The sequence below is a fragment of the Ceratotherium simum genome, chromosome 2, assembly GCF_057802395.1.
Source record: "Ceratotherium simum simum isolate JZ-2026a chromosome 2, ASM5780239v1, whole genome shotgun sequence".
Taxonomy (NCBI): domain Eukaryota; kingdom Metazoa; phylum Chordata; class Mammalia; order Perissodactyla; family Rhinocerotidae; genus Ceratotherium; species Ceratotherium simum.
Window position 1 is genome coordinate 65,437,555 of NC_141901.1, and position 104,629 is coordinate 65,542,183.

A 104,629-nucleotide genomic window follows, 5' to 3' on the forward strand; every position below is an offset into this window, starting at 1 on the left:
TCTAGATCTTAGAGTTGGTGCTTCGAAATTGCTTAAGGAAAAAAAGGCTTATCTTTTCTAAAGACATTCAGAAACCAGAGAAGTCTAAGTCTATTAAACAATTGCTCTCTAGGTACTTATTCCCAACTATTTATTTGTCTGCTGAAATACATTTTTTCCCTTTGTTCAATGATGAGAAAGACCAAAGTAGAATTAAAACCAACCAAACGAAAAACAACAAAAATTCCATCTTGCTTTATTAGTAAAAACTTCAATAGCTATTTTGCTTTTTAACAATTTAATGTATTAAATTATACATTTTTAAAATATAAGTATAAAATTATGAATTATAAAATTTGTTCTTATTTTAACCAAGTCATAAACTTTGCACTTAATTCAGACGATGTAAGCTTTGAGTTCTTATTTCCCTAAGATCAAGTTTTGAGAAGTGAAGAAAAAAAATAATTTGGAGAAACCACTGATTAAAATAAGTGAATAGATTGTTGTACATCTCTGCACACAACATCGCAACATAAGAGGACGAGCTCACAGAAAAAAAAATTATATCTGGGAAATGATAGAATATTCTTTGTCATTAGATGCTAGCCTTGGTTCCTGATGACCAAGGAACCAGTGTTTCAGCTCTGGATTGCACCCCTCTGGACCTCTATCTCATTTAGACCACTGTTATTTGGGTTCTGTTATATGCAGTCAAACTTAATCCTGATATACTATGGGTCGCCTTCATGAATCTTTACTGCTTTGCAGGGTAGGTATTACCATTATCCATGCTTTTGCAGTTGAAGAAACAAAGGCCCAGAGAGGAAAGAAATCAGCTTTGGAAAGAGCAAAGAGTCATTGTACCAAGACTGGAAAGAGACTGGGGCCAAATTATAGAGGATCCCAAATGTCCTCTGAGTAGTGATGGGATATAATCAGTGTTCAAGAAAGGTTTTCCTCATAGTTCCATGAGGGATGGAGTAAGTTGTGATCAATTAAGAAATTATTATGTTAGTCTAAGGACAAGACAAAAGTGCAAATAGAAAGAGGGAAATAGGTGAGAACCTAATCAGGTAGATGTAGAAAGATGTTGTGATCCATTGAATGTGATGCAGGAGTCAAGGTGAATCATTTTTGGAGCACTTCTCCTTTATGTCATGACTGTAAGAAAATGTGTCTAATAAGACTTAGTGCTCAGTTTTGCACTTTCAAAATATATCAGTTACAATAAATATATTAACATTAAACATTTGCAGAATTAAGTGTTATATTTGTTAGTAAATTTCCATAGATATAACTTGCTTCCTTTGGTATTCTGCCTGCCTGAGAATGAACCCTAACTTTTGACCAAAATTCTCGTGTATCCACTTTTGGTTTGACAGTTGGCCATCTCTTAACTATTATGCTCCTTGTTGTCTCTGACTTTTCTGTGTCTCACCTTGATAAGACATTTACATTTGCAAATTTATCCAGGTTGTGTAACCTAACCCATGCTTGGCACTTTGAGTGTGAATATGTAGCCAGGAATATATCAGTTATCTTCTTAAGGCAGACGGCTGTAGATATAGCATTGTGACCAGGTGATAATAAAGGAGTATACTTAGACCCAAGCAGAACAGGATCTAATGCTTTCTCTAATCAGATGGGCAACTGATAATAGCCACAGCTTGAACTATGGATGGATGGCAGCAAGAAATGTGAAGGCGAGCACAGAAGACTGCCATCTTGAGGATCTTGGAAAGAGGATTTGCGGTAGGAAGATAAGCAGTTGAGTCTTGGTCCAATAATTTATCAGTTGTGTGACTTAGGGTGAGATACTTAGCAACGTTCTCATTTATAAAATAGGTATAATACTTCCAATATAAAATTGCCTGTTACATAGTAGAGGTTCATACAAGTTTGTTGAATTTGAATTTTCTAATTGTGCCTAATTGGCTATTAAGTCAAACCAAAATGGATCACATACATAATAGCAACCAAAAACATAAAAATTAGGAAGAATTCAAGCAAGCTAAAAAAAACTCGAAAAAATGCAGACACCTATGTTCTTAGATGAGAAGATTAAATACTGTAAACGTCATTTCTTATCAAAATACCCTATAGCATGAGTACAAGTTTAGTAAAAATGGTAAGAGAATACTTTTTTGATATGGAAAAATACTTTTAAGAAGAACAAATAGGTGGGATTATAAAACAAGATTCTAAAAAAGGAGAGTAGGGGATTGGTGAGAGAGAAAAAGCTCTAACAAATATTTAAATAAAAAATTGTAATAGTTAAATAAGTGAATAGACACAGATAACTTTAATAGTATATTTCAGTATACCCCTCTATGAAATAAGAAGTCAATAACTGAAAAAAGGAATCACTATAAATCATATTCAATTAATGAGTTCGGAATATAACAATTTGGAAACAACCTAAATAATGTCTCACCTTATACTGGATGCTGCTATAAAACATATAAATATAAAACCAGAAGAACACAGAAGCAATGTTTACTAAATTATTGAATGATGTTCATTAAATTCTGAAGAAAGAGTTCACAAAGAAAAGTAGTAAAAGAGTTGATTAAAGAAAAATTAAAAGCGTTTGTAAGTTAAACAAAAAACCTCTAACCAAAATAACAAAGCAAACATATTAGAAAAAACAATTGCAGCCCAAATGACAAAGTATCAGTATTAGTTAATAATTCAAGGCTCACACAAATAAAAAATAAAATAAAATAAAACTAAGCAACTTACTTCAGTCTATTATTTTGGCACAGCGAGGATCTACATAAGTAAGTTTGGCAAGTCTGACAAATTCATCCATAAAAATTGTTTGATGGTTAGAGGTTTGGATTTTCAGGTTAATACTTTTTATCTGAAGATAAAGATATGTATCTGCAGTAAAAATGAACCAACAGTAATTAAGGCAAAGACCAAACAGATCAACTTTGGTCATTAGATGTTATTCTATATATATGTATATATTATTCAGTAGCATAATTAAAAGTGAAAAAATATTTTCGGCCCTTTCCGGAGGCACCCATCTACATTATGTCTATTCTGGCCTGTAGTATTTGCCTTTAGTAAGTTGATGAAAAGTAAAATTCACGGTAGCGTAAAAGGTTTCAAGAAATACCAGGGGAGTGTATAGTTGCTAACAGATCTATTTATACATCAAAAGCTTATTTTGCTCCTAATTTCAACATGGCTAATTAAACCAATTACCAAACAGCTTAAAATTCTTCCTCTTCTTTCTGCCTACATACATCCTGCAAAAAGATAAGCACCTGAATAACTGGTAGTAGTCAGCAGCAGCAAATTAGTTAATGGGTAAATAATCAAATGAAAGAAAAATACAGTCCTTTAGAAAACATTTTTATTTTCTTGGCACACAGACATAAAAATGACACTTGCCCACTAGACAGAGCAGTTGAAGACATATTAGAAATGGATCACAATTCACATAGGTTATAATGTTCACAGGTATGATGACAGGTCTCATGTTTCCTCAGTTATCTTAGAAACTTAAAAAATTATCACAGCATACTGCTTAAACTGCCAAACTCACTTCCCATGTTAAAGAGTAAGACTGATTTGGATTAGTGAAGAACCAAGGCATAGAACCATTGTTGACATGTAATGTAATGGTACCTCATCCAACATCACTCAGGAATGAAGCATTCTATTTAAATGTTCTTTAGTCAAATGACATTTATCCTTTTAAAGTCTAAAACTGTTATTTTAACTACCTTTGATGACATGATGTGCAACATGCCTTCTTAAACTTTAAAATAGACCATGCAGATTATAATAATGTTCTTTCATTAATATTACTTATTAGGAATATGAACCACTTAATATTCTAGCGCAACATGATATCCTAAAAAACTACCGAGGTGGGTATTTGCCCTACTATAAATAACCCAATATGGCTGTTTTTAAAATTCTCAACTCATTATTTATTATTTATTTATCACATTTAACTATCAGCTATTACTTCTTGCTTTCATTACATATGCTGGTTTTCAGTTACTTTTCTTACTACCTTTAACATAGAAGTTAAAGTAGAGCAACATAACTACATAAACCTTTGATGACTAATGGTTCTTTCTCTCAAGGAAGGTCACTTCTTTTAACTGCACAGGGTAGACAAGGTTATAGACACTGAGCAATGAAGAAGGAAGGGAAACTTGAAAACCAATGTGCTTATTATAGATAGCAGTCAGATTACTACCACAACTGACCTTAAATCTGTAGGATTTAATCTGCTTTGGGTTGGGAAACTAGAAAAGTAAGCTAGTTCAAACTATTTCTAAAGCAGGGTCAGCTATGAGAAAGGGTGTGCAGATAATCTTACAGTAAATTGCACGAGCTTTCGAGCCTGGGAATTTGACATCAGAAGCATTTATATATTTTTCCTACCCAGAAGTTTTAGTTTACTTGTTTTTCTTCTTTATTTTTATTTCTTAGTCACCGTTAAGGTGGTGGGTTTGTGATTTTTAACTGAGAAAAGTGTTACTGTACCATTATTTTATTAACTATAAATATATCACTGAATAATATTAAATAGTAATTAAAGGATTTTTGCCAACTATTTTCTTTCAGCTAAAAGTATAATAATCTCATTTAAATGTTTTCTTGAGACAAAAACAGTAAAAAAACTCCATCTAGAAAACAAGTACTGTTCAAAAATGTTAACTCATATAAATGTTAAAACCTTTTTTCCTTTTATGACTTTTTCAGATTTAAGGTATCTTAAAATAACATAAAAAACTTTTCAAATGATTTTATTGAATTCAAGATAACTACTGAATTCATATCTATATGTTTATTATGTTAAAATTGTTTTCAGTGCTAAACTTGTCAATGTAGGTTTTAGTTAATAGGAAACCAGTATCTACTATGATCTATCAATAGACTTTTACACACAAACTAAAAATAATTGTTAAGTTTTCGAAAACTAATATAGCTTTTGTTTTTCTTTAAAGTTCTCTTAAATGTGCCCAGAAATTTGCATTTTGAAAATGTAAACCATTTCATAGTAGGAAACTGGAACTCAAAGCTAATATTACAAAACCGTTTTTAGGAAATAAATTCCTAATGCTTATGTTTTTTTTCATATATCCTATGTATCATTAACACAAGTGAATTATGTTAAATATACTGCTGGCATTCATTATATTAAAAAGATATTAATATGTTAGTGAAAAAAATAAAAGCACATTATGAACATCTGTGCCCCATTTATGAACATATATTGTAGGTGGACACTTCCATGATCCAACATTTAGTTACTATTTATTGAATGCAGTGTGGAAGGTGCTGGGAATAATAGAGTAAAAAGTGAGAACATTAATTAACCACAGGCTATTCAGTATGTATTGTTACTGAATAAAATATATACCACAATTTAAAGATACTTTTCCATTTCTTCAATTATTACACTGTCATATTTCATTTTCGCTTATGTACAAATAGAAGATTACATAATTTTCCTTTTTCAAACTCTGGATTTCAAACTCTGTTTCTAAGCATTTGAAGAATACTTCCTGAATTCAAAAGAAAAACATTCCATTTGTAATAATTTTTATTTCTGATTCAAATCAAAAGCTACCTCTGTACATTAAAACAAAGAAAATACTCTAAAGTCTTACCTAATTGAGCATCAATATTATATGAAAGAGATTTTTAAAATGACTTGAGCCTGTGCATAGAAAGCATTTACATTACATTATGACCTTGCATTCCACAATACAAGTGATTGCACACTTGATAAATATCCATGAATCAACTATAAGTCATAGAGTGTTTCAAGAACAGTACCAATTGTCCAAGCTTGTGTTTCACAGCTGAAAGGACAGTATTTGCCATTCTCATTGGTCAGTTCTGGAAGTCCTTTCCAAGGGGATCTTAAAGAAAGAAAAGACATTTTATAAGATATAATCTAACACGTATCTTATTTGGATTAACAAAATAGGCAAATGCCTGGTACTTTTACTTTCTAGTATAAAAAACAATCATATATAGTCATTTGCTACAAAATAAAACAGGATACCCTAAAGATGTATGTATGAAGAATTTAGATTGAAATTATTCTTTGATATTCAATCTTTAGGGTTTAAGACTTTCAAACACAAAGAAATCCCTTTATGTATTAAAAAGACAGAAGAAACTACCATTTCAAGCAATATATAAATATAGAGAAAAATATCCTCTCAGGCCTAATTTTATTCCTTTTGGAGTAAGTTTATGAGACTCAAATTGTAATTATGTAGATGTATTATGTTTGATTTGACAAAATTGTAAAATTAATATGAAACAATAAAGAAACACTGAGAACTATGTTTAGGAAAAAAATGCCAATTAAAACCAGTCTGCATTTCTATACTAATTTCTCATTCTACTGAATAATAATACAGTTAGTATGTATTGTGCATTTATTATGTTCTAATACTAAGTGTTTTATATACATTATCTCATTTAATGCTCACAGCAACCCTATAAGGTAGGCATCATAATCATTCCTATTTATAGAGCAGGTAAGAGTTTATAGAGGTTACCAACTTGTTCCAGGTCTCATTATCACAACACAGTATTATTATCATATCAAATTTATTCTTAATTTCATTGTAATACCTTAAATATGAAATATAAATAAAAAAATAGAGAATTTTGTAATGTATCATTTTTTAAGTTGGGTTGTTTATTTCATTATTATGCTTGGTAACTCATGGCTATGTTACATATACTCTTCTGTAGGTAGTCACATGTAAAGTAAGTAGCAAGGACAGAATTTGAAATCCAATCTGAACTCAAAGCTCACACTCAAAGCTATTATGTTATCAAAAGTAGCTACAAGAAACAGTAAGAAATAAAAGTGGAAAGGTAGTTTGAGAAAAAATTATGGAAACTAAGGAATTTGGATTTCATTCTGTAGCAATGGAGAATTATTGAAGATTTTTTTAAATGTAAGATTAAAATTGTGAGTTACATTTCAACAAAATTAATCTTGTTTGGGGTACTATGACAAGATGGTGGGAGGAGAGACTAGAGGTATGGGGGCTACTGCCTATTTCAGAGAAAAGGTTATGAGTTACAAATTAGGCAGTGGCAATAGAAAGGAAGAAGATGGGCTGTTAGAAGAAGGTATAGAGCTAGAATCAAATCTTGACAATGATCTGGATGTTCTGAGAGGCAATGAAGTAAAATTAAAAAGTACCTGGTATGTTTGAGCTTGCAGAGCACAAATAATGGTAATACAGTAACAGAAACGGGAACTACAGGAAGAAAAAATATGTGTGTGGGAGAAGATGAATGATGGCAGAAGGACATTCAGGGTAAGTTTATTAGGTAGTTGAAAAGTAGAAGTGGAGCTTATGAAAGAGTTAAAAATTGTCTGAAGAGTGAAGACATGAGATTAGATGAAATATAACAGGAGAAAATGTAGGTAGAAAAGAAAGGAAGATCAAGGATAGATTTTTGGAGAATGAATATATTGAGGTGCCAGGAAGAAAAGCCAGTACATAAAGCCAACAGTGGAGTGGTTAACAGTACAGGCTGTGAAGCCAGACTGCCTGGAGTTTAGTAAGGGCTCTGCCACACTACTGGCCATTTGACTTTGTATAAATTACTTGACTTTCTGAGCTTCATTTATAAAATGGAGACAACTAATAATAGCTCATATCTGAGTTAGTATCCTGTCCATGTTACATGTACTAATATATTAATCCTCAAAACAATCCCAGTACATCCCTTATACAGATGAGGAAACTGAGGTTTAGAGAAGTTAAGCAACTTGCCTACAGTCACATAGTTAGTGAGTGGAGAAGTGAATAATAACAATAATATAATAATAATAATAGTAGTAGCTATTTTATATAGTTTTTTGGATTAAATGAGTAATGTTATATAAATGCATTTAGAACAATGCCTGGAACATAGTTAAGTACTCAATAATATTTGCTGTTATTCTAGTTGTTACTATTATGAGGTCAACAAGGGAAACCTAAGGCTACAGATAGCATAAGGTTTTTCACGAAAAGAGGAAAGCAACAATGTCAAATACTGTAGTCAGGTCAAAGAAGAGAAGTGAAAGGAGGTCACGGGATCTGGGAACCGGAAAGGATCTTGTTGAGTGGCTTCACCAGAGTGGTGAGGGCAAAACAAAAGCCGGATTGTCTAAGTGGGTGGTCAGAAAGCAAAGGAATGAGGTTACTCCTATAGGCAGTATGCTGAAAAGAAAACAGAATAGGACAAGGCTTGAGGTAGTAACAGCATGAAGGGCCTTTATTTTAGGATGGGTTGACAAATATCTTTGTAGCTTACAGGGGAAGGATCAAGTGGAACACCAAGAGAGGATAATTACTGGAGCCAGGTCACGGAACAGGTGGGAGGGATGAGATCATAGTAGAAGAATGATCCCTGCAATGCAGTGTCCTTCTCATGGACAAAAGGGAAGAAAGAGAAAATAAACGCAAATAATGAGAAATACTGTGGGGCAATAAAGGATGGAGTATAAGAATGTTCACCCCAGAGAGACTCAGACTCAATCTCTAGATGAGGCAGAAGAAGCATGGCAGGGTTGGGGTTTTCTTTGACTATATTTAAGCTAATGAAAACAAACTTTGACACAACATTCATGGTCACAGATGGAAGTCTCTCATGTTCTTGTAATAAAGGAGATAAAATTTATGCTGTTTATGCTGTTATGCTTATTGCATTCTGAGCAATAAGATGACATATATTTAGGTTTAATCTAGAATTTGAGAAATGAAGATAGCTTTTGACTGAATTTGTATCATAAAGACACATAACTCTGACACTATTTATCTGCTAATAATTAAGACAAAGGAGGCAACAAATGGGTTTGAAATAATCGTCAAAAGACCAACTCTGATATTTTAATGCTAATGAAAGCATTTCTGAAAGTTATTTATTTATATATCTTTAAATCAGTTAATTCAAAAGGCTCAGCCTGAGTACTTTTAGTTTTTATAATTATTCTGTGCTAACCATATCCAAAAATATCAGCTAAATTTTAAAAATCAAAGCATAAATCACACAATATCAAGTCTTCAAATTAAAATAAATAATAACCTAAAATAATTAAAGGAAGGGGAAAATTACATCATAGAACTTGTATTAAAGAATAAAGCTTTCATGGGCCGGCCCCGTGGCTTAGCAGTTAAGCGCGCCCGCTCCGCTACCGGCGGCCTGGGTTCGGATCCCGGGCGCGCACCGATGCACCGCTTGTCCGGCCATGCTGAGGCCGCGTCCCACATACAGCAACTAGAAGGATGTGCAGCTATGACATACAACTATCTACTGGGGCTTTGGGGGAAAAATAAATAAATAAAAATTAAAAAAAAAAAAAAGAATAAAGCTTTCAAATTTCACTGGGATACCTAGGGTATACAGATATGACTTCTAAGGAAATGTCATTTACCTAATGTCTAATAAATTCACTAAACGCTGGTTATGGAAATTACATGCCCCTAACAACTTACCTCTCAAGATGAACATAATGTCGGGAAAGAACATTTTTAACCAAAAATATAGTCTTTGCATTAGTCTCTGGACCCATCAATTTGGAAAAATACAATTTCGCACGAAGAAAATACCCAATGAGCCACAGCCACTCCTATAAATGATGATTTAAAAGTTAAAAAAAAAAAAGAGCTATGAATATCTAAAAGTATTTGAAAAATAACTTTAACTGAAAACTCAGAGAAGAGAAATGAAATTCTTACAGGTCCTTGGTGATAATTGAAACCTTTAGCAAGATTGTAGTTGTCATTGTCTAAGGCATTGTCATAAACTCCACAGTAAACCATATCACTGCAAAATGATTGAAATTTAGGTTAAAAAAAAGATCAGATGGTATATAGAAAGCATTAGAAAAATTTTTCAAAAGCAAAGGTAAGAGAAATAAGCAAATTTATTTTGTCTTCCAATCTATAGAATAAGCTCATCATCCATTTAACCTTAAATGAGTATACTCTAAGTTCAGAGGCCTTTAATCAGGTGTCAAGGAATGATCAACAAATACTTACTGGCTCATAGAAAAGAATATAAAATAGGTATCTATCCTTCAAGGAGTTAGCCTGACACTAAATATTAAAGTCAATTATTTCACTAGGCCTCTAATATATTTCTAACAATCAAAATATACACAGAATAATTTGAATCAGTAAACATTAAAGATAAAGTTTTTACTAATTATTATATATTGAAGTTGTTTTTTAAACTTCTCCCTAAAGTTATTTTAAAATTAATTAAAATTAGTATATTATCAGATTACAAATAGCGATTGAATACACATAGAGAATTTATACACACTTATAAACTAAAGTATTATAAATTTATTGCAACAGGTAATAAGACAGTTATCTATACTGAGTTTAATTATTACTTTTTTTTTTTTTTTCTTTTAGTGAGATAGACAGAACTAGCCACATGAGTAAGCTTTAACTGTGACTTTTAGTTTTGACCAGTGGTTCTTAAGGCCTCTGCAAATGTGGAGAACACCTCAGAATGCAGATAAGTACACATATAAAATTTTGCATCTCAAGACTGAAATGAATACATAGTAAATTAGGAAAAATCTAGAAAAGCGAGGGTACTATATAAAAATGGGGCTCTCTCATATATTGATATAGAAAGCAAATTGATGACAGGTGTTAAGGTTTACGGGAAAACAATGAAAGAAAAACAGAAAGGTCATTAGAAATTCAAGAAAAAACAAAAGTTGGAAAAGAAGGGGAATATAAATGGCATAAATACATAATCATAAAACAAAAACAAAATTATTATTGGTTTAAATAAAAATGGTGGTGTAATTACATAGGCAGGAGAGAAAGGGTTGGTGGTGAGGTGAGGATAGAGTTAAATCCTCATCTGTCATCACAAGCAGTAAACAAATAATGTCTAATATTTTAAAAAATCAAGAAACAGCTGCATACACATATTATGCAGAAATATGGAAGGAACTACCAGGAGTAACCACTTAGAAAATAAAGATCAACTCTGAGGAGACAATATGTCTATACTTCCAATGTCCATAATAATTATTACTTTTACAATCAGAAAAAACAGGCATTAGAAAATGTTCATGACATATTAGTTTTATAAACTTAAACCTCTTTTATTGATTATTGACTGTAGGACAAATCAAAGGCATTTTGAACTGATGTTTAATGAAGATATAGAAGGTATTTTTAAAAACTCAGCTTGAATGCAATTTTAGAGATTTTATTGATAAGCAAAAAAATTATGGTTGATGCAATATAATATCAACAACATTCTTAATACTTGTACTCCAACTTACTCTGGACCCAAAGTTTCAATGCCAAGATTAAACGTAATTATATATTAAATATAATATGAACAACACTCTTAATACGTATATTTTAACTTACTCTGGATCCAAAGTTTTCATGCCAAGGGGACCAAGCAATTTTTTTTCTGCAATCTCCAAAGCTTTCCATGCTTTTTCTGGAGTAAAGAGCTCCGGAGCCTAATGAATGTCAAAAACAAATATACAAACTTTTTAAGATCACAGAAGAATTAGTTTCCACCCAAAGTGCAACATAAACTATTCACACACTTGGCAAAGACTGAAAACTATTTAAAAATACAGTGTGGGTCAGAATTCGAGTGCTGAGCCTAACCAGATCTAATCCTGTGAGGCTGCCTTGGAAGCACTGTTCTTGGCTTTAGAAGTTAATAAAGTTGTTAGAGGTGATTACTTCCTCGCGTCATTTCAAGAAAGTGTGCCAGCTCCAAAAGGAAGGAAGGCAAAAAGAAGTTGCCATGGCTACGATGAAGGCAGAACACACTTAAACGCATCTAATTCATTCTTCAGAAGATTTACAATAGCTTCCTTTAAGTATATCTGGTAATTAACTATTTTTTGCTTCTGGGGTCATAATAAAATACAGAAGGACTTGCAATCCAATAGCATGAGTAAATTTACTGGTGATATGCAGGAGAGAAACCACTGGTGACTCAGAATCTGCATTCATTTAATGGTTAAATGAAATCAAATGCACACTGAACTGAAGCTACCTTTATGTATCTTTGCATTTTTTATTCTACTATAATTAATAGTACTATGTTTGGAACTCTTTGACAAAGTGGAAACAGCTAGGCAGGCATGGAAGGACACATACCTTCTCTATTTTACTTATTATTGCAGTTTATTTTTGGACTAAGTAGAGATAAAATAAGGAGAGTCTAGAATTTTTGGCTAGTTAGAACTAATTACAGCAATACAACAAAGAACACAGAATGTGAGTTGAAGCTACCCACGGTAGTTCACCAGTCCAGATCTTTCCAACTAGTGTGCTGAGGCACTGGTCACGGCACAGGTGTGCTGAAAAACAGATGCCCTCAGCTTGCAAGGCAGTTGGGTGGGGCCTGGAGCTAACCCAAGCAGTTGGATTCGGCACAAGCAACCTAGTCCATTTAGCCCAGTGTGCCGTACAAATATCATTATTTTCTGTGTGTATTATGATGTGAAAGACCTTGGGGAGAAGCATTTCATTAGTCATCATCCATTATTTTCTATTTTCTGATACCAGATTTTATAGGTTAAGGGAGATATGCATAATGCTTTATTGATTAGAAAAGACTATATAAAACTAGCTAGTAAACCATACACTTTTTAGCAATTAAACAAATTTAAAAACAAATGGGAATGAAGACTAAATAAATCTTATCACGACATTTTTGAAATTTGAAAATAGTAAACAAGTCACTTACTACAACCATTGCTATAGTAAAATTAGGCCTGAGCTGGTAGTCACACCAAGGGCTTGAAGCTCCATAACTATCTTTGTATATGCCACGTTTGTGAACCAGATTAGGATGCTTTTCATTAATATCTGAAGGGTCTTCTGACACATGAAATAGCTTTTCGAAGTTGTCTTGTATTTTTCTGTTCCACTCATCATATGAGACTGTCACAAACTTTCCTGAAACATGGTAAAAGATTTGGCAGTTTTTAAGCATTCAAAGAAATCCATATATTTAGTTATATAGCCAAAGAGTAATATTTAGGCAATAAATTATCCAGGGTCTTTTGAAAGGCACTAGCCTGAAATTAAAAATTATCTTTCATTATAATACCAAAAAAGGATTAGACTATAGCAAATGATCCCTGATTTGTCTTTGTTTGTCTTTGTTTGTATCACTTGTATATGTTTGATAAAGTTACCTTTATTGAGCTATGAAACGAGGCTAGTCTGAATTTAGATGTGCCAGAGGGGTAAAATATACACTGGATTTCTAAGACTTAGTACTCCCCAAAAAGAATGTAAAATAGCTCATGAATAATTTCATGATTAATTTTACTAGTTTCTTTTTACTTTTTTTAGTGTGAGTGCTAGAATACTTTAAATTATGTATGTGGCTTAAATTATATTTCTATTGGACAGCACAGTTCTAGAAAAAGAGTTGTAAAGATTTCATAATTGTTCACAAAAATGCAATTGGCTCACAGTCACACTGAGGAAAAAGAAAAGCACAAAAAGGCAATAACTATGATGCTTTTCATATCTCAGTTCAAAGTTGCTATAAAAATATGGTTACTAACCAGGTTTGTTACAATTTTCATACTAGTAAATTAATAGTTTTTCTTTCCTCTTAATCTTAAGAGTTTTCTAATCTTAGTTACAATTTTCATACTAGTAAATTAATGGTTTTTTTCCCCCTCTTAATCTTAAGGGTTTTCTAATCCTAGTTCCTTGAGTCAATAATGATAGTGTAGGTTAAGAATATAGATGGTACATTCTTAAGTTTCTTTGTAAATAAAATGAACAGCTTACCATGTCTTTTTACTCTGACTTCATGATAAGGGAAAATATTTTTTTGGGATAATTCCAGCAACCAACGAACAGCAGATTTACTCAGGCCCACAATTTCCACAGCAGATCCATCTCTAAAATTAAATTTTATTCTGTTACTTGGAGTCATTTAAGCACTATTTAAAGGGTATTCAATAAACAATTTTGGTGAATTATATAACTAATGTATTATAAAAACAACTATCTATAAAAAAAGCCCTCACTTTATAGGAATGTGTATTGTATATATAAGAAATCTCTCCTTTTATTATTTTGCCATTGCTTACCTTCCTAATATATTTTTAAAAAATTCTATAAAGTAGAACTGGGATTATGGAGTAAAAGGGGATGACAGCTAGAAAAAGGTAGGAATATGGAATCAGAGAATACTGAAACATAGTACCAAAGAAAAGATAGCAAACACGGGATATAAGAATGGAGAAAACCAGGAAAGATGAACATAATAATTTGAAGGCTAATTTTTAAGGAAAATGAAAGGGAAGTACAAGATCTAATAACATACCAAATAGGTTTTTAAAAGAATTTGCAAAGCATGTAACGACAGCTACTACTGAATAATTTTTTTGACAATTCTGACTGAAGATAAAATTTAGAATAAGAAAATAGTTTCTCAGAACTGATACTGTATTAAGCATCTGAAATCATAAAAAATGACGGGATAAAAGATTAAAAAATTAGGGGGGACAGCAACTAGAAGGATGTGCAGCTATGACTTATAACTATCTACTGGGGCTTTGGGGGGAAAAATAAATAAATAAAATAAAAATTAAAAAAAAAAAAAAAAAAAAATTAGGGGGGAAAAAAGGTTCAGAAAGTGAAAGGATTTCATGAAGGACAGGATAGTTGATTGTTTTCTATGTTTACAAAAGATGGGCATAATGAAATGTTTACAATGAAAGCGCTTCAGGTTAAGAAAATATCTTAACCACAGGGATAATGAATCATCAAAATTTCCTTTGAGGTGCTTATAGAGAATCAACCCAGGAGAACTTCCAGAAGAGAACAGATAGCTTTACTTGATGACTTATGCCAAGAGGATTGTGTACGTATATATTAGGGGAGAGGGTGGGGTGAGTGGAAGAGGAAGCGGAGGGAGGAAGTGAGATTTTGACTGATTTAATATGAAGACTTCCTGGCTAATAGAATAAAAGATTCCATAAGTATGTGGCTTTAAAAGGGTATAATTATATAAACACCATAAAATAAACATGACCTTGGAGTGGCTGGGATTCCTCTGTTTCTAGCTCGGTCACTTTCTCCCATTTTATCCATCCATGTGCCGCAATTGAAGCGATTTCCTCCATAAACAAATCCCGTTTCTTCATCAACCCCTGCGGTTACATTAAAACCTGAAAAAGCAAAATAAAACATTTATAAATTTAAAAGGAATATAATAAACTATGACAACTACTCTGGAGAGCAATTTGGTAATACCTTAAAAGCTGAAGATGTAGATAATCTACCCCATAGGAATTTTATTTCTAGATAGATACTCTAGAGAAACCCTGACCTATGTGTACATGGAGACGTGTACAAAGATACTCATGTCAACACTGCTTGTATTAGCAAGAAAATAAATAACTGCAAAGTAGAGGAATGGATAACACTGTGGTTTATTCACACAATGGAAAACTCTCTATGCCATTAAGAATTCATAAACTGGATTTACGTGAATCAAAATGGATAAATTCCCAAAACAAAATGATTGAGTAAACAAGCTGCAAAAAAGCATATGCATAATAAAGATACCTTTTCTGTAAAAGTTTAAAATATAGATAATACTAATATATACAACCATGTATATCTATAAGGCTACGTCTAAGATGATAATATTTGTATAAAACTCAAAAGCATATAAAATAGTTATATATAGTGTATACATATATACACATTATACTATAGTATATAACATAATATACAGAATGTATACTATATAATATACTGAATATATACTACATTATATATATCATATGTAATTTATACATATTCAAACACATAAACACAAAGTACAAAAACATACATGGAAATTATAAACTCTTATTATAGGATAGTCATTAATTCTAAAGAGGGAGGAAAGAGACAGAGATGAAGCTTTACATAAGTCTGTAATGGTTTCCTTCTTTCCAAAACAAAAGAGAAAAATCTGAAGAAAATATGGCCAAATGCTAATAACTAATTTTAGTTCTAGGTTCAAAGGTGTAATTTATATTATTTTCTGTATATTGAAATGTTTCATAATTAAAATTAAAAACTAAAATGATTCAGAGATGTCACAAAAATGTTCTTTAAATATAAAATCTATTTCTACTTAGTTTCCTTGTGAAGTATCAATAATTCTTACCAGCTCAATTAAGTATAAAATTTGTATGTTACCACTACAGACAATAAATTAACTAAATGAGGTTTAATTATTGTTTAAAATATAATTTAGAATATTATAATGTAGTATATAATACAAAGGACTGTAGAAGGAATTTAGATTCTTGAGTCTACATCAAAATTTGCCAATGAGTTAGTGAGTTATCTGAAATATCTGGAATAGATCACTTAAAAACCTTATTATTTTATGTTAAAAACAATAGCGTTTAAAAAAAAGAGCAGGAAAAAAAAAGTCCATAACCCTATTACCCTAACAAAACTATTACATTTATATATTCTTTTCTAGTCTCTTTACATAATAGAAATATTGTCATAAATATTTCATATCCAACTATTTTTCACTTATTAGATTCGATATCCATATATTTTATAGTCCTTAATAGTTACAATTTGTAGAAGTTACAAAATTTTTCATTCCAGTCAATGCAAACATTTCCTGTTAGACATAATGGTTGTTTCATTCTTTTAGGTAATTATAAGCAATGTTATGATCAACATCGTTATGAAATATTACTTTCTTGTGTATTTTAGATTATTTCATGGGCTAGAGTCCCAGAAGTGAAATACATTCATGAACAAAAGCATATGAATATTTTATATCTCATAAAACATATCTGGATATCCAAATTGCTTTCCAAAAAGAATGAATCAATTTACAATGCCATCAGCAGTATATGAATACCTCTCAAAATTAAAAACTGTTGTTGTTACCATTTGTTATGGGTTGAATAGTCTAAACCTCCAAATTCATATGTTGAAGTCCTAACCCCTATTACCTCGAAATGTGACCTTATTTGGAGATAGGAATTTACAAAGTTAATCACATTAACATAAAGTCATTAGAGTGGACCCTAATCCAATCTGACTGGTGTCCTTATAAGAAGAGGAAATTTGGATACAGACAACGCACAGAGGGAAGATGATGTGAAGATACAAGGAGAATGCCAAGTACACACGACCATGGCCATCTACAAGCCGAGCAGAGAGGCCTAGAACAAATCTTTCCCTCACAGCTCTAAGGTGGAGTCAACTCTGCTAACACCTTGATTTTGGACTTCTAGCCTCCAGAACTGTGAGACAATACATTTCTGTCATTTAAGCCACCCAGTTTGTGATACTTTGTTATGGCAGTCCCAGCAAACTAATACATTGGTTTTTTTGCTATTAATAAATAGCAGACTTCTAGTACTCACTATGTGCCATGCATTGTTCTAAGTGCTTTAACATACATATTTCATTGAATCCTCATATCAACCTTAGGGGGTAGGTGCTATTATTATCTCCTTTTTACAAACATAGAAGAGAGTGAGGCAAAGAGAAGTTAAAACTTATCCAAGGGAATACAGCTAGACAATGAGCAGAGATGGGATTTCAAGATAGCAGTTCTGGTTCCAGCATCAGTGCTGTCATTCACTACTGTGCTGTCTCTTATGATAATTTAGTAGAGGAAACAACAGTGACCCACTTTAATATGAATTTGAGTACTGGTAAGATTGAGTGCTTCCCTCATGTTTATTAAGGGATCGTCCATGTATGTCCTTGGGCAAGCTACTTTTACCTGCTGTTCCTATTTCCTGTATTGTGAGCTAGGGATAGAAGTACTAGCCTCTGGAAAATGTCTGTCAAGTAATACACAAAGGCAAAGAGCTTTTTAATTCATTTGATATTAAATATATGACAATAATTGGATAATTAATGTTTAGTGGTTTTACTCTCAGAGATTTAGCTATGTCAGAGATTTAGCTAAAGTCAGAGGAATACATACAAAAACGGACATAGGTGAAAATGACTATGAATGAATAGGCTGCTTCAAATGCACAAAGAAGGTGTGAAGAAAACCTATTTTTGCAGTTCCTGATGAGATGGCAAAGTATCCTAGGCTACTGCCTCCCTTCCCAAAGTCAACCCTGGAGAAACTACAGAAGTACATGTAAGGTATTGATTTGAAGAACTCACATGATATTTGGGGAGAAACTGATGAAAACACATGAGATATGACCAGCCACTCCCGGACTTCTACTCTACCTCGGCTCTTCAGGCTGCTGTGTTAGAACCTCAGGAGACTGTCTCTTTTTAGCGCTGAACAGAGTAGCTAATAATCGAGGGAACATGAGCTTATTGGGAAAAAATAAACAGTAGATACAAGAGGAGTCTAACTACTATAAAAGAGAGAGAAGCCGAGCAACATATTCCACATCAAGCAGAATTACTGGAACACATGAAGCAATAATATAAAATAAGCAAAAAGATATCCTCAAAGACATAGGCAAGATATTATTAATATGAAACAGGAACAAAAAGTCATTAAAAATGACTAAGCGGAGATGTTAGGTCTAAAATTTCTAATAGTTGAAATAAAAAACAATAGGGACTAAATGGTAGATGAATTCAGCTGAAGAATGAATTAATGAGATGGAAGATCAGATTGAAAATCCTCCAGAGGCCGCAGGAATGGGTAAAAAGAGAAAATAGAAGAAAAGAGCTAAAATCTATGGGGTTAGAAATAAACAAGAAGATATCTAGATAACAGTACTCCCAGAAAGCAGAAAGAGAAGGAGAGGAAATATATGAAGAAATAAAATGATAAATATCCCAGAATTATGAAAGACCTCAGATTGAAAGGGCTCATAGAGTGCCAAATGAAACAAAGAAGAGTTAGAGTAAAACCCCAAATTAAGACAAAGAGATGGTTCTAAAAGCTTCAAGAAACAAAGAGTAGATCACCGCTAATGGAGTAAGATGTAGGTCAATAAACTTTTCAATAGCAATAGTGGAAACAAGAAGTCAACAGAACAATAAAAAAAAAGTGATAACATCAAATGCTGCAGAGGATGGGGAGAAACTGGATCTCTCCAGTTTGCTGGTGGGAATGTAAAATGGTACAACCACTTTGGAAAACCGTTTGGCAGTTTCTTATAAAACAAAACATGTACTTACCATACGACCCAATCACATTCTTGGGCATTTATCCCAGAGAAATGAAAACTTATGTTCACACAAAAACCTGTATATGAATGTTCATAGTAGCTTTATTTGTATTAGTCAAAAAATGGAGACAGGTCAAATATCCTTCAACATATGAGTGGTACAACCATGAAAGTGAATATACTTAGCAATAAAAAAGAATAAACTATTGATACATGCAACAACCTGGATGGATCTCAAGGGGAGTTATGCTTGGTGAAAGAACCAATCTCAAAAGTTACATTCTATATGATTCCATTTATATACATTCTTAAAATGACAAAAATATAGAGATGCAGAACATATTAGTATAGTCAACCCTCTATATCTGCAGGTTCCACATCCGCATATTCAACCAACCATGGATCGAAAGGCCCATGATGATTGCATCTGTACCAAACATGTACAGACTTTTTTTTCTTGTCATTATTCCCTACAATACAGTATAACAACTATTTATATAGCATTTACAATCTATTAGGTATTATAAGTAATCTAGAGATCATTTAAAGTATGTGGGAGGATGTGCATAGGTTATATGCAAATACTACACCATCTTATATAAGGTACTTGAGCATTCTTGGATTTTGGTATCCGTGGGGGTCCTGGAACCAATCCCCATTGATACCAAAGGGCAACTGTAGTTGCCAGAGACCAGGGTTGGTTGGTGTGACTATAAAAGGGTAGCACAAGGAAGACCTTTGTGGTGATGGAACAGTTCTGTATCTTGATTGTGGTAGTGGTTACATGAAGCTATACATGGTGTAAAAATGTACCGAACACACACACACAAATGAGTTAATGTAAAACTGGAGAAAAATAAATATAGTCTATAGTCTAGTTAACAGTACTATATTGTCAATTTCTTTATTTTGATATTGTAGTACAGTTCTATGAGATCCTCAATGGTGGAAGCTGGATGAAGGGTTCAGGGTACTCATGTATCATTTTTGCAGCGATTAGTCTCTAGTTGTTTCAAAATTAAAAAGTTAAAAAAATTTACAAGCACATAAAGCAATATATGTTTTGGAAGACAATAAATAAATATACAACAAATCCACTGGAATATCTCTAAGGGGAATGGGTAATAAAATGAAATAAATTATCATTAGCCTTGCATTGGCTGGTGATGATAGCGTGCCATAGAATAGGAATATGATGAGCTTCAAAGAGGTTAAAAAAGTATATCATTTTAACTCTGTATACAAACAAACCTTTTTACAAAAAGTATTTTCTAAGAGCCTAGGTTATAGAGACAGACAGACTATGGATGAAATCCTAGCTCTGCCACTTAGTAGCTATGTGACTGCGCTAGCTACTCTGCTTCAGTCATCTTATCAATAAAAATGGGAACAATATAACTCATGAATGCCCAATGTCCTTGGGAGTGTTAAATGGGAATAACACAGGTAAAGTAGTTAGCACAATGCCTAGCACATAGTAAGCACTCAATTACTAGCAATTATTATTATAAATGCACCCACCAAAATTACCTTTCAAATTGGCTGACAAAGATATAAAATTTCATCTTTCCTTGAGAAACTAAAACCAAATTGGTAAGCTGAGAAACTGTTAATCTTTTTCATTATTATATTCTGAAGTTCTACACATAAATAAAATATTTGTCAAATAAATGAACAATTACAAGGTTTAATTTCATCTCATCAGTAAATCTTTCCTATGTGAAGTTATGTACCTTCATCCTTCATGTTTCGATCTATCTGTGGCCCAGCATTCCTTTCTCGGAACTGTATGCCCTGCATGTGTCTTTGCATAGCTTCCTGTATTACTTCAAACAATGGTTGATCCTGTTTGAGACATAATGAACGTAGTGACCTCTGTTAGAAATTACATTTCTCTTATCTTCCCCCAAATCCCACAACTTATGTTTTGTAAAAACATGTATTTTCCTTTGGAAGGAGAAATGGGGATCAGGAGTGGGGCTGGGGAAAGCAGCAAATAATACAGCCCACCTTTGGCATATGAATATTTAACATATTGTAGTTTTGACTATTTACGTTTGTGACATGAAATAATGCGTAATTTTGCTGAGACATGAAACTGAATCTTGTGAGCTAATATAGTTTCTTACAGTGAATTGTTCAGCTAATAAATGAATCTAGCTTATAAAGAAATCTGAATTTTAATTTGGCTTTACTGTTCTTACTCATCTACATACATAGTAATAGTGATAAATTATATACTAAAGTGGTACTTCAGGTCAAAACTTTTTTTGACAAATGTTCTTTGTATACTTTACGTTATAAACATCATGGGGACACAAATCTATATTAGCCCTGAGGTAGTTTAGAAGTCCCCCACAGTAATACACCAAACAAACTATAACATAAAGGCAGCTCAGAAGTGGCAAAAGTACAGTATCATTGTACATCATTGACTGGGAAAAAACCACTCAAAAATGTTTATTTATTCTTCACTGTTCATAAGATAAACTCTGAACTCCCTGGATTGGTAGTCAAGGCTCTCCACAACCTCGTTCACTCTCCCCACAACCTCTTACTACCCTGCAGGTGCCCTACAACAAAAGCCCAACGAGACTGAGCAGTGTGTCCTAAACTATGCTTCCATTCACCCTGTTTTTTGTTATTCCTTTCATCTTTGATGTCCTCCCATAACTTTTCTCATCTCTGCTGAAATCCCACTCACCTTTTAAGGTTCAGTTTAGGTGAAATTAGCTACTTTCTGAAGTCTTCCCTGAGACACACCTACTAGATCATCTCTCTCCCTTTTATGAAACTACATAACATTTCCCACACACCTCTTTCTGCAATGACCATATTATATGGACATCATCTCTTCTACCATGTTGCAAGCTCTTTAAGCAAGGAGTAAGTCTTATCTCTGCAATCTCTCATGGTTCTAGCAGGTGCTAAATAGGTACCAATATTTGAAGAATGCTTAAGATTCAGATTCTTAATTATATATGTATTTTTGTATTAGAAGCTAAAAGTCATTTTTCAGGAAAAAAATTATTTTAAAAAATGATTTTTACCACTGTGCCAGCAGACAAAGGAACAGAATCATCTGTAGGATACATTCTGGAAACCGGGCACCTGAGAATGTCTAGGCCATTTGGAGCAATTTTACAGTAATCCTGAATACACTGTAGCCACCACCACACAGCATCCCGGCAATTGTATCTGGCGTAAGTTCCTTCACCCAGGAGATTAGGAATGAGACCGTGTCTTAGGGTACCAGCAAATGCTAAAATAATATTCCTAAAACAACAGAATTAGGTGGATCATTTGACATGAAAACAATCACTTAAAAAAACTGAAGTCACTTTTGGTGACTATTATTTCAGATGCATTTTCTCTCCTGCCCTTATTGCTTTGTATTTTCATGCAGAAAGTGGTCACAATATGATAGAACAAGCACTGAATTAAAAGACAGAAACCTTGATCCTAGCCCTGGCTTTTTCTTTTAAGAATCTGTGTAACTTATCCTCTCTGGGATAGTTTTTTCATCTGTGGAGTTAGGAATTGGACTGGTTAATTTTTAAGGTCCCTCACAGCTTTAGATCCTACTTTTGAAATCCTTGGTATTTCAAAATCTAAGTAACTAAGAATGTGAACTTTATTATTTTAAATAGTAGATACTAAGAGCAAAGCAAATTTATAAGAAAATAAACGGGTAAAAGCTGACCTTGAAAAAATGATCCATCAAAAACTGGTAGGGGATAGTTTATCTTTTAAAGTATTATTCTACTTTCATATACCAAATGACAACTTTGTAAGATGGCATGACATTCTAAAAAGAGGATGAAACTAAGAAATAAGATGGCTGAGGTTTAAATCCTAGTGTTGCCATCTATATGACTTTGGAAAAGTCATTTAAAATGTCTAGGCCTCAGTGCTTTTTGGCTAAACCTTTTAGAAATTTAATTAATTCTATATCTCAGTTTAATGCCGATCTCTTACATAATAGTGCAATAGGAAACTTATTTTCTGCAGTATAAAAGTGTTAGTATGGACAGTGACACTTCCAGTCGTAACCATCCAGAACAATGTCATATACTTGAAAGTTGAATAAGAAGACCTCTGTGCATGACCTCTACAGAGTGAGGAGGTAGGACTACCTGTGGTAGAGAGAGCCATGTGTCCACCAAAAGGGCTTTCCTACATGGCCCAACCTACCTTACAGCTGGTCGTGGCCAAATGACTGCATTCTAAGGCAAAAGAATGTGATGGAACTGATGTATGTTAAGTGCATGGAACAGGTGTATTTTCCCCAGACTCTTTCCCTCTCTGCCAGCTGACTGGAGAGGCCTTGGAGGCCCTGGAAGATGACAGATCCTCAAGATGAAGGAGCCGGCGTCCCTGAATCACTATGTGGAAAGCTGTCTCCTGAACACCCATATTGGATGAGGAGCAAGAAATAAATTTCATTTGTGAAAAGAAAGTGAAAAGAAAGATTGAAATTTAAGAGTTTCTAATTTACAGCAGCTAGCACGGCCCTAACAAAAACATTATGCTCTGAAAATCATCTAGATCAGGGGTGGCAAACATTTCTGTAAAGGGCCAGATAGTAAATATTTTAGGCTTTGTTGGCCATATACGGTCTCAGTCATGTATTCTTCTTCTTCTGTTTTTAATGACTCGTTAAAAAGTTAAGAACCATTCCTTGCTCACAGGTCATACAAAACAGGGGACAGCCCATAGTTTGCTGACTCTTGAACTAGATAGTCATGTAAAATTAAGAAGCAGAAATTTTTGATACTACATAGAAGTGATAATTGGGAGCCCAGATAACAATGAAAATAATAATGATTAAAAAAACTAACATTTATGTAATGCTTAGCATGAGGCAGATACTGTTCTAGATGCTTTAACTATATTAGCTGATTTAATCCTCATGAAAACCCTGTCAGGTAAGTACCACAACCATTTTACAGAGAGCATAAAGAGGATAAATAATTTGTCAGCTGGTAGTTTGGAACCAGGATGCCAAATCCTGGCAGTCTGGCTCAAACCCAAGTTCTTAACCACTATACTATGCTGAATCCTGATGTTCCATTTCCTGCTTCTTAGTCACAGTCATTTTGGGGCATTTCGGGAAGAAGCAAACAGCCTCTCAAATTTCTACAACTCCACACTGGTATCTTAAGTCAATAAGAAAAGGTCTTATTATATTAGGTTAGCAAGGAAGAATATAATACATTTCAGATGCCCACTCAGAAATTTTCAATTTTGAAAGGACAAAAATAAAAGTTTTGTCATTTGAAGAGGCAAACTTCAGTCATTTTTCTGATGACATCGAAACAAGGTATATCATGCAAAGGCTTTTTTTGCTAAAAGTCTTAACGTGTAGAGCAGTGCTGTCAAACTTTATCCTTCAGCTGCTGAAAATCACCTGGAGCCCCTGCAAAAACCCAGATTTCCACCTGCCAACTCTGCCCCTTCTGCCCCCAGGTTTGGATTCAGGGGGTCCGGCATAGGGACCAGGAATTCACATTCCTAACAAGCTCTCAGGTGACGGTGCCACTGACGGTTTGTGGAACACACTCTGAGTGGCACGGCTGTGGAGCTTTTCTTTTCCACCTCTGATAAATTCATTTATATTATTGTGACATAAGAAAATATCATTTTAAATCTATAAAACATACAACTGGAGGTTACATGGCCTGACAACAAATAGAGGAAAATCTGATATTATAATTCTTTCTATAGGACTCAAAGAGCCAGCAGTGTCTTCATTACAAATGGACAAAAATGGTAGACTTTCAAATTTTACCTAAAAGTTCATCTGAGTTCTTATACGTTACTTAATTCAGGCATAGGAATTTTACTCTCTAGTGAGTGATGTTAGTAACATAGTTATACATTTTTTAGTTTTGCTGAAATAAATTAGCAAATGCTGAAGATAACCTGACCCGTAACATGAGAGACTAGAATTTAGTAACTTCAAAGATTTTCACTCCTTTGAAATTCTATGATCTTATCAAATGAACATACAAAAAACAAACACTAAAGGAAAACATACCCCACCTCCCCGCCCCCCGCAATGTTGAGAATAGATGGATAAGAAGGAAAGTTTGAAGAGCATGTGTTTATTCAGACACAAACTTGCCTTGCAACTTTTTAGAGATCTCCTACCTGGCCTCTAAATAGCGTCCAGTAACCAGCAGTAGACCTCTAAGTGCAATGAAAGTATCCCTTCCCCAGCAGCGGAAAAGACCAGCAGAAAAATGAGGTAAGCCTAACAGAAAACACAACAAAGTAATATGTTAATAATACACGCAAGCCTATGGACTCTATTACCATGGACCAGTTGGTCTAAACCTGGGGGACTATAGGACTGAGCTACAGGGAGTCTGCAAACCCTCTAAATTATCTGCAAAATGTGTGTCTATACTTATGTCAACTTTTGTGCAATGAGATTTCATATTCTTATCAGATTCTTCAAGGAATCTGTGACCAAAAGAGATTAAAAACCAGAGCTAGAGAGTGGTGCTTATCTGAATTGATTCGAATGTGTAAATCTTTAAACACAGACGAACTTTCTTTTAATAAATTAAAGATTAAAATTAGAGATCGAATAGTTAACATAAACAAACACTTAATATATTAATAATATATTTGAAAAGATTCTACCTGCAATTTAAAGGCAATAAATTAATCTAAATGTGAAATGATTACCTTAATGATACACAATTAAATATGTTTATTAATCTATCACTCTAGAGTCAAACTTTATTACTAAATTTCCCCTTAATTCAAAACAACTTAAAAGTGTTACACTTTGTTATCCAGAAACAGTTTTTACAGATGAAAACAAGGATTTCAGGTGCCAAATAACTTGAATATTCTAGGTAACTGCAGCCTTTAGGCATGAGATAAAATAGGATGACTGACGGATAAAATCTAAAATTTTACTTTTAGACTGAGTTTGGTTTCTTATAAAACATGTAAAGAAATACAATTGTTATCTATATTTGTACTAAAAACAATAAACAGTAGGAAAGTAAAGCGAAGGAAAATGGCATTTCACTCAAAAAAAGAACTGTGCTAAAGTACAAATATAGCAAATATTTCAGGAAGCGAAAACTGAGGACATAAAATGTACACAGCATTCATTCATAACTATCTTCTAAGCACTTAACACTATCTGACATTACTTTGTTTGTTTTCTGGTTTGTTGAATAAATGATTGTCTCTCCTCAATAAAAAATCAGATCCCTGATAACAGAAACCTCATCTGCCTTGTTTACCAAAGTATATCTATCATTGAAAATTGTAACTGGTACATAATATGTCATTATAAAAATTTACTGAATGAAGAAAAGACTAATTATAAAAGGTAAATTGAGAGGTGAAAGAATTTGACTTAAGAATAATTTTGGCAATTTCTAAGTGTACTTTGCAATTGAAGTTTCTGCTTATTGGGTCTTCACCTTCTTGGAGACTAGATATTATTTTCTTCTGTTAAGAAGGATCAGAACTAAAGGTAACATTAAACATTTCTTTCTACATCGTCTCCAAAATAATGGTGCAAAATTTCCCTCAATGCTTTATGTATTATTTATACATGGTTGATATATATGGTTTATATATGATTGGTGATAATTTTGATGATGACAGTAGCTAACATATATACAGCACTCTGTGCCACACAGACTTCCTGGTACTTTAATCCATTTAACACCTTGTATGAAATATGAGTATAGACAGATTCAGGAGTGAGTTTAAGTTGGTTTGTCCTGAAACACAGGCAGTATGTCTTTGTTAAAGAGTCAAAACTATAAAATCTCTAGCATTCATATGAGGAAATGTTTGTGTAACTTTTTGACCTCTAAGGGTATATGACTTATAGATCACGTATCTTCTGAGTGATTTCTACCTTGTCAATTATTATAAAAGCTTACCATTATAATTTTTTTTTGCACTATTATCACCAAAGGAAGGTGTTCCTGGCCTTGGTATTCATTTTAAAATGAACCCAAAAAACCTATCTGCAAATCAGAGTCTATTTTGTTAGTATGGAGTATACAAAACACTCCTTTGGGATGCTAGAAGCAAGTATCAGAACTTCTATTTATATTTATTAACTTACATTTTTAGTTTCTATTTTTGTTTTATACTCTACCTGATATGTAGGTATAGCATATATTATAACTTATATTAGTATATCATTTATGATATCAGTATATTTATTTTGGGAGTGCTTAACAGCAGTGCATGATCAAAACTGCTAAGATCATTATTCTATGTATAAAGCTTTTAAACAGTAGGCTTTAAAACCAAATACTGCATATCAATTTTTTTTTTCCACAATGGCCCAGTTCAGTTTTATGAGCATCCATATGGATTCACGGGGTAAAGATAAGTACCAGAAGGAGAGCAAATAGTTGAGTGAAAATCTAAAGCACAATTATGTAATTAAGACATTCAGAGGGTTCATAGGATCATTCTAAATAAAAAGTTAACTTCTTTTTTGGTTGTTGGGTCCCACTAAGTCTTTTTTCTTGGTTTAAACAGATGCAAATTTAATGGTAAACAGAAGAAATCACATAGACAATACTATTACTTTCATCCTGCAATTTGGTATTTTTCAGTTTAGTTTGGAAAGTTCTAAACTTCAGTGGTCTCAAATATTAAGTACTTTCTAGAAATGGTTGAAATACATTAAAGAGAAAACAAAAGCCAGCCCTTGGCCTATTTTGCTTACTTAGATTCAGGTTTTAATACTACTTGCAAGCAAGGATGCCAACAAATATAGCTGAAAACATCTGATTGCAATTAGACACATAATAAAAAATTATTTAACGTTTGTTTTGTGTTTGTAACTTGTAGAGGACCTTTACATGATCTCTTGGTAATTACAAGGTTGGGTTAATATTTAAAAATTGGGAAAGAAGTATAACATTGGAAAAAAGGGTTGTAAAACAAATCTGATAAGAAAATACAAAATGTCGAGTTGGAAAAAATAAAAACATGCAGAAGAAAAGGATTAACTAACCACAATAAAAAATGCACATAAATGCCTGTTGCACAGTAATAATTAAATAGTAAGCATGGTTATAATTTTTACAAGTGAATATCTATGAACTTGTACTACGCAGTAACATAAAATCTTGAATAACATCATGAGTTTTTTTTTAAGTAATCATTTCCCCATAACTTCTCTACTTTGAATAATACTGACTTACACATTTTCTTCTTACAGTATTGACTTACACTTGTACGTAATTTCTTACCTGCAGCTAAAGACCCACAACATTGCTCCTTTTCTTTTGTGATCTCATTTACTCTATACGGTACATCCGTAAGGGAAGGTGAAAGAAGTGGCAGAGAAGGGAATTTTCCTACTCCACACAATTGGACTGACCCCAGTGACAGGTGTTTCACAAAGGTAGAACCATTTTGAACAAAGCTGTAACAAAGGGACAGAGTTGAAAATATTATTTGTAGAAATGCAAAAAATTTTATTATTTATTTTAAAAAATGTTATTGTGGTAAGAATATTTGAGATCTACCCTCTTAAACAGATTTTTAAGTGTACAATACTATATTGTATTTATAGGCACAATGTTGTACAGCATATCTCTCGAACTTATTCATCTTGCATAACTGAAATTTTATACCCATTGATTCAAAAATTTTTAGCAGTATTATTTTACTTAGTTTCTTTCCTTCAAATAATTTCTCTACACAAATGTGTAACAATGGTAATATGAATTGAAAAAAATATTCAATCTGGTTAGATTTCAGAACTGCTTTCATTTCACCCAATATTCTAGCTAGCTTTAAGTCCAAGTCCTGTTGTGAAACAAATGGTAGGATTGAAGTTTAGTTCTTTCTGAAATTATCCCCAAATCAATTTGGTGGCTCTTCGCTAGTACATTATGATCTGTGGTTTCATTTTAGGGAAATTCATCATTAAAGGCAAATTTCATTCATAATAACAGCAGAATATTTTTCTTTTAATTAATGAACAACTAGGAAAAGAACTGTGTATGTATATTCTCAAAACTGTATCCATTAACTTAACAAGTCAATGAATAAATAGAAACAACATAAAACAATTAATTTTCCCATCAACATTTTTCTTTTTTTTTTTTTTGGTGAGGAAGATTAGCCCTGAGCTAACATCTGTTGCCAATCTTTCTCTTCTTGCTGAGGAAGACTGGCCCTGAGCTAACATCTGTGCCCATTCTCTTCTATTTTATATGTGGGACGCCTGTCAAGGCATGGCTTGGCAAGCGGTGAATAGGCCCGTGCCCAGGATCCAAACCTACGAACCCTGGGCTACTGAAGCAGAGTGTGCAAACTCAACCACTACGCTACTGGGCCTGCCCCTCAACATTGTTTTTTTTTTAGCTTTATAGAACAGATTTTAATATCTGTGTTTATTTTTGTATGCTCCAGATTAAAGGATGCTAATAAATTTACTACCCACTTACACCCTTTTTCAGCTCTATGAGTCTATGAGAACTCCTCATGTTTTGATCTTTTAAGAGCGTTTATCAACTGACTCTGATATGGTTTCTACACAGACATGCCATGCCTATTTACTCAAGATTTGTTGGGTATACCTTGACATCTGCTTCCATGCTACGTCCAGAAGAGTGGTGTATGCACCAATTAATATAGCATCGAAGTAACATGGAATAAGATAACGTGGGATCTGCTTCAGGTAACAGAACATAGCCTGCAACCATTTACCAACCTGTTATAAAAATAATTTAAAAAGTTAATTTGGTGTGTTTACAGGCTAGGCATATTTTAAAAGGTAAATCCAAACATGTAATGCTACTATCTAGTAGTCTATCAACCGTATTTCCATTTATTAGAACTGAAAGATGATAAAGAATGGAGGACAATGTTTCAGGTTAGAAATAATGTAAGTATTATATATAAGATGGTAATATAGTTCTTATTGTGCCCTTGTTTCTTTGGACTAGAATATAGCTTTACTTACTTCAGCGATAGTTCCTGATCGTGAAATAAGCCGGCCACTGACATAGTCAATCATCCAATCTCCAGATCTCAAATTGTCACAAAAGGGATGCCCCAAGTCATTCCTTGGTCTTATTTCTGCCAGTACGGACATTAATCCTGAAAATTCAGAGAAACATCATGCTGTGTTACTGGCAGAGGTGACATGTTCCCACAGCTGGGCTGCTGCTCGTCTCTCACGCTTTAGGGTGAACACATATAGAGGCAGACACAATGGCTGCACAGTCCACAGTACACTTCCCAGGGTTGGAGGTAAGAGTGGCAACACTGGCTTGAACCAAGCTACATAGGCACGCTGAAGGGGACTACTGTCACAGGGGCTTAATTCCAAGGTTCCTATCTTTTGAGACTGGTCTTGTTATTTTAGATTTTAATGTTGTAATATCCAAACGCAACTCGCATGGTTTCTCTGCCTAAGGCATCTGGGGGAAGAAAATTGATAAGTTTGTGTCTTTTCATGTTGAAAAGTGGTGGATTCATTAATGTTCAGGCAAGATTTAAGGAAATCATAGAAACGTTTTCAGAGAGAGCAAGAGCATCTATGGTGATAAGCATAAAGGCACCTTTGGAGAAATCTTTGAAATATAACACGGGGTACTTGGAATTAAGCAAAGTATCAAAGTGAGATATATAGGCAAAGTCTCAAGAAATACTCAAATAGAAGCATTAGAATTCCTATGCATACATAGCAGATTCTCTTATTTCAACGACAGAACAACAGTACTTCTTTCATTACTCAATAAAGTAATAATTTCCACCTTAAAAAAAATTATATTGGCTTCACTGACTTTGCTTAATGACGGGGATACGTTCTGAGAAATGTGGCATTAGGTGATTTTGTCATTTTGTGAACATCATAGGGTGCACTTACACAAACCTAATGGTATAGCCTACTACACACCTAGGCTATATGGTATTAATCTTATGGGACCACTGTCATATATGCAATCTATCGTTGACCAAAACATCATTATGCGGCGCATGACTGTATTTAGTTAGAATTTAATTTTATTATGTATATAACATATTTTGAGAAATTAAAATATAAATACATAAATTTAAGATACAGTTCTTTTCCTCAAGGGGCTTACAAATCTTTGGGAAACAAAGCTTAAAACAAAAAAACTAGAAAACAGGACAGTATGAGACAGTATAAAATAATGTTCTACATATGCTCTAGCATTTTCAGGAAAGGTAAATATTGCACAGTAAATAATTAGTTCCATTTGTTGAATAGTGGAATGACACAATGGAGCAGTGTTTTAGAAAACAGATCTGATGATGACCCAGTGGGATGGAATGATTTGTTGAAGAGGTAACAAGAGGTTGGAAAACTAGTTAGTTGGTTTTGTAGATAAGACTTAGTCCTGGAATACAGTGATAACCGTGGAAATAGAAAGGATATGGTATGCCAAAGAGAACAGAGAAAAAAATCCACATCATAATTACTGATTGAATATTGAGGATGAAAGGAGCAGATCCAAAATGGATTCCTGGATTCCAACATGACTGAATATGTAGTATTATAAGATGTAGGGAAGTAGAGAAGGAGAATTTTGTTTAGGGGAAAGAAAGGTCAATGAAGTGGTTAAGTCTGATTTAATTTTAGGTTGCTATTAATAGCCTGCTGGAAATATTAAACTGTCAGAGGGAAAAGAGATTGGTATAAAGTAAAAAATAAATCAGGTAAGGGCAATTATATTTAGAAAGGATGCGTAAAATCATTTCATGAGAAGTAAAGAGAATTAGTAAAGAATCAGACTTAACTTGAAGAAAGAAAAAGGCCAAAAGGAAGTTCACAAGTGTGGTCTTAGCCAAGTAGGAGTTCAATGGCTCAGAGTGGAAATGGAGTCGAGATCTGCTTAAGACTGGTAACACAAACATTTCTTTATTATTCACAGCACAAAACATTTTGTGTTGAAAATGAGAAGATTTTAGGAAAAAAATAAAATGTCATTAGTGCAAAATGTCTCAAAAAAAGTTATTGAGAGCTTCTTATGTGCTTGGTTTCTTATGTGCTTGGAAGGTATAAAAGCTAAAAAATATGAACTCCCAAAAAGGCAAACATTCTTCTTTCCTGAGGTATAATCTACTTTGTAGAGTTTTAAAGCTAATAATTACTTGTAATTACTATACATTAAGTGTTGTCTAAGTGCTCTACGTGTATTAACTCATTTAATTCTAACAGTAACTCCTTGTAGGTACTGTTATTATCTCCATTTACAGAAGAGAAAACTGAGTGATGGAGAGTTTAACTACTCCAAGGTTATACAGCTAGTCAGTATAATGCGGGGAGTCTGATTCTAAGCCTAACTCTTAACCACAATAATAAAGATTCATAACATACATTACGCAAACTACTAAAATAAGGCAATATATTTCAAGGGCCAAATAAGAAGTATAGTAGATAAATGCAATGCGTGTCCGGAGGGCAAAGAAATTACTGTGAAAAGCAATAGTTAAGGAAGGCTTTACAGAAGACGTAAGAATTGAATTGGCCCTTAAACATGGGTTAGATGGACAAAGAATTAATAAGGAGGAGTTGAAAAGGAGGCATGATAAGTGGGAAACTATATGAACCAAGAATACATGTGATAAACCAAATTTCCTCGGAAAAAATCTAAGAAAATATTACAAACCAGATGGATTAAATTGATAGTTAAGTATTTAGTTCCTGTATCCCATCTTACAACTACTCTAACTACATAATATTTTACTATAAGTTCTCTTTGTAGGATAAAACAAATACGCAATGAAAAAATATTTCCATTTAGATGAAAGTATTATATTTACAACCTAGTCTCATTTGGGACCCAAATAAATTATCTCATTTAATGCTTTAAAAAGCCTATGAATTAGGCAACATTATTCACCTTTTATAGAGGCAGAAATTGAGGCACAGAGAGGTTAAGTTACTTCCCAGAGGTCAATCAATGAGTAGGTGGCAGAGCCATAATTTGAACCCAAGCAGTCAAATTCTGAGTGATACTCTTAATTCTGTAAGGAAGACATCATATAACTCCACCCTACCCATCCCCAAAAGCTTAACTATCCTTATACTTGCTTACCTTGGAGACCTGCATATTTAAGAGATGACCAGTTTGGTATGTTATAACATCCTCCACCATCTTCTTGTTCTTCTGATTCACATCGGTAAAGTACCTGATTTAGCTCCGCCAAAGTTAATTTAGACGCAATACTAAGAATTGCAAAATAAAGAGAACTGGTTAAATATGCTGAATACTTGCTCTCAACAAAAATAAAAAAGAAAATCTGAAGCATAACCAGAAGTTGTCTTGGCAATGTATGTTTTAGGAACTCAGCATTATAATAGACATCATAAATAAAATATATTATAAATAATAATTAAAGAATAAAACATGCTAAAAATTGAATTAGAAGCAACATTTCTTCCAAGCCAAGGAAATAATCAAGTGCCAAATTTTATTAATTAGAAGGATGCTGGAAAAATCTTTTGGTTGCTATATCCTTTATTTATAAATTTGTGTTTTCAATCTTTCTAGTTCAGACTTAGTTTTTTCCCTCCTTTATATTCTCCTTTGTGGGACATCAAGAACTTTTTATGCTAATTATCTTAAACTCAAAATACTTATCAAAGGACCAGTAAAGGGATAACCAAAAGTCACAGTTAACCCCCTAGAAATCATGTAGTACTCAGCTTTTGTATTTCTCTCCTTGTCTCTTCTCTCCTCTCCTAAAGTTGCATTGCCCTTCAGCTTGGTTATTCAAGAAGCCAGAATTTTCTTTGGTAAAGATGCTTCTCGCTAATGGTCAGAAGGAAGTATCTAACTATCATGGCATTGATTTCCATTTGTAAAGCTAGCAGTGAGATTGTATAACCGACCACACCTGAATACGGCTGAAACCCTGCTTCCTTGCACGTCTAGCTGCTCAGGTAATTTCATTTTATATAACTGAATACATATCCCGTTGAATGTTATGTGAACACATATCCTCTTGAAAGTACTTCTTTTTCTTTTAGTTCTGTCTCAACTTAGAAAATCGCTGTCAGCTGTTCTGTTCCCTCAGTCTCTGCTAGCCTCTCGGCTCACAGCTGGGACTGACCCTCCCTCTGCAGTATGTGAGTCGAGTCTGAGTCAAATCTATTAGCAGCCTCAGTACCAACTCCATTCTAGGGCAGTATTGTTCAGCATGTAGCCGGGGAATTCCTTGCCTAAGAATTACCTGGAGACTTATTAAAATGCAGGTTTCTTGGCCTTGCCCCAAGATAATGTGAGTAGGTCTGAGGAGGAATGTGCATTTTATAAGCATTCCACAGAAACACAAAACTGCTTCATCACAGATTTTTTTAGAATGCAACTACTTTACTAAGTATAGCTTAAATTAAGAGTTAATATCCTTAATGATAAAAGCTCCAATAAAATAACAAAAACAATTGAAGACAACAGAAAAATGGGCTAATATGTAAAATGACATTTCACTGAATAAATACAAATGGCTGATAAAAAAATGTAGGTTAATATTTAAAATAAATTAAAATGGGATGTCATTTTAAAGTATTTTATATTTACCAATTTGATTAGTAATAGCTAACACTTACTGATCACTTACTGTGTGTCAAACACTGTTGTACATGTTTTACATAAATAAACCTCATAACGTTGTAGAAGAGACACTATAATTATATTAGGTAACTTGCCCAAGATCTTATTTCTTAGAGCTAATAAGAGTCTGAAATCGGATTCAAACCCAGCTAGTCAGGCAGCACAGTCTGAGCATATTCTATGCTCTTAAACATCACATTATAATAATACATACTCAGTGTTGGTAAGGATGTGAGATAATGGACTCTCTTACATAGAACTGAAAATATTAACTAATACAATCTTTCTGGAGGGGATTTGGTAATATTAAAAGCCTCATATATATGGATATAGTCTAACCCAGAAATTCCATTTCTGGAAATTATCCTAGTCCTTATGACAGCAAACATAGATTGAGCACTTATTATGTGCTGTGCATCGTATTAAGTGCTTCATATGAAATATCTTAGTTAACCCTTACAAAATCTAAGAGGTAGGCATTATTACAAGGCCCATTTTCCAGATGAGGAAACGAGAATGAAGAGAGTCTAAATAACTTTTCCTAGATCATACTAACAGTGGCGAAGCTGGAGTTAAATCAGCCCTAAATTTCAAAACTCATACTCTTCGGTACTATGTGGGACCATCTAGTAAGGGAATAACTAAGGATTTATGCAAAGATGAATGTACAAAGACATACATAATAGGGAATAACTGGAAGCAACCCTGATGTCCAAAAAATGGAGACTGATTAAATAAATTATAGTAAAGCCATACATTAGAATAATACTTGGGCATTAAAAAAATGATGTAGTAAGGAGTATGATGTATGCAACTTAGTCTCAAATAGTTGAGAAAAATTTGTGTGTGTATGTATACAGAGACATATATATGTGTGTGTATGTATGCATGTATGTATCTATATCTATATATAAAGAGTACATGAGTGTGAGAGAGCGTGCATGCAAGCACACATACAAATGATAAAGCAACAGGGCAAAATGTTAACAACAGGTGATGCTGACACTGCTGGTCCTGGGACTACCCTTTGAGCAGCAAGAATATAGAAGACCCTTAAAACTGCTTAAATCAGGCTTGTGGTAATTTATCAGTTATTAAAGTGGCAAATTTCCATAAAATAAGGCATACTTACGAAGCAAAAGGAATTTTTAATATAGGATCTGAATTGTCAACAGCAAGGCTCCCAGATTTAAAGTGAGGACTGAACTGCGTCAGATGATTTCGAAGAATTCCAACAGCTACTTGTGCATGTGGATCAAGACTAACTCTGAAAACATTAATTAAAAAATGGTTAATTTTTAGGAGTAATTTACTCAAAATCAACAGTATATATAAACTATTTTATTTATAAGCAGGTCAACAGTTTGAACTCTAATTAACATACCTGAATATAATAACACTTCCTGGGGACAAGTTTTCAAACTCTATTTCTTGAACATATTCATTGGGTCCTTTTGTGACAACTCCAGCTTGTTTAACAATTTTACTTTCATTAAGCTTCAAAAAAATTATATAAAACCATTCAATAAATAATTCTGTCTTTAAAATCTTAAACACAGTAGAAAGATGAGAGTCCCAAATACCTGAATATGTTCTCTAATTTCTACTGTGATATTTGGCATTCCATTGATTGAATTCTCATCCTTCTTATAAGGTATTGTATTTCTCTCAATAGTTCTAGCTTCAAGAACTACTTCTTCAATTTTGCCTAGAAATATATAAAAATTTTAACAAAATTTCATATTAAACCCTCTGAAATTGGGAATTGCTAAAAGCATTTGAAATCATTTAACTTAAAGTTGAATACGAACTATCAGTTAATTAAAAAAATACAAAACAGTCTGAAAGTAGATGATTCTACCCAAGATGTACTTTTCACACAAGGCTTTTTAAAAAACAAAAATCACAACTTAATTAACAAAGCTTTATTTGAAAAGAGATCTTATCAAGTAATAATGGCTTAGCTCTGGAGAACAATATACAACCTTCTTAATTTTGAGCAGAGAGAAAGTAAATCACTTAAAAGGCTTACATCTTTTAAAAATGGAATATTTCAGAAATACAAAAAGCAGGAAAAAATTTAAAACACTCGGATCCTATTACCTAGCTTAAGAAAACATTACAAATCCAACTGAAGCCCATGTGTACACTTCCTTCCCCTGCAGAGGTAGCCAGCAGTTTGGCGTTCACTGATCCTGTGCATTTTTACTATATACGTATGTTTCCCTGAACAAATCATATTTTTAATTTTTTTTTGCTGAGGAAGATTCACCCTGAGCTAACATCTGTTGCCAATCTTTCTCTTTTTTTTGCTTGAGGAAGATTAGCCCTAAGCTAACAGCTGTGCCAACCTTCCTCTATTTTGTATGTGGGTTGTCACCACAGCATGGTTAATGAGTGATGTAGGTCCACACCTGGGATGTGAACCTGCAAACACAGGTCACCAAAGTGGAGCATGCCAAACTTAACCACTACGCCATGGGGCTGGCCCCTGAACAACTTACATTATTTTCCATATTTCCCAGTTTTATTAAAGTGGATTCAAGTTATATATATATATATTTCTGGAACTTGCTTCCTATTGGACAACACTGTGTTTTTTAGATTTGTTCACATTGCTGTATTAGCTCTAGCTCATTTATTTCAAATGCCAAATAGTATTCCACTGTATGAATACACCAAAATGCATTCATTTTATTAACATTGTCACTCATTTTTCTCTATTATAAATCATGTTACAATAAATATTCTTGTGCAAGCAGTTAAGTGCACACGCTCCGCTGTGGCAGCCCAGGGTTCGCTGGTTCGGATCCCGGGCGCACACCAACACACGGCTTGTTAAGCCATGCTGTGGCGGCGTCCCATATAAAGTAGAGGAAGATGGGCACAGATGTTAGCCCAGGGCCAGTCTTCCTCAGCAAAAAAGAGGAGGATTGGCATCAGATGTTAGCTCAGGGCTGGTCTTCCTCACACACACACAAAAAATTCTTGTGCATGTCCTCTAATGGAAATACATGAGAGGTTTTCAGATATATAGCTGGGAGTGGAATTGCTGGGTCAAAGGATATATAAAACTTCAACTTGTATTATTTAAATAATTAAGCTTTAAGCCATTAATCTGACAAGACAGGACCTTTTGATCCAGAAGTTCTCCTTCTTGAAATATATACTAAGAAAATGGTTCAAAAGAGAAAAGTATTCCTGGTGTATATTAAAATCTTAAAGAAGAACACTACTAAACATTCTAAATAATATTAAAAAGGGAATACTAATATAAGAAAATATGAAACGTTGAACATAACAAAAATCACAATTTTGTTGACTGACAAAATGGAAATGTTTTAAGAATGATTAGTGACCAAAACAAAACCTGAGATAATACTGTGCACACTGATTGCAGCCATGTAAAACTATACAGTACATTAGAAACAATCAGATGAGATTACTGAATATAAATTTGTGAACAGTTAAAAAAACTAATGAACATTTAACCCTAAAACTATTCATGTTGATAATTTTTAAAAATTGGAGTTATGCATATTTAGCAACTAGCAACCAATATAGAATATGAAGATTTTTATGGGAATCTTCATTCACTCAATTAATCAACAGACTTTGACAGTTGCTGTATTCATAGGAGCATGTTATGCTCTAATATATTATATATAATAATAAGTAAGGAAATAAAATACACACATCTAGAAAAAAATCAAGCAATGATAAAGATATACACTCACGGATGTATTTTATAATTAAGTGTCAACGGAGTGATATAGAGAGAGACTATAATTGTTATAGAGATCATCGAGTACTTAAGAGAAAGCTTCTCAAAGGAGGTGGAACTTTAGTCCTTGAAAGACATAAAGAATTCATATATAGGTGGAAGTAAGACTACTCAGGGAGCAGTGAAAACATCTATTCGGCTGAAATAGTGGAGTGATGTAGGACTAGAAAGGTAGATGAGGTTGGATTATGAAGAGCCTTATATATTAAACTATTTTTCACTTTGGTTTACACATGTGTATATGTATGAGCATACACATACACAAAAACACACTTAGACACACATACAAATATACATGCATATACATATGTACAAACATGTGAATATACATATATATTTTCCTGGGTATAAAACAAATACATGTTCATTTTATACAAATTAGGAAATAAGGGAATGTATTAAGATGAAAACAAAACTATTTCACAACTCAAAAAATGTTAACATTTGAAAGTATTTCTGTCCAGATTTTGTTCCGTGTTGTAAAAATATAAGTTACCAAAAATTTCTAATTCTTTTTCTCAACTACATTCACACTTGCAATGTGTTATAATATATAGGATATATAGCAACAATTTAATATAACAGTATAATTTAATATAACAATATAATATAATCACAATAACATTTTTAGATAGCATTACCAGGGATGCACATTTGAGGTACTTCCTTGCTGTAAAATGAGGTCTTGGGATTTCTGAAAGCAGTTCTCGACACAGATACAACAGATTGATGGATGCTAGGTGAGTGTCTTGTTACTGCCACTATGTCTTCATCAACCTGATCCACATACACCTGAGAAACAGAAAAAGAGAGCACGTTAGCGCTCAAACTGGAAAGATTTACTCCGAAATTGAATCTTAAGAAAGAAATTTAGAAACTTTAGTTTCTTGCCTGAATAAAACCCTTGGCCCCAAGCTCTTGATGAAGTTTATTGATCGCACGCCTGGCTGCAATAATTCCACTTTGGAAATTAACTTCACCTGTATTTGATGGCAATGCTTCAGGATTCCACTTAGTATAAAACCGTTCTTCAGAAACCACTGAAATCTGAACAAAATTGAAACTTAGCCTTAGAATGTAGAAACTTAGCTACATTTTAATTACAATGCGAACTTTTGGTAAAAATGCTCAAAGTTGTTGGCCATGTGGATGTTAAAAAACAACACATAAACAAACCTGATGAGGCACTAATTCATCATAGCCTTTAGTACTTCCACTAGCACAAGATGCCATGGAAACAATCGTGGAACTTGGGAGAGCATCATATGCTGACCTATGCTAGACAACAATAAAAAAAACAAAAGTTTATTTTCTTTCAAATGCAAAGTTACATCCTATTGCATAGTGAAGTAAAAGGATAATTACATAAATACATTCTATAAGATATATTAATTTGCTTTAAAACAACAAAACATTCTAAAAACTATGTACCACAATCACTTATAAATTTAAGCCACTATTTTGAAGTTATGTGGATATTATTGCCACTAAATATCAGAGTACTAAATATCAAAACACTTAGCAAAATAAGTAAACACAAGAAACAGATTGGACGCTTACCACAATAGGACACTCATTATCATGGGTGATATCCATAAACAGGGCATGTGCAATAGCTGGCACTAAAGGCCTCAAGCAGGGCTGAACAAAGGATCCAACAGGTTCTCCCCCGTATCGGTAAACTAATCTGCCCTCTTCATGACTATCGCATGCACTCATTGCCTCTGCAAAGCATTACAGAATATTTTAACAATCTTAATTATTAACATTCAAGAAGAGGTCATATTTCTTATCATGACTGACTTTCAAAACAAGACCACATAAATATTGTCAAAAATAAAACTGCTTTAACCATTTAAACAAATGTCCATTCGTTTAAGTGACAAAAAAGTCTTCTCTATAACTTAACTGGAGAAATGGCTCATACAGGTAAAAGGGAACATATGTTGTTTATTAGGATGTTGGTTATATAAAATCTACGGAAAAAAAATTGAAAGATTATATCATATATCCAAGTAGGAGATGAAAAACAGATTTGTATATTTTCAACAACAAAAAAATGGTTTTGTTCGTGAGTCACCAATTCATCCCACTGGTCTTTTAATTTAAAATGAGCTATTTTACCCCAATGTAGAATGTTTTACTGATAAAAACAGACTGAGTAACTATTAGAAAATTTTGTGTAGAATATTTAAAAGAATAATAACTATGTTGAAAATTATTAAAAATTGTATATCAAGCTATTAAATGCCTTTTAATCTACTTGAACAAAAATTAAAGTTTTAGATGGGAAACACATTTCAACAGGCCTACCTCTTATTAAGGAACTAATGCCCAGTCTAGTAACAAAGATATTGTCCAGGTCTTCGCTTCCTGTGAACAGTTCAGCTACTACATATAAATTGGGTTGCAACTTCCTAGCGGCATCCAACATGTACTGCAAAAAGCACAGTTACAAATGTAACAGAAAGAGACAAGCAAGGTTGGGGTGGGAGGAAGAACAGGAGGCAAGACTAGGCATGGATGTGACATATGAAAATATCATGCAGCAGCAACACAAAAGGGAAATCCAAGAAGAATTTCCAAATAAATTTAATTGTGCATATGTAAGAAAACATAAAAAAGACCAATACACACAGGCAACAGAATTTATAAAGAGAATAAAACAGTTAAAAAGGAAGATTAGATTTTGCAAAGATATAGGGACACAAGGGGGAAAAAAGGAAGAATAAAAATGTCAGTGTCACATTAAAAAAAGTAAACCATAACACTGCAATTCTGCTAGGTTTTCCCCTGTTTTACATGTTTGTTTTTAATAACCTCTAATCACACTATTAATTTCCAGGCAGTTGACTAAGTAAGCCATTATTGATAAATTCCCTGCTGGTGAATCATTTAGCCATTGCAAAGATTAGGTCTGACTGACCAGATTGAGTGAGCTTTTCCTACAGATGATAATCAACTCTTAATCTTTCAGAAATCAGATCAGTTCTCCAATTTTTTTTTAACATAACGTTTGCACAAAGGTTAATAAAACACTTGAAATTCTATCAGCAAACAAGTAGGATCCTAGAGGGTTTTATAACTTAAAATTAAGCAAATTAAGTTTTAATATTCTGTTTTGCCATAATGTTATAACAATCTTACAAGTATATATTTTTTGCTGTTGCTAAAGGCACAATAAAAAAAACCCTCTGCCATTTTTTGGAGCTAAAACACGTTCTACCACCTTAACTAATGCTCACTAAATTCTTCCAAATCAAATCAATTTTTCATCACAGGACTCGAAACATATACATTTACTGCTTTAAACTTATAGAAATAGATATTTTTCAGATAAGTACACATTTCCAAAGAACTAAGTGACAACTAAGTTGTCACTAGGAAGTTATCTTTTGATCTTATAAACAGGATGAAAATTATAAGAGTTTACAAAGCTGTATTAGATAGAAGATAACGCTATAAATGTTGGCATTGCTTAAGTTACTGTAAAAAGGCCAAAGAGAAATAGACAAGCTTTATGTTTACACTTACATTTTTGTAAATAATTAATAAAAAATTGAATCAATGAGGCTAAAACTAGCTTCGATATGCTGTAATGTTAGTGCTTACATATCATATTATAATTTTACATATTTATTATATTACATATATTATAAATTTACATATTGACATAAACATTATAATGTTACATATTATAATCACTATAATATGTAATAAGCTATTCAACTTCACAGTGGCTACTAATATATTGAAAGCAACCTAAAAAGTAACAAGAATAAGACAAATTAATATTTATATATTAAAATATTAATAATAGTAATTCCTTAAAATAGTAACAATATTTTAATAATATATATGGCAATATGGTTGTATATATATTATCAGAGACAATATGATCTACTTCCCTAAATTAAAATAAAAATATTAACTCATTAAACTTTATAGCCTAGTATTCCACGACAACCACATCAAAAGACTGTTAAAATTTTGCAAATCATGCAAAAGTGTTCACTACTACCACCAAATCAATGCTGGTGTTCAACTAGCAAAAGGAAACCTGTATTTGCATATTCTATTTAAGGAAAGAATACCAAATTTCTTTTCTTAATGTAGACAAATTGTTTTTCCGTACCTCGGCTACATGAATTGGTGTTGAGTGGCAGTTATCAAGACGTACTCCCTGGAAATAAGTCGCAGTTATTTCAGTGTATTTTTTCATGTGTGCCCAGAGGTAAGGACAGTCCTCTGGTGTACTCCCATAGCGTAATTTAACACTGTCTCCCCAGCAGATAAGTTCTCTCCTTAGATAAACGTTTGAACCTGTTAAGAAAGGAGCTTGCTTTCAGTGGTTCAAGAAATAAAACGGGGGCCGGCCCAGTGGCACAAGCGGTTAAGTGTACACGCTCTGCTGCAGCGGCCCGGGGTTCGCCGGTTCAGATCCCCGACGCGCCGCTTGGCAAGCCATGCTCTGGTGGTGTCCCATAGAAAGTGGAGCAAGATGGGGACGGATGTTAGCCCAGGGCCAGTCTTCCTCAGCAAAAAAAAACAGAGGATTGGCAGATGTTAGCGCAGGGCTGATCTTCCTCTCAAAAAAAATTAAAAAAAAAAAGAAATAAAACGAAGATAATCACTTCAAGGAAATACTATTGTTTTAAAATCACATTGCCTATTTCTACCACAAACTATATATTGGTTAAACTTATATCTAAAATGGTGTGGGATAAAGTTTTAAAAAATTATTAATTTGTATCTCATCTATTTTGCTAAAATTCTAGCTTATAGTCTCTTCTAAAAATGTGTGCTTAATGTCAAAAATTTAAGTTCCTTCTTAAAGGAAAATAGTAACAGTAATATCATAGGCCTTGTAAAGCTAGAGTTCTACCAAAAATATTTAAAGCTCCATCCCCACTTCGCTGCCCATTTTTGGCAACAAGTTACATTAAATCCATGGCATAGAACAGAATGGGTTTTTTCATTTAGAATGGCTAGAAATGGAGAGGGCAGATACTTAAACCTAAAGTTATATTGTTTTTTTAAAAATGAGATTTTTGAATTAAATTTAATGTCATTCAAATAGACTTTTAATTCTGAAATGCTGAAAAATAAATATAGTGATAGGTCCCTGCAAAATTTTCCTGGCAATGAAATAGCTGTAGAAAAATAAGATGCTAGGAGTGAGAGGGAACCTAAAAACAATTAGTTTCTAGTTTAACTGCCTTTCAAATACCTTAATATTCCTCTGGCTAATAAGTGAAAATATCTCTTATGGCAATATAATTGTAATAGCAGTGATTTCAAATGTCCTTGAAAATGCAATAGAATAAATTTTTGCCCAAATAAAATCTTATGCAGGACCACAATATGAAATAGATTTATGAAAGTCATTCTGTTTGAGGAGATAAGGGGTAGGAAGGGAAAGGAGAAGATGAATCCCATCCTTTTTATCAATCCCTTCTCTTTTCTCTCAAAATGTATGCACCTCTGGCACCTCTGTGATGAAGTAGCTTAAAAACCACTAGCCTATGGAGGAAAAAAAATCAATAAAAAGTTTATATTTTGAGCTTGCCATGAACTTTTCTCTCTCTATCCATAGAGAAGTTAACAAAAATGACATACCTGGTTCAGCAAAGTTTCGAAGGGGATCATCTCCCATCACCCATCCATTATGTGCCATCAGAAAACAAGCTTTATTTGGGAGATGAATCATAGATTCTTCTGTGGAGGGTGTCATTTCTTCAAATGGGAAAGTAAAATATCTATGGAGATAGAATTAAATATTAAATCCATACAGAGAAACTCCTTGGAGAGAATTTGAATTAGCACTATTAAAATTAAACTTCTTCCCTAATGAACAGAATAAATAAGATTAGTTTGACACCATTTATGGGAAATAAACTTCAATATAGGTCAAAAATCTTCTGTAGACTTTCTGAATAAATCCAGTAGGATTTGAGGAATGGAGAGTTAACATTATAGCATATCTGGTTAACATTTTAAATAACTTAAAAAAGCTCATAAAATTACTAAGAAAATCACTGAGGTATTGATGTTACTTTGTAAAGGCTTTTGCTATGCTTTAGTTGCATATTAGTAATGCTGCACATTACTTATAAGATAAGGAGCTAAATGCTTGCTCAATTTGATTAACATTGAATTTATTAGTAAGTATGCAGTCCCCCAGAAACAGCAATGTAAATCATTATAACTTGGTTCGTACTGATGATAGTTTCTCTAACTAAAGATTTGCCTAACAAAATTAATATTAAGCCTAGTTACCAAATCAGAACTTCTATTTCAATTTAAGAAATGTACTGAAGTCATACCTTAAAGGAAACATTTAGGTTAATTTGAAAAGTTAAATACAATTTTTAATTTTTAACCTTTAATGAGAAGAAAACAAAAATAGAATACCTGGTAACTAAAGGATGTTTTCTAGTGACAGGTCCTAGTTTAGGACCATGGCCAGCCAGTCGTTCATAAAACACATTTCCCAAAAGGCAATTAACTGCCTAGAAAACATTAAATTATGTTACGTCAATAACAACAACAACAAACAGTATTAAGACTCAAAGAAAAATAGTAGTTCAAAAGTAGATAAAACCTGTTCCTGATGATAGTTCACAAGTTGATGCTTCTCTGCATTTAATTCCTCAATTCTCTTGTGGAACCAATTACAGCATTCATCAATTGCAGCTGGCCCATTACTAGAGTAGATAGAGCAAGACAAACATTATTTCAGGGTTTTACAACCATTTAAAATTTTTAATTTAAAATTTTTCTAAGAAGGGTCATAGAAACTTTAAATATTTTCATCAGGATCTTAACTATGGCTGAAGAAGTTTTCCAATTGTAAAAACTTTTACATACACATGTAGAGGAACATGGACCAGCACATAGAAAAAGGCAGAAAATGTCATGTTTGAAGTAGTACAATTATGGTGAATTACTTTATTTCATTTTCTACTCAGGCTGCTAATAAATAGTATGAAAATAATACTAGCCATAAAGGTTTATAAGTAATATTATTCTTTAGTTCACAGAAAAAATACATAACATACTCATGTGGTATGAAAGTCGCTAGTGCAACGTTCATATCTACAGTACAGCCAAGACGTCTGTATTCAGGATCCTGAATGATCTTAAGGTGTTGCTTTGGATCAGGCTTGGTTATTATTTTCCTATTTTCTGAAAGAAAGAAAAGATGATAGCTTAAATGCAAATATCCACAAGGAGATTATAACTGTTACTAATTCTGAATTTTTAATTCTCAATTTTTTTCACAGAAAGTGAAACAAATGTTTATTTCACAAGCATCCTTCCTACCTCCCTCTCCATCCTCCTGCATACCATCTCACACACACACACACAGAGACAGAGAGAGAGAGAGAGAGGGAAGAAGAGGGAGAGGGAGAGGGAGGGAGAGGGAGAGAGAGGGAGAGAGAGGGAGAGAGAGGGAGAGAGAGGGAGAGAGGGAGAGATTGATTGAGAGATTGAGAAGAAACAACGTTACAGAAGAAAAACACAAGGATTCCCAACAGTTCAACCCCAGTCCCACTTTTCTGCCTCAGTCAGCATTCGCTTATTCTACTTGTTTTAGGGCATTAAGGATTTTGGCGGTACGACTTTTCTTTCCAGGGGCCACCAAATACACTAACATCAGGAATTCTTTTTCAAGAATGCTTTCTATTCTAAAGTAAGTCTTATTAACGACCTGACTTTCTTTGCATTCTCTGAAAGAAGCACATAGGTTTGTTTTTATACTTTTTTCCTTTTCACCAATAAGCATATTCCTTACATAATAATAAAAAATGAAAAAAGTAAATAAATGTCTTATGGGGGGAATTTTCATTCTTTTTCTGGAACTTCTTCCTAATAAATCAAGTGTTTGTGCAGGATTGCCCCACTGGGCTTGACTTATATTAACTAACTAATATCTAGCTTGTTCTAAAGAGACTTTGAAATGGCTTAAAAAAGCACAAACAAAATAAGATAAAATATAAACAGATTCTTAAAATCTAGTTTCTGAAGATCATCTGGAAGAGTAAATATATGAAAACTGCCAAGAAATGCTTGAAAAAGAGAAAAAGCTACACAATTAGTGTAAATTATAAAACAGTCTTCAGTATTGGTAGAATAAAGGACAGATAGATCACTGGAATGGCACAGAGAACAGATCCATGTAAATTTATTATATGACTATACACTATGAAGTATTAGGGTAGTCCTCCAAATCAGTGAAAAAGGATAGATTACCAACTCAACATTTTTTGAATAAAAATAAATACCTTCTTTATATAATATATAAAAGTAAATTCCAAGTATATTAAATATTTAAATGTAAAATATAAATAAGATTATTAGAAGAAAACATAGACTGTTGATAGGTCTTTTCTAAGCATGATGTGAAATCTGAAACCATGAAAGAAAAGACTGACAAATTTCACTATACTGAAAAAAAAATACCACCATCAACAAGAGTTAGAAGATCAACAGCATACCAGCAGGACATATCTGAGGCCAGTATAATAAGGAATCACCAAATGTATTATTATTGTAAGTCAATATGAAAAAGACAACCCAATAGAAAAATAGGGAAAGAATATTAATAGGCAATTAATGGAAGAATTAATTAACATGTGAAAAATATTTCACTAATTAGCAAAGAAATGTCAATTAAAATAAGGAATACTTTGCCTGATTGACAAAGATTATAAAGATTAATAGTATCTAATGTTGGTGAGGGTTTAGTTACTGATAACGTAAACTGGTACAACTTGTGTTGAAAAGCAATTTTTACAATATGTATTGTAAATTTATCACTAAATTTGTATACCCTTTGACTCAGTAATTCTATGTCTAACAATTTATCCTACAGATTTACTCACATAAGCAAGTAAAGATAACATGTACCAGGACATATTTTCTGTAGTACTGCTTATAAGAATATAAATTCTACTAGGGCAAGGGCTTGTGATGTTCACCATTGACTCCCCATGCCTGGAAGAGTGCCTAGCACACAGTATGTGGTTCAATAAATATGTATTGAATGAATCAATGAACAATGCAAAAACCGAAATAATCTATCAAAAAGGCTAAAGAAATTCAAGGACTTTAAAATGGTGTATTGCTATCTAGAGGTTAAAAGAAATAATTAGCTGTAATAAAATCATATTGTCAACTAAAAGAACAAGCTGTTAAACGGTCTGTATGCTGTAGTCTTATTTGTATGTGTATAAAATAGATATAAATATAAAACTTATGTTTGTAATTTATATATACATAATTATACAGAAATGTATATAAAATTTGAATTTATTTCAAAAAGAGTCTGAAAAGAAACACAAGAAACTATTAATCGGTAGTTCCCTCTAAGACGTGGGTTTTGGGGAAGAGGAAGTCACACATTCTATTTTTTATATTTTTGCACTGTTTGGCTTTTTCTTGTTTACTGTGAGCATACACTATTGCATATAAATAATACAGCTTATAAATATCAGAGGGAAGGGAAGATGGAGACTCTTTAGTAAAATGAAACAGGAAGGAAAGTTAATACAAAAAATTCATGTATTAAAATGTTACACAGTTGTGAAAGCTGAAGTGTGAATCTGACCCTAAGCTTCCCGGACCTGACTGACTTCTACTTTGAAGGCAGTATTTCTGGGTCCTAATCTAACTCTTAGTTTCTAGTTTCTAGAGCTAGAGTCTCATCTCCTTCTAGATGAGAAGGAGAATTCCTTATTTGAAGATCCAGTAAAGAGCCTCGCTGTTAGGCTGTCCTACACTAATTGCAGATACATTCTTTATAATCTTTCTCTCCAATTTGCCTCCTAAAAACCTTAATTTCTCTTTTAGCATGGTTTCTCCCATCCTACTTTGTTGAGAACACAATGATTAACTTCTTGAGGTTATGTCCTTAACTGAAGATGTGTTTCTTTACCTTTTGTTCTGGCTAATATCTGGGTTAGTCTCACCAGTGGTTAGGTGGCCTAAATGGGGGTACCATCAGCTGGAAGCCCCTCTACCTCAGTTAAGATTCCTACTTTAGCCAACAGAAGACCATTACATCTCTCAGATTCAAAGCCTGTTTCAAGCCTTTGGCAGCTTGAAATAATCTGCTCTCCTTACTTCCCATTCATGCATCTAACAAATATATATTGAGCTCCACTGTATTCTGAGCATTATGCTAAGGAACCAATAGTAAGCAACAGTCCCCAAGGGAAATAATTATGTATTATTGCGACATGCCCTTTAGATGTCTCTGCTCTCAGCTTCCAGAATCATATTTTTTGCAGTATTAAAAACAACACAAACATCATATAATAACAGATTTAATAATGTGTTAAGTTAGCCCGTTAATAGTAACTTTAAATTTCTTAAAATTGATAGAAACATTCTAGTGTATATCCTTTACCTTGTGTAAGAAGTCCTCTAAATTGCTCAACTGCTTTGAAAACATCTACTTGGAAAAATTCCCAGAGTCGAATCTTTGGATAAATATCCTCCCAAATTATTTTTCGAATGCACTGAAAAATGTCAATAGTTAAAAAATATATATATATATATTTAAAATCTTTTTACTAAATATTATTTAGCATATTAAAAGACAGATTCTAAATAATTTTCAACCATACATTTAATCTGCACTTTAGAAATTTTTTTTTAATAATTTTATTTTATTTATTTATTTTTCCCCCCAAAGCCCCAGTAGATAGTTGTATGTCATAGCTGCACATCCTTCTAGTTGCTGTATGTGGGACGCAGCCTCAGCGTGGTCAGAGAAGCGGTGCCTCGGTGCGCGCCCGGGATCCGAACCCGGGCTGCCAGCAGCAGAGCGTGCACACTTAACCGCTAAGCCACGGGGCCGGCCCTGCACTTTAGAAATTTTGTTATTCTGTTTTAGTGTGGTAGTCCTCTAGACATACTGACATTCATTTGATGATCATTTTCAATCAGAGCAGGTACTCCTTTTTCTTTGTATTTCCCTTCTGCAACTTCACAGGATAAATGCCAAAGTGCTCTGTCTAAGACCCAGGCAGGTTTTAAGTGTGGAGAATTCACAAGGTTATATGCACTTTCTGGATGTTCATGGATCCATTTACTATTAGCAGCTTAAAGAAAAAGAAAACATAAAGGAATATCTTGTAATTAAACTGAAGTATGCACGTTAGTATCTATGTTAAGTTTAAAGATGAAATAAAATATCAACATATACCATTCATCTTCCTATATATTAGACATCAATATTTCATAATGATACTGTAATATGAAAAATTTTTTTTTGGCTGTGGTATCCTATCATCCACTTCGCCATACATTTTTCTTTTCTGTTCTAGGAATTCTTAATTGATAGTAGATAGGATGCAACACTGATTTATTAACGCCATTGCAATAACATATCTACTGTTGTGGTAGGAGTTAAGAAGGGTCTTGTCCTTGGCCTGTTTTGATGGTCCTTGAGTCCAACTATATTTTGGAATGCTCCTTCTCAGTCTAAAGGACATCTTTTCCTGTAAGGCAGACTGGGCTCCTGATCTGATTTCAGGTTCTCTTGCCTTGTTAAAGCAGAAAGATACCTGTATCTTCAACTCTGGTTTAGGCTGTTTGGTTCTAGGGCAGGACAATATCCCCCTTTTCCCTTCACTTTCCCCAGGTGCTTCTCTTCTTTACTTTTATTCTCCTAGTGAGAGGGCCCTTCTTTGGCCCCACCTAAGCTGTACGTTCTTTCTCTTATCTATCTTTAGAACTCAGAATGTTATTTACATCTTTTTTCCTACATATTCATTTCTTCCTGTGTTTTTTCTGGGGGAAGGGAGGGAAGTGAGTTTCCTCTGGATCCTTAAATATGCTTGTATCTCCCCAAAGCTAAGAATACAAACACACATCCTATCTAAACACAGTTGTTTCTCTAACTTCCACATAGTCTAATAGTATCAAGATCAAATGTCTTGAAAATCCAACCTAATACCTGCTGCTTCCACTTTCTCCCCACACTCTCATTCCTTTTCCCAATGCAATCTGCTTCTGCACCCAGCACTCCACTGAGGATACTCCAAGCTTCCTAACCATGAAATTTAGTGTTACTTTCTTGTCTTCATCTGTTTCAACCTCTACAACATTTGCCATTACTGATTAGTCTTCCTTTATTTACAAAATACCTCTTCCTTGATTTACAAAAGGCATCCCCATCTTGGTTGTTTTTTATTTTTCCATCCCTCTTTTGCCCCTTCCCTTTTCCTTCTCATCTCCCCTAAACCTTTGAAGGAGGTTTGCTACATATCTTAGTCCTTCTCTTTCTTTGAACATGCCCTTCCCATCCCACTCCCTCCTCTCAGTACCCAGCTCTCTCAGACTGGCCCAGGCTTCAGCCGAGGCCTAAGCACACCCACCCACACACCTGATGGGCAGCACTGCCTGAGGACAGCATGCTAAGTCAAAACCCATTCATATGGTCTACATATATCTACGTTGAATATGTGATATATCCCAGGCACTGCTCTGGAGCCGGGTATTCTGCAGCGAATAAGTGAGCAAGGTTCCCGCCCTCATGCAGCTTTCCTTCTAGAGAGGTGTTTGGTCTTTTTTGTTTTTTTGATTCTGCTTAGACAATCCTGATGGAAGAAAATTCAGTTCTCTCATGGGAAACCTCTTTGTATAACTAATCCTGAGTGGTTAATAAGATGTGTTGTTTTGATAAGACTGATAAAAGTGAGGCTAAGAAATTGCTAAAAGCAATATACTCAAAGAACAAGGGTGTAGCTTATTCTTATTATCTATTTGTATTAGTAAATTCAGAATCAGAATCAAGAGCTCTGTAAGGTATTCCAAGTATTTATAACACTAAAGATAATTTGCTTTAATTTTTTAAATAAAGAAAAAAATTATACACATTCTGTTTGATCTTTAAAATGGAGTAATGCCCTCTGAATTCATACTTAGGAGCATAAGTGGGTAATGTACATGAAATAAAAAGTAATAACAATTATTAAATACCTACCACATGCCAGGAGCTGTTCTAAGCAGTTAAATGCACTGTTTATTAATCCTCATGACCTACCACATGATGTAGGACATACTATCATGTTCCTTTAGTAGATAAGGAACTGAGGAACAGAGAGGTAAGTAACTCAACTAAAGTCATACAGCCAGGAATGAACTTGAAGTCTCTTCAGAACCTGCAATCTTCACCACTTTGCCCTGCTCCTGAGGTGAATGTGTTCATGCCTCTTTACTTAGCTGAGCCCCATTAAAATCCTTACAGTTTTCAAATCATTATTATTTTGTTTTAGCCATTATTATTCAGTAAATCACTCAGTAAGTCCTTTATTTACTATTTATTTATATCCATAATAAGCAAACACTTGGATGAAGGCAGGATACATAAGGAGCAGAGATGTTGTAACAAAAGTTAAATTGATAATTCTCCAAATTTGAATCAAGATAGGTTTCCTTAGATTCATCATCACAGCCATTGAAATTGAAGATGTAAGAGAAAAATGTAATGATAATTATATCCAATTTATTAAGAATAAATACTAAAGCTACCCTAATTTTTTAAGTGGTAAAATCCTGAAACTTTGTTTCTTATCTCAATTTTTTGAAATAAAATCAAGTGTAAAATGAATTCTAAACATTAGGTAATAAAAGTATTTTTTCTAATTCTACACGAAAGAGGAGTCAAACTCCAAACTATGTCTTAATATATATCAAAATTAAAAATGAAACATGGGGGGCTGGCTCGGTGGCGCAAGCAGTTAAGTGCTTGCGCTCTGCTGTGGTGGCCCGGGGTTCGCCGGTTCGGATCCCAGGCACGCACCGACACACCGCTTGTAGAGCCACGCTGTGGCGGCCTCCCATATAAAGTGGAGGTAGATGGGCACGGATGTTAGCTCAGGGCCAGTTTTCCTCAGCAAAAAGAGGAGGATTGGCATCAGATGTTAGCTCAGTGCTGATCTTCCTCACAAAAAAAAAAATGAAACATGGACTTAGGGAGCCGTGCAGCAAGGAACTTAGCAGACACTCTCCCTAGCAAAACAACAATTTAACTGGCGAAAATTATAAAATACAATCATTTAAAGTCTCTGGAAATTGTCCTAAGGGCATTCAGCACATGCAGAAACATTTATTCAATAAAATCTAGTAACTCTTGGTGAGAACAGCAAGCGTCTATGGCATTTGAACCATGACCTGCTCCCTTATCCCACCGAACCAGCTATATGTTACGGAAGCCCTACCCCGGTGCTCTACTCCAGGCAGGCATGGCCAACATAGAGACTCCCTCTCCCTCCAACTTCTAGTCTGGGGTTATAGTTTCACTCTGGGAGAGGCAAGCTGCCTGAGTTTCTCATTCCCTTTAGTCCCATGTCACAGCTCTATTCCAGATAGGCAGGCAGAGAAAACCACGGTTTCCTTCCTCACCCAGCCCCCACTGGTAGGGTGGACGTCCTACCCCAGCCGTGGCAGGCCAAGAATACTGAGACCCCATCGCCCCTGAGAGCTGGGGCTCACTTGTGGGGTGGAGGTTCCACATGGGGAAGGGCAACAGAGAAGACCAGGGACTGCCACCTCCAGCCTCAAGTGGCCCCAGAATGGGGTGGCACTACAGGAAAAGTGGTCCTGTCCCTGGCCCAGGAGCATTGGCACAGGTGTTCTGCTCAGGGGGAAAGGCAGGCCAAAAGGATGAAGAGCTCTGCCTGAAAGGACTGAATTTAACTTGGAACAGTATGTGGGGAACTCCATGCCTATGGATGTTGTTGAAAATAATGGAGAACTTGGTGAGGAGCAATTAAGAGAAGGCTGGTATGTATAGCTCCATGATATAAAAAACAAAAACAAAAACAAAAAACCCCAAAACATCAGAGCAAATAGACATTTAATAGAGAGAACCAGGGAAAGAGACAGCCAAAGAGAGCCCTCCTGGGATCACAGGCAACTCTGGGAGCTGGGAAGGCTGCGTACATGTGCTAGGCTGTACCCTCTACAGAGCAATCCTAGCAGTACATGAGAAAGACTTGAAGGCATTTACCAAACCACATACAGATCCATCAACACAGGACAGAAGCTCACTGGGACTTAATACAACCTCTAACTAAACATCAAGTGAACAATAAACTACTCTGACTCAGGGCAACTCCTAGGAAGCCAGGCTTAAAAATAAAATCACATTCACCTCTGGCAGTCTGGAAGACCATGTGTATGCCCAAGGGTGTGCCATCTCAGGAGCAATCAGAGAGGGAACCTCTGAGCTACTAGTCCCTGGTATATCTTTTTCCATCCTTTTACTGTCAACCTATTTGTATCTTTTAATCTAAAGTGTGTTGCCTGTAGATAACATATAGTTGGATCTTGTTTTTTCATTGACTCTGGCAATCTCTGTCTTTCAAGGTACTATTCAAGATTCCCTAAGTCTTTGGTTTTCAAAATTTTTACTATGATACGTCTCAATGTGGCTCTCTTTGGGTTTATGTTACTTGGAATTTGCTGTGCTTTAGGATGTGAAGATTAATGTTTTTTATCAAATTTTGAAGGTTGGGAAGTTTTCAGCCATTATTTCTTCAAGCGTTTTTTTCTTTTTTTTTCCTCTCCTTCTGGTATTTCCATGATGCATATGTTGGTGTGCTTAAAGATGTCCCACATTTCATTAAAGCTCTGTTGATTTTTATCTTTTTTTCCTGTCCTTCAGATTGCATAACCTCTCTTCACTGATCCTTTCTTCTGTCAACTCAAATATACTGCTGAACACCTGTAGTGAATTTTTCATTTTGGTTATTTACTTTTAAACTCCAGAATTCCCCTGTGGTTCTTTTTTAAAAATTTCTATTTACCGATATTCTCTATTTGATGAGATATCATCACCATGCCCTCTTTTACTGCTTTAAGCCAGTTTCATTTAGTTCTCTGAATACATTTATAATAGTTGCTTTGAAGTCTATATTGGCTAAGTATGACATCTAAGACTTCTCAAAGAGCAATTTCTGTTGCCTGCTTCTTTCTTGTGCAATTTCTGTTGCCTGCTTCTTTCTTGTGTATGGGTCACATTTTGCTGTTTCTTTGCATGTCTCAATTTTTTGTTGAAAATTGGGCAATGTAGATAATGTATTGTAGCAACTCTGGATACTGATCCCATCCCCTCAAGGTCTTGTTGGTTGCTTGTCTGTGACTTGGCTGGACTATTTCAGTGAAGTCTATTTCCCCTTCAGTGTGCAGCCTCTGATGTTGCTACTCAGAGGATGCAGCCTTGGTCATGGGCAGTCAGCCTGGGATAGCAGTGGTTTTTAGTAGGGCTCCCTTAACTGTCTCTTTCCCTGAACTCTGTTAAGCTGCCTGCCTCTATTGCTATCACACTCAGCTGTTACTCTCCACTCATGGAGGCTGACTGTGCTATTATTTTTGATAATATGCTGGAGCATAAATTGTCCACAATCTGATCCAACTAAATTTGGGCCCCTTGGCAGGGGTAGTCTTTGAGGCTTGTTCTGACCCCACGAGGGCTCTTCCAGCTGTCTTTTTCCCTCGTTCTCTCTGTTAAACTATTAGCTGGCCTATGGTTTAGCATGTTGCTCTCATGGAGAATCCAGTCTCTTGACTGTTTACCACCAAAGTCTCCATTGTTTTCAACAGTGTCCAAAGGCTTCAAGTTTCCCTATGTACCAAATAAAGTCAATTTCACTCCTACTCTGTTCTCACTGCAGGTCTCTTCCCCCAGGCAGAACACCTGTGTCACTGCTCCATAGCTGGTGGTGGGGATGGTAGCCACTGGTTTTCTTGGCTTACCTCTCAAGGTGTAGAACCTCCACCCCACAGCAAGCTGGGGCAAGGGCAATTGGGGCCAAGAATTCTTGACCTGTCACACATGGAGTAGAGCTTTCCATCTATGAGTGGGGGCTGGGTGAACGAAGCAAGCCCCATACCTCTTAGCTGCTCTTGCCTGGAAGAGAGTTTCTGCAACACAGCACTGGGGGCAGGATGAGAAATGTTGGAAGACTGCCCCTTTCAACTGTAACTCTATCCTGGGAGCTGGGGAGAAAGGAGGCCTTGTGTTCTTGGCTGCACCTGTCAGGAGTAGACCTATCATCACTCTGAGATGGGGCAGAGTGGGGAAGGAGGAGCTGGTCGTGGTTCAAATGTCACAGACTCTCACTGTTCTTATCGAGAGTTAGTAGATTTTCTTGAATAAATGCTTCTCCATATGCTGAATGCCCTTAGGACAATTCCCAGACTTGAAACAGTTTTTTAAAAAATAATTTTCACCAGTTATAGTTGTTTTGCTGGGTAAAGGGTCTGTGAAGCCCTCACACTGCTATTCCGGAAGTTGATTCCCCCTGGATAGTAACTTTTGTGTGTGGGTGTGTGAGGAAGAGTGGCCCTGAGCTAACATCTGTTGCCAATCTTCCTCTTTTTGCTTGAAGAAGATCGGCGCTGAGCTAACACCTGTGCCTATCTTCCTCTATTTTGTATGTGGGATGCCACTACAGCATGGCTTGATGAGCGGTGTGTAAGTCTGCACAGGGGACCCAAACCAGTGAACCCTGGGCCGCCAAAGTGGAGCGTGCAAACCTAACCACTATGCCACTGGGCCAGCCCCCTGGATAGTAACTTTTTAATGAAAACCTGTTTCACAGAAAGGACTTTATGATCTGCAACATTTTCCAAGTAAGGCTTAAGCAAAGTTCACTTCTTTTATACTGCATAGAATCTCTCAAATGCTCCACAAATATAGTCTCTGACAGAGACTGTTACCGTTTCCCAAATTTTATTCTCCCTTTGTTCCTTTAGTAATGGAACTATCAAGGTTCCTCTGTACACATGGCTGACAAACAAAAGATTACATTGCAAGCCTTCTTCATAGCTACGTGTGACAAGAGACAAAATCCTATCCGACGCTATATGAGCAGAAGTGACATATACATCAGATTATGTGCAGGAAGGAAGACATGACTTCCCTTCCCTCATTTCCACAGGGTAGAAGGTGATATTGGGAACTGAAGCGGCCATATTTGATTAAGAGTTGGAAGCAAAGTGTTAGAGACAGCAGAGCAATGAGAAAAAGAAGGAACCTAGCTCCCTATCACTACTGAGCCACCATACCAGTCTTGGAATGCCTACTTAATCTTTTATAAGAAATAAATACAATTTCAGTCTTAAGTCACTATATTTTTTTGCCTCTGTGTTATAGCTGCCTAAGCCATATCCTGTCTCATACAATGAATACCATTATGTGGTTTGATCAATTTGCTGTGAATATTATTATAGACGTCAAAATAATTTTCAATAATGTCAAATTTTCAAGTGAAGAATACTGAGTTCTTGGATATTAAGAAGTTTTCACCGTGGACTTTGATGCTTAGTTTCCATGTGCATATTGAAACACCAAATTTTAGAATGTATCCATTTCTTTGCCTAACTTTGATATTTTATTATTATTATTAGAGATTATTATCTATATTGATGAACCAAATCTTAGAGCTTTTAAATATCTTCCTTGGAAAACTACGTTATAACACACCAGATATTTTTTTTATTGTTAAATATTTTGTACTACCTAGAATTCCTGTTGTTTACATATGTAAATCCGTGGTTTCTGGACTTTTCTACACCATGGCACACACAGAAGATAATATTTGCAAGGTACACTGGGTTAAATTGAAAGCTGATCATGGCCAGAGGTTTCCCCAGGTCCAGTTGCTCTGTCAGGTGAGGGGAGCAATCATCTCCCAGAGGATCACCAGTTGGGAAGCTCTGATATATTTCACAGAATTATATATTGGTAAGGAATCTTGGGATCCAAAACAGGTTAACTTTAATAAGCTCTTTTAACATATAAAAGATACAATTTCCAGATTTAACTTCCAAGAGTTTACCAATAATTTTCTCTTTAAATAATAACCACTCAGTTTTTTCAAATATATGCTATTGTACCAAAGCTGCTACGATATAGGATTCATTAGTTGGTCTGGAAAGTATTAATACTGTAAGTTGAAATATGTGATCATTATGTCCCTCCTAAGATCACTCTCCTGTTTTTTATAATCAACACATGCAAAATACTTATATATTGATTATATCTTCAACTAAATTGTTTTCTTTGAAAGAAAAAAAGTGGTACTATATAAAGTGATTTTTAAATTAAAGGACATCTAAGCATCATTTGTATTTTCAAAATTTATGTTATATAAAACAGTGAAGAATAAAATATTAGAATATAATATTCTCATCAAAATTAATAGAAGTAGTTAATAAAGCTCATACCAGTATGATTGTAGACAACATCAGTAATACAAAGAATATTCCATTCCTTTTTTAATTTTTCCACTAGCTGTCCAATATCATGCCAGGTATACTTTTTATTAGGTCTTGAAAAGTCAGGATTTAACTCTAACTGGTCAGAAAGGGAGTAGCATGACCTAGATAGACCAAGAGTCTGCAATGGGGTAAAATGAATCATGTTGTAACCTGCAATGCAAGAAAATAAACAAAGACCACTGTAAGAAAAAAAAACACCTAAAACTAAGCAAAATGTAAGTTTAAACTTCCTTAAGGAATTCTAAATAGCAAGGCAACCATGCTACTAGAAAAGGAGTCAAAGACTTGGGTTCAAATCCTAGCTGTACCACAAGTGACTTTAAGTAAGTCTACTTCAATCTTTCAGGATATCAGTGTCCTCACATGCCACATAGGGATAATGAGATAATATATTTGAAAACATCACACACAGTCCCTAGTTACTATTAGGGGTTCAACACATATTTGTCGAATGGATATATTTACACGTAGAAAATACGTCCTATGCCAGTATATCAGTACGTCTTTCCCCTACTTCTAATGTTCCACAACACTTGTATTCAGTTTTCGTTATGTCAGTGAAGTTCTCATTTCTTTCTTTACATTATATACAACTTAATATTATTCAAATTAATATTACTCTTTACTTACAAGTAAAATACAACTTAAGTTTCATTTTACTCTTGGTATGTATGGCAGCACATGCCTTCTACATGGAAGACAGTTAATCAGTGTTTGTTGGATTAAAATTATATATAATGATAATATATTTTCTAACACAGCTTAATAGTTTATTACTAATTTTTTATATGTCAAAGTAAAGTCAAACAATAATGATCTCATTTTATCTTAGAGTCCTGTAATTTATTAAGTTGAACCATATAATTTGCCATTTTTGTAGGTTAAAAATGGTCAAGTATCAACAATTTCATATGGTTCTATATATTTATATTACTAAATATACTAAGAAACAAAATGAAAAGGAGAAACAAAGCCTTTGAAATCTGTATCACAGAGAATAATTACATTTATTTTAAAAAAGAAGAAAAGAAAGAAAGTTGACATTACCTGATTCTTTTGCAACCCTAAGTCTGCTTTCCCATTCATCAAAGGGTCCCAAACACTTAGATAAAAATGTCTGGAGAGTAACACAGTCCAAGGGTAACACATGATTATCAGCACCAACACGTAAAATAGGATCCACAACTATGTAACCCCCACCGCTTTTTTCATTTCTAAGGAAAAAACCAAACAAAAACTTCTCAATTAATGATTGGAAAAAAAAATCCTCATCTATCAGTCTGACTCGCTAACTGGAAAGTGAACTGTCCCATTTAAAAATATATTTCACAGGGGCGACCCGTGGACGAGTGGATAAAGTTCTGTGCACTCCACTTCGGTGGCCCAGGTTCACAGGTTCAGATCCTGGGCGCAGACCTACTCCACTCATCAACCATGTTGTGGAGGCATCCCACATACAAAATAGAGGAAGACTGGCACAGATATTATTAGCTCAGGGCTAATCTTCCTCAAGCAAAAAAAAAGGGGGGAGGAAGATTGCCAATGGATGTTAGCTCAGGGTGAATCTTCTTCACTATACATATATTTTGAAGCACGTAAAATCATTTGAAAAGTTGCAATAAAACTCAATGGAAAAGTCACGTTTTATCCTTTTCAATCTCTATATAATGATATAATACAACATATAATATCTAATAATGTTGCTCTAAGGAAAAATAAGTATACTAAAATCTATCAGTGATAACAAGGGCACTCAAGTAAACAGCATCTTATAATCAGGTTGCATGAAAAGACTAGAGTATTCAAGCTGTTACTTAAAAAAAAATAACACTTTGAACCTTCAATAAGCCTTACAATTACTTCCTAGAAACCGAAGAACTACATTCTATTTGCATCTCAAGAAAGTCCTGTAAAAACTGCACTGCCATGGTTCATATAGTAACTTTTTACAAGCTAATAACTTCAAGTTATAAAATACATTAACTTTTTTTCACATACCATACACCTGACTTACCCTTGAAGGAAGTAATACTGAAACGATCCAGCTTGTTGAAGATTAAGTTTACAGTATTTATCAGAATCATCTTCTCTTTCTGTTGGATTTTCCCATTCCAAGGAATGGAATTTTTCTCGATTAAATGTTTCTCCAGGAAATGGGTAATTTGTATATACAGTAACTGCTTTTCCCTGTAAAGTTGGACCTAATCGGAACTGTAGTTCAAACCCTGAACAAAAAGCACATTTTAATAAATTCATTGTAGGACTTAAACTACCACATTAAAAAATAGATGCTTTATTTAAAGTATTACAATAACTATGATTTCTCAACTATGTTTAAATAACTCCAAATATGTAATGCTGTGTTTGGAACTACTTTGTATTTCAATTTAGCTGAATTTTATATTTTAACAAACAGTATTCATCATAGAACTGTCTGCTCTGTACTGTCCCTCTCTTCTTCTCCACATGACTACTTTGGGATATGCAAGTTCTTACACGACCCCATTTCCCTCAACCCCTTCTAATCCCTTACCCTAACCCTGAATTGACTGCCCAGAGGTGGGCATCTAACCAGAGACCTTCGCTAGTATTTTTCAAACTGCAACAGCAAAAGTGAGGTTCTCTGTGGTGTCAGAGTATGTAAAACCTGGGAGGTATCATGGGACAACTATCTCACCATATGGAGAAAGCCAATCGTCCCTGAGAGAAGTCAACCTCTAGAGAGGCAGAATTCAGATTTCTAAGAGGAGTTCTAGAGGCATTTGAGTCCCTGACACCAGTTGTTGCTGATGTCTGCTCAAATCCAGAGGTGTGGTAATAAAGGGTTAACAAGTGGCTGTGGGGGACTGTGGGGGGCGGTGTGTGTGGGGGTGGGGGGTGAGGAGCCCTGATTTGCAGTGTTTGATGACTTCCTGGTGGAAACAATCTCACTATGGTCAACCTCAAGCTACCAACATGACATCATTGAACATGGAATTGGGAAGGGATATGCAGAATCAGCTCTTGTAAGCCAACATAAGTGACTCCAGCATACTACTACCTATATCCCTACTCTTCCTGGTACAGTTATTTAAGCTTTTTTTTTGGAATTCTGAGAGCCAAAACATTCCCACTTTTGCCTAAGTTAGGCTATTTCTATTAAAATATATCTGAGACTTCTATACTGTGTTACAAGTATTCTGCTATAAAAGAAAAAAAAATTAACATATTACAGTTATAATTTTAATGTGAAAGAAAAATTTTGGTTGGTTCAAGGCAGACTTTAAACCTTGATTATAATTATTAGAATGTGAAATTCCTGACTATAGTAAAGTCTATTAGAAATATAAGGCACATAAATTTTAATCATGGATGTAACATTTCAATTAATGATGGGTAATAATAACTGATGAAGGCAGGAAAATTTAGTCCTGCTGGTTATAATCTTTAAGCTTAAGGAACTTTTTGAGAAGAAAGAAGCATACTAATATTTATACTTTTAATGCTCAATTTACTAAACATCCAACAAAGTAATAAAAAAATTATGTACTGAGTGCATACCGTGTAATAGGGAACAAAATAGACAGTGATCTCTGCCCTGTGGGGCTTGAGGTCTAAAGGGGAAAAGGGGCCATTAAACAATGAACATGACAAATAAGAAAAAACAGTATGTCAGGAAGGGATAATGCTAAGGGAAAAAAGAAAAATCAGAGGAGTGTAGGGAAAACAGAGGAAAAGAGGAGATGGTGAGGAAGTGGTAGCAATTTTAAATAGGATGATTATTGAGAAGCTAAAGAACTTGGGAGAACTGAGGGAGTTAGCCACGTGGCTACTCGTGGCCATCTAAGGAAAGCACTGCCCAAGCAAAGGAGGCAGAGGGCACAAGAGACCTAGGGTGGAAGCAGTGGTTCCAGAAATAACAAGAAAGTCAGTATGGCTAGACTGGAATAAGCTGGGGGAGGAGTAGTAGGATATGAGGAAAGAAAGGTAACAAAGCAGCCAGATCATGCAGTGTCTTGCAGGCCATTGTAAGTATTTTGGCTTCTTCTCTGACTGAAATGAGGAGCCAGTGAACAGTTCTGAGCAGAAGAGTGACATGACCTAATTGTGTCTTAAAAATATCATTCTGAAGATGTCTGCTTCTGGCCATAATGGAGTAACTGGTATTAGACTTGCATTCTGCTGAAAATCTAGGAAAAATATATGAGACAACTGTTTTTAGAAATAGGTATTGAAGGACTATGATGCCTGAGAGAAGGGTGAGTTCTATGAACTCTCTAGCTTTCAGACTTGGGGAACTTTCTGGGCTGTGACACAGGGAGCAGGAACAGTAGTATCACTAAGTTGAGGAGACACAGATTAGCGTTTGAGGAGGGTGAAGAGAGAGCAATTTTCAGGGCAGAGTATGGCATAGAAGGGAGCTATGCAAAGAAAGAGCTCCAGGAAGTTACCTCCGGTCATCTTGAGTCAGCCTGAATACTAAGCTCTACATGAGCAGGATTCGACTCCATGAGGCTGGGCAAAGGACAACTACTAAGAGCTATAAACAGAACAATTCCCAGAGCTCACTCAGGCCTGGGAGACATTGCAATTTTTAAGTAGCTAGAGTGAAGAGGCCTTGTTGAACACCTGTTGTATTCCAAAGAGTCATGCCTTTAGTAGTAAAGCTAAAGTAGCCCTAGAGTAAAAGTTACTATAAACCTCTCCTATCAAAGCTTAAAAATAAGCCTCAAAAGGATTAAGCTGATCCACAGATAATGTAAATTACTGCTAAAATAAAACTCATCACTCCTTTAATGCAAGACAACAAAATCCAGAGATACAACAATAGAATGTTCGCAATGTCCAGCATCCAATAAAAAACTGCTAAACAGAAAGAAGAGGTGAGGGAGTTGACCACAGATATCCAAAGCAGGGCATTCCACACAGAGCTACACAGAAGATGTAAAGGACCTCAGGCTTCTTCTGGCAAAGATGGGATAACAGGGACTGGATTTACCCTCCTCCCTGAAACTTAAAAGAAAGAAAGAAACCAACAAAAAATAGACTAAACATATGAAATGATGGTTTGCAAGGCCCTGGACATCAGGTAACGAAAGACAGTGAACCTTGAAAGAGAGAAAATAACGAGCTGAGCCTTACAATTGCCCCTGCCTACTACCTTGAAAGAGTTTCTAGGCTGAGGCGTAGGAAGGAAGAACCAGGCAGAGCTCAATGGACTTCCTGTGCTGAAGAGATGGAGCTAAGAATCTGTTGAGACCAAAGCAGCTAGAAGTTGCAGATGAGAGTAGTGCATGAGGAAGAGAAAGCTGCACAGAGAGAGAACTTTGGAGATCTGCAGCAGGTCTCCTCTGAGTATTCAGCAGAGTACTGATCAATGCACATCTGTGAGGAAAATAACTGAGACCAAGAGCAGTGCTTGTTCTCACCAGCTAGACTGGGAAACCTCATAATTCATGAAGCACTGGGTAGAAAGTTCAGAAGGAACTTGCTTCATGGTAGGAAATAATGAGCCCTGGACAGGGCATAGTTCTAGACCAGCTTAACAAATCATAAAAGTAAAACTCAAAAGGATTAAAATATTTCCAAGTTACTTAACTTCATCCCAGCGGAAAGACCAAGAACATCTATAAGAATCCAAAAATACCCAGCATCTAACAAGGTAAAATTCACTATGTCTGGCATCCCAACAAAGATTACGAAACATACAAAGAAGCAGGAGAAGACAACCCATAACAAAGAGAATAATCAATCAATGAAAACTGACCCAGAAATGGCACAGATGTTGAACTAGCAGATAAGAAAGGATCAGTTATCATAACTATATTCCATATGTTCAAAAAGTTAAGTCAAGACATGGAAAATATTTTTCAAAAAGCACAGAGAATCAAACTTTTAGAGATGAAAAATACACAGGATAGAATTCATTGATGGCGAGACAATGGCAGAAAAAAAGATTGGTGACTTTCAAGACACAGGAATAGAAACCATGCAAAAGGAAACCAAGAGAGAAAAAAGAATCTAAAAAATTGAAAGAGCACTAATGACCTGTGGGACAATCCAAGTGGCTTAATATATAGGTAATTAGAGTCCCAAAGGAGAGGAGAGAGAGGGGGAACATAAATTATTTGAAGAAATAATGGGTTAAAAAATTCCCAAATTTGATGAAGACAACAAAGTTACAGATCCAAGAAATTCAACAAATTCCCCAAATAAGAAACATGAAGAAAATTACACCAAGAAACATCAAACTGCTCAAAACCAGTGACAAAGAGACTACCTTACAAGTAGCCAGAGGGAAAAAAAGATACAATATGTACTGAGGGACAAAGATAAGGATGACAGCAGATTTCTCATGGGAAACAATGAAAGCAAGAAGACAGTGGAGAAACATCTTTAAAAGTACTGAAAGATTAACCCCGTCAGCCTAGAATTCTATATGGTGAAAATATCTTTCAAAAACAAAGGTGATGAGAGCCAGGTTTTTCACTGTCAGAGAAAGATGTTACAAATAAGCAAGGGGGGAAGCTACAATGCACCCTGTTGTGGTGGATATGAATCAGAGATATGAATATGAACTGCTGTTTGTTTATATGAAAAGAATGTCAGTTTGGTTCAAGACAAATCCTGAAATGGAAAACATGGAGATATGTTTCAGTCATGTCTAAATTGCTCTTTAGTAGAAGTAAATCCCTCATAGTGATGTCTGACAGATGGTAAATTCTATACCACAATATTGAACATTGGGTAAGATATTCTTTGTGAACAAAGGATTTCACTAAAAGACATTAAGAGAATGCTAGACTCTTCCAATTCACTCTGATCCAAATACTTCCATATTTGCCTAGGGAAATATGAATGCTCTGTTTTGCATACTGCAGCATGGATAATATGAGAGAATGGAAGTTCTGAGCATTCCTGGAAAAAATTACAATCTAGTGATAAGTACTGCTAATATACTCCTAGATTGGACTAAAATATGGATATAAATTTATTCATAGTAAACAGCTTTAGCAAGCAAGAAACAAATTATCCAAATGGAGTTATTAAGTAACCTTGCAAAAATCCAGGGACTCACTTTTACTTCTCACACTGTACAGTGAAACTAATAATTTCTTTTCCCAGTAGCTACATACACAAATTTTTCTATAAAGCAATTTGGCATAAACATACTAAGAATGTCAATTAAGTTTATGGGGTTTTTTTTTGTTTGCTTTTTTCGTTTTTTTATGAGGAAGATCAGACCTGAGCTAACATCCATGCCAATCTTCCTCTTTTTTTGCTGAGGAAGACGAGCCCTGGGCTAACATCCATGCCCATCTTCCTCCACTTTATATGGAACGCCGCCACAGCGTGGCCTGATGAGCGGTGCATCAGTGAGTGCCTGGCATCTGAAGCCGGGCCGCCAGCAGCGGAGCGCGCGCACTTAACTGCTACGCCAGGGGGCCGGCCCCTAAGTTTATGTTTTTGACCCAATAATTTCACATAGATATTTTCAGAGGAATTAATCAGTGATGTAAACATAGATTATATATAAGAATGTTCATCACAGCTTCATTTATTATAATTAAACTGACGACTAACTAAATAATTAATGATTGCAAATGATTAAATACATTATGGTACAAATTATGGTATTCTGCAAGCTGGAATATTATAAAGCCATTATAAATCATGTTATCAAAAGATATTTAATAATGTGGCTACTTTTATTCTGTTTTGTTACATTTTATTCAACTACATAGATCTTTTTACATCCTTTCTGGAAAAAAGTATGGCTGAAAGGTGGCAGTAAGCAGGGAGGTAGAATTCACATACCATAATACTATAACCCAGTTTCAAAATTATTTAGATAGAATAAACCCAATTTTGTTTTGAAACAAAAAGCATAGAAAAAAGATTTTTTATGCATTTCTATAATTTTATAATGAGGAAACATTATTTTTAAATTAGAGCCACAATTATGAAGAGATTGATTGAGAAATAATTGCCCAAAGAATTAAAACATGAAGTGAAATACTTAATGACTGTGAGAATCATAAATATCTACATCTTTACAAGAATGATTAAATTTGTTACAAAAGAAATGGTGTCATTTTGAACAAGTACAAATATCAGAGATTAGCTGTCTGAGCATATTTAAACAACCTGTCCCCTGTTCAGTTTATACAAATACTGTTTTTAAAATTACACAAGAATTCAGAGAACTTGTAGTACAAAGGTTAAAACTCATCCCAAATCTCTAAAACAGTATTTGGATCAGTGGTCTGCCTTTGGAAAAAAAAATGACAAGCATTGTCCAAATATGTATATTTATTTATTTATATTATACACATGTCTGATGATTTAGTAGATTATATAAATTATAACACACAAAAATAAAGATAAGATGTAAATAAACAATATTTTAAAAATAACTCCTATATTTATTGCTGGATGGAAAACATCTTTTATCTTTCACTAAAAATATTGATAATATGTCAGTGAAAGCAATGTGATCAAATAAATTTCATTAATTTTAAAAGTCTTGGTTTAATATTTTGTTATAAAGTAACTTAAAGATTCAAGTTCTGTTTATTTTGATACTTGGTTTAATGGCTTCAGATTTGAAAAAAATACCACACAAAGATACCCCAAATCCAATGGAATAAGTTCTCCATGGCTATGTTTACTAATCTATGACATTAAGTTTTCAATGCGATTCACCAATTATGTAAATATTTTTGTTGAAACATGCTAATAAATATATATTTTCCCTGATATACATCAACTGTTTTCACAAGCTAATCAGAAGATGTTCTATATTGATATATTAAACAGATGATTTGAAAACCAACTGAAATCCTTTATTTGGAAGATTTTTAAACAGATATTAGAAAATTTTATAAACTTTTTAAAGTGGGCAGATACTCATTTATATGGGTAAAATCATATAAGTGTTAACAAAAATACATATTCAAAATGCTCTCACTACAGCAAGAGTTGGTAAACTATAGTTGGTAAGCTATAAACAGCAAGGTTGGTAAACCAGCCTACTACCTGTTTCTGTTATTAACAAAGTTTTATTGGAACACAACCACACCCATTCACTTATGTATTGTCTATGGTTACTTTCATGGTACAATGGCAGAGTTGAACAGCTGCCAGAAAGCATATGCCACAAAGCATATGGCCTGCAAAGCTGAAAATATTTGCTATCTGAACCTTTACAGGAAAAAATGTGCTGGATTCTGCTCTATAGCATCAGTTTCCATCAAAAAACAGTTCACTTTCTCACTCATGTTTATCTGAGAGTTAACTTGTGCTTATTTTTTCTGAAAGTATTTTCTAAGTATCACACTACCAAAAGCTACACGTCATTGCTGAAAAGGACAATGTCTCAAACAGCAAATTTTAAACACTTTCTAATTTATCTTTAAGTCTGACAACTTGAGGTAAGAAGGATTTATGGTTACTCTACCTCTCGTTACAAATTATTGTAAAGACTTTACTATTTAAGATCATATAACTTGTATATCTACTTAACCTGGCTTAGGTTAAAGTGTAATTCATGGCAACATACAGCAAGCAAACCAGTGATGGTGTGACTGTCAACCCCTTCTAGATTTACAACCTCCACTCTTTCCTCAGAATGTCTTTTTCGTTTATAACTCATCTGACATACAAACTGAGAGCGTCAATGTCAATTTGTATACTAGCAAAATTTAATCACTTTTTAAAAACAAAAATAGGTAGATAGATAGATAAACAGATAGATAGGTAGAAAGAAAGAAAAGAAATAAAGAAAGGGCCGGCCCCATGGCTTAGCAGTTAAGTGCTCGCGCTCCGCTGCTGGCGGACCGGGTTCGGATCCCAGGCGTGCACTGACACACTGCTTCTCCGGCCATGCTGAGGCCGTGTCCCACATACAGCAACTAGAAGGATGTGCAGCTATGACATACACCTATCTTCTGGGGCTTTGGGGGGAAAAATAAATAAATAAAAATTATAAAAAAAAGAAAGAAAGAAAGATAAATCTTCTATTTTCTTTCTACATTCCAACAGACAGATCAGTGCATATCCTCAAGGATACATACTCTGTATACCTTTAATCCAAATCCCTGAAACTGAAGTTTTTATATACAGTAAATGAAACATTAGAATACCTAGAGTATGTCAGATTCCATAATTAATTGCTGTTTGCTAAAATTAGCTTAGGTCATAGCAGTACACGGTGTGGCTATCTTATTCCTCATACTAACACTAGGAATACTTGACTCAGATTAGCCATATCCCTCTTGTAGGCAACTAGCAAGATGAGTGATTATACTATTTCTTTGTAAACTAAATTTTTCTATCTTGTTCCCTCCATTTAATTCATATAAACTCGAGCTCCTAATCAAGGCTTTATGAATATTTTCTTTAAAAAAAAGTAAAAATTGAAATTTGATAAACCTGTACAAAAGATGGAAGAATTCCAGGTTTGGGGAAAACTGATTTTGTTCACTATGAACAAATGAAATAGGGAATACATGAAAAGTCTAGGATTTGGCTAGAAAAGATAATTATTTGGTCTCGTACTTGTTGAATTAGAAGAAATCTACAGAGATATTACCCTTGAAAATGAGGAGGAATCTTTTCTTAGGGAAAAGTGAAAAGGAAAGGAAAATGAAGAAGGGCTTGGTGACCAATTAAATATGAAAAAACCAAAAACTGCCAGAGTTTTTCTTCACACTTAATTTGTCACCAAGTTCTATGAATTCTAAAATGTCTCACACTCTGTCCCTGCTTTTTCAACTCTGATGTAGTTAAATCCTTATCTTTAACCAGACATGTTTTTAAAATAGCCTTCTCAATGATTTCTCGTCTTCAATGTCCCTTCTCTTCATCCTTCACATTATAATTATCTTCTAAAATAAAATGATCACATCATTACTGCACAAAAAATATTTGACACGTTCCCATTTATATCATTTCAATGACTTTATTGGTTTTAACCAGAGTTACAGAGTCAACCACATCATTCTTATTTCAAGAACCCTTCACAGCTCCCCCTTCAAACAACTCGGCTGAATTTACAACTTTTGTATTTTAGTAACTAATGAGCAAGGATTTATGAAGTGCTGTACATTGCACTAAGTTTGCAATATTGTTCCTATCCTCACAGGTCTTAAACTCTAATTGGACACTATAAGACTAACAAGCTTTTAGACACTGCTACGTTGTTCAGCACTTAATTATTCTGTGCCCATTGTGTAACTGGAAATCAAAAAAAGGAGATGCTGAAAAATTAAGGAAAGACTTCATGGAGGAGGTGGAATTTTAGCTGAAAGTTGAGAGGTAGGCAACACACAGAATGACACTAAAGGGGTTTAACAGATATAGAGGAATCTGACCTGAGTGGAGGTGCTAGGACAGGTATGTGAAAGGTCACAAGGGAGGGAATTAACTGGGGAACTGTAAAGATGTAGGACACTAATAATGGGGAACAATGAGATACAATCTTGGCTAGGGAAGGCGGATTCCATTATAGCGTGTCTGGGAAGCCAGGGAGAGGTGTTTAAATTTGACTTTATAGACACCAATTAATAAAAAGGGAAGAGACTGCATAAGAAGATTATTCTAGCATCCATATTCAGGCATATGGAAGAGACAGAGACAGGTAAGCAGAGACATTTGGAAAGAAATTATAGGGCTTAAAAAGAGACTGCAGTTAAAGAGAAGAAACCATCAAAGAAGAGTACAAAGTTTCTAGCCTTGGAAACTGTGAAAATGAAGATATCACTAAAATAAACAGGGAAGTTGGGAAATAAAGAAGGTTTGAGAAAGGGGAAGAGATGATTTTGGACATGTTAGATTTAAACATATCCAAGCAGAGCTATCCTAAGGCTATTCTACAGGATAATACTGGGATGAAGCCAAGAATTTAGGGCAAGAATACATAGGGATAGTGATCTATCAATGCCTTATCTCGATTTAGGGCTCTAAAGCCATACATTATTAATTTTGAGCCTCAACACCTAGGAAGGTAGACGATCAAAAATTAATACCTTCATTTCACAAATAAAGAAATTAATGTTTACAATGTGACTTGCCCAAAGTCAAACAATTTGTTAGCAGCAGAGCTAGGAAAATTCTAGTTCCCTACTCTTGCCATTATACTCGCCGGCTTCCAAGAAGCAAACAAAGCTCAAGGCTCTTCTTCCAAAAGGAGTCATCAGCACGGAGGCCACAGCTGAGGCCATGAGAATGGACAGTTCTTTGAAGGCAGGAGTACAGAAAAAGAAAGGATTCCTTGCAGATAGACACAATTAATTGAAATGTGGAAGCAAGAGACCTCAGCAAGAGACACCACCAAGTAGACAGGAGTACTCAGGAGGGTAGGAAAAAACTCAAAACCAGGAAAGTGCACAGTCAGGAAAGCCAAAAATGGAGTAAGTACTCAGTGATCTTAAATGCCAAAGTTGGAAGAAAATGAAGATTTGGCATGGAGGTAACACATTTGACCAGTGCAATTTTTTCAAAAATTACTCTTGAGATATTGGGGAAAAAAGAATTCCTTCAAAATGTTTACTACTATCAATATCCATTTGGTACACTAGTAAAGGAGATTGTATTTTATTTTTTCATACGTTAAACTTCTACTTCACAAGTTATATTAACATAAATGAGCGTGAAATGTTTTTCAACGTTGAAAAATTATAAAGTCTAAGAAAATAAAGTATCTAATTAGTCTTATAAAAATAAAATTTGATCTTTTAAATCACAGCTCAAATATAGTTCAACATAACCTAATCAGTTATTTCACTTTTTATTCAGCAAAAAAATATTTTCAGCTTTTACCTTCTCCATATTTGAGAGGCTTTTGATAAACATAAATAATAATTTCTTTACTTTTTGCTGTGATCTATTTTACTAATTCCAAGTTCCAGTAAAGGAAAAGAGAGAGAGCTATAAAAAAGCAAAACTACAGATACACTCAAAGTAAAATTACCTATGAAATAATTTACCAAGTTTTAATAATAAATGCTAATAGAAATAATACAGTCAATCTTCTGACCATATATGCAACTTCTGTTTTAAGTGGAAGTTAGCATGCAAAGAAAAGTGAACTATTTTACTCTCATTCTAACATAGATATAAAATATTTTCAACTAAAATCAACTTTCATTAGTGATATTTTTAGAATACAGCACCATCTTTGCACAAACCAAGTTTTAGGAAGGTCCTTGGAAATTATATCTATCTTAAAGTTTTAAAAAATTTAATATGACAATGAATTAAAAATTTAAAAGACACAGAGCTAATAAAACAACTTGCTACTGACCTTGCTCAAGTCTGAAGAGGGTCTTTTCCAGCTTTTCCATTTCGTTCAGAAGTAAAATTCTAATCTGCTTACTGTGTCCCATTTTGCCTTCCAGAGGATTTGAAATCTTTCAGAAGAATTAAAAGAGCTCTGAAATCGAATGAGTTACCCCTATGAAACAAAAAGGAATTAAGATAAAGAAAATAACTATTTTCTTAAATTTTCTAAGGCTGACAGCCGCACTTACATGTTCTAAATGTGTTTTAACCCTAGAAGAGCAAAGAGAAAGAATGAATCTTATAAATAAGACGAGAGAAGGCAAATTGATAGCTGCTTCCTCCCTTCAAGCACAGTAAGACCCAAGCAAAAATATTGTAGTGTAGATTCTTACAATTAAAACAAAAACCAAAAAACTAAAGTATTCTGAGAGAAAAGCAATAGGTTTTGGAAAGCCTGGAGTTGGGCAGGGGAAAAAATCCCCAGTCCAAAGCCAAATGGCTTTGAAGGCTCCAAATGGCACTTCTGCTTACAAGAGATTAGTCTGCTCAAAGATAACAGGTGGGAGATCTTCCCCATTCCCAAATTCGGGTTGGAAGCCACCAATGGGGAGATGAGAACAGAGGGAACACAGCTGTTGTCCCTGGAATAGCTGCTGTAGACATAGGATGTACCTACAGAGCTATAGATGGAAAGAATGCATGTCCCCGAGAGGCCAGCGGCATTCCTAGCACTTACACCGAGCAAGCTGTACGTGCGGCGTCTGGGACACTGCAGGACCCGCGACTCCGCTGTTAGAGTCGGGGGAGGGGACGGGAAGGAAAGCAAAAGGAGAAAGGCAAGCTGCCCGGGCGCAGAAAGGAGCCCCAGGCAAGCAGGGCCGGGCGCCGTGAAGGGCAAAGGGAGGGGCAGCGGCAGCCGGGCCAGGCCGAGGCCGCTGTGTGAGCGTCAGAGAGCTTCTCCGTGACCCCGCCTCGCGCTGGTCCCCGAGGAGACCCACGACCCCAAGTGGCCTCGAGCGCACACACCCCGGGTGGGAGTGGACAGCTCTCCTCGCCCACTTCCGGGAGGCTCTGCACCCGCTCGCCCCGACCGCGATTCTCGCGAGAGTGTGGTCGCCCGGAGCCGGAATCTGGGAGGCAGCTGCGGCCGAGGGGCGAGCCGTTCTGTCTTCTCCTCGGAGGGGAGGTGCGAGGCCTGCGTGCGCTGCTCCTTTAACAGCCGCGAGCTCGTGGTTGGACGTAAAAATTCCGCGGTGGAAGGCTGTGAGCTAAGTGGAGCTGCACAACGCGGTTGTTTTGTGGAACGGCTAATGGCGGGAGGCAAGCGGCCTGGCTTCCTGTGCCTTTTCTACCACAATGTGTTTTGTGTCTTTATGACTTTTTTTCTTTCCTTTTTTTTTTTTTACGTGGCCTTAATTTACTTGGCCTAAGTTCTCTGAGCCTTGATTTCCCCATGTCTGAAATAAGAGGCTGGGTTACAGTCTCTGACATTCCATCCTTCATGTGTCCACCATCTCTAGTCCTAACACAGCGCACACCTTCCTGAATGCAGACACGGAAGGACTAGGCAGGTGAGGTGTGGCCAGTCTACAAACAATCCAGGGTGCGAATACCCTTGTGTTTACAACGTCTGGTTGTATGTGATGTACACAGCGTAGACCTGAAGATTGTCTGAGATTAAGGATCTATATTGGCTATTGTTGCACATATTTTAGGCCAGAAATTCAGGATGTGGTGTAGATGCCTAAGGAGATTTAATGCCTGAGGGAAAAGGAAAACTCATCTTCCAGGGTTTTGGAGGGCACCTAAGGATCATGAGAAAATGGACAAAAGGTTTGGAATGTGGAGAGAAATCTTGCTTTCTTTATTGTGGAATTACTGTAGGTCCAAGAAGTATAAGGGCTGAAAACTAAAGATACTGAAATGTTTGTTTGTTTCAGTAGGTTTCTGAGAATGGCTAGTTGCAAATGGTCCAAAATTGAGTTTGGAAACCCACAGCTCATTTATTCATTCAACGAATGTTCATTGAGCACCTACGATTTGCCAGGCATATAGGTGCTGGGAAGGCAGCAGTAAAACAAAGTCACTACCCTCATGGAAATCCTACATTTTCTTGGTGGAAGACAGATAAACAATTTAGTAAATTATATAGGATAATTAAAGGTTGTAAGAAATAAAGCTGAGAAGGGGGAAGTATGGAAGTGTCAGGAGAGGGAGGTTTGTAGTTTTAGATACAACAGTCAGTAAAGGACTTGCTGATAAATTGGCGTTTGATCCCAAACAGAAAAAGAAGAGAGGATATCCAGGGTAGAGGGTTACTTACAGAGCTACAGGAAGTGCAAAGGCCATGAGATAGGAGCATACTTGGTGAATTCAAGAAGGCCACTGTAGCTGAGTGAAGAAGAGAGTGGTAAGAATTTAGGACAGATAGATGGGGTGGCGTGGGCCACCAATCTTATAAGGTTTTGTAGGCCATTGCAAGGACTTAGGCTTTTACTCTGGGAAAAAGAGCCATCAGAGGATCTTGAACAGAGGAGTGATGTAATCTGATAGACCTTTTAAAAGGATCAGTCTGCAACTTTATAGGGAATAGCTAAATAAACTGTAGGGTGTGGTGAGGAAGGAAGCAAGGAGACCAGTTAAGAAACTATTTCAATTATCCAAGCAAGAAAGAGTGGTGTGTGTGTGTGTGTGTGTGTGTGTGTGTGTGTGTGTGTGTGTGAAAAGAAGGTATAGCAATGAAGGTGGTGAGAAATTGTTGAATTATGGATCTATTTTGAAGGTAGAGCCTACACAATTTCCTGATGGAGAGAAAGGAGTCAAGGATGATTCTAAGGTTTTTAGCTTGAGCAACCAGAACATTACTGTCCAATAGACATATAATGTGGCACACTGGTAATTAAAATTTTTCAAGCAACCACATCAAAAAAGTAAAAAGAAACAGGGGAAATTAATTTTGATAATATATTTTATTTAACTTAGTATATGTAAAACATTATTTCAACATGCAATAAATATAAAAAGTTATTAATGAGATATTTTAGATTCTTTTTTCACACTAAGTCTTTGAAATCTGGTGTGTATTTTACCCTTCCAGCACGTCTTGATTCTGATAGCTACGTTTCAAGTGCTGGAAGCTTCATGTGGCTAGTGGCTGCCATAGGGACAGTGCAGAAGAAGCTACCATTTAAGAGAGAGGAAGAAAAGGGAAGGAGCAGGATTGGAGGGTGAAATTCAGGAGTTTGGTTGTAGACTGTCCACAACCCAATAAAGATGACTGTCTGCTTGTTTGAGAGGACTGTCAAACATCCAAGTGGAGATACCAAGTTATCATTTGTAGCCCTGGTCTCTAATTAGTGTTTTTCAAATTGTGAGCCATAACCCATTGAGGGTTGTTAAATCAATTTATTAGTTGCAACCAATAATTTTTAAACTAAAAGAGGAAAAATCTGAATGCATTGCATCTGGTAAGAGTATTATTTCACAAAACTTCTGTTTCTGTTACTTAAGTTTTGATGCACTGGGTCATGTGTTCCTACTGGAGGTAATGATTAAAAACAAGTTTGAGGGGCCGGTCTGGTGGTGTAGTGGTTAAGTTCGGGCTCTTGCGCTTCAGCAGCCCGGGGTTTGCAGGTTCAGAGCTTTGGCGTGGACCTATACACCGCTCATCAAGCCATGCTGTGGCCACATCCCACATACAAAATAGAGGAAGATTGGAACAGATGTTAGCTCAGTAACAATCTTCCTTAAGCAAAAAGAGGAAGATTGGCAACAGATGTTAGCTCAGGGCTAATCTTCCTCACCAAAAAAACCAAAACAAAAACAAAAACAAGTTTGAGTGCTTTCGAGTGTATGCTGTGTAAAATCACAATAATTCATGATTGTGAAATTGTGCCTGGGTTTGAATCCCAGCTCTGCTACTAACTAGCTGTGGAGCTTTGGAAGATACTCAACTTCTTTGTGCTTTGGTTTTTCCAACTGTAAAATAGGGGTAAAAATAGTACCTACTATTAATTAAATGAGGACCTAGAACTGTGCTTGACACATACTAAGTACTGTGTAACTACAAATATTAGATCAGAGTGGGCCCCTGACCATACTGTGAAGCACAGTTCACATTTATGTTTGCCTTCAGACTCTCCTTTCCATGCCCCCTTCCACTTTGTCTCTCCTATGATTGTCTCATCACACTCCCTGCTGTTGGTCACTCTTCTCCAAGGCTCCAAAATTAGCCTTTCCTTTTGTCCTTTCTCCAGCAAAACTCTCACTTGAGTGCCCAATATTTCAGCTAGATATAAGGAGTAAAACATATTGATGAAATGAATTCCTTTAGTAGTGAATTGTTCTTACACAAATGCTTGAATTTTAAAAGATTTGTTCATCCCAATGACCTTAATTTTGGAGATTTCATATTGTGAAAGAAAGTGAAGACTGTTAAGTAATGGAAACATGATTTGATATGATCTGTCTCTGAGATTAATTTTACAAGCCACATAGTGTCCTTTTTAAAAAGAAAAGTCACGCTTGTGTGCTATTTGTGAAGTTCTTGGAATACCAATGAATTGCAGTCTAGGGCTACAGTGTTGCCATGTGCAGCCTTCATTTTGGTCAACATTTGTCATTTGCGTGTCCTGTGCATGACAGTGATCTATATATACACAGTAATCTCATACTGGAGTTGTTAGGAGAAGAATCTCCTTGAGGAAAAACTGATGGATAATCTCAGCTATTTGGCAGTGACTCTAGTGTTTTCTAAAACATAGATATTAACGCACTTGGGGATTGAGAGAAGATCTGTAATCCGAAGGGGTTTTCATCAGGCTTATGTATGTGTGTGTATGTTTTCTGAAAGGAAAGGAGTTATTTGAGGTATTATAGTTAGGTCCCAATCTTGTGATCTTCTGGGTCTGAAGTGGACAGGGCTGCCTTATTTGGCTTTTATATTAATCAGTATTTTCTGTGTATTTTATTTTGTAGTGACAATGTACTAACATTATTAATAATTTTATCTTATAAAATTTGGGATTGTGTTTCCAGAATCCCTTCTAAGTTGAGTAATTTATTCTGCATGTTTTGAAATATCTGGGTATAGCCAGTGAGGAGATGAAGAGAAGATAGGAAAGGGAATAGAGTCAAAGGCAGAGAAGTGGGAGGACCTGATAGAATGATACAGAGTATGGAAAACCAAAGAGAGATTTTTAAAAAGGACATAATACAACGTAAAGAAAATGGACTTTGGAGACAAACAAACCTGGGATTAGTTTTAATCTCTTTGAATCACAGTTGATTCATCCATAAGATGGAGAGAACAACACCTCACTTGTAGGGTAGATGAAAAGATTAGGTGAAATAATGAAAGCATTTAAAGTGTCTATTGTAGTGTTGAGGAAAAATTAGGCTTTTAATAATGATAGCCTAAAAAAAGAAGAGGTGATGGCTAGTTGTCTTTGTTGGGTCGAGGGTGGCAGTCAGACAAAGCAGATGAAGAAGAGACTCCTGGGGCATGACAGAGAAAAGAGACGTAATCGGAAGGTCTCTTACTCTGTGAAGAGGGATTGTAAAGGTGAATTCAGAGAGCAAAGTCAGAGCTCAAGGTTTCAGCTAAATCATAGAAAATAGAGGAAGGATAGAGCCTACGAATGAAGTAAGGGTTAATTGGTGTGCAATAAATATTTGTTAGAAAACTTATTGAGATGTACATATAGAGAGGTGTATATTGTTGTGTTTCTATTGAATCAAAAAACAAATCTTGGACTCTTAGAGCTTGCATAGGAAAAGTCGTTAAAAAATTCCTAAGCATTGATATAACAAATTAGCTAAAAACAGTGTATGGAATGCTTGGAAAAACCATGATAGGGGGAAATGAGAGGGGTTTTTTTTAGTGGTGATCTTTTCTTTTTTCTTAGGATAGATCCTTTAAAGGTTCTTTGGCCCCAAATTTAAAGCCAAATCATTTTACCCTTACATAAATTTAACTTCCTGTTGAATCCTGGCTCCAGAGTTTCCATATAGAAGAGTTTAGAGTTGACAATCTGGTTGGAGACAAAGGAGCAAGGAAGGAGGACTTGAAGCTCATTTTCTGTATTTGTCAGGGCGTCTACATTTGCATATGACAGAAAAAAACCAAAACGACAGTGACTTAAACAAGAGATAAGTTTATTTCACTCTTACATAAAAGTCTAGAGGTAAGCAATTCAAATCTGGTGTGGCAGCTCTATAAAGTCGTCAGGAAGCCAGACTTTGTCTAGCTCACAGCTTCCTCCCTTTTGTTATGTAGCCTTCATCATAGTACAATAAGGCTGCCAGAGCTCCAGCTATCATATCCACGTTCAGGGAACAGGATGGAGGAAGAGGAAAAGAAGGGTGATCCTCCTGCCTGTAAGAATTCCTGGAAATGCTACACAACATTTCTGCTTGTATCTCACTGGCCAAAACTTAGTCACAAGATAGACACAAATGTAACCTTTATCTAGGCAACAATGTGACTAGCCAAATTCCTTCTCTATTAAGGAAAGAGAGAATGATTTTGGCAGATAACTAGTGGTCTCTGTCACAGTTTGCATGCTACTTTATTTTTTATTTTGATTATTATCGAAGCAATACAGTTTGGAGCAGGAGGATGGAAGGCTCGGGAGGAATGTCTCCAAGAAAAAAAATGGAACTGATTATGTAATGTGCTTGGCTACATTGAGAGATATTTCAGAAACACCTCACAGTTTTCTGTCAGAGAGCTTTGGGGTGAATCATTGACTGGCGCACAGAAAACTAAGCAAACAAACGCCAAAAAATAAAAGTCCAGTTGGAGACTGCAGCTTTAGATCTGTCAGCCAAATGAGCTAGCTGAAACAAACTCCAAAACTGGCCAACTTTCCCTCCCCGTGGCAGAAGGGCTGAGGAAAGTATCCTCTGTGCATGCTCATTCCCCAGAGGAAGAGGAACAGATGTGACTCAAACTCACCCAGTTATTCTTCCCAGATTCACCAACCAGGTAAGTCACTCTGCCTCCCCAGGAATGGAGTGAGTCAAAGAGCCAAGAGAAGCCAGGAGTTTGCTTAGGGAATCTCTTTCTTCAAAGAAAACAGAATTAGGGAAAGGCATTCTTTTTCAGGGATTAGGCAAGTCATTTAACCTCGTTTGTGCCCTAATTCCTAAATTGTAATCTGTCTTCCAAAGATATACAAAAATAAAACGTATGAAATGTTTTGCAAAGTAATACACGCCCTATAAATAGTTAATAACAGCTAATAGTTAACGAGCATCTAGGAGATATGAGACACTGTTCTAAGCCCATCACATGTAACTCAATTCCTAAAACAAAACTATTATTACCTTCAATTTAAAGATAAGGAAACTGATTCCCCAAGGTTAAGTAGGTTGTTTCAAGTCACATAGTGAGCAAGTGGAGGAATGTGATTTCATTTGCATCTTCAGTGATTCTGTTCAGTAAGGGCGCTCACATCATCCCTGTGGCTTGGTAATCAATAAAAGTTTTATAAATTGAATTTGGATGTTGGTTACTTTGTATATGGCTGTGTCAGCAGTGATTTTGTTTTCTTGCTTCTAGGGATTTTCTGGCGAAGCTAAAACTCAGTCATCTCAGGACAACTCCTTCAGGAAATCTTTGCTGCCTTGCCCTCCCTCCTGTGGGTCTGGGTTAGGTGCTCCTCCTTCATGCTTCTTTGTTGTTTGATATCTTGTGTCATGTTGTATGATAATCGCCTTTATCCTTTTCTCCCTTTCCCACTAGAGTCCTTGAGACAGGGACCGTGTTTTCTGCCTCTGGATGGCAGAGTTGTAAAATTATTTACACTTAGAGATACTAAGTAAACTATGTATATACATAAAACAAAGTCCAATGGACTTTGGTAAAAAAACATTATATATATATATATATATTTTTGGTAACGAAGATTGGCTCTGAGATAACATCTGTTGCCAATCTTCCTCTTTTTGCTCGAGGAAGATGGTCTCTGAGCTAACACTTGTGCCAGTCTTCCTCTACTTTGTATGTGGGATGCTGTCACAGCATGGCTTGATGAGCGGTGAGTAGGTCTGCACCCAGGATCCGAACCTGCGAACCCCGGGCTGCCAGAGAGGAGTGCACGAACTTAACTACTACGCCACCAGTCTGGCCCCTATATATATGTTTTTTAAAAATTTAGATACATTTTTATTTTAGAATAGTTTTAGAGTTAAAAAAGAAGTTGCAAAGAGAGTACAGAGAGTTCCTGAATTCTTCACACCCAGTTTCTCCTATTGTTAACATCTTACAATAGTATGATGCATTTGTTACAATTAGTGAACCAATATTGACACATTATGATTAACTACAGTCTGTAGTTTATTCAGATTTCCTTAGTTTTCACCTACTGTCCTTTTTCTGTTCTAGGATCCCATCAGGACATCACATTACATTTGGTTGTCGTGTCTCTTTAGGCTCCTCTTGGTTGTGACAGCTTCTCAGTCTTTCCTTGTTTTTTTTTTTTTTAATTTATCTTTAGTGAAATATAATTGATATATAATATTGTGTGAGTTTAAGGTGTACAACATGTTGATTTGTTGCATTTATATATTGCGATATGATTACCACAGTTAACTAACACCTCTATCACATCACATAATTATCGTTTCTTTTTTGTGGTGGGAACAATTAAGATCTAGTCTCTCAGCAGCTTTGAAGTTTACAATACAGTGTTGTTGTCTATAATCACTATGCTATGCATTAGATCTCCAGGTCTTATTCATGTACCGTTTGCAAGTTTGTTCCTTAAACAATGTCTCCCCGATTTCCCTACCCCCCAGCCCCTGGTAACCACGATTCTATTCTGTTTCTATGAGTTTGGCTTTTTTAGATTCCACATATAAGTGATATCATAAAGTATTTGTCTCTCTCTGTCTGATTTATTTCAGCATAATGCCCTCAAGGTCCATCTATACTGTTGCAAATGGCAGGATTTGTTTCTTTCTCATGACTGAATAATATTCCACTGGATATATATACCGTATCTTCTTTATCCTTTCATTTATTGACAGATAATTAGGTTGTTTCCATATATATTTTATTCTTAACAACTGCTCTGATCTCCTTTATCATTCCCCAACTGCTAGGTAAGCATGAGAAAACAAAAACAATTTTAGCCTAGTCTGTTTTAAAACCAATTCTGATCCAATTATTTAAATAATCTCTTTAACCCTGTCTCTTTGAAATTATTGCTTTATCATTTCAATCCCCCTTCCTCTCCCTACTCCTTTCTAAGGTGGTGTCTAGCACACAGGGCAGGGTCTCACATGAACTTGTTGCATTGGAAGAGTTGAATTCTGTGACCTTGAACTTGTCATTGTGCAGGGGCTGGCATCACCTGAAGTACGTTTGTCTAGTCCTATTCCTGGTTATCTCGTTGGCATAAGCTACTGATGTCTGTAGCTGATAACTTCCTGATTATTCTTTCTGGTTTTGTCAGAGGCTAGAGGCCCTCCCTACTGTCTCAGCCTTCCTTGAAGTCCTGCTTTCACTGCAGGACCCTTTGAGTATCTGACATGTTCTTAGCCTGGTCCAAGGCCCAAGGCATCTATTTTCATAAGCCTGGGAGTTACCTCACGTCTGCCGTGGTGGGTCCATGAAATGTGTGCTGGGGATGAAAACTAGGTCCTACCTGTAACTGATTTCCTTGCTTTACCCTCCTAACTATGCTGGGACCCCCCCTTTTTGGACTCCCACTTTTGCTTTCCATTGCTTCCTCACCCAGAATTCAGAACAGGGAGCAGAACAAAAAGCCCTCTATGCATTCAACAAATACTGTATCTCCTGTGAGCTAAGCACTGTTCTAGGCACTGGGGGTACAGTAGTGAATAAAACAGGCAAAAATCCTTGCCCATATAGAATTTCTATTCTAATAATCCCCTCAGCTTCTCTGACTTGCTTCCATCAGGACACATCAGACTGTTTTTTTCACCTTCCTCTCTCTTCTTTAGGTTGTCTCATCTTCACAATCACTCAAACCCAGAAGGAATGGGTTTCCCTTCCTTCCTATCAGGAACTAGTTCATTAGTCTCATCCCCTAATATGTTAAAGGAGAGAGAAAAGGACTTAGAAAGTTTTTCTCTCTCAAAAATGCCTATAATCTTGCTGCAAAATCCTATTTTGAATCTCAGATGTTAAATATAAACTCTTCTTTCTCTTTGCATCCGTCCTATAAGATTCCAAGTCCCCTACTAAGGCAGATGTCTTGTGCCAAATGTTGGTTGCAAAGGCAAATGAGAGAGGCACACTGATATCTTTAAAAATATTATCCTTATTATTTCAGGATCTGCATTGCCTGGTGTAGTACCTGGCCCTTAAAGGCATTCAGTAATGCTTATAGGAATGAATGAAAGTTGGAAGGAATGAATAAGTAAATGAATTATAATATCTATACGTTTGTTTCTAGTTTAATGAATAATTTACTTAGACTAGCTTTTTCTATCATCTTAAATCTTTTTTCCCTGTTTTTTCTTTTTTCACTCTTGTGTAAGTAGTTGAATATCTTATTGAACAAGGCTCCCAGAACGAACACACTGAGCTACATTTCTTTATTTCTTTTCTTCTCTCAATTTTTTTTGATTATGGTAAAATAGACATAACATAAAATTTATCATCTTAACCATTTTTAAGTGTTCAATTCAGTGGTATTAAGTACATTCTTGTTGTGCAACCATCACCATCTCTCCAGAACTCTTTTCATCTTGTAAAGACTGAAAGTTTATATTTGTTAAACAATAAATTTCCCATTCCTCCCCCCTTCCAACCCCAACCCCAAACATCATTCTACTTTCTGTCTCTATGATTTTGACTACTGAAGATACCTCATATAAGTGGAATTGTACAATATTTGTCTTTCTTATGACTGGCTTATTTCACTTAGCATAATGTCCTCAAGGTTTATCCATGTTGTAGCCTATGTCAGAATTTCCTTCTTTTTTAAGGCTGAATAATATTCCATTGTATGTATGTACCACATTTTGCTTATTCATTCATCTGTCAATGGATACTTGGGTTGCTTCCTTGTTGTAGCTACTGTGAATAGTGCTGCTGTGAACATGGGTGTGCAAATATCTTTTTGAGAAACTGCTTTCAAATCTCTTGGATATGTACTCAGAAGTGGAATTGCTGATCACATGGTAATTCTATGTTTAATTTTTTGAGAAACTGTCATACTGTTTTCCATAGCAGCTGTACTATTTACATTCCCACCAACAGGGCACAAGTGTTCCAATTTCTCAACATCCTTGCCAACACTTGTTACTTCTATTTTTTTTTTTTTTGTGAGGAAGATCAGCCCTGAGCTAACATCCATGCTCATCCTCCTCTTTTTTTTTTGCTGAGGAAGACTGGCTCTGAGCTAACATCTATTGCCAATCCTCCTCCTTTTTTTTTCCCCCAAAGCCCCAGTAGATGTATGTCATAGTTGCACTTCCTTCTAGTTGCTGTGTGTGGGACGCGGCCTCAGCATGGCTGGAGAAGCGTTGCATCGGTGCGCGCCCGGGATCTGAACCCGGGCCGCCAGTAGCGGAGCGCGCGTGCTTAACTGCTAAGCCACGGGGCCGGCCCAATTCTATTTTTTTGATAGTAGCCATCCTAATGGGTGTGAGGTAGTATCTTATCATGGTTTTGATTTGCATTTTCCTAGTGATTGATGATGTTAAGCATCTTTTCCTGTGCTAATTGACCATTTATATATCTTCTTTGGAGAATTGTCTATTCAAGTCCTTCGCCAATTTTTGAATTGAGTTGTTTGGTTTTTTGTTTGCCTCTATGTATTCTGGATATTAATCCCTTATCAGATATAGATATGCAAATATTTTCTCCCATTCCATGAATTGCCTTTTCACACTGTTGAATGTGTCATTTGATGCACAGAAGTTTTTAATTTTCGTGAAGTCCAATTTATTTTTACTTTTATTGTCTGTGCCTTTCATGTCATATCCAAAAAATCATTGCCAAGTGCAATATCATGAACCTATTGCCCTATGTTTTCTTCTAAAAGTTTTATAGTTCTATAGTGTATAGTTTTATAAACTATAGTTATAGTTACATATATATTATATATGCATTTATAATTAGTTAGTTTTACATTTAAGTCTTTGATCCATTTTGAATTAGTTTTTATATACAGTGTTAGGTAAGAGTCTAGATAACTTCATTCTTTTGCATACGGATGTCTAGTTTTCCCAGCACCATTTGTTGAAAAGACCATCCTCTCCCTGCTGAATGGTCTTGGCACCCTTGTCAAAAAACATTTGACCATATGTACAAAGGTTTATTTCTGGGATTTCTGTTCTATTCCATTGGTTTATATGTCTGTCTTTATTCTATTACCATACTTTTTTGATTACTGTAGCTTTGTAGTAAGTTTTGAAATCAGGATGTGTGGCTCCTCCAATTTTCTTTTTCTTTTTCAAGATTGTTTTGGGTATTTGGGTCCCTTGACATTCCATATGAATTTTAGAATGGATTTTTCTATTTTGCAAAAGAAGTCCTTGGGATTTTGATAAGAACTGCATTAAATCTGTGTATCACTTTAAGTAGTACTAACATTTAACAATATTAAGTCTTCCAGTCCATGAACATGGGATGGCTTTCCATTTAGTTATGTCTTCTTTAATTTCTTTTAGCAATGTTTTGAAGTTTTCATTGTGTAAGTTTTTTTTATCTCCTTGGTTAAGTTAATTCCTAAGTATTTATTCTTTTTGATGGTATTGTAAATGGAATTAATTTTGTCATTTCCTTTCCAGATTGTTCATTGTTAGGGTATAGAAATGCAACTTATTTTTGTGCATTGGCTTTGTGTCCTGCTACTTTCCTGAATTAGTTTATTCGTTGTAACAGTTTAAATGCAACTTATTTTTGTGCATTGACTTTGTATCCTGCTACTTTCCTGAATTAGTTTATTCGTTGTAACAGTTGTTTTATGGAGTCTTTAAAAAAGAGTTTTCTACTAGAAGATCATAACATCTGTAAACAGAGATAATTTTACTTCTTCCCTTTCAATTTGGATGCCATTTATTTATTTGTTTATTTATTTATTTATTTTTACTTACCTAATTGCTCTGGCTAGGACTTCTAGTACATGTTGAATAAAAGTGGTAAAAGGACAGCTTTGCCTTTTTCTTGATCTTAAAGGAAAAGTTTCCAGTCTTTCACCATTGAGTATGATGTTTGCTGTGGGTTTTGCATATATGGCTTTTATTTGTTGAGGTAGTTTCCTTCTATTCCTAGTTTGTTGAGGTAGTTTCCTTCTATTCCTAGTTTTCTCATGAAAGGGTGTTGAATTTTGTCAAATGCTTTTTTCTGCATCAATTGAGATGATCCTTTATTTCTTTTTGGGAACATGCCTTTCCTTTTCCCTTTTGAAATGTCACAGGAAAGGCTAGGGGGCTTGAATTTGCCATATCTCATGACAGTATGATAAGCCCATGGCTAACATGGTGGTACCAATGCTGCATTTACTGTCTTTTCAAAAGTAGCAATCTTCTCATTAATTTTGGATAGGTTTTTAAATTTTCTCACTTATGAATGGGAGTTGATTTGACAGCTGATTTCATGAGTCTTTTGCCCAGCTCAAAAGGGTGGAAAACAAACAAACCTCTCAAAACAAAGCTTTTAAAATGGAAAAATGCATAAGATATCCTGACAATAACAGTTATAGGTTCATCTTTCCTACCAGAGAGTGAGCTCCTTCAGGGGAGGAAATATCTTTTCCCTTTAATCCCCAGTACCAAGAAGTGGAGATTGTTGCCTGTTTTATAGGAAACTCTTAATAAAACATCTTGGGAGGGAATCAAAGGACAACGGTGCATCCCTTGCCCTTTCTCCCCTCTCCTTTCCCCAAGAGAAATTGCGTCAAACTCAGTAACTTTCATATAGTTAATATGCTGTGAAGTACAAATATTGAAGTATCCAAGTACTGCAAATAGTGCAAAAGTGAGCAGTTGCGCCATTTGATTCAGTATTGTTGAGCTGAAAAATTTAGATTTTGGTATTAAGAAAGAACTGTACTGTTTTTGCCATGTCATTATTGATTGCTTTCTCGTTTCAAAGCTATATAGACTCATGTATTCTTCAATGCTCAAAAGAATTGATAAACTGTCTGAGGGTAGATGGCCAAGCAGTAATATAAAGCCAGAATTGGAAAATAAAGGTACTTTGACTAACCCCTCAAAGAAGGTCTTCATTTTATACAGAGCATCACATAGTACATTGTATGAAAATAAAATTAGATGAAGTATAATCTATGAGTGATACCTGCTATATAGATTCTCAGTTTGATGACCAACACAACTTAATTTACCAGAACACTTGACTGAAATGTTTCACTGCTGCTCAAGTAAACTCAGAGGAAAGGTCAAGGGTATAACTACAAAGGCCAATCTATTTTAATTGCTTAAGGTTTAAAAAAAGCCCTGTTCTCAATTTACAGTGACAGTGAGAATCGTTTTCCTGCTTACACAGTGATAAAGGGGTTTATATCTTGAATGCAGCATAGTGGATAATCAGTAAAACTTTAAGGTTAAATTAAATTAATCAGCACTTTGGAAAGTTTATTCCATGAATATAGGTTACATGTGCTGTCAAGGCAAATGATTGCTTCTTTGGATAAATAGAAAAATACTGATAAGCTTTCTTTTTTTTTTTTTAAGTGTTTTACTGGGAAGAATTTATTTAGAGATTCAAACATAGTAAAGTTACATTTTACATAATAATGATGCTTAAATTTGATAGTAATGGTATTTTTGAAGTACAAATATATGAAATATACGTTAAATTCAGAACAGACTCAATATTTAGTCTTTGAACTGATTTTGTAAATCATGCCATTTTCATTTAATACATTCTCTAGGATCCATCTTGACTTCTCTCTCTCTCCTTTCCAAGGCTTATTGATTCTTTGATATGTTAAAATAAAATTTTTAAAAAGTAATGAAAATTTGAAGTGATTCCTAATTCCTCATGTTATATTTTAATAGTAACATTAAAATAAAAATGTCAAACAACATTCTTGTGTTCTTAATTCTGAACTGTTTAGGAGGCAAGGTGCCATAAAAGGAAGGACACTGGAGTACATGTCAGGTAAGATGACTGTAGACCCTGCTGAGCCACTAACTAGTTGTGTAGACAGTTCACTCACAGAGCCTTAATTTTGTATCAATATGATGATCTCTAATCTAGAATGCGTAAATAGGGGAAAATCTGCATCAGGAATAGAATCCGGAGTGAGATACTGTCCATATTTCAGAAATCAGAGGAATTTCTGCTAGATACAGTGTGATAATGCTGCATTTCAGGAGGACTTGGATGGCTTTTAGCCAACTTGACTCATAAGATAGCTGCTTCCTAAGCAGAAAATAGAAGAAGCCCTGGCATGCTCTCACTGATGTGACCTCACTCAGCGAGGCAAGGAGGCATGGGATAGTGATGGGGAGGAGAATCTCTGGGCATGTTGAGACTCCCAACAGGTCTCTCCCAGAGAATTCACAGGAATCCTGGGGGTCCTATATGGGGCCCTAGAATATAGGGGCGAGTTATAATTCTTAGTCCATTGTTGGCAATGTACTTTCTGCTACATAATACTCCTGTTAGGAGCTGGTTGTCCACTGTGGATCAGGCAGTGTTCCAGGTAAGCTTAAGAATGCTCTTCACAGCTGTCTTCTCTATTATGAGGCTCAGCCCCAGGGACTCTCATCACCACTCTCAGTGCTATAACACTTAGTGTCTACCCTACCAGGTATCTTGTATCTGGCTCTTCATTTGAGATATTATGAACTTGGACCAAAATGGAATTTCTCAACAAAAAATCAAAATTATGGAAGTACAGAATTAGTTTTCCTACAAAGAATAAGTGAGCCACAGAATGTTGTGACAAGTTCAGTCATCATGTTTTGTTAGACAGTACCTCGAGGAGACTTAAACCTGTGCAAGTTAGTTGCATTTTATTTGGCAGCATAACCACGGGTCAAGTTGTCTCCTTAATCCTTGGGGTTCAAGAAGCAGAATGTGATGTTGTCACTTCTTTACTCCGTGCTTGGAGAAGTTGCTTTTAAAAGTAGTTTATTCATCTGCTAAATTAAACTTGCAATATCAGTGATAATATTTGGCACTTATATGGTACTTTATAGATTTTCAAAGTATTGTAGTATCCATGATTCCATTTAATCCTCACAACAATTTTGTGAAGACAAGATAGTTACTAACTCCATGTTATAGATAAGAAAAATGAAGTCCTGATATGTAAAGTGATTTGGGTAACATAATCTGGCTAGTCAATGGTGGTAGGGAACTAATTTCCAGGTTTTTTGATTTCTAGGTGTAGCCACAATATATTATGGATTACATAGAGACAAAGGGAACAGATTAGGCCATACAACTAATATTTTGTAGAATAAAACAGCGTAATTTCAGAGATGGTGTGGATCCCATCCAGGCTGCCATAAATAGGCAAGGATTCAATCTGATTGGGTGAAACATGGTAACAATAGCCTTAATTAATACTTTTAGTCAAATGACGCATCTTTGTTCTTGGGGTTGGGGTTGGACCACAGGTCACAGAGGACTACAAGGACTAAGCATAATATCAGGGCCCCAGAAGCCATATTGTCTAGGATTCTTTGCCAGGCTCTAGTCTTAGTTGCAGGAGTGGAACACAAATCAGGTCAGGGGTAGCTGTTCGATCTAAAAGACTGGGGAAACATAGTGAGAGTTGGGCATGGTATTTGGGGAGGAGACTGCTGCTATTTAATAGGCTGAGGAATGTCATCCCAGAAGTGAAACATTGGGACAATAGGCTAATTCTAGACCCTTTGACATATACCAGGCATGGTTCTCATTGGCAGGGCTCCATCTGCTGATAGATGTCTTTAGTCCTCCCTGCTGGACAGAGCACAAGTGGGCAGGGGCAAGAAGCAGTGCTGTTTGGGCACTTGAGTACATGGTTCAACTTATAAGGCACGTGCTTTACCTGAGACTTAAGTGAGATACCCTGCTCACATACGTCCACAGACGTACAACTGCGACATTTCCACACATTTTCTTTGTAAAATGGATGCCACTGCGTTTTGTAATAACCCCCATGTATATTTTCCTGGGATGTTGCAGGTGAGCACATACTGCTTTGTTAGTGCTTCTAGGACTATGGGAAAATTGCACAAGTATTCTCATGACAGGGTTATGGTAGTAAGTTTGATCAGCATAAAGCAAACTTAATTCAATGACTCATATGTAAAGGTAACACACACTGTTTCCCAGTGCCACCAATTTCCTAATCTTGGGAAGGTCTGTACCTTTCTGTGGCTGAATGAATATGTGGAGAGCTTCTATTTGGGCTCTCTGGAAGATATGTTAAGTCGGGCGTCATCGGTACTTTGCTATTCAAAACCAGCAGCATATGCATCATCTTATTAGAAATGCAGACTCTCAGGCCTAATGCTATACCTACTAAATCCAGGTGCATTTTAACAAGATCTCCTGGTGATTGGCAAGCACATTCAAGTTTGAGAAGCTCTAGTCATGCCTTTGTGCCTCAAGTTCATTCCTTCCTAAACCTCCACTTTTAGGGACCCTTTTTTCCTACTTTCCCAAAATCTGCGGGCCATCAGCTAGCCAATTCAGTCAAATGCTTTTTTAATTCTAAAACCCGTAACTTTGTGTGTCTTAAGCTATTTTTTTCAGAGAAGGGGGACTTTTTTCTTTTACATTCTTCATATTTTTTGCCTCTTTTCCACTGATGATTTTTGTTTTTGTAGACAAAGCATCACCTCTAGCTTTCAGGAGACGTATTTTCTCTTCAGTCGACTTGAAACTTTCTTATGGCATCTCTCTCAACAGCATTAAGGTACTGAGGTCCTGTTTACTGTTGAATTTTATCAAAAAGGTGAGTTGCCATTAATTTCAATACTGCATATTTTTAGGTAGCTTTAGAGTACCTTTAAAAATAAAACCACCAAAAGGACTACATGGTCAATTTCTCTGCCACGTTCAACTTTTTGTTTTGTTTGGCTTTTCATAACGTTACAGAAATCTTGGACCTCAGAAATTTCATCTCTCCCAGCAATAGCTATATTTTCTGTGTCTTAGCCATAAGCCTTCTGTTATTTTATTCTATAACTCTATAAACAAATTAAGGGAGAAATCTTTATTGGACATTTTCTCCTCTCTGTTCTCTTAGCTTTGTTTTCTATTTTTTTCCATCTTTGTTATAAAAGGAAAAAACTCTCATGGAACACGTTGCCATTTTGAAATTTAGGGATTTATGTATATACTATTTTTGTGTATGGATCAGAAGTCACATTTAGAAATATTCTCTGTAAGTTACACTTCAACATTTTTAGTTGGTAAGTGCCAACAACATTATGGTTTGTTTCATAAGATCCCTCTTCACTTCGAAACCATATCCTCTGTTTCTTCTTTTTCTCTGAAAACAACTTAGGATGAAGAAATAAAGTCAGAGAAGTCTGCTGAAATATACTTACAACAAACTATTCTAAATGTCATTTATTGAATGATCCGTAGACTTTCATGGCAGAAGGAGTGGGATTGTCTAAAAGTGGCCCTAAGAACTCACTCTTGTTTACCTGAACCAATGAGCCATCTGGAACCAGGAATTAGCCTTCAACCAGCGGGAGAACGTGAACTCAGCTTCCTATAAGACTGATGGCATTATCTTACCCTCTTGCAGGAACTATAACTTTTTAAGAAAATTTCTTTTTTTAATTGAGATATGATTGATATATAACATTATATTAGTAGGAACTACAACTTTCTATGGTCTCTGCTGTCCTGAGGTGCTGGGCAGCTAGCTTGCACAGTCATTTCCTCTATATAGATTGCATACAGTCCAGACTGCCTAACATTTAAGTTGTCTGCTTATCTTCTTCTGATAAGGTTGCTCTCATGCTTGTCCTATAAGAAAGGAGAGCAACAGTGGGATGGAGTCTCTCCCCTGGCATACTGGACTGAGTGTCCATTAGATGGCCCAGGCCCCTACATACTTCTTCATGGCAAAAATGGGAGAATCAAAGGACCTGTAACTTTTCTTGTTGCTCATTCCTTGAGTTTCCTCAATAAAGCCTGTTTTTTTAACCCTTACAATATGATATTGTAAAATTGATCCTGAGCTCTGGTAAACCTCAGGTGGCCACCACAAAGGGACTCATTTTGCACAACACGTTTATTGATGATAATCAAAGCTTTGTTCTGCATACCCTGATTTGGGACAGTTCATATGTCAATTTGCATATTTGTAACATGGATTGAAGTCACTGGCCATATTTGTGTTTTTTGCCTTGGAAAAAAATGTCCTCCTATTTATATGTTAACTCATGCATTTTCTTCCAATCCTTCTGTCTCCCTTTCACATCTCTCCTTGCCCAGCTAAGATTCCATGATGTATTGTTCAATAATAATGTTGCTGGTACCCTATACTACTTTCCACTTCTGTCTTCTTTGTGGCTTCTGCCAAGACTGCAACCAACTGTGACAACTACAAATGTCTTCAGACATTGCCAAATGACCCCTATAGGGCAAAATTACCTCTGGTTGAGAATCATTGCTCTATCCTCATGGCTCTGTTTAAGGTTACCAAGGAATTTTACAATGCTAAATCTCATTTCTCATCATACCTGATATCTCAGTGTCATCTGACATTGTTAACCTCTCCCTTCTTGAAACGTTTTCCTCTTGTCTCCAATGACTTAACATTCTTTTGATTTTCCTTTTACCTCTTCGGTTGTCTCTTTTTTCCTTCCTTCCTTCCTTGTTTCCTTCTTCCTCAGAATAATACAGATAAAGATGAAAATACTTTTCCTTAAATTGGCCTACAAGGGCCTAAATGATCTGCCTCCACCTCTACCTCTCACACCTCTCTCCCCTCCCCAACCTCATCTTATATCATTATCACTCGTGCATTCCTACTTGAGCCGACTAGCCACGGTTCAGTCCTTTGTCCTCACCGTGCTCCACTGAAGGGCTTTTTCACTTGTTCCTTCTGCCTGGAATGTTCTTCTCACCCTTCTCTGCCTACTTAGCTCATCTTTCAGATCTCAACTCAAGCAGAATTTAATGGCCTTTGTACATCTCCTTCTTACTGCATGGCACGGTAGCAGTTTTACATTTACTTGTGTGATTAGTGAGGCAGCAGAGTACAGTTGAGTGGCTTAGAGAAGAGGTTTTGGAGCCAAGACTGCTTGGCTTGGAATCTTGGCTTTTAAATTCTTGGTGCCTCAGTTTCCTCATCTTTAAAATGAGGACAGTAATAGAACTTACCTTTAAGGTTCTATTACTTAAATGATGTACTGTATATATAATGTTTAGAACAGTGCCTGGAACCTAGTAAGCACTATGTAAATGTTGGCTGTAATTTTTAAAAATTTAGTTATCATCTGTCTCTCCCACAATTTTTGCTCATCATTTTTTTGGCAATGCCAACACAGTTCATGACACATAGTAGGCATGTAGTAACTGTCAGAGTAATGTATAAGTTAAAGTCTTGGGAAAAAGAAATGCTATAAAATGCAAAGCATATTAAAAAGATCTACAGACCATTTGTGTAAATTAAAAAGTAGAGATTCTGCATTGTTATTAAAATGATTCTATAGTCATTCACTATTTTCACTTGCAGAACCTATGCCAGGAGGAAAATAGGTGATTTCCTAATTCTAGGAGAATTCAAACAGTATTTTATGCTAGTTGAGTTAATTATAACAGAATCAGTGAAGTCAGAGTCTTTATATTCAAATTCCTGTATTAAATACATTAAGAAGTAGACATAATTTTTCATAACAGACAATGAAAACAAACATCTTAGTCTTAGAGATTAAAGGATTACATAACAATGAACCATTTCAATTTTAAAATATCACAGAAGATCTTGTAAACAAACTTGCAAGGACTCAATTTTTTGATGAAAAGATACCAAATAAATACAAATCCAACAAGCAAACCTGGCTCTGCAAGCATGCATATGAAAATATTTATCTGACACTGAGGTCACTGGGTTCTTTGATTCATTATGAATTATTAGACATTAATAATTTGAGGGGCCGACCCGGTGGCTCAAGCAGTTAAGTGCGTGTGCTCTGCTGCAGCGGCCCGGAGTTCACTGGTTCAGATCCTGGGCGCACACCAACGCACTGCTTGGCAAGCCATGCTGTGGCGGCATCCCATATAAAGTGGAGGAAGATGGGCACGGATGTTAGCCCAGGGCCAGTCTTCCTCAGCAAAAAAAAAAAAAGAAAAGAAAAGAAAAGAAGAGGATTGGGAGATGTTGGCACAGGGCTGATCTTCCTCACAAAAACAAAACAAAACAAAGCAAAAATAATTTGAGAAATAACTGTCAAATGAGCAATGATGATTCAATGCAAAAAATCTACAGCCTTGAAGAGATATTGATAAAACAGTATATTACTAGTTGTATTAATCAGCTAACAACAAAATACCATGGACTGAGTGGCTTAAACAACAGAAATATATTTCTCACAGTTCTGGAGCCTGGGAAGTCCAAGGTCAAGTTGTTTACTGATTTTTTTCCTGTTGAGAGCTCTTTTCCTGGTTTGCAGACAGCTGCCTTTTCATTGTGTCGTCATATGATGGAGAGAGAAAGCTCTGGGGTCTCTTCCTTTTCTTATAAGTACACTAGCCTTATCCAATTAAGGTTCCACCCTTATGACCTCATTTAACCTTTATCACCTCGTCACAGGTCCTATTTCTAAATACAGCCACATCGGGGGTTAGGGCTTTGACATATGAATTTTATGGGGACACAAACATCCAGTCCATAATACCATTCAAAAGAAGGAGAGAATATTTTTATTTGAGTGAATATGCCAAAAAACTTTCAGAAGAGCAAGCTTTTAAGATTGGCTTTAAAGGGTTTGAACATGCAGAGTGGGAAGGGAAATTATACCATGATCTGAATATTATATGCAGAAAGCAGTGGGAATGCAGGATCTGTGTGGGGCTAGTGAAGATTTCAGTTTGATTGACTCCCTTGTATGTGAGAAGAAAATTGGTGGAAAATAGGCTAATTTCAAGTCATTGAGGAATTAGAATGATGAGATATGGAGCTTGTACTTTATTCTATGAGCAATAGGAATCCACAATTTTAAAAAGAAATGAAATGATCAGAGCTGTTCTCCCAGAAGATTAATCTAACAGGGACTTTAAGGGGCTGAAATTGGCAGCTTAGTTCCGGTTTGGTTAAGAGGATGTATTAATAGTCAGGAAAGAGGTAATGAGAGTCTGATCTATAATAGCAGTACCGGGTATTCACCAATGAGTCAAACATTGACCCTTCCTCAGTAAGCCAGCACTCTAATTGGTGAAACATACCAATAAACTAATGATTATAATACAATGAGATAAGTGCTAGGATAAGATTCAAGTTACCAGTAACATATAACAATTCTAAACTTATGTGTACATAATGAAATATACTCAATATTTATAAAGCAAAAATGGATACAACTATAGGGAGAAATCGACAAATCCACAATCACAGTGGAATATCTCAACACATATCTCACAATTAATGATAGGTGAAGCAGATAAAATGTTAGTTAAAGATGTAGAAGATTTGAATAATGCAAGTAACTGTATTGAAGTTGGCTTGAATCAGAGAACAATACAGGCTCAGAGAATAATACACCAAACAACTAGAGAATATACATTGATGCTATTTCTCCTTTTCCCTTGCCCAAATTCTCTTTCACAGTCACTATTTTCCTACTTTTCAAAAGAAAGGAATACCTGTTATCCATCCCAAATCTTCCATGATGCATCATTCTGGGGTATAAAAACTTCAGAGGTACAATCAAAATATTGGCATTGGAGAAATTTCTTTTAATTATAAACCTTTCATAGGCCATTGTCTTTTGCTGCCTTATATGAATGTCTGTTAAGGGTGAGGCATGGCATTTGAAAAGGGATAATTTGACCCTTGCTGGGGTGTTCCAAATTCAATAGTATGGCACAGTTGGAGTGATGACAATTTTTATTTGACCACCTTACCTCTTTCATATTCTCACTTTTGTCAAGGAATGAGTTACTCCTGAGGAAGTCACGTCAGAGCAACACATTCACTTAACTCAGGAAGGTGAGAGACGGGGAAAGGGAGGACCCGGCAGAGCTGGCCCTGATGCTGTAGCCATAGCCTTGCCAATCAAAGGGCTGGAATCTCTAAGGGCTTACCCTGGCAAGAAGCACCTCCTGAGTAAAAAACTGGGAGGAAATGATAGATGTGGCTTAACCAATAATTACCAAAATGGTGAAACAGAAAGAAGCTTTTCTAAACCATCAAAAGCAAAAAAGAAAATGTTAACTATGTTGAAGGAAAGTCTTGATTATCTTTCTATCTTTTCCATAGGAAATGATATAAAAAACATTGTCATTTAAAGAGAAGATTGAAAGTATCCAGCCGAAAATTGTTGAAAAAGTGTTATAGAGATATTAATGAATACTATTGTTATATTTTTCTAGTGTTATGTGATGTTTTTGGAATTTATCATCTTTTAAAAATTTATAATTTGTTGTGATTTTGTTCTCATATTACATAAATATTTACTTTATACCTAATTTTTTATTCATAATGTGGTATTTTTCTAAAGAGGTCTGCACCTCCAGTTATATAGGCTTCAGGCTGAACAAAACCTGAATCCATCCCCAGACCTGATACCTTTTCTCTAGCTTGCTCTTTCTCTTTGTCTCTCTGTTTCTCTCATCATTGTATTTCATGCTCTTAAAAGCAGGACCTATACCAGTATATATGGGATGTAGAACAAAATATTCCAAAAATATCACCTGCAATATAGTGCCCTAAGCTTTAGAAAACCAGTTTCATTAAATTAAGATTAATTCTTCCCTCTCCCATTGTAGTATAAACCCTGACAGTTCAGTTTTCTCTTTTTTGTAAGGCAAGTGCCTGAATTAATCTTTGATTGTCGAGGCATCCACTTCAAAGGTGGCTACCTGGAATAAACACATCCCCAGCCACACAACCAGATAAAGACCCAGGCCACCTCCCCCGCACTGAGGCTCCTTTGTTTGAGAGATCTTGGTTGATTTCGATAATTGACCATCCGGGCAACTTGTTTTTTCTCTTCCCTTTGCATTACATGCCTACTTTTATGTTTTAAATTTACCAATAAAGAGTGAGCTTGTGATATCCTAGGCCGCCATCCTTGACCCCAATAAAAGCAGAATCCCAGGTCTGTCCTGTGTGCACTCTCTCTCTACCTGCAACCTTGCTGTGTGGCCCCAGGTACGCTGTGTAATTTCCAAGTCCCGTAAGTAATAAACCTTCCTTTTTTCAAAGTTTCCTGATGGTTATTGCTGAAGGGCATCTTACAATCACAGTAAGAACCACAAGGGCCAGTCTGACTACAACATTGCTTACTGATAGTCTGAGACCGGCACAAAACTCCAATATTAATATGTTAGTTTAATTATCAGATGCAAAATATATACTTAATGTATTTTAAGTTTTGCTAACAAAACTTCCATTCTCATCTATTTATGTATAAAAACAAGGTTTTTTAGTGCTATAAATATAAATGAAAAACAAGAATAGCTGAATCCTGACTCATTCTAGCAATAAAATAATATTAATCTATGGTTAAATAAACTTTTAAACATATTAAAAATATTAGGTGGTCAACTTAAAAAATTCACGAAGGATACATAGTTTTTCAAGTTTCTTTTAAGGGTACACAAGCCAAAATGTTTGGAGACAACTGATCTGGACAGATAAATATGAAATACTATATAAATCAATCATGCAACTCCTTTACAGGAGCTGGCCATCTATTTTTAACTGTCCTATTGGCAGATTTGAGCAGACAGCTGTGTCAAGTGGATGGAGGCTGCCTGAGGGTGTGGAAGAACACCATGTTGGCCCACTTATTCTCAGTTGTGAAATGTTCTTTTCAAACCCTAATATTTAAACAATGTAATTGAGGTGAACGTTTTTGTAGTTTGGGGTGGAAATAGCTCCCATTAGTGCTATAGAACAGAGCATGGGGATCTACAGGCCTATACTGGGAGCAATTCTAGCCCTTTTCCCTTTGGGTCCTCCTTTTATTTGTCCTGGCATCTTTGTGTACTTCTTATAGTACTTAGGAACAAGTGAGAGTGAGGGTGGGATTGATACAGACCACCTTGATGCTGTCTTGTTGACAAGTCCGTGTCTGCACTGGAGGTGCCTGTCCTCAGTTCAGAATTTTTCCCTGCATAACAGGGACTTAGTCCCCTGCTTCAGGGCTGCCTTGGGGCTGGAAAACCAGCAGTAGCCGATTTTTGAAGATAGGCAATCTCAAGTGCCTTGTGTTATTCTTAGAGAAAAAGAGTCTATTCAAACTGATCATAACTCCGGAATCATTGCTCTTTTCATTTCTTCCCCCAACCGCTTTCCCAGGATTTGAATCTATCAGATCTACCCAGGAGAGCAGGTTCAGTGTAGAGTCTAGAGTCTGCTACTTCATGGACTTGCTGTTGCAGTGAGCCTGGGCCCCTAATATCAGACTTCAGTAACTAATCTTTGAAATACACGCAGTGACCTCCCCCGCATGCATATTTGCCCCCAGGTGGGCTGGATTAGGGCAGATCCCATCACACACTGCCTTATGGACTCAAAAATCACTGTTTTCCCTCCCTTGGCTCGGTTCTGGGGCTCAGTCCTGGGCATTGGTCCTCCTTTTATGCTTCCGTGATAACTTTAGTTCATGAAACTCATTGAGTTTCTCTGTGACTAGCCTGAATCCATACAATCCAGGCTTCCTAACTCCAGATCTCAGAGAAAAGGCAGTAAGATATTATTTTTTTCCCTCACAGAGGGTCTCAAGTTTCCTTAAGCAAAATTCCCCTCCCTATGGCTGTACTAAGAGGAGAGGCTGACTTTGCTAAGAGGATAATGAATTCTCACACACCAGAGCTGAGGGCATGTTGGCCTTATAGATGCATAACTAAAAGGGGCTATTTAATTGACTTTGCAAAGCGAAAAATACCCCACAAAAAACACACAAAAAAACATTCCAAGGTTATCTTCTATTTCTTCTTATTCTGGGAGCATAGGGCAGCCAAAGTAATAATGCTAGTACTAGTAAAACTGAGCTATGGCAGGTCACTCCCTTATCCAGATAGAACCGGAAGCACTCTGAAGTTGGAGTGAAAGGCTTGAGTTTACCTGTGTTTGGCTTCCCCCCACCCTTTTTTTTGGGGGGGTAAGAAGATTGGCCCTGAGCTAACATACCTTACCAATCTTCCTCTTTTTGCTGAGGGAAGATTAGCCCAGAGCCAACATCCATGCCCATCTTCCTCTATTTTGTATATGGGATGCTGTCACAGCATGGCTTGATGAGTGGTGCATAGGTCTGAGCCCAGGATTTGAACCTCCGAACCCCAGGCCACTGAAACAGAGCACAAACTTAACCACTACACCACTGGGCTGGCCCCAATCCAGCCCACCCCCTAGGTCAGATCCAACTGATGGCAAATTTCTTTTTGAAAAGTTCGTAGTGTCAGTTTCAAACATATAATGTATTTCTCCCCCCAAATAAACTGCATCATATTCAGTAAACTTATTCTTTAATAATTCCACACCTCCTCTGCCACCATTTTGTTCCCAGAAAACTCCCTCCTGGAATCCTCTTGCCTCTGCTCTACTCAGGGCTGATCACTCTCTAGGCTGCTCCACAGTGGTCCTGGGGACTTCACCTGGCTGGTCTCCTGGGTTAAATTCAGTGTGACAGGATCCCAGGTGTAACAGGATGTTAAGTGAGATTTTTCCTCGTATCCCAGAATTCTTATTCCCAGAGTTACAGATAGAGCACAGATGTGAGGACCAGAGGCACTTAGTTCTCCATATTCTAAGGAGAGCTACCAACTGAGCCTCACACCTGCCTTTGAGGGCTTGAAGGAAGACTGGATAGGCGGAATTTTGTCAAAGACAAAGTTATTGGGGAGTGGAAGCAGCCTTGGGAGGAGCGCAGAGTTGTGTGCGTATTTGTGTGTGTGTGGTCACACACACATATAGACAAAGGTGTGCTTGCTTTAAGAGAGTTAATTGAAAAGATTGGTAAGCCTGCAAGAAGGAGGAGAAGGGCATCTTCTTTCTCAGGTGGTTGCTTGCTGAGCTGCAGAACCTGTAGGTCTACCTTGGCACTCTCATGGAATTATGGTGATGCAAGTTTTGGGAAAGTCTGGCTTGTGTCTCCTGGAGTTTGGGGCAAACATGAATATGGAGACTGGTGCCTATTTCTAGTCTAGAGATTTCTGAGAAAGTCACTCTGCATTAACCTAGGCTTCTGGGGCTTGAGGAGACTGTGGCATAGTATACCTAAAGGAAGAAGGAGATAATCCCTTATCATATCCAGTTGAAGCGGACCCAGAAGTTATTGAGGCTCCTCAGAAAGAAGCATGGATGACAGATGAAGAGCAGGAACCCAGGACTTTTCTGGTGGCTACTGAGCCAACTGATGGAATTCCCAACCTGGAGGAGGTGTTGTGGTCCAGCATGAGAACTGCCTTTATTTGAGATAGTTCTGTTCTAAGAAACATATCCTATGGGGACCATTCATTGTGGTGGGCACTTGGTGGGCCAATTTTAATCTGAAGATTAATGCACTTTGGTTTTGAAAAATTTTCTTGTATTATTATTTTGAGACTATCCTTCATCTACATTTTCTCTGTTCTCTATCTCTCTCCTCCTATTAATCAGATATTGGGTCTTGTAACTCAATCCTCTGAATCTTTTATTGTTTCTTCCATATGTTCCATCTGATTGCTTGTTCTTCATTCTGCTTATTGGAGTTTTCTTTCTTTCTTTCAACCTTACCTTCCACAATTTCTATTTAAATGTTTGCTTTTGACTCTCATATTTTTAATTTCAAGAATTCTTTCTGGTTCCTTGCTTACTCCTTATTCCTATCAACATTTTTTCCCCCCAACCTTTTTTTTTAAGTAGATAGAATATCTTCTCATATCTCTTTGAATTTTTTTTAAGTTTTTTTCTGTTTCCTGAAATATTTCTGTTTCTTCTGGATTCCTTTTGTCTTCTTATAAGACATTGATATGCATGGGTGGGGCTTATTAATTAGTGATCTCTAGATCAGACTACCTGGATTCAAAGAGAGGCTATTTAAATCTTCTCAGCCTCCATGCTTCATCTAAAAAGTGGGTATGATAAAAATTACTTCCCTATGGACTTGTTAGGATTAAATGGAATAATCTCTTGGCATTTGTTGAGGCAGGCCATAGAGGTCTGCCTCGTGGGACATAAAGCAAGGTGGAGAATGGAGCTGGAGGGGCAAGTGGAAAATATCCAGCACAGTGCTCAGTAAATGTTCACGCCTTCAATTATTCAGTAAATCTTTATTGATTACCTAATATATGCCAAGTCATTTTTTTCAGGCAAACAGATATATCTTATGGAGTTTACATTCTAGTGAGTGGCTCTTACATTCCAATGGATGAAGATAGAAAAGTGATAATAAATATCATAAATAAGACAATTATGTAACAAGTTAGGTAATAAGTGAATATAAAGTGAATATAAAGGGCATTGAAGGTGCCAATGGATCGTAGGGGTGGGTTGCAACTTAAATGGGAAGGTTGGGTAGGCCTATTGAGAAGGTGATATTGGAGCAAAGACTTGAAGGAAGTGAGACAGTGAGCCATCTTGACATCTCAGGCAGGAGTGTACCAGGAAATGGAACTGGTCAGTACAGAGTCCTAAGGCAGGAGCATGCCAGATGTGTTTGAGTAGCCAGTGTGGCTGGAGCAGAATAGGAGAGAAAGTCAGAGAGGGAACAAGGGGCTTGATGGTGTAGAGTTTTGTAGACAATTGGAAGGACTTGGCTTTTACTCTGAGTGAAACAGGGCACCACGGGGGCTTTGGAATAGAGGAGTGACCTGATCTGACTTGCATTTTAACACTGTCATTGTGGCTACTTGGTTGACAGCAGCCCTAGGAGGGCAAAGGTGTTGATCTGACTTGCATTTTAACACTGTCATTGTGGCTACTTGGTTGACAGCAGCCCTAGGAGGGCAAAGGTGTAAGCAGGGAGACTAGTTAGGGCTCTGTCACAAGAATCCAGCTGAGAAAATGGCGCATATGACTGAGATGGTAGCAGTGGAGGTGGTGAGAAGGGGTTAAATTCTGGTTATATTTTGAAGGTTGAGCCAATAGGACTTCCTAATGGGTTGGACATGAGAAAGAGAGAGGAATCAAGCATGACTTTAAATTTTTAGACTGAGAAATTGTAAGTATGGAGTTGCCATTAAATGAGGTGAAGAAAATTATAGATGGAGTAGGTTTGGAGAGGAAGATCAGGAGTTTAGTTTAGGACATGTGAAATTTGAAATATATATTAGAAATCCAAGCAGGGATGTCAAGAGGCAGTTGGATATAGGAATCTGGTGTTCAGTGTGGAGATCTGGGGCACTGATATAAACTTGGAAGTCCTGATATTATAAATGGTATCAAATCCGTGAGACTGCATGAGAGCCCCACTGTGATGCATGTAGAAAAGAGAAGGGGTTCAGAATGTCAGCCCTGAGACACTCCAACATTAAGAGGTTGGAAAAAAAAAAGAAAGAAAATGAAACTGAGATGAAACAACCACTTTGGAGCTTGGAGGAAAAACAAGAGAGCGTGGTATCCTGTATGACAAGTGAAGGAAGGGTTTCCTGGAGGAGAGAGACATCAGTGAATGAAATGCTGCTGATAGGTCCTGTAAGAAGAGGCCTAAGAATGGAGATTTAATCGGTGACCTGATGAGAGCAGTTCTGGTGGAGTGGTGGGGCTGAAGACCTGAGAGGTGGAGGAAGAAAGGAACTGAGGCCGCTAGTAAGACAAATCTTTCAAGGAGTTTTCCCTAAATGGGAGCAGGAAATGATGTGGTAGCTGAGGCGGAATGTGGGGTGAGGACCCTCTTTTTTGTGTATAATATGTGAGAAAAACCAGCATGTCTATTTACTATCATAGGACTCAAGAGAGAGGTAAAAACTGATGATGTAGGAGAGAAAGAGGAATGTTATCCGTCTAGGTCCCGGCAAGAAGCGGATGGTGTAGACAAATTGGATAATTTGAAGAGAGTTTTAAAAAGGATTATTTATTATACAAAATTGTGGTCAGAGTATAAGGAAAACACAGAAATACTGCAGTACCCTGGGGTGAGTTACGGTTTGGCATCAATACCACCTTTTGGCATGAAGAGACGAGGGGAGGGGAAAGGTTATCAGAACACAGAAAATGAGAGCTGTGTGGAGAGACCTATTTGTGCCATTTGGTGGATGGACTGAACCAACCTGTGGGGACGGAGCTGGAAGAATAAATGTTCTACCTTCACTTTCCTCCTTCCTATACATCCCTTGTCCTTTCCTGGGATCCCCATCCTTCCCACTGGCCAAAATAATCTGGAAGCCAGAGGGCAAGGGAGCTTGTTGATTCAGGTCAGACTTCCTGGCAGAGAGTGGGGTAGGGGAAGGTGGAAAAAGGATCTGGAGGGGCAAATGGAAAAAATTCTGCACAGGAAGAATGCTGCACAGGGAGAGTTGCTGGTATACAGTGGAAGAATTAGCCATAAATAGGAACACCTCCAGTTCATGCTCAGGACAGGAGAGAAGCCAGAGCGACAGAGTGCAAATGCTGGTAGGTTGGGCGATGTGATGGTAGGAGGTCGGGGATGCTTTTCTGTTCTGATTCCTTCAAGTTTCTCGAGGAGGTAAGAAGCAAGGTCATCAGCTTTAGCATGAGATATTTGTATGTGTGTGTGGTATTAAAGAAGCTGGTAGTATGCTTATAATTATGCATTGTTTGCTAGTTGGGGACTGCAACTATACTTTTGTACTTCTGCCATTTATCTTTACTGCCCTGTGCCCTCATAAACATACTCTCTTTTCTAGTCAGACCCATCTCCTCATGACTTCAGTGCCCTCCAAGCTTATGTATTTACATCTTTTCATCTGAAATAAACTACCTATCCCTTTGCTTGTCCATTTTCAATGTCTAATTCCAGGCATACTTTCTTCATGAAGCCCTTATTAAGTACTCCAACCCACACTATCGTTTTTCTTCAATGCACTCTACTTTAACTTGTAGTGAATACCGCACAATTCTAGCTTTGATTTCTAATTGTTTCCTATTATTCTTGGTCTCTGAACTTGGTCGTAAGATCATCCATGGCAGGAACAATTTCTTTTTTGTTGTTCTCCCACAGTGATGAGTACAGACTTGTAATAATTGCTCATTAATTAGTTATTACACACAATACCCACTCAGAGCCTGCAGCAAATATGGGGTAACCATGCTGGGAGTGATCTTAATATAATATTTGTTTTTTAGCTAAATAATCCAAAGGAAATTGTGACTACCAATTGAAAGGAAAAAAAGTCTTTTCCATTGGCTATTAGAGCTGAATTATAGCTGAATTATAATTATAGCTAAATATGAACCAGATGCATTTACTCAACATATTACAATTATTGCAGGAAAATATTCTGAGTTTTTCATCATCTTGTAAACCAGAGAGTCTCAATCCTGGTTGTATTGGTTTTGTGTCTGGATGTACCTGAAGGTGTTAGAAATTGATCATCTGAGAGCCACACACAGAAAGCTCGAGAGACATTTGACTAAGTATGGATTCTTTCGTTTCCCTCCTCCTTGCTAACTCCAGTGCAACTAGTCATCAAATTCTGCTGGTTCTAGGTCTAAAATGACTCTCAACTTTCTGGGCATCTCAAATTTAACTTGCCCAAAACCAAACCTTCATTTTCTCCCTAACACCCCACCCTCTCTCATCATCTCCCTAAACTTTGAAATAATTCTGTATTCTATGTTTCCCATCTCTACACTCAACCCATTCAATTCTGTAAGCCCTATCTTCAAAATATATTGTAATTCAGACCTCATCACTTGTCCTGCTAGCATCCTACTCCAGCCCTCTATATAAATATGAATCATGGATATCATAAACGTTATATATGACATTTAGAATATGTCTTAGAGTGATCATTTAAAACCATGAATTATGTTTTTTCCTCTGCTCACAAACCTTCACTGGCTTTCCGTTACACCTCGAGTAAAATCCATAGCCCCTACTGTGGCTTATAAGGCCCTACAAATCTGGTCCTAGTTCTCCTTCTGACCTCATGGCCCACCGCTCTTTCCCTTTGTCTTTGCATCCCAACCACACTGCCCATCATGCCATTCCTTGAAAACAACAAGCGCACTCTTCCTACTTTCTCATCCCGGAATAATCTTTTCCCCATATTTCTGCACGGCTTACCTTCTCAGTTAACTCAGATCTTTGCTCAAATTAGTAACCCCTAAATGATTGCATGTTATTGTGATTTGTATGGGAATAGGATTGGCAGAGGATAATGTTAGAGCTTATCATCCCTCCAAGACTAGCTATTTAACCATTGTCATTTCTATGAGATCAAGCACGACCGTTCAGGTTTGATAAGGGACTTACAACTTTCTACCTCTTTGGCCCACCTGTTAACATAAGGGAAGGTTCTGTTACCTTGAAAAAGAACCTAAAGATATGAGGCATGTTCACTTTTGCAAAGCAAGCCACCTTTGTAGGGTATCCCAAGATCAAAGGAATCCTAACATTGCCAGGTATCAGCCTCTCTGGGTGTGGATTAATAAGAAGATATAAGATATTCAGAAAGAGTCTTATTAAGATTTCTGAGTTTATGCATATACTCAGATAATAAAACTTCCCTGATAATAAAACTTCTTTGGAGCAATCTAATTGATAGAGTTACTTCTTGTTGTATTAATGCCAGCTCTACCTACTCTTACTGGGTAGTGCTAAATATGAATTTCTGCACAGTATGTGTGTGAATATATGAGTATGTGTGTGTAGGCATGTGTATATAGCAATAAGTCTTTCTCCTTAATGTGTCTCATTTGTAGAAATAATATTCCCCCTTTTATTTGATTCTTTTTTCCTCCTGGGATTTCCCCAATGGTGTCAACTCTGAACCAGACTGGCTTTACCAGACCAAGTAAGACACTGTTTTAATTAGTGAAGCTCTGAAACATTTGGCTGTTAGTACTTGATAGGAGAAGTCTTCATCTGTACCTATTTCAGGAGGCCTCATTCACCCTTCCCTAAGACCCTTACTATTGTCCTGGGAATTGTGGGAGGAATGCAGCAAACTGTCTGGGTCCTCACTCTTCAGGAGGAATGCTTTTGGGGTACTGCTTTGAGGGTGGGTGGGTAGAAGGATACTAGTTACCTCCCTCTCCTTCCAATGATCAGACAGAAAGGAAAACGTGGGTTGCCACAGAGGGAGATAAATTTGCTCTTCTGTGCTCTCTGTTGCTCACAATACTATGAATTTCCTGGCATCTACTGCCATCATGTGGATATTTACAGTTACTGAATTCAAACTTGAGTATTTTCTGTTAAGCCTGGTCCTGAGCCAAAATACAAAGAATTGTTAGTATGTTTTAGTGTCCTTGAACCTCAGATGGCTCCTAAGTCCCCTCTCGGTTCCCTGTGTTC

At 35.9% G+C, this 104,629-nt stretch overlaps 1 protein-coding gene across 2 annotated transcripts; it reads right to left on the reverse strand.

The window, feature by feature from the left end:
• Positions 1–3,326: 3,326 nt before the first annotated feature.
• Positions 3,327–72,134, reverse strand: AGL (amylo-alpha-1,6-glucosidase and 4-alpha-glucanotransferase). 2 transcript variants are annotated; one of them, XM_087446807.1, is made up of 34 exons: positions 72,116–72,134; positions 71,112–71,261; positions 59,841–60,051; positions 58,874–59,040; positions 57,773–57,976; positions 49,454–49,635; positions 48,939–49,050; positions 45,586–45,712; positions 45,129–45,231; positions 44,939–45,036; positions 44,144–44,283; positions 42,660–42,847; positions 40,838–40,961; positions 40,085–40,248; positions 39,701–39,802; positions 39,416–39,571; positions 39,166–39,316; positions 36,324–36,448; positions 36,125–36,237; positions 35,873–36,007; positions 33,223–33,353; positions 30,117–30,253; positions 29,731–29,864; positions 28,393–28,568; positions 25,292–25,394; positions 22,189–22,414; positions 20,872–20,983; positions 15,046–15,181; positions 13,794–13,906; positions 12,730–12,941; positions 11,385–11,482; positions 9,717–9,804; positions 9,474–9,607; positions 3,327–5,876 (listed from the first exon to the last, which is right to left on the reverse strand). In XM_087446807.1, exons 2-34 carry the CDS (start codon positions 71,191–71,193, stop codon positions 5,759–5,761), a joined length of 4,602 nt encoding a protein of 1,533 aa, XP_087302933.1. In that variant the 5' UTR covers positions 71,194–71,261; positions 72,116–72,134; the 3' UTR covers positions 3,327–5,758. The 2 variants fall into 2 exon arrangements, with proteins under 2 accessions (XP_087302933.1, XP_087302926.1); XM_087446800.1 differs by lacking the exon at positions 72,116–72,134 and adding an exon at positions 71,826–72,108.
• Between the last annotated feature and the right edge of the window lie 32,495 nt (positions 72,135–104,629).

Coding starts and splice junctions, on each gene's coding strand:
- AGL (XM_087446807.1), bottom strand. CDS start 71,193: ATGGGACACAGTAAGCAGATTAGAATTTTACTTCTGAACGAAATGGAA. Junction 45,037..45,128: donor TGAACTATCATCAGGAACAG/GTTTTATCTACT, acceptor AATGTTTTCTAG/GCAGTTAATTGCCTTTTGGG. Junction 5,877..9,473: donor CATTATGTTCATCTTGAGAG/GTAAGTTGTTAG, acceptor TCTTTCTTTAAG/ATCCCCTTGGAAAGGACTTC.